The following is a 144,179-nucleotide window of genomic DNA, read 5'->3' on the forward strand; positions in this document are numbered from 1 at the left end:
AGGTAAAAGAACAGTTTCTTTCCCTATGCCATCAGTCTTATGAACACTTGAATTTTAGTCTATTATAAATCAAGTCCACCTGTACATTCAATGAGGTGGACCTCACTGTATATAGTTTATGATTATTTGCGCTATTGTTTTTGTTTGCTTTTAATTCTGTACAGAGAGAGCTCAGGGAAACTGGCATCAAATTCCCTGTATTTGTCCTCATACTTGGTGATAATAAAGGATTCTGATTCTGATTCTGATTCTGTAGGCTAGATAAGCGAGATGCAGTGGATGTTGTGTATTTGGATTTTCGAAAGGCTTTTGACAAAGTGCCGCACATGAGGCTGGTAATCAAGATAAGAGCCCATGGAATTATGTGAAAGTTACATACGTGAATAGAATGTTGGTTGATTGACAGGAAACAGGGAGTGGGAATAAAGGATCCCATTCTGGTTGGCTGCCGGTTACCAGTGGTATTCCACAGGGCTCTTTGTTGGGGTCGTTTCTTTTTATGTTATATATCAACAATTTGGATTATGGAATAGATGGCTTTGTGGCTAAGTTTGCTGATGATACAAAGATAGGTGGAGGGGCCGGTAGTGCTAAGGAAACAGAGAGTCTGCAGAGAGACTTGGATAGATTGGGGGAATGGGCAAAGAAGTGGCAAATGAATTATAATGTTGGGAAGTGTACGGTCATGTACTTTGGTAGAAGAAATAAACGGGCAGGCTATTATTTAAATGGGGAGAGAATTCAAAGCTCTGAGATGCAACGAGACTTGGGAGTCCTCGTGCAGGATACCCTTCAGGTTAACCTCCAGGTTGAGTCAGTGGTGAAGAAGGCGAATGCAATGTTGGCATTCATTTCTAGAGAAATAGAGCATAGGAGCAGGGATGTGATGTTGAGGCTCTATAAGGCCCTGGTAAGACCTCACTTGGAATACTATGTGCAGTTTTGGGCTCCTTATTTAAGAAAGGATGTGCTGACATTGGAGAAGGTTCAAAGAAGATTCACTAGAATGATTCCGGGAATTAGAGGGTTAACATATGAGGAACGTTTGACCGCTCTTGGGCTGTACTCCTTGGAGCTTAGAAGAATGAGGGGGGACCTCATAGAAACATTTTGAATGTTGAAAGGCATGAACAGAGTGGATGTGGCAAAGTTGTTTCCCATGGTGGGGAAGTCTAGTACGAGAGGACATGACTTGAGGATTGCAGGGCGCCCATTCAGAACAGAGATGCGAAAAAAAAAGTTTAGCCAGAGGGTGGTGAATCTGTGGAAATTGTTGCCACGGGCGGCAGTGGAGGCCAAATCATTGGGTGTATTTAAGGCAGAGATTGATAGGTATCTGAGTAGTCAGGTCATCAAAGGTTATGGTGAGAAGGTGGCGGAATGGGACTAAAGGGAAGATTGGATCAGCTCATAATGAAATGGCAGAGCAGTCTCGATGGATTGAATGGCCAACTTCTGCTCTTTTGTCTTATGGTCTTACGGTCTAAATTTTCACCAGACTTCTAATGCATGACAACTTATAAACAGAGTGAAAGAGAAGATGTGCAGAACAGAGTTCCTGATCTCTCCTGTCCTTTATCGGTGGTAACATTAGAGTATGCAATATATTTCGAAAAACCATCTCAGTCATATTAGCAACAGATAAACTGGATCATGATGTACACTGCAACAAATAGCATAACACATACAAAATGTTGGAGAAACTCAGCAGGTCAGGCAGAATCAATGGAAATGAATAAACAGTTCGCGTTTTGGGCCGAGGCACTTCTTCAGGACTGAGAAGGAAGGGGGAAGGCTCCAGAATAAAAAGATGGGGGAGGGGAAGGAGGCGAGCTGGAAGGTGATAGATGAAGCCTATTGGGTTGGAAAAGTCAAGGGCTGGAAAAGAAGGAATCTGATAGGAGAGAGGAATGGACTATAGGAGAAAGGGAAGAAGGAGGGAACTCAGGGGGAAGTGATAGGCAGGTGAGAAGAGGTAAAATTTCAGAGTGAAAAATAGAAGAAGGGGGGAGACCGGTGGCAGCTTTTTTTTACCAGAAGGAGAAATTGATGTTCATGCCACCAAGTTGGAGGCTACCCACATAGAATATAAGGTGTTGCTCCTCCACCCTAAGGGTGGCCTCATCTTGGAGCAAAAGAAAGCCATGGACCGGCATGCAGGAACAGGAATGGGAATCAGAATCAAAATATTTGGCCACCAGCTTAACAATTAAATAAGCCTGTATTACTAAACAACTGACCTTGCACAAAATTATGAGCTAAATCTGAGTTTCCTCTTTCTGTTGGGAAATAAGCTTAATATCAGGCCACATGGAATACATCTTTAAAAATATACACATCTCCTATAACATCAGAAATGATTTATTTGGTAAACGCCACAAAAAGAGATCAACTAAATGAGAATGATCCTTATTTTTTATTTATTCATTTACGGGATGCGGGTGTTGCAAGCCAGCTTAGCCAGCTAACTTTGCTTTATTTCAATTGCAACTCACAACATTGCTAACAATAATGAAAGTGACTTGAATCTTAATATTATCCTTTACAGTTCATAATAAGCATTATACTTGTAAACTCCCTGTTTTCTCATGGTTTTACTTACCTTTCAGGGGATTCGTTTACACTAGTTAATTCATTTTCAGTTGATTTTGCTTGAATCTTTCCAAATGAATTTCCTGCAATCATATATCTTAAGGTATAGTATACTGCCTACAATTTATATGATCATAAGTAGCAGTGTACTCTATTGATTTTTATAAATAATAAGAAAAAAATGCTGTCCACTGTTAAAAAAGTAGAGAAATTGGACAACCACATTGTCAAAGATTGGCTTAATGCCTGATGGTACTTCATGGTTTTGAATATATTAGAGTTGGATTTGTGTTAGAGGGACAAGAATTAAATTGAGAATTTTGATGGTAGAAAAGTTAGTTCAGTCTATTATCATCCACACATAAAATGGAAAGGAAATGTAACAATGAGCATGTCACTAGTTACGCAGTTCTGAAAAGAGCTGCTATATGCTTTTGCAGGCAGGAGGCAGGAATGTGATTGGAGTAGGGGTGGCAGTGTGATTGGAGTATTGGTGGAGATGGTAGTGCTGGTGTGGTGTTTTCAGTTTCTTACAAAATGTAGCTATTGAATTTGTAATCCCACATAAACTAGTTTGTGGGTAACAATAATACCAAGTCATTCTGTGGACTTGATGGGATCAGGGATGACTCAGATCATGTCCATAACATTTTGGAGAGGGAGGGGGAGCAGCCAAATACCTTGGTACACATTGGTACCAATGACATAGGAAGGAAAAGCAATGAAGTCCTGAAAAAAGAATTTAGAGAGCTAGGTAGAAAACTGAGTAGCAGGACCTCCCGGGTAGTAATTTCTGGATTGCTGCCTGTGCCACGTGCCAGTGAGGGTAGAAACGTGATGATTCAGCAGATAAATGTGTGGCTGAGAAGCTGGGTATAGGGGACAGGGCTTCAGGTTCTTGGATAATTGGAATCTCTTCTGGGGGAGGTATGACCTGTTCAAAAGTGACGGGTTCCACCTGAACCCGAGGGGGATAAATATTTTCACGGGCAAGTTTGTTAGAGCTGTTGGGGAGGGTTTAAACTAACTTGGGAGGGGGTGGGAACCGGAGTGAAGGAACTCAGGAAAAGACAGATGGTAAAAAAGTGAAGATAATGTGCAGTCAGATTGTCTGGAAGGGCAGGCAAGTGATGGGATTTAGCTGCAGCCAGCAGGCTGAGTATCAAATCATTATGGATGCAGAGTCAGAAAGGATAGTAAATACGGTTCTCAAGGTGCTGTATCTAAATGCATGTAGTGTAAGAAATAAGGTGGATGATCTTCTTGCAATATTATAGATTGCCAGGTATGATTTTGTGGCCACCACTGAATCATAGCTGAAGGATGTTTGTAGTTGGGAGCTGAATATCCAAGATTACACTTTATATCGGAGAGATAGGAAGGCAGATAGAGGGGGTGGTGTGGCTCTACAGGTAAAGAATGGCTTCAAATCAGTAGAAAGATGTGACATCAGTAGAAGACGTTGAATTCTTGTGTGTTGAATTAAGAAACTGCAAGGTTAAAAGGACGTTGGTTGCAGTTATAAACAGGCCTCCCAGCATTGGCTGGGAGGTGGACCACAGGTTACAATGGGAAATAGAAAAGGTGAGTCAAAAGGGCAATGTTATGGTAGACATGGGAGATTTTAAGTTGTAGGCAATTGGGAAAATTAGGTTGGTAATGGATCTCAAGAGAGTGAGTTTGTTGAATGCCTAAGAGTTAGCTTTTTAGAACAGCTTGTCACTGAGCCTATTAGGGGATCAGCTATACTGAATTGAGTGTTTTATAATGAACCAGAGGTGATTAGGTTACTTAAGGTAAAAGAACCCCTGGGAACCAGTGATCACAATATGATTGTATTCAACTTGAAATTTGTTAGGGAGAAAGTAAAGTCTGATGTGGCAGTATTTCAGTGGAGTAAGGGAAATTACAGTGATATGAGAGAGGAGTTCACCAAATTAAATTGGAAAGAGCTGCTGGCAGAGCAGCAATGCTGTGCATTTCTGGGAAAAATAAGGAATGGGCAGGACATGTGTATTCCAAAAATGAAGAAATACTCAAATGGTAAAATAGTACAACTGTGGCTGATAAGGGAAGTCAAAGCAATTGTATGAGCAAAAGAGAGGGCATACAGTAAAGTAAAATTTAGTGGGACGATAAAGGATTGGGAAGTTTTTAAAAACCGACAGAGAGCAACTAAAAGATTCATTAGAAGAAAAAGATGAAATAAGAAAGCAAGCTAGCAATTAATATCAAAGTGGATAGTAAAAGTATTTTCCAGTATTTTAAAACTGAAAGAGAAATGAGTCTAGATATGGGACTGCTAGAAAATGAGGCAGGAGAAATAATAATGGGGGACAAGGAGATGGCTGCTGAACTAAGTGAGTATTTTGCATCAGCCTTCACTGTGCAAGACATTAGCAGTGTGCCAGATGCTGTATAGCGTGTGAAGGAAGAGAAGTGGGTGCAGTTACTGTTACAAGAGAGAAGGTGCTCAAAAAGCTGAAAGACCTAAATGTATATAAGTCACCCAGCACCAGTGAACTGTACCCTAGGGTTCTGAAAGAGGTAGCGATAGAGATTGTGGTGGCATTAGAAATGATCTTTCAAAAAAACATTGGATTTTGGCATGGGAGGACTGGAAAATTGTAGACGATACTCCATTCTTTAAGAAAGGAGGAAGGCAGCAAAAAGGAAATTATAGACTAATTAGCCTGACCGCAGTGGTTGGGAAGATGTTAGAGTCAATTGTTAAGGATGACGTGATGAAATACTTGGTGACACAGGACAAGATAGTACAAATTCAGCATGTTTTTTTTCAAGGAAATTTCTGCCTGAAGAACCTGTTGGAGTTCTTTGAGGAGATTACAAGTATGATAGATAAAGGGGATGTAGTGGATGTTGTATATTTGGACTTTCAGAAGACCTTTGACAAGGTGCCACACATGAGACTGCTTACCAAGTTAAGAGCCCATGGTATTACAGGGAAGTTCCTACCATGGTTAGATCATTGGCTGATTGGTAGGAGACAGTGAGTGGGAATAAAAGGATCCTTTTCTGGTTGGCTGCCAGTGACTAGTGGTGTTCCACAGGGGTCGGCGTTGGGACCACTTCTTTTTATGCTGTATATAAATAATTTAGATGATGGAATAGATGGATTTGTTGCCAAGTTTGCAGATGATACAAAGATTGGTGGAGGGGCAGGTAGTGTTAAGGAAACAGGTAGGATGCAGAAGGACTTAGACAGATTAGGAGAATGGACAAGAAAGTGGCAAATGAAATACAATGTTGGAAAAGGCAAGGACGTGCACTTTAGTAGAAGAAATAAATGTGCGGTCTATTTTCTAAACAGGGAGAAAATCCAGGAATCTGAGATGCAGAGGGGCTGGGGAGTCCTTGAGCAGAACACCCTAAAGGTTAACTTGCAAATCAAGTCGGTGGTGAGGAAGGCAAATGTCATGTTTGCATTCATTTCAAGAGGTCTAGAATACAAAAGAAAGAATGTGATGCTGATGTTTTACAAGACACTGGTGAGGCCTCACTTTAAGTATCATGAACAGTTTTGGGGCCCTCATCTTAGAAAAGATGTGCTGGCTTTGGAGAGAATCCAGAGGAGGATCACAAGGATGATTTTGGAAATGAAAGGCTTATCATACGAGGAATGTTTGATGGCTCTGAGTTTGTACTCGCTGGAATTCAGAAGGATGAGGGGCCATCTCATTGAAACCTTTTGAATGTTGAAAGGCCTAGATAGAGTAGATGTGAAAAAGATGTTTCCCATGATGGGAGAGTCTAGGACAAGAGGGCACAGCCTTAGAATAGAAGGGGACCCTTTCAAAATAGGGAAACTTCTCTAAGTTCAAAGTTGTTGAAATGTATGTAATACGTATGTATTACATTGCATTATATTGTTATGCATTATAAAATATACTTATCTAAAGGAGCATTGGAAAAGAGCCAGGCTTTTTTGGCCTCTTTTTCTATTCTGTACTTTAATTAGACCACTTATTGTTTTGTGAACATTAAAACTTTTTACATAGTAACCAAAAATGACAATAGCAGAAATACTGAGCTTTATCAAGTTGTGTTTATTAATTTGTGAGAACAGAATAAGTTGTTCCAATATTGAAATATTGATGTAGAATATTTGGCTTCAACCAAATACAAGTAAGTAAAGAACTCATCTAGCTGCCGTCTTGCTCTATTAACAATTGATTAAACCATACCAATGGGATAAAATCACAAAATGTTACTGGCAGAAAGAAGACATTCAGCCATCAAATCTGCAGCAACTCAGTGAGAAATCCACTTAGTCCTCATATTTTCAATGTTCCTGTATAAGTTTTTCTTTTTAATAACTGCTGAACAGAACCGCGTTATACACTTAAAGCACTGATCACCCTGACTATGGAATAGATACCAGGTTTAATTTCTTGCATGTGCCAGAAATCTGAACAACTGTTATTGTTTTCAAATAACTGCACCCTCTTTTTCCGAGCAGTGTCCATTTGAACAAAGCACCTGAAATAGTTGCTGCTGGAAATTTTCCAAACTGGCAACTGGATGCGTGGAATATTGGATATGACCCAGGAATTAGAATAGTGTCCTTTTAGAGAACATAGTTTCAGATAGGTTATTGTTCCAAGAAGAAACAACGTCACATGATTTACTTCCACCAGCTTATTTGGCAAATGTTGGTCATATATATTTCAAAATTATTTTGTCCATATGGTTTTCTCTGCAAATGTAATAAAATAAGAATCTCCAAATAATAAAATATTACAGCAGAGAAAAATCTATTCTGTACCCCCATACAATTTATTTCCCTTAATATGACATTGTTTAATTGAAATGAACTGATAATTAATACTTTAAATTCTATTTTCCAACTTTGATCAATGGTTTGGTTTCTTAAATCCAGTAACTCGATAACTCCAATAACAACTATCAATGTTAGAGGATGCCCGAGGGAAGGAATGTTAGTAATTTGAGGTCCACAAAGGGGATCAGTACTTCCTGAATAGTAGTCAGAGTTTCAAATGGGAAATAGAAAAGGCATGTAATAAAGGCAATGATACGATATTCACGGAGTATTTCAAATGCAAGTAGATTGGGAAAATTAGGTTGGTGCTGAATCCCAAGAAAGGGAATTTATAGAATGCCTATGAGATGGCTTTTTAGAGTAGCTTGTGCTTGTGCCCACTAGGTGAAAGTTAATTCTGGATTGGATGTTCTGCAATTAACTAGATTTAATTAGGGAGCTTAAGGTAAAGGAAACCCTCAGATGGTAATGATCATAATTCACCCTGAGGTTTGAGAGTGACAAGATAAAGTCAGATGTATCAGTATTACAGTGCAGTAAAAGGGAATTACAGAGGCATGAGAGGAACTAATCAAGGTTGATTGGAAGGGGACACTAGCAGAGATGACAGCAGAACAGCAATAGCTGGAGTTTCTGGGAGCAACTTAGAAGAGGATTGGGAAGCTTTTAAAAACCAACAGAAGTCAACTTCAAAAAACGAAGGAAAAAATGAAATATGAAGGTAAACTAGCCAAAAATATCAAAGAAGTTGCCAAAAGTATTTTTCAGATATATAAAAAGAGAGGTGAGATTGGATATTGGACCGCTGGAAAGGTAGTAAAGGGGGCAAAGAAATGGCAGATGAACTTAATAAGTATTTTTCATCATTCCTCACTGTGGAAGACACTAGCATAATGCAAGAATTTTGAGAGTGTTAGGGACAGAAGTGAGTATAGTTTTTATTACTAAGGAGAAGGTGATTGGGAAGCTGAAAGGTCGAAGGTAGATAAGCCAGCAGGAAAAGATAGACTACACCCCAGACTACACCCCAGAGTTCTGAAAGAGGTAGATGAAGAGATTGTGCAGGCATTAGTAATCTTTCAAGAAATACTAGATTCTGGAATTGTTCGGGTGAACTGGTGAAATTACAAATGTCACTCCATTCTTTAAGAAGGAAAGCAGGCAGAAGAAAGGCAATTATAGGCCAGTTAGCCTGACTTCAGCAATTGGGAGGATGTTGGAGTCCATTGTTAAGGATGAGGCTTGGGGGCACTTGGAGGCACATGATAGAATGGGCTAAAGTCAGCATGGTTTCCTTAAGGGGAAATCTGCTGGAATTATTTTAGGAAATAACAGGCAGAATAGACAAAGGAGTGTTAGTGAATGTTGCTTATTTGGATTTTCAGAAAGCCTTTGACAAGGTAAGGTACATGAGGCTGCTTAACAAGGTAAGAGCCCTTGGTATTATAGGAAAGATACTAGCATGGATAAAGGTGTGGCATATTGGTAGTGGGCAAAGATTGGGAATAAAGAAGGCCTATTCTTGTTGCTGCTGGTGACAAGGTGGGTTCCACAGTGGTCACAGGAGACTGATTATTTTCACATTATATGGGGACAATTTGGATGCCAGAATTAGTGGTTTTGTGGCCAAGTTTGTCGAAAATGCTTAGATAGGTAGAGAGGCAGGTAGTGTTGAGCAAGCAGTGAGTCTGTAGAAGGACTTGGGCAGATTGGAAGAATGGGCAAAGAAGTGGCAGATGGAATACAGTGTAGGATAGTGTATGGTCATGGTAGAAGGAATAAAGGCATAGACTATTTTCTAAGTGGGGGCAAATCTGTGTGCAAAGTTACTTGAGAGTCCTTGTGCAGAATTCCCTAACTGTTAACTTACAGGTTGAGTCGGTGGTAAGGGAGGGATTGATCGCTATGGAGGCCAAGTCATTGACTATATTTAAGGTAGATGTTGATAGGTTCCTGGTTGGTCAAGGTGCCAAAGATCATGGGGAGAAAGCAGGAAAATGGTTTGAAATGGATAATAAATCAGCCATGACTAGATTCAATGTGCTGAGTGGTCTAAATCTGCTCATATGTCTAATAGTCTAATATTTGGAGCATGTGATATATTTGTACACAGTTATGTAAATGTCACGTTGTCAGAGGACGTTGTGATATCATCTCCATAAATATCCTTGTAGAAAGCTCCTGCATGCCGTAGATATTATTTCAGATGGAAATAATCAAAACTCCATCAACATCTCAAATCTCCAGACAGAAGAACTACCATTCATCTTGTGTTACTGGCACATGTCCAGCCTTCATACTTCTGCAGTTCATAACCAAGAGATGTTTAAACCACTGCTATGAAGTGGGTTAATGGATTACTCTGAACCCAGAGAATTTAAGGTAAGGGTGGGTACAAGGGGCATTGCCTTCCATGGACTGGAAGTAGCCAGTACTTTGGAGTGGAACCAAGCCATCCAATATTTTCCCTTGATTTTTAGCTTGTGTGGGGGTCACAGAAGTTTTCAGAATGTTCAACTATTCTTATTCAGGCCAAACAGAGCACCTTTTCACAGAACAATTCCATCATTTCCATTCCTTATTTGTTATCTCCCCCCACAAGCCCAAGAATACCACACCTTCCCACACTAGGTGCAATTTGGTGTCAAACTAATCCACGGGCACATCCTCGGGGAATATTCAAATTTTTAAACCACCTGTCAGATGTCAGGAGAAACCCACTTGGTCATCTGGAGAACATTCAATCTCCATATGGAAAGAACCCGAGCCCAGACTGGAGCTTGGGTGGCTGGAGAATCACCCACCACACCATGATGGTGATAGGAGTAGTTATACAGGACAAAGGGAATGGGGATAGTGCTTAAGATGGAAACTCATCATTGTTCATTTGGAAGCATTTGAAGTCTGGAAAGCACAAGGATAATGGGTGAAAGTTACAACATGAAAAACAAAGCTTTGAAGGACCTAAATTTATGGAGGGCAGTTTGAGGGATACTAATTAGGAATGGATTTGAAAGACCATAGGCAACAAAGGCATGGATGAGGGTTTACTAAAGCAGTTTTCACAGGTGACCTTAAGGATATTACTTATGATTGGTCACTGTATTAATACTTCTTGTGGGATATTATTGTGCATAAATTGTATACTTGTAAAATCATACTTCCCAACGCAACACTACTACTGGCAATTCAAAAATAATTAATCGGTAGTGAAGTTCTTTGAGATATCTTGAGAATGTAAAAAGTGCTTTGCAACTCAACTCTTTATTCTGGCATTCTCTCTATTCTTGTATTATTCTCTTTCCCCTTGATCTAAGTTTTCACAGAACACTCGAGCCAAGCTGCTTCAACTTCCTACTATAAATAGATCTACTACCTTTTTGTCAAGCAAGCTACATGAATTGATTTCACAATTTCCAGTTTCCAATTAGACAAAACATATAACTCCCTTGGTGAAGAATTATGAAAACAGGAAGGTGAAAAAATGAGAAGTCCGCTTAATGATAAAAAAAAACTCAAATTTTTAAACCCCCTCTCAGATGGCAGGTTGAGGGCTTGAAAGTGGTCTTGAGAAAATGAGGAATAGTGAGACAACAGCTATTTGAATGCATTGCCAGACTGTTTTTATCAATCAACTAATTTACATAAAATGGATTAAAAGCTAGAAAAAATCAATTGGAAATACTCAATAGAATAAGTAGTAAAGGTGAAGGGGAAGAACAATATTATCTCAAACACAAGAGAATCTGCAGATCCTGGGAATCCCTCCAACACACATAAGTGCTGGAGGCACTCAGCTGGCCAGGCAGCATTTATGCAAAACAGTCAACATTTCAAACCAAAATACTTCATTGGTAAAGGAAAGAAAAGATGAGAAGACAGAGTAAGAAGGTGAGGGGGGAGACGAAGGTGTACAAGGTAGTTGCTGGTAGGTGAAACTGGGAGGAAGTAAAGAGCTGGGAAGTCAATTGGTAAAAAAAGATTAAGTGCTAGAGAAGGGAGAATCTGATAGGAGAGGACAGAAGGCGATGGAAGAAAGGGAAGGGGAGAGGCACCAGAGGGGGGTTATGGTCAAGTAGGAGATAAGGTGAGAGAGGGAAATGGGATGGGGAATGGTGAAGGAGAGAGGGATGCCATTAAGGAAAGTTCAAGAAATCGATGTTCATGCCATCAGGTTGGAGGCTACCCAGACGGAATATAGAATGCTGCTCCTCCAACCTGAGTGTCGCCTCGGTGTGGCAGTAGAGAAAGCTGTATACTGACATGTCAGATAGGAATGGGAAGTGGATTTAAAATGGGTGGCCACTGGGAGACCCCACTTTTTGTGGCAGATGGAGCAAAGGTGCTCGGCGAAGCTGTCTCCCAACCTACATCAGGCTTCGCTGATATACAGGAGGCCACACTGGGAGCACTGGATACAGTAGATGATCCAAACAGACTCACAAGTGAAGTGTTGCCTCACCCAGAAGGACTGTTTGGGGCCCTGAATGGTAGTGAGGGAGGAGGTGTAGTGGTTGGTGTAGTGGTTGATCCACCTGCAAGGAGGGAAATCAATGGGGAAGGACAAATGTGCACAGGAGTCACGTAGGGAGAAGTCCCTTTGGAAAGCAGAAAGTGGAGGGGAAGGAAAGTTGTGCTTGGTGATGGGACTGAGTTGGAGAAGGCGGATGTTACAGAGAATTATGTGCTGGACATGGAGGCTGATGGGATGATAGGTGAGGACAAGAGGAACCCTATCCCTGGTGGGATGGTAAGAGGATGGGGTGAGAACAGACGTGTAGAAAATTGTAGAAATGCGTTTGAGGGCAGCGTTGATGGTGAAGGAAGGGAAGACCTTTCTTTTTTGAAGATGGAGGACATCTCCTTAGTTCTGGAATAAAAAGCCTCATCCTGAGAGCAGATGCAGTGGAGATGGAGGAGCTGAGAGAAGGGGATGACATTTTTACCAGTGACAAGGTGGGAAGAGGTATAGTCCAGGTAGCTGTGAGAGTCAGTGGGATTATAAAAGATATCAAAAGGTAAGCTCTCTCCAGAGATATGGACACAACGACTCAGAACTAGGAGGGAGGTGTCAGAAATGGACCAGGTAAATTTGAGGGCAGGGTGGAAGTTGGAGGCAAAGCTGATGAAGTTGACAAGCTCGGCATGGGTACAGGGAGCAGCACCAATGCGGTCGTCAATGTAGTGTAGGAAAAGTTGGGGAGTGATACCAATATAGGCTTGGAACATAACAATATTATCATTTCTGATTGAAGTCCTTTCAGTCGAACTGGAGAAAGTTATAGAAAATTAGCAAGTTATAAATGAATAGCAAGATATTAAATTAAAATCAGAAAATAAAATGTGCAAGTAAATGTGTTCGGGGTCGGGATCGGGGTCATTGGGGTGTCTGGCATTCCAGACCTCGTCTTCAGGGTCCTCCTTCACAGTCGTCAGCAAGTCCTGAGTTCAATAATAAAAACAAAGGTCGACCAGAAGGCTGGAAACCGATGGTTGGAGCCCTGAGTCCACTGGGGAAGTGAACGGCCACTGTCCGTGAATCCAAAAATCCATTTGTGGCTGAAGTCCAGAGACAGCTTTGCTGGGGTTGGAGGACTCTGTGTGTGCATGGGTGAGTGGGGCATAGCTGGGAGGGAAGTATTGCTGTTGCTGTATTCTGTGCTGCTTTGCCAAGCATTGTGGGCCTGCTATGTCAGCAATGGAAGGTGCACCACTTGTGAGTTGCCCCCAGGACATCTTTAGATTGTGCTGGTTGGTAACACAAACAAGGTCATGTGCTGTGTTTCAATGGACATGTGATGAATAAATGAATCTGCATTTCAATCTGAATAGCAATGGGACAAGAAAAGATGGATCAGAGCAGCAATAAATAACAACAACAAAATCTTTAACGGCAACTTTTTTCTGAGAATATTAAATAAGTATCTGAAATGTAAACAAAAAATGTTGGAAACACTCAGCAGGTTGAGCAGCAGTAAAGAAAAAGGTCAGAACTTCAAGTTCATAACCATCATCACTGGAAGTATTAATTCAGAGTGCAGGGCAACAAGCTAGCAGCAAAGTCAGTGAAGACAGTGATTATAATATGATTGAATTCTTACTGAAATTTGAGAGGGAGAAGCATGTATCGGTATCGTAACTGAATAAAAGAAATCAGAGAGACATGAGAGAAGAGCTTGCCCAGGTGGATTGGAGGAGGATACTGACAGAGATGGCTAACGTTTCTGGGAATAGTTCACAAGGTGGAGGATAGGTATGTCCCACAGAGGAAGAAATTCTCAAATGGCAGGGATAGGGAACAGTGGCTGACAAAGGAAGTTAAGGACTGCATAAAGCCAAGGAAAGGGCATATGAGGTAATAAAAGTGAGTGGGAAGTTGAATGACTGGAAGCTTCTAAAATCCAACAAAAAACAGCCAAAAAAGCTATAAGAAGGGAAAAGATGAAATACGAGGGCAGACAAGCCAATAATATAAAACAGGATACCAAAAGTTTTTTTCAGTTATATAAAGAGTAAAAGGGAGGTGAGAGTTCATATTGGACCACTGGAAAATGATTCTGGTGAGGTAATAATGGGGGATAAAGAAAAGGCAGATGAACTTAATGGGTACTTTGCATTTGTCTTCACCGTGGAAGACACTAGCAGTGTGCCAGAGGTCTATGAGTGTCAGGAAGCAGGAGTGAGTGCCATTGCTATTACAAAGGACAAAGTGCTAGGCAGACTCAAAGGTCTTAAGGTGGATATGTCACCTGGGCCAGATGGACTACATCCCTGAGTCCTGAGAGAGGTTGCTGAAGAGATAATGAATGCATTGGTTATAATCTTTCAAGAATCACTTGATTCTGTCTCAGTGAACTGGAAGATTGCAAATGTCACTCCACTCTTTAAGAAGGGATGAAGGCAAAAGAAAGGAAATTATAGGCCTGTTTGCCTAACCTCAGTGGTTGGGAAAGTGTTGGAGTCTATTATTAATGATGAGGTTTCAGGGAACTTGGAGACTAATAATAAAATAAGTCAAAGTCAGCATGGTTTCTGTGAATGGAAATCTTGCCTGACAAGTCTGTTAGAGTTCTTCGAAGAAGCAGCAAGCAGAGTAGACAAAGGACATTTAGTGGATGTCATTTACTTGGATTTTTAGAAGGCTGCTTAACAAGATAAAATCCTGTGGTGACACAGGAAAGATACTGGCAAAAATAGCAGAATCGCTGACAAGCAGGAGGCAGCAAGTGGGACGAAAAGGGGCCTTTTCTGGTTAGCTGCCGGTGACTGTGGTGTTCCTCAGGTGTCAGTATTGGGACTGCTTCTTTTCACATTGTCAATGATTTGGATAACGGAATTCAAAGCTTTGTGGCAAAGTTTGCAGATGATACAAAGATCGATGGAGGGGCAGGCAGTGCTAGGATTTAATACAATTGCAGCAGGACTTAGACAAATTGGAAGAATGGGCAAGAAAGTGGCAGATGGAATACAGTGTTGGAAAATACATGTATGGTGAACTACATATACCTGTCCGAACACGCCCCCCCCCACCCCACCGCTGACTGCTCCTGTGGCTCCTCCCACTGACCGTGGCTCCTCCCACGGTCCCCGGTATAAAGGCGATTGGAGACACAGCCCCGGACTCAGTCTCCAGGATGTAGTGTGGTGGTCATTTGCTGCTTGTTCTTTCTTCCAGCCAATAAAAGCCTATATCTCGCCTCACGTCTCCGAGAGTTATTGATGGTGCATCAACATGATAATGCATTTAGAGAAAAGGAACAACAGTGTGGGCTGTTATCTAAATGGGGACAGGCTTCTAACATCAGAGGTGCAGAGGGGCTTAGGAATCCTCATGCAAGCCAGCCAGAAGGTTAATGTACAGGTTGAGTCTGTGTTGAAGAAGGCAAATGTAATGTTAGCATTTAGTTCAAGGGAAATATAATATAAAAGCAAAGAGATAATGCTAAGCCTTTGTAAGACACTAGTCAGGCTGCATTTAGAATATTGTCAACAGTTTTGTGCTCCATATCTCAGAAAAGATGTGTTGTCATTGGAGAGAGCCCAGAGGAGGTTCACGAGGATGATTCCGGGAATGAAGGGGCTAACATATGAGGAGCATTTGGCAGCTTTGGGCCTGTACTCACCGGAATTTAGAGGAATGCAGGTGGGTTGGGGAGGGGGAAATGTTGAAGGACTAAATAAGCTGGATATGGAGAGGCGTTTCTTATGGTAGGGCTACCCAGAACTAGAGGGCACAAATGAGGGGTGACCCTTTAGAACAGTGGTAAAGAGGAATTTTTTTTAGCCAAAGATGAGTAAATCTATGGAATGCTCTACCACAGACTGCAGTGAAGGCCAAGTCAGTGTATGCACTTAAGGGAGAAATTGATTGTTTCCTGATCATTCAGGACATCAAAGGATATGGCAAGAAGACAGGTTTATGAGGTTGCGTGGGATCCAGGGTCAGCCATGATGGAGTGGCAGAGCAGACTCGATGGGCTGATTGGACTAATTCTGCTCTTATGTCTTATGGTCTAAGGTTTGTGAACTAGCATCTGAATTCCTGCATATGTTTGGACTTCTGCCCTGCAAGACATTAACCCATGAAAAGGTGGTTCTTTTCTGCACCAATGGCAAGAGGTAAGTAGCTTCAACAAAGCATTTCAAGATTTCAGTAAGGCCGAGTCATGCATTGCAATAAAACAGTGCGACTCAATTCAGAAACCCAAGAGATTCTGCAGATAATGGAAGTCCAGAGTACCACATACAAAATGCTGGAGGGGTTCAGCAGGTCAGCAAGCATCTATACAAAGGAAAAAAGAGTCGATGTTTCGGGCCAAGACATTTCCTCAGGACTTATGAAGGATCTCGTCCCGAAACATTGACTCTTTTTTCTTTTCCATAGATTCTACCTGACTTGCTGCATTCCTCCATCATTTTGTGTGAGAGACTCAGTTCAGATTCTTAGTAGAGGAACATTTGAGTTTCATTGGAACAAAGCAAGATGCAGAGAAGAGTGAGATCAGGGTGATAAGTATCAAAACAATAGGCTCGGGTTCAGTCTGGAGACTGAAACAGGTGGTCCACAAAGGGCCGACAGAATCTGACTTGGAGTGTAAGGAAGTCCACTTCATGAATAACAGATGAACTAAAAGGACGCCTGGGATCAGTTTGGGATCCGGGCAGAGGGAGGGGAGGAACCTAAAGGATGTGGACACTTCTCATTGCCTTTCATAGGAAGTTGTTATGGGAGGCAGTTGAGATTTGCTGGCAGTGTGGACCACTTGTTCCAGAAAGAAAGATCACTTCAGAAAGCTGAGAGGAAAGATGAAGGAAAGATTTAATTATGATTACAAACACAAGAAAGTCTGCAGATGCTGGAAATCCAAAGCAAAACACACAAAATGCTGGAGGAGCTCAGCAGATCAGGCAGTATCTTTGGAAATGAATAAACAGCCGATGTTTCAGGCTGAGGGCCTTCCTCAGGACTGAGAAGGACGAGGGAAGGTGTCAGAATAAAAAGGTCAGGGGAGGGGAAGGAGGCTAGCTGGAAAGTGATATGTGAAGCCAGGTGGGTGTAAAAAGTCTAGGAATCTGGCAGGAGATCTGATCCATTGTTTTAGCACTTTTCTTTCACGGGTCAAACTTCTCCATTGATTGTCTGAGCTAAACATTTGTTTTGATTTGTTTCTGAGTTTCAAGGACCCTAAAATGTGGAATCCAAAAGATCCGAATTAATCTCAGCACTATCAGCTACCCCACATGTTCCTACCTTGTTAAGAAAACAGGTGTGTTCATATAATGGAACAATAGGGTATGCAGATAAATCCCTGTCACAAGGTAAATTGACCACAAATCTACATGATAGAAAATCAGTGGCTGAAGATACTTCACTACTTTAACATATACTCAGGATGTTCAATCAGACAATCATTTTTTGTCTCCATTTCCTGATTTGAAAGATAACGTAGGATCCAGAGATTCCTTTACCAGTTGTTTCCTTCACAACTCCACCCTCCTTTTTCTTTCCCTTGTCCAAGAGGCTGGTGTATCTCCCAAATCAATATTCTGGGAAATGGCTCACACCCAACAATTTGATTTTTTTTAGATCTTTCCCAACCAGAGTGACATATATTTCTGGTACTGTCTGTCTTTATTTCAATCATTAACAATTTTGACAGGCCTAAATTTTAATCAATACCTCTTATTCTCTTTCACTGGCTTTCTTGTGATTGCACGATCCCTTTGGGCATTGTTCATGTGGAATGCTGCAAATCCAATTCATTGATTTATTGGCACAGGAGCAACGTAGGCATGGTATAGAAAGGACTAGGCCCCAAGGCACAGTGTGGCTGGTTTACAGCCCCCGAGGACAGAGGTGTCAGAGTCAGTGTGCTCCACTGTGGTGGTGTGGCATCCAAGCTCGAGTTAGTGCTGCCCCTAATGGTCATTTGGCAGAATACAACCTGTATTGTGTTCGACTGCAGACTGCTGCATCATTCATATCGGCGCTGTGTTTTGCATCTTTGTCCTGGAGTAATGCTGTTTTGTTGGGCTGCATTCATGGGTATTTATGCGTAGTTGAATGACAATTAAACTTGATCCTGAACTTTGAAAAACTGCCCTGGTTTCATCTTACCTATACTATTTGATATCTTATTTATATGAATCATTTTAAATTAGAAGTTGTAATGGGTTTGATCATTAAAGTAACACTGGTTAATTGCAAATTACAAACTGGTGACATACGGATTTCAGGACAACATTTAACAGTCCAGTAGTAAAGATCATGTTGAAGGTCAGAAGTCATAACCTTTTCTCAGCAATACGATCATATCACTGTAGATAGCTTTTAAAGTTCAAAGTTTGAAAGTTTCAAAGTAAAATTATTATGAAGTTTGTATGTTACCATGTACTACCTTGAGACTGATTTTCTTGAAAGCATTTTTACATGAAAAAAGAAATAAAATAGAATGTTATTTAAAAAACTATGCATAAGCAAAGACTGACAAACACCCAATGTGCACCAAGAGGACAAGCTCTGCAGATAAAAATAACACTGTGAACATGAGATGTAAAGAGTCTTTGAAAGTGAGTCTGTAGGTACTAGAACCAATTCAGAATACTGCCGAATGAAGTTATCCAGGTCAGTTCAGGAGCTTGATGGTTGTAGGGTAATAACTTCCAGAACCCAGAGGTGTGGAACCAAAGACCTCCGTATCTCCAGCTCAATGCTGGTAGACAGAAGAAGGCAAGACCTGGATGGTAGGGGTCTTTGATAATGCATGCTGCTTTCTTGTAAATGTACTCAGTGCTGGGAGAGCTTTACCTGCAATGGACTTGGGCTGCATCCACCTTTTGCTGTAGTCTTCCTGTTTCCATTCCACATTCTGATGCAACCAGTTAGGATATTCTTTACTGTGCATCCCTTTGCCTTTCATTAATTTTGTAACTATATACATTCTGTAGGCTTTGTTGTTGTTGCTTCATTGCTTAATTGCTCAAGCAGGTGACCTTTCCTATCCGCTCATGAAATTGATATTCCATTAGACTGCCAAGAAGGATACATGTATAGTGACCTGGTAGCAAAATGCACTGGTGTACCAGTTATGTGCCTTTAAATTTTAAAGTGAGCAACAGTCCTCATGTTGTAAGTTTCCGGTCAAACATTCTTATTACTGTAAAGCAGTAAAAATAAGCTACATATTTTGGCATATGAAGAGGAGCTTAAAAATTCCACACAAAAGCTGCTCAAGCCCACGCTTATAAATTTAAAGTTACAGAATATTCACTCAGTCAGATCGCTAATTTTGACCATCTGTTCTGGCAATGTTTCAATGCAATTAAACAGCCAGAAAAATTACTGTTCTAAAAAAAGGAAGGAAAGACTTCAATGGAATATTAGTGTAGTCACTATTGTAAATTAGGAGAAATGTTAGTAAGTTCCCAGATGAGGGGGGAGCAGCAGAAGAGATTCCTGCACTACCTGCCTGCCCCTTCTACAAGTCATCCACGTAGCTAGCTGAATCTTTGGTATGACTTTCTAGCTCCTACATGCTCCTGAAGTATCAACAACCACTCCATCAGATCTATGTGGTGTGAATGGAGCTGAAGCTGTAACCATTTCCTGCAGACATTGTCATCGGCAACTAGGTCACCCACATTTGATGGAAGGAGTATTCCATTCCATTCCGTCTTTAATAAAATAGAGTAAACTAGTAGACTTAAGCAATGACCTAATGTTCCTCTCATTTCATTGCTGCTTGCCATTCTCACTGAAGCTCAGTGTTCATGAAACCCCCCCCCCCCACTTTAACCTACCAACAACACTTCAACTTAAAGCAGCCATTCTCAAAATGGCCTCTCTAAACTGGCCAGTCTGCTATACACCATGGCTCTTTCATTAGCTGCAAAGACCTTTGGGATTGGAATGAACAAAGAGCCACTCAATTGTAATGGATTGGGTCATAAATTTATAGAGTCCAACTGGTCCATGCAGGCTAAGGTTTATATCTAGCTAGTCCCATCTATCTGCACTTAACCTACATCGCTTTAAAACTTCCCTATCCATGTAGCTGTACAGGGAATTTTAAATGCTGGTAATGCACAGTACCTGCCTGAATGACATCCTCTGGCAACTCATTCCATATACTGTCCACCGTCTAGGTGAAAAATGTTGGTTGTCAGGTCCCTATTAAAGTTTTCCCCTCACACTTCAAAACAATTTCCTAATTTTTTTGATTCACTAACCATTGGAAAAAGGCAGTCCCAATCTGCTCAACATCTGTTTATAAATCAGTCCCTAGAGCCCCATTAACACTAAACATCCTTTTTCTTACTTAATGGTATCTTTTCCATTGCAGGGTTCAGGAAGTTAAACCTTGCAATAGAAAATAAGCCTCACCAGGAGATTGGAGTTTCACTTGGGGAGCATTTTGGGAACAGCAATTACAATTTCGTACATATTAAGATGATTATGAATAACGACAAGCCTAAACTACAAGTAATGTACCAAATTAGTGGGAATTAAATTACAATACTCTTAGACAGGAGCTATGGAGAGTAGATTGGGAGCAGCAGTTACTGGGCACGTGGGAGTCACTTAAGGACCAGATGATCAGAACTTAGGACTGGAATAGAAACACAAGAAGCTGGAAGGGTCCTGATGAATGGTCTTAGCCTGAAACATCAACTGTTTACTTTTTTTTTGTAGATGCTACCTGGCCTGCTGAGTTCCTCCAGTAATTTGTATGAGTTGTCAGGACTGGAATATTCAAACAAGGAGAAAAAAATAAGGACTGCAAGATTCAGGAATAGAACATAGATCGGTATAGCACAGTACAGGCCCTCCCATGATGTTGTGCTGACCCTTTAATCTACTCTAATAATAATCTAGGCTTTCTTTACCACATAGGCCTCTACTTTCCATTCACCTATCTGCCTACGTAACAATATTTTAAATGTTCCTAAAATATCTGCCTCTACCACAATCCCTGATTGTGGGTTCTATGCACTTACCACTGGGTGGGTATCTTGGAAAATAAGCGATGTGAGAGATGCGAATTTAGTCAAAAAGTATTTGTGAGTTTTAGATAGCTGAAATCAGACAAGGCCCTTACAGAATATAATGAAAACAGAAAAAGCTTTGTCAGGCAATGTGGAGGCCCAAGAACAGCCACAACATGTCCTTGACAAGTCGGACACAGGAATATCCAAAGGCATTAAAATCGAAATGTAGTTAGTAGAGAGTAGGACCACTTAAGGATGAAGGAGAGAATTTGCGTTGCAAGTCCGAGGATTGGATAAGGTACTGAATGAGTACTTCATATCAGTATTCACCAAGGAGAAGGACTTGGAGGATAATAAGATGGAGTTTGCTAAAAATCTAGGACACACTATGATCAAGAAGAAGGTAGTGTTGGGTTTGAAGAGCACTAAGTCCCCACGACCTGACGGGATCTATTCCAGTTATTGAGAGAGGCAAAAGAAGAGATTGATGGCACCTTGACAAAGATCAATGTATCATCTCTAGCAACAGGTGATGCCCCTAAGTGTATAAGAGTCAGAGAATCCAATATTCTCTTTTGTTTATGAATAACAAGAGGATTAATCCAAGAAAATGCAGGCTGTGAGTCTCACATTATGGCAGTGACACTATTGGAAAGGATTCTTAGTGCTAGGATTTACCTGCTTTTGGAAAAGCAGGTGTAGGTCATTTCTTCAGAACTTAATTGAGTTTTTTGAGGAGGTGCAAAGATGATTGATGAGGGTAAGGCAATAATGTTGTCTACATGGATTTTAGTAAGATATTTGACAAATTTAAAGAATTTTTAAAAAGCTGACCTAATGTCTGTGAACCAATAGAAACCAGGAAACAGCCCAGAATTGGACTTATTTTCAGTTTATGCTTGCTATAGCACTTTTATCAAGCATCCTTTTTAGAAAAGTATTTATATGTTGTTCAGGCTTTTATAAGTATTTGCATGGGGTGTGTTGGCAATGGGACTAAGTAACTAGAGAATAGAAACTGGTGGATATAAAAGGTCTTTATTCGTTTTGACAAGCAAGTGTTCTCTTGATGATCCTTGCAGTGAAAGCTCCTTGAACGGAAAGAACCAAGATAACAGTAGGTGATTGAATACAGTTTCAATAGCTGCAATGACATAATTTATTTCAATATCTTGAGCCCACCAAAATGTGTGGTTGAGATTATATTGACTGGTTACACCATGGCCTAGTATGGAGACCTTGAATGGAAAAGCCTACAATAAGTAGTTAAAACACAAAAAACAACTGCAGATGCTGTGGATCAAAGAATACGTACACAATGCTTGAAGAACTCAGCAGGTCAGGCAGCATCCGTGAGAAAAGAGTAGCCAATGTTTCCGGCCGAGTCCCTTCATCAGGAATCCTTTCTCATGGATGCTGCCTGACCCAGTAAGTAGTTAATGCTGCCCAGTCTATCACAAGTAAAGCCACCTCCATCACTGAGCGCATCTACATGGAGTGCTTTCACAGGAAATCAACATCCATCATCTAGGATCCCCACCATCTAGGCCATACAGCCTTCAGGGAAGAGGTACAGGAGCTGCAGGGCCCACACCACCAAGTTCAGGGACAGTTATTACCCTGAACCATCAGCCTCTTGAACCAGAGGAAATAACTTCACTCAACTTCACGCATCACATCACTGAACTGTTCCCATAACCTATGGACTCACATTCAAGGACTCTTCATCTCATGTTCTCAATTCTCTAATTTATTTATTATTATTACTGATTTAACTATACAGGCAGCCTGGTAATTTTTGAATATTGGTTGTTTGTCCGTCTTGTGGGGTGCAATCTTTCATTGATTCTATTGTGTTTCGTGGATTTACCATGTATGCCTGCAAGAAAATGAATCTTATTGTATATGGTGACATATATGAACTTTGATAATAAATTTACTTTATATGTATTTAATTTTAAAGTCAGAACTATAAATAAATAACTATATAAAAAGTATAATTCAAATAGCTATCATTTTAAATTCAAAACTGATTACTGCTTGTAACTACATGTGAACAGTTTTCTTTGAAGATATGTTCTCTTTATTAATGCCCACTCTCCAGATACTTTCATGCTTCCTGAATTATCCCGAATGGGATGAATATTTAAAAAAAACACTTGGCTACCCATTTCCAGAACACCAGTGAAACTTAAGTGGAAATAAATTTCAATTTATCATTGAACTGAAAATTAAGTTATCATGCATGCAGCAAGGTTAAGGTATGATTGTGCAGCTTTATTTCTCTTTTTGCTAAATTTGTAGGAATTGGTTTAAAATTGTTCTAAATCACATACTTTGCAAAGTGGCCCCAATAGCCACACTTCAACAATAATGATTCACAACAGAATCAAATTGTTTTATTTAAATTTACAAAGGAATGACTACTCATCTCCTGATCTGAATACCAAGATATAAAAGACACTAATGCCCATGAAACATTCACTAGAACCGGACTAGAATACAAGCAATTTTCGATGTAACACCTACAAAATGATGAAGGATTTCAGCAGATCAGGCAGCATCTATGGAAGGAATAAACAGTTGATATTTCAGGCCAAGACACTTTGTCAATGTAAAATAGTTTGGAGTTTCGTTTGGTTTGTGGATTGAAGGGTATTTTTTTTCTGGCAGTTTGGACCACATCATAAAACAAATATCAACATTCTTCTTGTGACTTACACTTCTCCATGATGTTCTGGTTCCATCCCACATCCCAAAGATGTGCTGGGAAGTTAATTAGTTATTTTAAATTACCCCTAAAGTATAGGGTAATCTACAGGCTCCCTGGTAGCAGCAGAGATACCGAGGAGCAGATTGGGAGGCAGATTTTGAAAAAGTGCAAAAATAACAGGGTTGTTATCATGGGTGACTTTAACTTTCCTAATATTGATTGGCACTTGATTAGTTCCAAGGGTTTAGATTGGGCAGTGTTTGTTAAGTGTGTCCAGGATGGATTCCTGTCACAGTATGTTGACAGGCCGACTAGGGGGAATGCCGTACTAGATCCAGTATTAGGTATAGACCGGGTCAGGTCACAGATCTGTCAGTGGGTGAGCATCTGGGGGACAGTGATCACCGCTCCCTGGCCTTTAGCATTATCATGGAAAAGGATAGAATCAGAGAGGACTGGAAAATTTTTAATTGGGGAAGGGAAAATTATGAGGCTATAAGGCTAGAACTTGCGGGTGTGAATTGGGATGATGTTTTCGCAGGGAAATGTACTATGGACATGTGGTCAATGTTTAAGGATCTCTTGCAGGATGTTAGGGATAAATTTGTCCCGGTGAGGAAGATAAAGAATGGTAGGGTGAAGGAACCATGGGTGACAAGTGAAGTGGAAAATCTAGTCAGGTGGAAGAAGGCAGCATACATGAGGTTTAGGAAGAAAGGAACAGGTGAGTCCATTGAGGAATATAGGGTAGCAAGATGGGAGCTTAAGAAGGGGCTGAGAAGAGCAAGAGGTGGGCATGAGAAGGCCTTGGTGAGTAGGGTAAAGGAAAACCTCAAGGCATTCTTCAATTATGTGAAGAACAAAAGGATGACAGGAGTGAAGGTAGGACCGATTAGAGATAAAATTGGGAAGATGTGCCTTGTGGCTGTGGAAGTGAGCGAGGTCCTCAATGAATACTTCTCTTCAGTATTCACCAATGAGAGGGAACTTGATGACAGTGAGGACAATATGAGTGAGGTTGATGTTGTTATTAAGGGAGAGGAGGTGTTGGAGTTGTTAAAATACATTAGGACGGCTAAGTCCCCGGGGCCTGATGGAATACTCTCCAGGGTGCTCCACGAGGTGAGAGAAGAGATTGCTGTGCCTCTGGCTAGGATCTCTATGTCCTTGTTGTCTACGGGAATGGTAGTGGTGGATTGGAGGGAGGCTAATGTTGGCCCCTTGTTCAAAAAAGTTAGTAGGGATAGTTCGGGTAATTATAGACCAGTGAGCCTTATGTCTGTGGTGGGAAAGCTGTTGGAAAAGATTCTTCGAGATAGGATCTATGGGCATTTAGAGAATCATGGTCTGATCAGGGACAGTCATCATGGCTTTGTGAAGGGCAGATCGTGTCTAACAAGCCTGATAGAGTTCTTTGAGGAGGTGACCAGGCATATAGATGAGGGTAGTGCAGTGGATGTGATCTACATGGATTTTAGTAAGGCATTTGACAAGGTTCCACACAGTAGGCTTATTCAGAAACTCAGAAGGCATGGGATCCAGGGAAGTTTGGCCAGGTGGATTCAGAATTGGCTTGCCTGCAGAAGGCAGAGGGTCGTGGTGGAGGGAGTACATTCAGATTGGAGGGTTATGACTAGTGGTGTCCCACAAGGATCTGTTCTGGGACCTCTACTTTTTGTGATTTTTATTAACGATCTGGATATCGGGGTAGAAGGGTGGGTTGGCAAGTTTGCAGATGACGCAAAGGTTGGTAGTGTTGTAGATAGTGTAGAAGATTGTTGAAGATAGCAGAGAGACATTGATAGGATGCAGAAGTGGGCTGAGAAGTGGCAGATGGAGTTCAACCCGGAGAAGTGTGAGGTGGTACACTTTGGAAGGACAAACTCCAAGGCAGAGTATAAAGTAAATGGCAGGATACTTGGTAGTGTGGAGGAGCAGAGGGATCTGGGGGTACATGTCCACAGATCCCTGAATGTTGCCTCATAGGTAGATAGGGTAGTTAAGAAAGCTTATGGGGTGTGAGCTTTCATAAGTCGAGGGATAGAGTTTAAGAGTTGCGGGGTAATGATGCAGCTCTATAAAACTCTGGTTAGGCCACACTTGGAGTACTGTGTCCAGTTCTGGTCACCTCACTATAGGAAGGATGTGGAAGCATTGGAAAGGGTACAGAGGAGATTTACCAGAATGCTGCCTGGTTTAGAGAGTATGGATTATGATCAGAGATTAAGGGAGCTAGGGCTTTATTCTTTGGAGAGAAGGAGGATGAGAGGAGACATGATAGAAGTGTACAAGATATTAAGAGGAATAGACAGAGTGGACAGCCAGTGCCTCTTCCCCAGGGCACCACTGCTCAGTACAAGAGGACATGGCTTTAAGGTAAGTAGAGAGAAGTTCAAGGGGGATATTAGAGGAAGGTTTTTCAATCAGAGAGTGGTTGCTGCGTGGAATGCACTGCCTGAGTCAGTGGTGGAGGCAGATACACTAGTGAAGTTTAAGAGACTACTAGACAGGTCTATGGAGGAATTTAAGGTGGGGGGTTATATGGGAGGCAAGTTTTGAGGGTTGGCACAATATTGTGGGCCGAAGGGCCTTAAAATGTGCTGTACTTTTCTATGTTCTATGAGTAGGTGAGTGGCAGGGAGAACTGGAGAACAATAAATAGCTTCTTTTCTAAAAAGGAAACAAGCAATGGAAATACACTGGAAGCTAGAATAAACAAAATGGTCTCCTTCTCTCTCATCAGGAATAATGTGGAAAGCACACTCAGTGGTCAATTTATCAGACACCTCCTGTGCCTAATAAAGTGGCTACTGATTGTATGTTTGTGGCCTTCGGCTGCTGTAACCCATCCACTTTAAGGTTCAACTTATTGGGTGTTCAGAGACACTTTTCTGCACAAACTGTTGTAATGCATGTTTAGTTGAGTTACCGTTGCCTTCCTGTCAGCTTGAACTAGTCTGGCCATTCTTCTCTGACCTCTCTCATTAACACAGAGAACTGTCACTCACTGGACCTTCTTTTTGTTTCTTGCAGCATTTTCTGTAAACTCTCGAGTGTATTGTGCGCGAAAATCCCTCGAAATCAACAGTTTCTGAGACAAACAAACCACCTTACCAGTCACCAACAATCGTTCCATGGTCAATGTCACTTAGATCAGATTTCTTGCCCATTCTGATGTTTGGTCTAAATAACAACTGAACCTCTTGACCACATCTGCATGCTTTAATGGATTGAGTTGTTGCCATTTGAATGCCCGATTACAAAAGAAAAGCTTATTCTGAGGGAAAATCTATGTTCTTTGCTTTGAAAAATAAAATTATACCTTCATTTTTTATATGCTGTTCAAACTATTGAAACAAAAGCATGTTGCTGTGCATCTGTGCATTATTCAACTTTTCTAACTCGTATCACTTGTACTTTGACTTAAGCATTCAAACAGGTGCACAAAGTGCACTAGAAATTCTAATGCATCCTAATGTTTGCATTTCATAGATACAAAACTAGGACACCATGGCTTTGGGTTCAGTTGGGCAGATAATAAATATTTAGCAACCACTTTATTCCCGCTCTCCCCTTTTCTCATCCTACACCTCTGGAGGAGATGTGTCAATTGACAGGCGACTGGATTAATTGTGTAAGAGCTGTGGGGGGTGAAAAGTATAGCTGGATTTAATAGAATAATGATCTTGAGTAACCAGAAATGGAAAGATAATGTCAATTTGTGAATTGTGGAGGGGTGGGACTTTCTTTGAGAAGGAGTACCAGGATTTGGGAAATATTTAAACAATTGGAGAGGGAGATTTGGGGTAGAACTGGCTACACCATGAGCCAGGATGGTAGATAAACGTTTTGGGTCTTGGGTTTCCAGGAAAAGGGAGAAAGGAAGTAGTGGAGAGCAGTAATTGGATTTGTTTTCTGGGATTCAGCCAGCCATAGGGCAGGGATGTCTTGGGATCTAGTCAGTTAAAAATTAAAGGTGGATCAAGAGGGTCTGGGGTACCTGAGATTTATCTATCATGGGTGCGCTAGTGAACTGAAACCAATCATAATGCACCAAAAGATGTCTGATTATAGGGTTGGGTCTGACATGTGTGATGATAGATTGACAGCTTGAAGTTCTGAACTTCTCAACTGTCTCCTTGCATTTTCCAGTTTTGATTAACATTCCTTGACCTGAATCATCAAATCAGTTTCTCCCCCAGCAAGCACAGCTTGACCTGTCGAGTTCTTCCAAATTTTTCTCTTTTAGTTTCTGATCGCCAGCAAATGCAATTTTTTTCCCCCTTTAGTGCAGTATATCTTATTTTGTGGATTCTCAGCACTGGCTCATTATGCAAGGTGAGATTTACAATCTTAATAAACTCAGGTTAATGATTGTCATAATGCACAGAAGCGTCATTCTTGAGGAAAAGGTCATGAGGTTGCAATGTGCGTAGAAACAATTGTCTAATTGGAGCAGCGTAGTCTGGGATGTGGCCATTTATTGACTCAGCAAACAGATCTGCTATACCACTGTTTTCACATAGCATTGTTAATAATTTCAGTTATTTTCTCTGCTTTGTGCTTTTACAACTTTCCATGAATAATTAAGATGACTATTAATATATCTTATTATACATGAAGGTAGCAATGAAATGCATCGAGCTGGTGGAAGAAAATATGATTTTTCATACCTCTCAGGAATGCCTAAAAAAATGCGCTTCCCTCTCAAGCCATGAAACTCAGTGATTTAAGTATTTTCTGAAAGTTATCTCCAATGTTCTTTTAATCTAAAATATCAGACAATAAAGCTATTTCTCTACTTTATTCTGTTAATTATCCATGTATTCTCTTTTTAGTGTGATTACAATCATAATAGACTAGATGGACTGAGAGTAATTATGGGCAATGATTGCTTTCTTCTTCCGTATTAATCTGTGGCAGCAATCTGCATCATTCTAAAACATCTCATTTTGTAAAAATGTGCTGCTGAACAGCAGTTTTGAGTGTTTATAATGAGTTCTTCAGGCCAATAATATAGGAAAGTCTGTTTACCATTGCTAACATTCATTTTCAGTGATGTTCCATCTAGAATTCTAACTAGGTATTAAATCTTTTATTTTCAGCAGAAAAGAAAGTTTATATTGCCAAGCAAAGCAAATTTTAGGGATAAATACTCTCAGAATTAAAGCATACAGATAAAACTATTAGAATAATTATGGCCTTTACTTCAAAAGGTTTATTTTGCTCATTAAGGCAATTCCAATTTCACATTGTGAGCAAAATCAATTCCTATCACAATATAATTATAATGCAGAAGATTTCATTAAACTTAACCTCTTATTTTAATGATCCTAAATATCATTGTCACGGCCTTGTGTACAAAAATGCTTTTGAGTGTCCCCATCCACAACAGAGCTGGAAAAAAACTTTTAACAGGCTGCTAGGCCATGTTCTTGCCTTAGCTGGGTATCAGATTTGTCAGAATGAATGAATGCTTTTGAATATTTCTGATAAAAACCCATATATTTAATGAAAATCAATTAATTCAGAAAACGTGAATTACATAATATATATCTCTGTCCACTTCTCTCACCCCCCCCCCCCATAACTATTCCCCCTTTACTCAGTTCTTCTCTACTATTAAATGTAAAGAGATATTTCTTTTTGGGCGGATTTCTCAGAATAAATGATATCTGAAAAAAGGCAACACTGTCTTATAGAAGTTAACTATGCATGAGCGAGGGTTACGACAAGTTTATTCTGTCCATATGTGTTTCTGTTTTGATCCCATTTGAGTGGTACTACCACCTAAACAGACAACTCAGTTAAGTGAAACTTATTACTTGCTGCAAGAGGATGATGTAATATCATGATACCCAATGCCACAGTTTGATTGGATAATTGTTCCAGCACTCTCTCACCCACACACAAAATATAAATGATAATGAAACTCTCTAGTCAAGCACAATAAATATTTGTCACACATTGAAAGAAATGTTGACACTTGCTTCACACAAATGATTTAACTCTTCACACTGCAAACTCTGTGCCTTATTTCAGAGATTCCTCTCTATGCTGCACCCCACTGCAGGGCTAGATTCCCCTACTGCACCCCACCACCTATTCTCCTGCCTAATTCAAATCATTAGGCACTTATGATTGTCATCCAACTTTATAGCAATCCCTCTCTTTAAAGAGCTCAGAAATACAGGCCAATTGGACATAGTTATCTTTGGTTCTGGTTAGCATCCTGGCGTTATTTATGAGACCAAAATAAAAATGTACATTTTGACCTAATTTTGAATGTGTAATGTCTAATACTAGTACTGTGTATGTATTTAAGGGGTGAGAAGGGGAAGTGCAAAGGAGATGTGGCAGGCAATTTTTTTTTAACACAGCCTGAAACGCACTGCCAGGACTTGCAGTTAAGAAAAAAGGCATTTAAGAGGCTCTCAATTAGGCAGATGAAAACACAGAAAATGGAGATCGTGAGATGTGCAGCAGAAGGGATTAGGTGTTATTAGCATTATGGGCCAAAAGATCTGTTCTTGTGCTGTATTCTATGTTTTTCGAAAAAAACATCTATTTCATCTAACAGTATTTCTCCCAGGACAATTATTATTTTTCTTTTTGCCAGGTGCATAAAGCCAGGTTCTATTAGTAACTTTGATTAAATCATTTTGATTCAGAGCCAGTTTAAGACTTGTAGGACTCAACGCATCATAATAACTTGCTTTCCACTGCCAAGCATGATCCTCAACCCACATTCTCAAGCATGTCTATTCAAATATGAAAAACTATAGCCTTAGAAATTTATCCAGCATCTGCAGATTTCCTCGTGTTTGTTCTTTAAATTCACTACTGCGAAGCCTCTGCCAGTGATGCCTACACTGAAGAGGTTTAAATCTTCTCTTCGACGGGAGTTCGGTGAAACACTCTCGCTGCTCCGCATCTATAATTCCTTCTTCCAGCATCTGCAGATTTCCTCGTGTTTGAGCCGTAGAAATTTGACTGGAATGGTTAGATCTGCCTGTTCAAAAGCTATTTTGGACCGTGTGCACAATAAAGTTTTGTGGCAGGAGACTATCACTGATCACTTTAATTAGCCTGTAGTGCACAACACAAAAAATGTACTTTTACAAGGAATTAAGTACTTCTGAGTCTCTGTGTTACCTCATTGAAATGGGCCTTACTTTGAGATTGTTTTATTACTTCTATTTCTTCCAGGCATGGCACTGATATCAATAATATCATTGGTATAATTAGGGAAAAAAAGTATGGTCACATTGCATCCTTCTGGCGTACAGTGCATTACAAAATCTAAAATGGACTGCCCTCTTGCTGCTTTTAGAATATCCTGCTGGAGGATACTATCCTTAGAAAACCTACTCTCTTTTAGGCATGAGGTACATTGCTTAGGTCAATCATATATATTTCCTTACAGCATAGAAGGAGACCTTCAGCCCATCAAGCCTATACTGGCTTATGGAACAATAACATTTCTGCCTCAATTTCCTCTGTAATATATTCCCCTCCACTCCCCCGATTCTACATTCACCTACACACTAACAGAAATTTTTCAGTGACTAACTAACCTATCAACCCGCAGGTATTTGGGCTGTGGGAGGAAACCTGCATTCAGCTCATAAGGAAATTAAAAATTCCTCCACTAGTCCAATTGTCATTTACAATTAGGAGGAAAGCTTTAGGCTACATTTTGATTGGCTAGACAGTTAAGCAGAAAAGCTACCAATGAAATTTCATGTTAAGAAGAGTTGGAAGCATTTGGGCAAGTTCAACAAGGCAAAGGAATATCTAACAAATAGTCTGCTAGAGAAACTCAGCTGTTCAAGCAGCCTGTGCGAGGAAAGGAATTGATGATATCTTGTTCAAGACCTTGCAACAGGGCTCTAGAACCACAGAGCATTGCACATACGAGAGGGCAGGGAATATATAATAAGAGTTAAAATGCTGATTGCTGTGGAGGGACATAGGAATTTGGAGCATATATCTATAAGGCACAAAATTCATGGTCTACTCTATTTCTGTGATAACCTACAATAGGCACCTCAAGGCATTTTATTACAAAATCCTCCAGATTTACTGGAAGGACAAGCAAACCAACATCAACGTTTCTGGCTCTGAGGCCTTAGCTCAAAGGTGACAAACCTTTTTGAGAATGTGTGCCCAAAAAGGCAATCATCTTCTAAAAAAGTTCTTTTGCATGCCCTTGTAATTTTGAGCAGATTTTATTATTGATTAATGAATTGGTATTAACAGTTATGGGCTTTTTTTTTGGGGGGGGTGGAAAGTATGTTGCTCATTTATCCAAGCAAGAGAAAATCTGCAGATGCTGGAAATCCAAGCAACACTCACTAAGTGCTAGAGGAACTCGGCCTGAAATGTCGATTTACTTTTTTCCATAGATTCTGCCTGGCCTGCTGAGTTCCTTCCAGCATTTTGTGTGTGTTGCTGGTGCTTATTTATGTCTATTAATTGTTTAACGATGACTAAATGTACCAGATACAGATTGAAATAAATAAATATTTTTAGAAAACCAGTTAAAATTATTAATATTAATCTTAAAAATTGAAAAGTAAAATAATTAATTATGTTATTTTACCTCATATATGAGATAGGAAATGTGAATATGTAATTATAAGCTTTAATGCATATTCATAAAAGATCTGGGTAAAGAAAATAAATACTCTTTTTTTCTCAGTGAGACAATGACAAATATTTTACATTCAGCTTGTATTGGCTGTTTCAAGAGCTATGCGCACAACACTCGTTTTATCAGTAAGTTTACTCCTTTAACAAAAGTCTTGCTTCCTGAATACTTCTGGGTGGACCTTGTGAATTTGGGGCTGCTGATCATGAGAATCGCCATGAGATTTCCCAATCACTCATCCTTTTTGTTGGAATCACCTACTGTATATTTGTTACTTCAATTCTTAATTCAAGTCAATCAAGATGTTGCCCACGATGAAAGCTGAAAAGTTTTCTCTCTTGTCCAGGCAAGCCTGGGAACTCTTTGGGTTGCCTGCATGACCCCAGCAACAGTGTATTTTTATTGATTCCACAGTGTTAAGCTGTGCTGCTACACAACACCAATGTCCACCTTTCAATAACAATCAGCCACGCAATACTCATGAAAGTAAACTTCCGAAATTTGTAGCACATGCAACAACTACAACTGAAACTTCTGTGGTGATTTGAAAGTAGCATCTTCACCACTAGCAATACAGTTCAGAAGCACCAAGTACTGTTGTTACATTTGCGAATTGGACGGATGTGTTAAAGAACCTCATTATATTAAAAAGATTTTGGCTACTCCATAGCAGTTGGTTGCAGGGCAGAAAAGAGTAGCATATAAGCCACCGATAGACCCAACAAAGATACTTGTGCAGTCCCTTCATATAAAACTGGAGCTTATGAAAAATGTTGTGAAATCAATGAACAAGGAAGGTGAAGGATTTTGGTATCTGAGACAGATATTTACCAGAATAACTGATACCAAGCTTAAAGAAGGCATTTTTTTTTTTGGTCCACAAATCAAACAGGTCATCAATGACAAGCAATTCAAGGAACTTCTAGTGGGACTAAAGATAATCGTATAGAAGACATTCAAGGATGTTGTTGAAAATTTTCTTGGCAACTACAGAGTCATCAATCTAACTGCAACTGGTTGACAACATGCTGAAGCACACAAAACCATGAAGTGCAACACGTCACTAAAGACTTGTTTTCTGCATTCCCACTTAGACTTATGTGACAAGTATATTGAAAGGTTTCACCAGGACATTGCAGTCATGGAGAAATGGTATCAGGGTAACTGGAATCCATCAATGCTGGACACTTAAACTAGAAGCCTCAGACACTGAGTATAAAATGAAATTCATCAACAAACATTTTTAACTGAGTTGAACTATTGCAAGGTATCAGCGCTGTTATATAACTAACTGCATTATATTCAATAAAAGTTAATTTCATAACCACAAAAATATTTTGAGGAATCAATGCTTTCAAAATCAATTGCTGTCCAGTGTAATTAGATGACCAAACTTATCACTGAAAATGAATAACTCAGACGAATATATTGATGAAAATACAATCAATATTTCAAGAGTTTTCAGACAATAAAAAATTCCAGGAATGGAATTCCAAAGTTTTAGAACCTCATGGTCTGGCTTTTTATGCTTAGGTCTAGTAATTAGCCAATCTCTTTCAATATTTTCTAGTTCCGATTTTAAGTCAACGAATTTTTACTTCCACATTGATTCATTTTGCATTTCCAAATCTTTCTAAAAGCAATCCACTACAAAGTTTCCAAGTTCAGGTTGTCTAATGTTCCTCTAGCTGTATAGTTTATGAAGTTTGTAGTTTCAATAAATGAATTAAATTTCTAATTTAGGATTGTTACATGTCCAATATGTGTTTCATACAGATTAGCAAAACCTTTATCTTCTTCTCATACTGGGTGTACCACCAGTTGTCATGGAAACTAATTTTGAATGGTTAACTTATCAACCAGACAACTCTTTAATAGTAGTTTGCATATTTCAACCCCTGCGGTGTGCTCAGATAATGTTACTAAGTTAACCAGGTCTTTACATATTTCTAGCAAAATCTTAATGCTGCAAAATTGAGCAATAACAACCAATAGCCTGCTTGATGATGCAAAATCAGTGCTCTCATCAAGTTGTTCTAATGCTTGGTCCCATCATTAATGTTCTAACTTTATTGTGTTTCTGCTTACTGGATGGATATTTTGATCTCATTGATGTGCTGCATATTTTATTCTTTTTCTGGAAAACCATCAGAAAGGAAAGGAAAGAAGCACACTCTAACCACGATCTTAAAACACATTCCCCATCACTGACTGAGCAATAATCAATGTAACTTTGAACGAGCAGCAACTAAGTTGGAACTATCTGAAATAAAGGTCATCAAAACTGCACTTTTTGTTGCTGATTTCTTGAGAAATGTGGGGTTTTTTTTGTTCTTGCTCACTTTTATTGCAAAGCCACTTATGAACAGTTTTATAATGCCACTTTATGGAGAAAGTCTTGCACACCACTGCTTTGGAACATTAGATGCTTCATGCTTTTTAATCTTGCCAAATCTTTTACTCTACTACTCTTGAAAACCTTTGCCACTTTTCCCATCATTTAAATGTTTTTGATTCTTTGATGGTTTATGTGACATTTAGTTTATGTGAATAAACTAAAAAGTGTAATACAGTTTAAATATATCTCAAGCAATATCTAAAATATATCAATACATCTGAGAAACATTTTAATAAAGTGGATGCTGAGCCAACAAAAAGAGGAAGAGAAAAGAATTAAAGTGAGAGGCTCTATAATAGAGTGGATAGAAAAAGTGATGAGCAAAGGAGTTGATTGTACAATTCAAATGAATTGAAATTGCAGGACTTACAAATATAAATAAAGTATTTGTTAAGAGCTTAAACATATTATAAATGTTAATCAATAGCAGGAGTTTAAATCTGCGACTATTTAGCACATTATTGCTATACCCACACAGATGAAATATTACAAGTGCAACAGGCATGTTCTCAAGCAATATCTAACTTTAAAGCCTGTGTAAAGTTGCCTGGATTGGGGAGCATGCCTTATGAGAATAAGCTGAGTGAACTTGGCCTTTTCTCCTTGGAGCGCCAGAGGATGAGACATGACCTGATAGAGGTGTATAAGATGATGAGAAGCATTGATGATGTGGATAGTCAGAGACTTTATCCCAGGGCTGAAATGGCTAGCATGAGAGGGCACAGTTTTATGGTGCTTAGAAGTAGATGCAGAGGAGATGTCAAAAGTTAAGTTTTTTATGCAGAGAGTGGTGAGGGTGTGGAATGGGTTGCCAGCAACTGTCGTGGAGGCAGATATGATAGGGTCTTTTAAGAGACTCCTGGGTAGGTACATGGAGCTTAGCAAAATAGGGGGCTATGGGTAACAGCTGGTAATTTCAAAGGTAAGGACATGTTTGGCACAGCCAAAGGGTCTGTACTGTGCTGTAGGTTTTCTATGTTTCTATGTAAAGTGCTATTCTAATTAAGCTGTAGAGTAAATAGTATGTCAATAGGATTTTTCAGTAAAGAATGCTACACCATTTAATAACATAATCTGCTGGAAGAAACCAATAGGTTGAGCGGCATCTGTGGGAGTGGTGAAGGATGGTAGGGGGGGCGAGGATGGAAAGGACCTGTTAATTTTATGGGTCAATTTTATTCATCAGGATAGAGTCTGGGGAGGCATGGCATCCAGTACAAAGAGGAGAAAGGGAGTGGCAGGAAAGGATCTGAGCTGATTGGTTGTCTGAGGCAGTTGGTGTCGGTCTGGGCAGGTGAGCAGGAATCGAGTTGGAAGGCAATGGCAAGTGAACGATAGACGGAGGCAGATAAAGACAGGGGAGTCAGAGAGAAAAAGAAACAAATGGAGCAAGGTGGGGTGAGGAGATTGTGAAGTTAGGGGCTAGCTAACAAAAGGAGGTAAGCAGGACCATAAAGTGCTACAGTGCTGGACTCTGAAATGTAAAGGCGATGAGAATGGAAACCACTGGAACCATTAGGGGAGAGCTGAATGACAATGAGAACCAGACTGTAGACAGGGCATCTGTGTGTGAAGATGGTGGATGGAACCAGGAGACAGGAAAGGGGACAAATCTAGGTGAAAGAGGGTTGGGAATGTGTGTGAAAAATGGGAAAAAGGGAAAATTATAATGTTGAAGAGCATGCAAGGTGTTCTGAATATAGGTTGAAAGGGGCTAGATGAAGACAGACAGTATGCAGTCTAAGTATAAAGAGGCTATTTCAGTGGGGCAGAGATTATAGCACCTGAAGTATCTTGTATCACCATCAGATGACAGACTTGACCGCAGTGACTGGAATTAGTTAATTGAATCAGGAAGTGAAATAAACAGAGCCCAAACAATTATCATTGGGAGGGAAAATTATGAGCGGATACACAAGAGACCACAAATTAAAGATTATACAAATAACTTTTCATTCAGGTGAGATTCTTCTCAAAGGGATTATCGGGCATCTTTCCTCTGATTTACATGGAATTTATCCAGGTCTAAGGCAAAACTGAGTATAGTTCTTTGGAAAATATGTCCTTCCAAAAGATATGGTCCAAGACATTATCAATTAATGCTCCTGATGTGAATTGAATTATACAAAATCATAGATTAGGTTTGGATATGTATTCAAGTTTCTGATCATCCAGTGAAAATTGTCCTCTCTGTCTTTGAAAGGTTTGAAAGTTTAAGAATTTGGTAGCTTATCAATTCACAGCATATTTTAAATGGCAACTTCTCTCCCTCCTGGACCCTGTTTTGAAGGATAAGAATGAGCAGTGTATTTATTGAAAATATTGAGTCAGCCAATAAATTCGCATAGGACATATGAATTACAATAAACAATCAATTGTACAGCAAACAAATACAGAGCCTGTACAAAGACTATTCAAAATAAAAACTACAGGAACATCTTCCTAAAAAGGAGGGACATTTCCCTAACAAAGTGTTGTATACAGAGTATAGCTACAGACAAGTTTTTTTGTATAATTTCTTAGTTATCTACAGTAATAATATCACTCATCTTGATAATTGGTGTATAATCAATAATGTTTTATTGCAATTATATAGAGCCTTGGTAAGACTGCATTGGGAGAATATCATGTGTAATTTTGGCCTCCTACCTAAAAAAGAGGATATACTTGCAAAAGTATAAGTACATTGACGATTCACTAAATTGATTCTAAAGTTATAGGATTTGTTTTATGAGGATTGTTTTATTTGTTTCATTTGTTTTATGGCTGAGTAGATTAAACATAGAACATTAAAGCATGTTAAAAGCACCTTGGCCCACAATGTTGTGCCGACCTTTAATCTACTCTAAGATCAATCTATAGTTGCTTCCTACATAGTTCTCCATTACGGTTATATTCTCTAGAGTTCAGAAAAGTGGGTTACAGTGTTCTATCTTTCTTAACAAATCCACTGTGACTGTTCCTCATTAATTTCTGTCTTTCCACTTGACCATGTATATATGTAGATTCTTGTAATGAATTTCAATAATTTCTCCATCATTGAAGTCAAGCTAATTGGCCCATAATTCATTGATATATTTTCCTTTTCCTTTTAAAAGATATTATGAATTTAGCTCGTCCCATTTCTCCCCTTACCCATATCAAGTCTTTATCACCTTAACTTTTCAGGTATTTCCAACATTGAAAGTTCCATCAAAGAAGGCAACATAAAATACAGCAATTTTTGATACGCGCCAACTTTACAGAACATCTCTATTCAATCTCTAGTGGCAGTGTTGAGCTTCTAGTTATCTCACACATTAATTCTCCACCCTATTCCCATTCTAACTGCTTAGTCTTCAACCTCTTAACATGTCCCACAGATGCACAAATCTAGCACTTCATCCTCCATTTGATCATACTGCAGTGCCCAGGACCTCAGCAATTTAGGGAAACTGACCCATTTTTTGCTGATGTTTAAGTTTCAATTTGTTTCTTTATATTTTTCCTCTTTTGTTTTGAACTATTTGTATTTAAGTTAAGGGCAACTTGACCACATTAGTCTATACCCTATCACAGACATTCCCTTTGTTCCCACCACCCCTCTACATCATTGTAGCTTTTAAGATGTCTGTTTCTTACATTTCCAGTTATGATGAAGTATCCTTTGCCTGAAAGAATCACTCTGTTTCTCCTCACAGAAGCTGCTAGTCTTGCTGAACGCTTCTAGCATTATCTATGTTTGTTTAAGAGAATTATATGGTTGCCAAGAAAAAATGTATAGATTTTGCTTAAAACTATGTTTTTCACTTCTTATAAAATATTTTGTTCAAAAAAATATTTTGAATGTTTTAATTTTTTCAAAAGTGTTTTAAGTTTTTAAATGAAATAAATAAATAGCAGTAGATGGGAAGCACAATGGAATAACATGCAATATGTACATTATATAACAATGTCAAAAGACTGTGGAAATCCTTTATTTACATAACTGTCTAGTAAAGTGAACAACATTACTACAAGGTCAATAAAAAGCAACTATGCGATTCTCTGAGTTGGGAATTAACTTGGTCCTTGCATTTTAATATCCAGTATTTATAACCTTACCTAATTTTAAAGGATGCAAATTGAAAATACCCGATACTGAAAGTTTAAAAGAACAAGCTTGTAAAGAATGTTATATTTCACTAGTATTTCTTGAATTGGTAGTTATGATACATTCTTAAACAAAACTGAATGGAAATAGAACTGCTATTCACAGTCTGTTAGCACCTTGGAAAAGGAAAGGTAAATGAAAAACAGATGCAATTCTGCAGATGTTGGAAATCTAGAGCAATGCACACAAAATGCTGGAGGAATTCAACAGGTCAGACAGCATTTACAGAAATGAATAAACAGTCTACGTTTTGGGCCAAAACCCTTCTTTAGGACAGGAAAGGAAGAAGAAAGGTGTCAGAGTAAAAAGTTTGGTGGAGGGAAAGGAGGACGAGCTAGAAGGTGATAGGTGAAGCCAGGTAGGTGGGAAAGGTAAAGGGCTGAAGAAGAAGGAATCTGATAGGAGAAGGGAGTGTACCATGGGAGAAAGTGAAGAAGGAGGGACTCCAGAGGGAGGGGAAAATAACTACCTAAAAGAGAAGTTGATGCTCATGCCGTTAGGTTGGAGGCTACCTAGATGGAATATGAGGTGTTTTGCTGCTCCACCCTGAGAGTGACCTCATCATAGCAAATGAGGAAGCCATGGACCAACGTGTCAGAATGTGAATGTAGATAGGAATTAAAATGTTTGGCTACCGGGAAATTCCACTTTTAGTGGATGTGCTCGACAAAGTGGTCCCCCAATTTACATCGGGTCTCAGCAATGTAGACGAGGCCACATCGGGAACACTGGATATAATAGCTAAATGGAAATTTTAAATAAAATTCCATTATTAATGAATATATGATAAGAGAATCAAAACTAAACTGAAAGACAACCACATCCATGTTGTTAAATTGTTGAGAAGCTACAGAAATGTTTAGACATGTGAGGGGAGACGCTAGAGACTGCAGATGCATCCTAGAGCAACAGACATTTTGATGAATGCTCCTGCTGCAGGATTTTGTCTCAAAAACATCAACAATTCCCTTCTTCCCACAGATGCTGTGCGACCCGCTGAGTTCTTCTTGTAAATTATTTGTTGTTATAGATATGTGGGTGTCTCACTTATTCAGAAAAATGAAGGCAAAAGCAAATTGCTCAAATTGAGTTATGCAGGGCATGGTAAATAAGCAGACTGAGCATTCTTTTCTCATTTTTTTTCCCTAAAGGTGAATATATAAACATAAGAATTCAGAGCAGGAATCAGCTGCACAGCCTTTCAGCTTGCTCTATTTTATAAACCTGTGGCCGACGTGATTGTAACTTCATCTCTGCCTTCCTGTCTCTTCATGGTAACCCCTCATTCCTTTATCTCTCAAGATTCCGGCTACTTTTGACTTACAAATACTTGAAGACTTTGTTCCACCACTGATGCCTCAACATATAACGCCTGTAACAAGCAGCTGGCATTCTATACCAAAGCCTAAATTTGCTGACTCCTAATTCAATTTTTATAAATTTTGTTTTTGTTTTATTTGTCCCTCTGCCTTTCAAAGGCCCAGAAGAAAGAAGTAAACTAACTTCAGAGGTGGGGATTCACATTCAGAAAGCACAGATGGGAGGAACTTGTGAAACAGGGCTACATAGAAGAAGTCAAACAGAACTTTAGGGTCAAGCTATTTGAAGTATATTGCCTGCAAATATTGATCTGGATTTTCCATCCGACTATAATTGATATTCCAATTCATTTGCTTCCTTCTGAGTAATACTTGGCATTTGTCTTCAGAAAATAACTCCAATTATGAGACTGCCTAACAAGGTAAGAGTCCACGGGATAAGAGGAAATATTTTTGTGCGGATTGGTTGATTGGCAAGAGGTAACAAGTGGAAATAAAGGGGGCCTTTTCTGGTTGGCTGTCAAAGGCTAGTGGTGACACACAGGGGTCTGTGTTGGGACTGTTTCTTTTTACACTATATGTCAATGATTTGGATGACGGAATTGATGGCTTTGTGGCCAAGTTTGTGGATGATATGACGGTGGTTGAAGGAACAGGTAGCATAGAGGAAGAAGGACTTAGTCAGTGGAATGCAGTGTCAGGAAATGTATGGTCTTACATTTCCTAGAAGGGCAAAAGTGTAGAGTATTTTCTAAGTGGGCAGAAAATTCAAAAATCCGAGGTGCAAGGGGACTTGGGAGTCTGTGTGCAGGATTCTCTAAAGGTTATCTTGCAGATTGAGTTGTTGGATGAAGGCAAATGCAATGTTAGCATTCATTTTGAGAGGACTAGTATATAAAAGGAAGGATGTAATGCAAAGGCTTTATAAGACACAGGCGAGGCTTCACTTGTGATCAGTTTGGGCTGTTTATTTAAGTACAGATTTGATGACATTGGAGAGGGTTCAGAGGAGGTTATTGAGATTGATTCTAAGATTCTAAGATTCTATGAGGAGCATTTGATGGCCCTAGGCCTGTACCCACTGCAACTTAGAAGGATGAGGGGCTGATACACCATCAATAACTCTCGGAGACGTGAGGCGAGATATAGGCTTTTATTGGCTGGAAGAAAGAACAAGCAGCAATTGACCACCATACTACATCCTGGAGACTGAGGGCAGGGCTCAGGCCTCAATTGCCTTTATAATGGGGTCTATGGGAGGAGCCGCAGGAGCAATCAGCGGGGGGGGGGGGCATGTCCAGACAGGTATGTGTAGTTCACTACATTCACCCCCCCCCCTTTGTTTTAAAAGAGAGTCCCCAGGGGGCAAAGTTTCTTACAAGTATATTTACAGGTTATCAGGTGGTCGAATCTGTCACTGTGATCTACGTAGCACAGGCTGTGATTGCACAGGTGCCGGTGGTGTTTGCACCGGAGATGGTGCTTGTGCTGGTTCCGGCCTAACTGGAGGTGTCAGCCCACTAGGTGTCAGTGATCCCTCATGCGTGTGCGAGGCGCCCGGTATGGGAGTGTCGTGAGGAGTTTGTGTAGGGCTCGGTGTACACGGTGTCACCTCGGGTACAGGGTTCATAGTTATCGTGGAGTGCTGGGGGTAGTGGTCTGCTGCTCCTGCAGGCACCAGGCCGGGGATGGAGACCGTGTCCTCCCACCCATCAGGTAAGACCACGTAAGCATATTGGGGGTTCACATGTAGAAGGTGAACCCTCTCGACCAGCGGGGAGTATTTATTGCTCCTCACATGTTTACGGAGCAGCACTGGCCCTGGGGATGTCAGCCAAGCCGGTAGGGCGGTCCCAGTGGCAGACTTCCTGGGAAAAGAGAATAGGTGCTCCTGAGGGGTGGCATTGGTGGACGTACATAACAGAGAACGGATAGAGTGGAGTGCCTCGGGGAGGACCTCCTGTCATCAACAGACCGACAACCCTTTTGACTTAAGGGCTAAAAGTGTGGCCTTCCACACTGTGGTATTCTCCCTCTCCACCTGTCCATTTCCCCGGGGATTATAACTCGTGGTCTGACTAGTAGCAATGCCCCTAGCCAGCAGGTACTGGCGCAGCTCATCACTCATAAAGGAGGACCCTCTATCACTGTGGATATAGCAGGGATATCCAAACAGAGTGAAGAGCTGGTGCAGGGCTTTTATGAGGGATGTGGCAGTGGTGTCGGGGCAGGGGATGGCAAAGGGGAACCGCGAGTACTCATCGATAATGTTGAGAAAGTAGACATTGCGGTCAGTGGAGGAAAGGGGGCCCTTAAAGTCAACACTCAGTCGCTCAAAGGGGCAGGTGGCCTTGATAAGTTGAGCCTTTTCAGAACGGTAGAAGTGCGGTTTGTACTCAGCGCAGACTTGGCAATCCCTGGTCATCGTCCTGATGTCCTCAAGGGAGTATGGCAGGTTCCGGGCTTTCACGAAATGGTAAAATCGAGTGACCCCTGGGTGGCAAAGATCTGCATGCAGGGCGTATAGCTGGTTGAGCTGTGCGCTGGCACACGTTCCCTGGGATAGGGCATCAGGGGGCTCATTGAGCCTTCCAGGCCAGTACAGGATATCATAGTTGTAGGTGGAGAGTTCTATTCTCCACCGCAAAATTTTATCATTTTTGATTTTGCCCCGCTGTTGGTTGCTGAACATGAACGCAACCGAGCGCTGGTCGGTCAGCAAGGTGAACCTTTTGCCGGCGAGATAGTGCCTCCAGTGCCTAATAGCTTCCACTATGGCCTGGGCTTCTTTCTCCACCGCGGAGTGCCGAATTTCAGGGCCTTGAAGGGTACGAGAAAAGAATGCTACTGGCCTGCCTGCCTGATTGAGGGTAGCAGCCAGCGCAATGTCGGAGGCGTCACTCTCTACTTGGAAGGGAATGGTCTCGTCCACCGCAAGCATCGTTGCTTTGGCAATATCCCCTTTAATGCGGCTGAAGGCCGCGCGGGCCTCGGCAGAGAGGGGAAATGTGGTAGTCTTGACCGGGGGCGGTAATGGGGGACACATTGGGCATAATAGGAAAAGAAGCCCAGGCAACATCTAAGGGCTCTGAGGGTGGTGGGAAGAGGGAGTTCTAACAGGGGGCGCATACGCGCGGGATCAGGGCCAATGACCCTGTTCTCCACGACATACCCAAGGATAGCGAGTTGGGTGGTTCTGAACACACACTTGTCCCTGTTATAAGTAAGGTTCAGGGCTTTGGCCACTTGGAAAAATTGTTGGAGGTTGGTGTTGTGATCCGGTCGTGTCCACAGATGGTGATGTTATCCAGGTAGAGAAATGTGGCCTTCAGTTGGCACTGGTCCATCATCCGGTCCATTTCCCTCTGTAAGACACTAAACGTGACACTGAAGGGGACACGCAGAATGAGATAGAGCCTTCTGCCCGCCTCGAAGGCGGTGTAGGGGCGGTCCTCTGGGCGGATGGGGAGCTGGTGATAAGCGGATTTCAGATCTATGGTTGAGTACACCTTGTACTGAGCTATCTAGTTGACCATATCCGCGATGCGGGGTAGGGGGTACTCGTCAAGCTGAGTGAACCTATTGATGGTCTGGATATAGTCCACGACCATCCTATTTTTCTGCCCGGTCCGAACAATAACCACCTGGGCCCTCCAAGGACTTGTGCTTGGCTCAACGATCCCCTCCCTGAGCAGCCACTGCGCTTCTGACTGAATGAAGGCCCTGTCCCCCGCGCTGTACCTCCTGCTTTTATTTGCCACAGGTTTACAGTCAGGGGCCAGGTTGGCGAACAGCAATGGGGGAGAGATCTTGAGGATGGAGAGGCTGTAACTGGTGTCAGTAGCGCAGCTGTCGGCATGGTGCTAGGTGGGATGTGTGGGTCAGTGTGTGTGTGTGTGTGTGTGGTCAGTAGCAGGGTATATGACGAAGTCCCACAAAACTGAGGATTCCTGACAGTGAGTGGTGGGAGGGGCCCGTCATATGCCATAGTCACACTTTCGAGGTGGCTCTGGAAGTCCAGCCCCAATAGCACAGGCGCGCACATTTGAGGCATGACCAGTAGCGCAAAGTCCCAATATTCTGTGCCCTGCACCACCGATGTTGCACAATCCACCCAGATGTCTGTGGAATGCGACCCAGAAGCCATGGTGACCCTCTGGCTTACCGGCCATGTCACGAGTCCGCAGTGTTGCACTGTGTCCGGGTATTTAGAAGGATGAGGGGTATCCAATTGAAACCTATGAATGTTGGAAGGCGTAGATAGAATGGATATGATGTTTCCTATAGTAGGAGAGTCTAGGAGCAGACAGAACAGCCTCATAATAGAGGGACATCCATTTAGAACAGAAATGAGGAAGAATTCCTTCAGCCAGAAGGTAGTGAATCTGTAGATTTCATTGTCTTAGGCGGTTGTGGAGGCCATGTCATTGGGTGTATTTAAAACGAAAGCTGATAGATTCCTTGTTAGTCAGGGAGTGAAAGGTTACAGGGAGGAGAGGGAAAATGGATCAGCCATGATGAAATGGCAGAGCAGTCCTGATGGGTTGAATACCCTAATTTTGCTCCTATCTCTTATGGTCTTATGAAGCTGCAGGAAGCTGTCACTCACAGCAGGATCATCTTTTGCCTCCTTAAGTGAGGTCGGAGAACTTGTTTTATTTTGTCCTTGTTTGTAATCTTAGGGAAATCTAGATCCTCTAATGAAATTTTCCAGGCTAAGTATTACATTGAGGGAGACTAGAATCTCCTCTTCTAATCAGTGTTTTAAAGGTAAATCCATTACAGTTTGCTATTGCACTACCTTTTGAAAAATAACTGTAACTCTTCATGGGTTTTTCCATGTGACTAACTTTTATCAACGCTTGTAAATAGTTTCAGAGATAATTTGTGCCATGAGCCATTTACAGTCTACATAATTTCATGGAAGGTTAAGGAGGTTGATCATGTCATGAAAAACTCTCACCAACCTCTCCAGATGTTCTGTTGGAAGTACCTTGACTAGGTGCATCATGGTCTGGCACAGCAATTTAAATGCTCAGGAATATATGTAGCACTCTCAGCATAGTATGTCCCACCATCAAAGAAATTAAAGATATTATATATTAACAGCACGCACAAAATGCTGAAGGAGCTCAGCAGGTCAGGCAGCATCTGTAGAAATTAATGAACTGTCAACATTTCAGGCAGAGATCCTTCTTCAGGGCTGAAAAGAAAGGGGAAAGAGCCCAGAATGAAAAGGTTGGGGGAGGGGAAATGAGGGAGTGGAGGGCAGCACATTCAGAATATTATTATTGAATAATAAATATTAGATTAATTTGTAATATGTACATTCATGCATCGGAACATACAGTAAAATGGGTCAGTTGTGTCAACAACCAACACAGTGCTAGGGGCAACCCACTTGTGTTGCCATGCTTCCACCACCAATATAACACACCCATAACTTCATAACCCTTACTAATTTGTATGTATTTGAAATGCAGGAGGAACCCAGAGCATCTGGAGAATGCCCATGTGGTCTCAGGGAGAACATACAAGCTCCTTACGGACAGCAACTGGAATTGAACCCTGATTGCTGACACAGTGAGGGGTGCTAAGCGCAGTGCTCGATTTGGGTCCTGTCTACATGAGGGGATCAACAAGAAACCATGCCTCAAGAAGGCAAGATTTATCACCTAAACACTCTACCACCCGAGCCATGCCATCTTCTTACAGCTATCATTGGGCAGAAAGCACAGCAATCTGAAGTTCCACAACACCAGGTTTAAGAACAGCTACTTCCCTGCAACCATTTAGCTCTTGAACCAATCCACACAAACCTAACCACTGCTTTAATATAGAAACACAATTTTTCCTGCACAGTACCACAGTGGATTTTGCTTTATATTTGTTATTTGGGGTTAGAGCAAATTATCCCTAAGTATAAGAGGATCCTGCCCCTTCTCTAAGGGTAACTGATAATAGCCAATTAACTTACCAATCAGCATATGAGAAGTAAGAAAGAAATTGTACAGAAGCAGGGAAAATAATACTTCCAACTGTGAGCAGGATTGAACCCAGTTCTCTGGGTCTATGGAGGTAGGGCAGGAAGTTAACTACCATGCCACAATTGCTCTCAGTAGCCGGGTGGATAAAGTAGTAGGAAAGCAGCCAATTGGTGGCTAACACGAAGAAATCTGCAGATGCTGGAAATTCAAACAACACACACAAAACGCTGGTGGAACACAACAGGCCAGGAAGCATCTATAAGGAGAAGCACTGTTGACATTTTGGGCCATGACCCTTCGTCAGGTCCTGAGAGATGCTGCCTGGCCTGCTGCGTTCCACCAGTATTTTGTGTGTGTTGTTTCAACTGGTGGCTACATGTGCTCCCCAGAGCTTGCAGCCCAGGCACCCTGGGATCTGGTTCCTATATGTCAGAAGAATGGACCTCCAGCTTCTGCATATGCCATCCTTGGTTTCAAGTAGCAGAGCCAGTATCTGCCAACCACTATGGGTGTAGCATCTGGTCAGACATCAGGGAAACAGCCAACCACTTGCGTAACAACAATGAACAATAAATTTGAAGGGCCTGCTTTATAACTGTGCTTAATCGGGCAACACCAGCTTTGCATGATCCCTATCACCATACATGCAACAAAGCAGAAGCAATCTCAATCACCATGAAAAGAAGCTTAAAAAGTGTAAAATATATTTTTTGAAATTACAGTTATTTAAAAGCTCTTCTGACTATAAATTGCAATTTGATATACAGAATATTACATTTTTTTTCTCTCTGATCCAGTATCGTCTCAGGCCCAGTAATTATATGTGAAGAATTTTCTTCCTGGCCTCACACAATGAATCACCTTTGCAAAATGAAATATGTTCTAAATATTCCTTGATCATAACATACTATGAATTGATTTTCCAGGGTCTGAGTGGCACTAATCACAAGTCCAAATGGAGTTGTATGTTTGCCATCCAGCCAGTGTTTAATGGCTGGATAGTGCCAGCAAAATGCATCTCCTTTTTTGAGTTGGTCATTGCTTCATTGTGTCTCGTTTTTCGCCAAGCACTCATAAATACTACTCTGTCCTTTCAAACCAGCCCTCTTCCCACCACAAACACAAACATTTTCCTACAAGTATCTAACTATATTTTATTATATTCACCTTGAATACATTGTTGGTTGGAAAGAATTACAGTCTACAAATCAGTGAATTCGAATGAATCAACGACAGTGGAAGCAGGCTGACCAATTGCCTTTACTCTTGCCATGAGGGAGGAGATGGAGGCTGCCACTTTATGAAGACACACAGTTCTCCATTTTCAGTCAGTCACATGATTTGATCAGTGTTTTAAAGAAGACACAATGATGCCTCAGGTAATCTGCTGATTTAGGGAACATTTTGCTCTACTTCACACTCATGCATGGGAGAATGATAATAAACAATTTTGAATCTTCTCCTACCCAGCACTGACCTTCTTTCATTAGATCTGGAAAGGCAAAATCCAGAGGGAAGACTCCCTCTTACTAGACATAGATGACCAAAGTAATTCCTTCATCGCATTCCCCCCCCCCCACATCATTCTCAGTCACCTGCCAAAACCCCAAATCATCCATAAATCCATGCACTTTGACTCATGTTTCTGTTTTAAAATATCAATGGATTCTTCTGGTCTGAACCATCTGTATCAGAACTGATCAGTTATAATATAAGGTCTCCCACCTGTAACGTTAACAATTTTCCTCTGTTCACAGAGGCTGCCTAACCTGCTGAATATTTCCACCATTTGCTTTTGTTTCAGATTTCTAAAGCCTGCTGTGAGTCTGCACTGCACAATCCCCGCATATTCCTCTGTTTCGTTTTCACTTTCTAAATGCCCTCACTCATCTACTAACTCAACAGTACCAAAACAACGTGTTACTTAAAAAAAATCTTCGCCCTTTGCTTAATCTTTGTTCTTTCAATCCTTTTCTTCTTACTGCAACTTGACAACCTTCCTTTCTCACTTTCCCAGTTCTGATGAAGGGTATTCTCTCTCCACAGATGCTGGCCTGCTGAGTGCTTCCAGCACTTTTTGCCTTTATTTTATGTTGCCATTGAAACCATTTAAGCCCATCTGCTCTTTGTACAACAGTTCAGATTGCAGTCAAGTGTGAACAGTGCAATTGGATTCCAAAAGTTATTAATCATAACCATAAGTGGTAATCAAAACACTTTTAGAACTGAAACCATCAACAAAGGAATTACAATAATATTGACTGAGCAAATATATTGAACAGTTAAAGCTATTGACCTTCAGTGAAAGAGCTGAAAGGGGAATATGCTGGCTATGAAATTTGTAATTTTGGAAATTAAATGATAAGACAATCTCAGGTGTTTGATAATATTTCTATGTAAGAGGCAGGGATATAGATCATGCCAAGATATATTAAAAATATAGGCTTAAATCAAACTCACTCTAAAATCTGAGATTTAATTGGCTATGCACTAATCACATCAGTGTTTGAGCGTTTTGTTTCTCAAATAATTTTGTATTATCACATTGTTTCATGCTATTGTAACAAAGATAGAACACATAAAATTCAGATAGAATTTTCTGTTCAACTGAAGTATTAAAACAAGCCCTGAAGAAGGGTCTCAGTCTGAAACATTGAATATCTATTTATTTCCATAGATGCTGCCTGACCTGCTGAGTTCCTCCAGCGTTTTTTTCTTGTGTGTTGGTTGGGATTTCAAGCATCTGCAGACTTTCCCATGTTTATTAAAAATAATAATTATTTTTTGTTTCTCCTGTATTTGTTTTTTTTTGTGACAGATGGAGATGATGTTGCTCGGCACTAGAAAGCTAAATTAGTCTTTTTTTTTAAATAATGAGAGATTTGGTAAAGTGGAAAAGCAGAGGGATTTGGAGGTCCTTTCGCAGATATCGACGTGTCCCCGTGAACCTCTCCATAAATGGAAAATTAAAGATAAGCTATTGTGTGACTGTTGCCATGCAACCCAATCTACCACTTCAGTCTGCATTCTTACAACAGATGAACAGTAAAATCAATTCTGAAGTACGTCTGTGGCTTCAGGAGATAACACTTAATTTCAAAGCATATTGCCCAAAGCAATAAACAAAAAGTTAACTATGAGATGGGACCTTTCTTTTGGCAGAGTCTGACATGAAGGAAATTGGGAATTCTAAGGGCCTGGAGTATCAGGGAAGGACTGATGCTAGTGAATTAAGGATCTAACAGTAAATAGAGGGGGCTTTGAGATGATAGAAAATGTTAGAAGGGAAGGGGAGGACATTGTTTGGCAGAGGTTATGGGGTGTCAAATTGAGATGTGAATGCTAGTAAATTGGGGTTTTGATCATCAGTCTGTCATTACTTTGGGATGTAGTCTACAGTTAGGGATGGGATAGTGTGCTATTGGACTCTGGGAGGTTGTTGAGTCCAATTGGTCTCATGACAGATCGAGTTTGAAGTGGGATGTGGGTGGTTAACAAGAGGGGGAGGGATGGTCCGAGGGTAAGCTGGTGAAGTAAGTGATCTGAGCTGAGCAGGAAAGAGAAGAGGGAGAGTGGCAGTGAGGATCAAGGAGAACTTTGCAGTGCTACATTCGTGGAATGATCAATGAGGCAATCTATCTATTCAGATTTATGAAAAGATGGAGATAGGAACATGGAAAACAGCAGGGATATGCAAAATGTAGGAGTAATTCAGAAACATTCACACTGCTAAATGACATGGCCCTAGCATTTTTGATGGAGGACATGACAGTTACTATAGGGAGAGCCTATATGGTAGCTTAGGAAAACTGTTCTAGGTAAGCGCATCTAGGAGAGGGTCAATGCAGATTACTCTTTGCTCATAGAGAGTGAGGTATCTTTGTATATTTGAGTGGTCACTGCTGGCATACATAGTTCATTTTATGGCTTTGGAAAGTTCCGTAGTGTTTTATTTCTCATTAAGCAAATTTGTTCTGTGTTATCACTGTTATCTTTGCCTTTCACAAACATGGAAAGATAGAAATTTATTAAACATTAATCCTGCTCTCATATTTCTGTTGTTGATTACAAGTGGTTTTGCTACAACAGCCACCGCCTCGCAGTTCCAGCAACCCAGATTCAATCCTGACATCTGGTTCTGCCTACGTGCAGTTTAAACATTCCCCCTATGACCCCAGTTTCCTCCCACATTACAAAAATGTTTGAATTGGCAGGTTTATTTCCTGCTATAAATGACTCCTTTTTTAATGATAGAACCAGGAAGAAATTAATGGCAATATGAAGAGAATAAATTCTGCTTATTGGAGGAAAAGTGTAAAATTGGTACTTGATGAAGACTTTGTGAGCTAAAGGGCCTATTTTTTTGTGGTTTGTCTTTAGGCCTTCAATATTGTAAAATCAAAACCACAAAATAAATAATAATATTTAAAATTATTCAAGTTTACTCAATGAATTTCAATTACATAATTTACCTGAGGTTTCTCTCCAATTCTCAGAGCTTCATTGAAATGAATGAATTACTGGGCACACGTTCTGTGTTGAGATTTGCTGGGAGTATCTTCATCAGAAGCACTGCAGTGATTCAAGATTCTGGCTCATCTCAAGGGGCATTGAAGATAAATAATAAATGCCTAGATTGCCAGTCAGAGCCACATTCTATAGAACGAATATATGTCCAGATAAAGGTCTCAACCTGCAATATTGATGGTCCATTTCCCTCCACAGATGTTACCTGATCTGTTGAGTTCCTCCAGCAGTTTATTTTTTGGTCCAGATAACAGCATCCAGAAGTATCTTATGTCTCCTTGTCAAAAGGATTCAGGGATTGCTGCAGATTGGGGCTTTTCTGCTGGAATCCATGAGAAGTCAGTCACTGGAGGGGAGTCACTGTGACAGGAATGACAACCACTCTGGAAGTTTGGAACTATAATAAATCAAAGGAACAGAGTTAGGCTATTTGGCCTTTTGAGTGTTCTCCACTATTCTAATGTTGCATCATTTTAATATTGCACTGTTCACCCTTTTTTTTTTTTAAAATAATTTTTTATTGCATTTTTAAATGATTACAAAGTATGAAAAAACAATGTATATAACCCATACCCCCTCCCCTTAACCCCTCCCCCCTAACTGCCCCATAGAAAAAAAAAAGAAAGAAAGAAAGAAAGAAAGAATGCCTGGTGGTTGGAAGATCTCCACATGCTCCATGGAGTTCGTAATAATTTTAATATGTATATTTATTTCTTTCCCCTAATAACCAATTGTTTCATCTTAAAGAAGAAATTCAGATTATCAGTCTGAGTGGTTGAGCATTTTGGAGGTCATGACCATAGCTCCTAGAACCTTAGCAGAGTCTTGGGCAGGGATAGGAGCAGAGAGTATTGAAAAGTATTTAATGGGGGGGGGGGGGAAGGCTAATTGTGAACAAATGTTTTCAAGGTAAATTATGATAAAAATATGGAGATTTTTTGGGGACCACTTGCACAGGGTTCTGAATAAGTTTGTTCCATTGAGGCAGGGAAGGGATAGTAGGGTGAAGGAAACATGGCTGATAGGGAAGGTGGAACATTTAGTCAAGAGGAAGAAGGAGGCATACTTAAGATTTAGGAAGCAAGGATTAAGCAGGACTCTTGAGAGTTATAGGGTGGCCAAGAAGGAGCTTAGGGGGAACTATGCAGAGCTAGAAGCGGACATAAAAATGCCTTGATGACTAAGATTCTGGAAAACCCCAAAGCATTCTACACAGACATGAAGAACAGGAAGATGACTAATGTAAGGATAGGACCAAACAGATGGGGAATGCTTTGCTTCAGTATTCACCAGTGAGTGGGACCTTGACAAATATAAGGTTGACACAGAACAGGCTAATGTGTTTGTTAATATAATATATGTTATGGTTAAGAAAGAGGCAAGGTAGGAATTTTTGAAAAATATTAGGATAGTAAAGTCCTTGGAGCCAGATAGGATATACCCCAGGTTATTACAGGAGGTGAGGGAAGAGATTGCTACACCATTGGTCATGATCTTTGTGTCTTTACCAGCCACTGGAGAAGTGCCAGAGGACTGGAGGATGGCAAATGTTATTCCTTTGTTCAAGGAAAGTAACCAGGTGTAACCCTCAGGTTCTGTCAGCTGTGTAAGTCTAGGGAAGATAATCTCTGGCCCCACCAGACATCTGAGATTGAGGCGCAAAACCTCTTGCTTGTGCGGATGCTGCATGATGTGTTGCCCTGTTACAAATCACTACCACAAAATAACAGACAGTACACCATATGCAATTAAACAATTTAGCTTTATAATTCTTAATTTGACTAAAGGGTTAGTAAAGTAAAACAAAAAGAAAAGGGCCCATTTTAATGCAATAGTCTAATGCGCACAACTTGGAGCTCGTGCATCCCTTCCGCTGGTCCTCCATTGATTTCCCTGGGCTTCGTCAACACCTGGCCCACTCCAAATCCATTCTGTTTTGGTGTCTACGACCTCTCCTTTTTGGCATCTTCTCGCTTCATCTTCCGCCGACCAAAAGACCCAGATCACCTTGGTCTCAGGCACACAAAAAAAAACACTCCCTTCATTGGACAGTGCACATTCCAAAGTCTCTTTTATCTCTAGCCATAACCCAAACACTGCTGCTACAGAAAAACCATTACATTAGCAGTGCTTCTACAGAAAGAACATTACATTAGCAGTGAAACCTTTCCTGGGGTGTTACATGGGATAATCCTGGAAATCATAGCTTGTTCACAACTTAAAATAGTTGACCACTACATTAGCAGTGGGCAACCTATTCAAAGTTATTCTTACAAGCATCTGGAGAAGCATAGAGTGATTAGAGATTGTCTGCATGACTTTGCAAGGGGAAGGTCAGGCCTCGCACTCTTGATTGAGTTTTTTAAAGAAGCGACAGAAGAAATTGATGAAGATAGAGCAGTGGATGTGGTGTGTATGGATTTTAGTAAAGCATTTGATGACGTTCTCCCTGGTAGGCTCATTTAGAAAGTCAGGAGGCATGGGATCCATGGAAACTTGTCTGTGTAGATTTGAAATCGTCTTTCCCACACAAGGCAGGGGGTGGTGATAGCTGATGAACATTCTGCTTGGAGGTCCGTGACTAACGATGTTCCACATGGATCTGTTCTGGGAACTATGCTTTTAGTGATTATCATAAATGAATTAATTAAGGAAGCGGTAGGGTGGGTTAGTAAGTTTGCAGACCACACTAAGGTTGGTGATGTTGTGGATAGCGTAGAGGCCATTTGTAGGTTACAACATGACATTGGTAGAATTCAAAGATGGGCTAAGGAATGGCAGATGGAGTTCACTTCAGGAGTTCCTGAAGTGATTCACTTAGGAAGGTCAAACTTCATGGCAGACTACAAAGTTAATGGTAGAATTCTTAGCAGTGTGGAGTAACAGAGAGATCTTGGGATCCATGTGTGTAGATACCTCAAAACTCCATTAGACTACTCTTAGAGTATCTTGCTCAATTAGGGTCACATCATTATGGGAAGGATGTGCACACTTTAGACAGTGCAGAGGAGATTTAACAGGATTGGGTCAGATTTAGAGAATGTGCCTGACTGTATATGGAAGGAGTGAGTGAGCAAGGGCTTTTCCCTTTGGAGTGAAAGGGGACAAGAGGAGACATGTACGGGATGTATAAGTTGACAAGAAGCATCAATATAATAGTGGACAGCCAGCACCTTTTTCCAGAGTGTAAACAGCTTATACATTTAAGGTGATTGGAGGAAAGTAGAGGGGAACGTCAGAAGTTGTTTTTCTTTTTTACACAGAGAGCATGTAGAAAGTGCATGGAACACTGCCAGATGTAGTGGTAGAGGCAAATGCATCAGGGACATTTCAGAGACTCTTACATAGAGTCATTGATGAAAGAGAAACAGCGAGCTATGTGGAACGAAAGATTAGATTGGTCTTTGAGCAGGTTAAAAAATTTGGTGAAACATCCTGAGCTGAAGGGCCTATACTGTCAGGAACTGTTCTATATTCTGTGTCCCACCTGGCCCTCCTCTAATAGCAAATGTGAACCATTACATCCATTCATGAAATGTCTGAAGCCCTGTCTTGAAACCTTTCAATCAGAGTTATAGGGTCATAGAGCAATACAACAGAGATATATATTCCTCAGGCCAACCAGATCATGTCAAACACAGTGCCCACCCTAATCAGCTTAGCACAAAATTACAATCTTTTACCAATGAAGCAAAGATTTTACAAGTGCAAATAAAAAAATATCCATTTTAAAAATAAAAGAAAGGAGATTCAAAATAAATTCTGTGGATACGACTCAAATATTGACTGAAGCCACTAGCTTTTTTTAATCTAGAAATGACATTCAAAGTGCTCCTTCTGTATATTAAATAAGATTACTGTGCTAAATTCCTCCATACACATTGGAATAAAAATATCCCTGTTTAGCTGCACTATAAATGAATAGGGTCAGCAGATTATCCTATAATGAGAAAGCACATGTCTGTATTCATGCTGAATGGGTTCATAACATGTCATTCATGTAGTCCAGAAAGTTGTCTGCAACAACTTGGACTCAGTTAATATGCTCAGGATTAGAATTAGGTTTAATATCATCTGGCATATGTCGTGACATTTGTTGATTTTGTGACAGCAGTACAATTCAATACGTAATTGTAATGAGAGAAAAAAAACTGTGAATTACAGCAGCATACAGTGCCTATAAAAGGTACTCACCCCACTTGGACGTTTTCATGTTTTATTGGCTTACAACATTTGAATCATAGTTGATTTAATTTGGCTTTTTGGACACTGATCAACAGAAAAAGGCTCTTCTGTGTCAACGTGAAAACAGATCTCTACAGAGTGATCTAAATTAATTACAAATATAAAGCACAAAGTAATTGATTGCATAAGTATTCAACCATCCTTTAATATGACACACCAAATCAATGCAGCTATCTGGTTTTAGAAGTCACATAATTAATTAAATGGAGATCTGTTTTTGGAGACCTGTGTGCAGTCGAGGTGCTTCAGTTGACTGTAGTAAAAACACACCTGTATCTGGAAAGTCCAACTGCTGGTAAGTCAGTACCTGGCAAAAACTACACCATAAGACAAACAAACATTCCAAGCAATTCTGTGAGTAGTCTATTGAAAAGCACAAGTTAGGAGATGGATACAAGGAAATTTCCAAGTCACTGAATATCACTTGGAATACAGCTAAGTCAATCATCAAGAAATGTAAAGAACATGACACAGCTGTAAATCTGCCTGGAGAAGGCCATCCTCAAAAACTGAGTGACCATGAAAGAAGCGGACTAGTGATGGAGGCCACCAAGAGACGATGACTCTGGTAGAGTTACGAGCTTCAGTGGCTGAGATGGGAGAGACTGCGCATACAACTGTTGCCCGGGTGCTTCATCAGTCACAGCTTTATGGGAGAGTGGCAAAGAGAAAGACACCGTAGAAAAAAATTTACATGAAATCTCAGCTACAGTTGGCCAGAAGACATGTGGGAGACTGAAGTCAGCCGGAAGAATATTCTATGGTCTGATGATACCAGAATTTAACTTTTTGGTCATCAGGCTAAATGCTATATTTGGTGTAAGCCAAACACCACACATCGTTAAAAACACACCATCCCTACCATGAAGCTTGGCGGTGGCTGCATCATGCTGTGGAGTTGCTTCACTTCAGTAGGCCCTAGAAGGATTGTGAAGGTAGAGGGTAAAATGAATGCAGGGGAATCCTGGGGGAAAACCTGATGCAGCCTGCAAGAGAACAGCAATTTGGGAGAAGATTTATTTTCTGGCAAGATAATGACCCCAAGCATAACGCCAAAGCTAAACAGGAATGACTTAAAAACAGCAAAGTTAATGTCCTGGAGTGAGCAAGTCAGAGCCCAGACCTCAATCTAATTGAGAATGTGTGGCTGACTTGAAAAGGGCTGTTCACTCACAACCCCCAAGCAATCTAGTAGAGCTTGAGCAGTCTTGTAAAGACGAATGGGAAAAAAATTGCTGTTTTCAGATGTGTAAAGTTAATAGAGACCTACCCACACAGACTCAAGGCCGTAACTGCTGCCAAAGGTGCAGCTACTAAAAGCTCACTTAAAGAGGCTGAATACTTAAGCAATCAATTATTTTGTGTGTCATATTTGTAATTAATTTAGATCACCTTGTAGAAAAATGTTTTCACTTGGACTCTAAAGAGTCTTTTTCTGTTGATCAGTGTTAAAAAAAGCTAAATAATATCCACTGTGATTCAATGTTGTAAAAAAAAGATGAATACTTCCGGGGGGGGGGGGGTGAATACTTTTTATGTGGACTGTTTATATATTAAATAGTTAAATTAAATAAGTTATGCAAAAATAGAAATAATAAAAGTCAGGGGTGAGTAGTGAGGTATTGTATGTTTGGGTGGAATGTATTTTCCTTTTAGGTTTTTAAAGTAAATCATGTGATACCAACAGTACATGTTCAACAGTCATTCCATAGATATCTGATTGGGATTGTTTCCACCTGCACTAGTTGGCCACTTTATTAGGTACACTGGAACAGCTGGTCATTAATGCAAATATCTAATCAGCCAATCATGTGACAGCAACTCAATGCATAAAAGCCTACAGATATGGTCAAGAGGTTCAGTTGTTGTCCAGACCAAACACCAGAATGGGGAAAAATAGTGATCTAAATGATTTTGACTTTGGAATGATTGTCAGTGCCGGATGAGATGGTTTGAATATCAGGAATTATGGATCTACTGGGATTTTCACACACAACAGTCTCTTGAGCTTACAGAGAGTAGTGTGAAAAACATAAAAAACGTCCAGTGGGTGGAAGTTCTGTGGGCAAAAATCCCTTCTTAATTGAGAGTTGCCAGAGGAGAATGGTCAGACTGGTTCAAGCTAATAAGAACGGAGCAGTAATTCAAATAACCATACATTACAACAGTAATATGCAGAACATCATCTCTGAATGCACAACACATTGAACCTTGAAGTGGATGGTCTATAGCAGCAGAAGACCATGAACATAAACTAAGTGGCCTCTTTATTAGGTACAAGAAGTGGTCTCTGGATCTATACATTTAACATCTGTTTTCCTGTAAAAGGCTAGAGTTTAAGCTTTGGGAATTTCCAAGACAAAAAAAATTCAAAATTATATATATGCAGACATTAGATGATAATGTTTTCAAGCATGACTCATGCTCTACCATCTGTGGGGAATACAAAACTACAAGGGATAATACATGAAAAACGAGCATGGAGAATGTTTGTCTAAATCATGCCTGTTCGCTGTAGGAACAATGGATGCGTCTTGTAGGAAATCAATCAGGCTCGTATAAGAGCCAACGGAAAAACCAGGAAACCTAACAACAAGGAGCAACCCATCGCTACTGTTTGTCTTCCCTATATTTCCATGGTTTACAGAAACATAGAAAACCTACAGCACAATACAGGCCCTTCGGCCCACAAATTTGTCCCGAACATGTCCCTACCTTAGAATTTACTAGGCTTACCTATAGCCCTCTATTTTTCTAAGCTCCATGTACCAATCCAAAAGTCTCTTAAAAGACCCTATCCTATCTGCCTCCACCACCATTGCTGGCAGCCCATTCCACGCACTTACAACTCTCTGTGTAAAAAACTTAGCCCTGACATCTCCTCTGTACCTTTCTGGAAGGATCACCAAGATCCTGAAGAAATTCTGGATTAATACTATTCACAAACCTACAAGGAAGCTCCAGTTTCAGCTTGTGAAGGTCAAAGGTGACCTGGAACTCAGGATGGCTGTCTTTTACAGGATTCGCTGTGAATGCAGAGCAGCGTAAATCAGTCAGACGGGACTCATGGTCGAAACCTGCATCAAGCAGCACAAGAGGTGTATCCTTTTGGGTTACCTGGAGAAATCTGTGGTAGCAGAACACTGCATTCACAATGGCCACAGGATTGACTTCAACAGTGCAGATCTACTGTGCCATGCCAATGGTTCTTGGGACTGCCTGGTGAAGGAAGCCATTGAAATAAGACTACAGAATAAAAACTGTAACAAAGATGAGGGTCTTGCTCTAAGTAAGAACTGGAATACAATTGTTAACAAGATGGGACAGCAGAAACCTGATTGTCTGAGGACTAACCAAACAAGAGGATCAGACGATGGGGGCTATATACTGTATACCACTGGACTATACGTGCCTAGGCATCATCCCTGATAAAGGTGGCGGAGGTTGTCATCAAAACAGCAGTTAAAAATGACACCTCTACCCGCAGGAAGCCCAAGAAGAGTTTATGCAAAACACTAGATCCTGTAGGTAGTATGATCTGTACATTTGCAGATTGAACCACAATTGGTGGTACAGTGAACAGTGAATAAATTAGTCAATGGATACGGTTGGGTATTGATCAATTGGCAAAATAAGCACATGTAACCTGAATAAGTGCAAAGTGATGCATTTTGGGAAGCTAAACCAGGGCAGGAAATACTCAGTGAATGACATGGTCCAGGAATGTTGAAAAAAAGAGGACCGGGGTGAAAGTAGCACAAAGAGTACAAACATTGGGATGTCATGTAACAGTGATACAAAATGATGACTTGGACTCATTTGGAGCATTGTGTGTGGCAACTGATCACCACACTCCCGGATGTATGTGATTGGCCTAGGGCAGGGGTCAGCAACCTTTACCACTGAAAGAGCCACTTGGACCCGTTTCCCACAGAAAAGAAAACACTGGGAGCCGCAAAACCCGTTTGACATTTAAAATGAAATAACACTGCATACAACGTTTTGTTTTGCCTTTATGGTATGTATAAACAAACTATAATGTGTTGCATTTATGAAATTGATGAACTCCTGCAGAGAAAACGAAATTACATTTCTGCATGCCACAAAAACATTTTGAACTCCGAAAAAAAGACGTTGGGTTGAAGGTTACTTTTAAGTAAAATACTCAACGTCTATTTGAGTCCTTCTTGTATTTATGAAAAACGCCAAACTTAAATTTACAGCCAGCAGCAAACCAAAAATAACGTCAGCCAGCTGTCAACCTGAAAAATAAAAGGACTATTTCACTGAACAATGAAAACATATGAATATACGTAAAATAATAGGCAATTAAAATATTTATCATACTTGGTCAGGTTGACTCACACCTGACAATGCAGTCGTATTCAGTAGGGATGGATCGATGCTTAGGGGAGTGACCGGGAAGGATAATGTGTTTTTTTCCTCTCAACTCACAGAAGTGTTTCCCAAACGATGTTTGCATTGCGATGATTGCAGAATGTAAATACTCCAAATTTATCATGTCGTGACCTTGTTTGAACTCTCTCAAATTGGGGAAGTGAGACAATGTGCCTTTCTGTAAATCTCTGGCAAGCACTGTCAACTTGCGCTCGAATGCCAAAACATCCTCCAACATGTGCAGGGCTGTGCGTCCTTTCCCCTGAAGAGCTGTGTTCAGCATGTTCAGGTGCGCTGTCATGTCTACCATGAAGTGTAGCTTTTCCAGCCACTCTGGCTGTTCCAGCTCAGGAAAGGTGAGCCCTTTGCTGCCCAGGAAAGTTTTCACTTCTTCCAGACACGCGACAAAGCGTTTCAGGACCTCCCCTCTGGACAGCCAGCGATAAAAACACGTTGTAGCGGTGTGCTACACGCAGTCAGTAAACTGCAGTCAAAGATAGCTTTATTTGAACTAAACAGCCTTGTTTTTAAGCCTCCCTCATCCCGCCACCCATGGGCGCGGATGCTGCAAAAGACACATACTCACAAACCCCCGTAGGCTATCTCCCTTAGCCTGAACGCTGGCTAATTGTGAGCCGGTTCAGATGTGTCAGGAAATGGGTCGCCCGCCACAACGTCTTATTTAGATTGTACAAGATCACCATAATCTTCAAATTTAGAATTACATTTCAAAAACTAACAAACTAACATAAAATACATTTTAATTAAATACTGACCAATTATTTCCCAAAGCAACAGGGAGCCGCAGCACAGACGTAAAAGAGCCACATGTGGCTCCGGAGCCGCGGGTTGCCGACCCCCGGCCTAGAGGGTAGTGCATCAAAACAGTCACAAGTTTGTTGCCTTGTAAGGAGTGCTTGAGTTATTCTGAGTGTTTGACTAGGTTGGATCAATTTTTCCTGGAGTAAAGGAGGCTGACAGGTGACATGATAGAAGTATATAAAACTGTGAGGGGCGTAGATGGGGTAGACAGGGAAAGTCTATCTGTAACTAATTGCTGTACATCTTGCACTGTAGCCATGGTGTCCCAGTGGAGGAAAATAAATATTAAGTGTGTTGCTTCAGGATTGAAACATACAGGTTGATTTATAATGGATCTTCATGAGTATTGTTAGACCTGCACTTATTCTCTACCACATTTCTAACTGTGCTTTACAGATAGTGGAATGGTTTTGGGGAGTTAGGTAGTGAGTCAGTCACAGTAAGATACACAGTAAAGAAACTGTTTTTGTACCCTAGGATTTCTGTGGCTGGATCAATTATTTCTGGTGAGGGATGACTGCCCAGATTATCAATGGTGGGAAATCCTATGAAGTAATGTCATCTTAGATTCCTTTTTGATATGGCCATTGCTAAACCACCTATCAGCCAGAGAACTGTCCTGGTTTCACTATGATGAGCATGAGCTGCTTCATCCTCTGAGGAGGTGCGAGTAGAAATTGAACTTTCTAAACTGATCTCTGAACACCTTTACTTCTGTATTAATGATGGAAGGAAGTCATCGGTGAAGTTGCAGAAGATGATCGGGCCTAGGACACCATTCCAACACACTCTTGCAGTTATGTGATAGGGGTGAGGCGCTTGACCACAACCACACATGTTTTCCTTTGTGTGAGCTCTCACTGCAGGGATATTTCTCTCTGATTCCCACTTACTTCAGATTACCACAGGTCCTTGATGCTGCAATTCACTATGAATGACTTTGATGTCAAGAACAATCATTGTGACAAATTCAGCTCATTTGTTCATGCTGGGTCCAAAGTCTACAATATTATCTGGATCCTAATGGTCCATGTGAAGTCCAGAATAAGCAGTTGTTAACTGCTGTACATAATGAGAAGAGGACATGTCCCTCACCATCCAGGACATAATCCATTCTCATTACTACCAGCAGGGAGGGAGGTTCTGGAGCCTGAAGACCATTACTCATTGTGTTAGAATAATCTTCTTCTCTTCTGCCATTAGTTTGCTGAATGGCCCAATAGACACTAGTTTATCTATCTACCTACCTAACTATCTACCATAATTTTCTATGTCTCGTACCATACCGCTGCCACTAAACAATAAATTCCATGGCATAGGTCAGTGATAATAAACTAGATTCTGATTCTGATGATACCTTCTATCATCTTGCTGATATCTGACAGATAGCTACTGGATTGAATTTTCACTGTTTTTTCCCCCAGTTCTGTTCTGCATGCATGCTCATAATTCACAACTCAGCAAGAAGATTTGGTACGCTTTAAGCAGTTTGCCAACTGGTCGGAATTTTGGCTTTCTGTTGAAGTGTGGATTGACTGTGTCAAAGGCTCAACATTGAAATCCTAACATGAAGAGAGTGCCTTGAATTTGGCACATTATTTGCATTAAAACAGCAAATACATTATACTACCTACACTTGTGTTACGAGGAAGAAGGTACGAATACGCACATTAATCATTTATTTGCGAACAGTAAAGGATTTGACCAAACCATCTAAGTTCCCTCAAGTTACATAAACTACAAAACTAAATATTCAACAAACAGACACTTAGCTGCACGTGTGTTCCCCTAAGTCTTGAGCATACTTTCCCAGTCATTCTTCAGCATCGGTTGTGACCTCAGTGTGAAGTGGGCCCTAGGGATTAAAGAAAAGAGACCGAGCCCCCACAGGTGCTATTCTTATACCCCTGAGGTGAATGAAACTGGACACCAGTGGCCATGGCTCTCAAGGCAACCAATGGGTAGGGGCTGCTGTATAATTCAACCAGGCCCGTTGATGACCACCATTGTAGAAAAGACTTGTTGGCTTTCAACCAACAAGTAAACTACACCCCCTCGCCACCCCGCATGACAACCTGTTTTCAAAGGCATTGGAAATTATAGTCCACGCATTAGCTTTAGGACTTTATCAGAGGTCCCTGCCTCATGGAGTGAAAACATTCATACAAAAAGAGCCATAGAATTTTACCCAACTCCACATGAAAGGTGAATTTAAATATAACATTACATGGGTCAGTTATAACCTTGATTACTTCTTTGACTGAGCGCCATTCTTGATCAAAAGTTCCAGTAGTGCTGAGTAAAATTTATGTGTGGCATATTTCATAATTATGTAGAAAAAACTGCAAAAATTCTAAGAGAGTAGAGTATGCCACAAAACAAATTGAAAAATTGTGAGCTGATAGATTGCCATTTGAACAGAAAGGTTGAGAAAAGTTTCAGTAACACCAGAAGTATAAACCTAAGTTCTAATTGAGATGGTGGGTAGGTGAGGGATGAGTGAATGATGCTCTGAGCTGTGCCTGAGAATAATACTTTAGTTGCAAGGATATAATGTTTGAAGGTGTATTAATTGACTTTGAGGATACTTAAACACACTGCATGCAAGTGCTTTCAGGACCTCATCTTCCTCTCACCAACTTTGCGGTGTTTGTTTGGTGGCTGTTCTGGAGATGCAGGCTCTTCTTACTACTTCCATCACTAAAAGCTCCTGTGCAGTGTCCACAAATTGGAGAGACCATGCTTTATGCCAAGTCTTGTGTGATGTTGAAATTATTTCTAAAGTTAACTTCCACATGCCCGTGCCTTTGAGATTAGAGATGAAGTCTGCTTTGTGTAATGTCAAAGGGCTATGTTGTCATCTCCCACTGGACAATCCATACTTAACCCTGCCTTTCAGAATTGTTTCCAATAATTTATTTACCAGTGATATTTAGCCAACTGACCTATGAATACTTGGCTTATCCTTGCAGCATTTCCCAAATGAAGGTACCACATTATTTTTCTTCTAATCATTTGGCACCTCATTAGTGCTTAACAAAGATTTAAACATTTGCATCAGGGCCTCAACAACCCTCCCAAAGCAGCCTAGGATAACTTTCATCAGGTCCTAGTGATTTATTTTCCCTTATGCCCGCTAAGCTATTTGATACTGACAATAGGTCCTGGCCTGAAACATCAACTGTTTATTCCTCTCCATGGATGCTGCCTGACCTGTTGAGTTCCTCCACATTTTGTATATGTTGTACTAGATTTCCAGCCTCTACAGAATCTCTTGTGTTTATTGATTGCTATGTGATGCCTCCTATTTAGTCATAACACCTTCTAGCATTACACTGTTGCAACGGAAATTCCCTCTATAATATCTTCTCCTTTGTGGTTGAGGAGATGACAGGTTTTTCCCATGAGGTAACTGGTATTGGAGTTGTTTTATTTACATTAATACAGAGACAACAAATAGATACAGCACCAGAATTCATTAAGTGTTGCAGGTAATTCACAGAAACATTCAAATGCTGAGCCATATGGTAGATCTTTTACTTCACTGGAATTTGCTTTAGGCTCTGAATCAACAGAGGTTTAAAAGGTGCTGTGAAATGTGTTGATGTATCTAGTGGTATTGTATATGTAAAGTATTGACAGACACTAGTAGGTATTAAATCACATGCCTTCCTTTTCCACAGTGATTTGCTTCTCAAATAATTCCATTTACAAATACCTGGACATGACTGAAGAACAAACACAAGAAATTCTGCAGATGCTGGAAATCCAAGGCAACACATACAAAATGCTGGAGGAACACAGCAGGTCAGGCAGCATCTATGGAATGGAACAAACAGTCGACATTTTGGGCCAGGACCCTTCATCAGGACTCTTAAAGCACCAACTGGTGAATTGTTTATAATGCAAATATGAGTAAAACAACAAGACCTAGTAATGCCTTTTGCTGTGAAATGTGATAGTTTATCTTTGCTTTGTTGTAATCTGTTGAGACAGTTCTTTCGTTTTATAGACATGCAGTTAGAAATAGATGAAATATTAATCACCCCTGCCACCATTATAATATGAACTGTTTACTTCTCCACTCTGACCCTTAGCAGTTCCACATTTGCTTACACTCTTGATTTTTTTTTAGTATTAAATCATGCTCCAACTGTGGAACTGTTTCACTTCCTCATCTGTACATCAGTTATATTCAGAGCATCTTTTTGACTTGCATTCTCTGTCACCTTTCAACAGTGGGTCTTCGTGGTTCTTGTTTGCAATTTCAGAAGTAAACACTGCAATGTTTTCCTCAAATGCAACACGTGAATCGCTTCTCACATTATTCTTGTGGGGTACGTGCAACATGGCATCCACAATGGCATTCTGTTAGGAACTCAATGAGATGATCACGTTGTATTGGAAGAATTTCCCATTATAAGAGTCACAGAGTCAAGTGAGACGAGTAGTGCAGAAAGAGAGCCTTCAGTTCATCTTCAAGCACCCAATTATATTAATGCAACACTATTAATTTTAATGGCTTGATTAATATTCAATAATTAGGTATTATCAATTAATTAGTTAATTTAATTAACTATTACTTACATGATTATGAAACATATCTTTATTCCTCCCCCATTCTCATCACTCTCTCTGGACATCTACACTCTCAGGGTAATTTACAATGGCCAATGAACATATCAACCTGCAAACCTTTGGAATGTGGTGTGGTGAGTGGATACAGAAACATTTTACTCAGCAAAACAAGCAACAGGCGTCATATTGAGACACTCTTGGAAGAGGCCTGCTCAATCCAATATTACCTGACATGTTCATATGTTAATCATGAAAGGTAACAGCAGCACTGCATCTACAATGCTTCCTTTGAACTGCATATAGTTTTTAAAAATGGATGTTAATTCCCACCAACGCTGGGCCGCATTCATGCATATGTAAGCTTCTGCAGTCAAGTGGAAGGCCATTGCTCAGAGCTGCATTTTAAATTCAATCTACAATCCATGTTCAGCTTCAATGACTGCAGCTGTTAAAATTAGTACCTACTATATACCCTAACTCCAAAATACACCCTAACAGTGGGAGGAAACTAGCACTTCCGAGAGAACGCTATGCAGTCACAGAGAGAATGTGCAAACTCCATACAGGTAGCACCAGAGATCAGGATTGAATCTGGATCACTGAAACTGTGAGCTGATGCCTCAGCTCTACCAGCTGCAACAGTGTGCTCCCTGTGCTGCACAAGTATTCTTCATGCCACCATATTGGTTTTACTGCTTTGGGACCTCATATTACAGAGTGACAGAATCGAACCATTGCAGTCACCACCATATTAGTCCCATTTGCCTTCATTAGAATCACTCTTCTATGCCTTGGCTATTCCAGTATTTATCTAAATGTCTCTTAAATGCATTAATTACATCTGATTCCACCAACACATCTGGCAGTACATTTCAGAGATCAACAACCCTGTGTGAAAGACTTCCCCCTCAGTTCCCCTTTAAAACTCCTTCCTATCACCTTAAGCCTATGCCCTCTTGTTTTTGATACCCTTTCCATGGGAAAACAATTCTGACCATCTCCCCTTTCTATGCCTTTCATAGTTCTATATTTATCTCTCAGGTCACTCCCTCAGCCTTCTTTGCTCCAGGGAGAGCAAGCACAGCCTAACCAATCTGACCCTGTAACTAGTCTTCCAATGAGGCAACACCCTGTTGAATTTCTCTATCCTCTCCAGCACAATTGCATCTTTCCTATAGTGTAATGACCATATACCGATAGCAGTTTATGTTCAGATACCAGACAAGAATATATAGAATTTGCTTAGTAAAGTTTGGCAAAAAGTTTTAATGCAGAGTATTACTGCAAGTTTTTTCCACTCAATTTATGTATAATTTGTTTGCTATTTTTGATTGGACAAGAAGGAAAAGTATTTTTTTCTTGCCCAGCATCCATAGCATTTTTAATTTCTGCAGTTACAAAATACACTGATACATTACAAGCCAATTTCATCTCTGTGTAACATCATAATGAACAAGGGGTCATCTCTTGGTAACACTTTCTTGCATGCATCATACACACATCTTGCTTCTTGCCTCATGTCAATTTCACATCTTTTTTCAACAAGTAGTATGAACACTGTTGTTACATCTGGAATGAATCACACGTAAAATTATACCAGATTAGGGTTTTTTCTGTGGTACGTACGTGGAAACCTCGAAACAGAATGTGTTGTTTTGCATCAATGACTAACACAATCTGTAGATTGTGCAAGTGTCACCACACAGCCAGAGACAACATAGCATGCCCATAATTCATTAACCCAAACTGAAACGCTTTAGAATGTGCAAGGAAACTGGAGCACCCTGAGGAAACCTCCATGAAGATGGGAAGATCATGCATTCACTTTACAGACAGCGGCATGAATCAAACCCCTGATTGGTGATTGCTGGCGCTGTACTGTGATTGTGATAGCCACTATACTACCATTCCACCATCACATGAGTTGATGTAATCTCCACTATATTTTCCAGCTCTAGATATTTGGTGATGGCTTCGATCTTTCTTCACTAGTTGCTGGTCAGGAACATCAACCATTTAACCAAATTGAACTATTCTTTTTTTACAAACATGTACATTTGCTTTAATTCATCTTCAGGTTATGCTGAAAACTTAGTCCAAAGTAAGAAGGGTTCATGGCAATCAATAGGTTATTTTGGTTGCAAAAGCATTCCTTCAAAGATGTTAACCAACAGGATCTGGTAAATCTTAAGTAAAGTTTGACTCCACAGGATAATCTAACAAATGCATAGATTTCTTTGTATAACTTCTCTGACTGCTGAGTATCTTTGTCAACTTCCAATTGTGCTTTAGCATGAGATTTTACCGCCACTTTTTACAGGACAATAAAGAGGGATAAACAACCTACTGGATGTACTCAGCAGCCCAAGTAGCATCTTGGCGGGGTGGCAGTGTGGAAGGAATTGTCAACATTTTGTGTTGAAACACACACAAAATCCTAGCTGGAAGAACTCAACAGGCCAGGCAGCATCTATAGAAAAGTGTAAACAGTTGACCTTGTTGACTGAGACCCTTTATCAGAACGGCCCTGCATCAGGACTAAGAGAAGAGAGGGGGGAGGGCCAGTATGAAAAGAGGAGAAGAGAATTGAAGAATCTGGGGCAAGCAATGTGGCAGAGATGAAGAGTCCAGACTTGTACCTTCTAGATAATGGTCTTTCAGGAAGTATGCTAGAGTCAGCCTTCTCTTACATACCCAGGATTTATGTAACTGGTTCATTTAAGCTTTTAATCAAGTCGCTAATGGTGAGGAACTTAAGAATAGAATGGTAACAGTGTAGTAGTCAGATTTTCTTTTGTTGGAGTTAGTCAGTTTCTGATACTTCTGTGGCACAAACGTTTCTTTCCAGTGAATGTTGCCTAGGTGATGCTGCATCCAGGCATGGATTGCTTCTTCTAATGAGGAGCTGTAAGCGGAATTTAACATTTTTCAACATTAGGGATTGTCTATGTTTCTGAACTTTAGTAGTAAGGTTAATGATGAAGCAGTTAAAACGTTTTGGCGTTGGATACTCCCTGAATTCTTCCTACAGTGCATGCAATTCTGATTGCCTTAAAGAACCACAGTCATCTTCGTTTGAATAAGGGATGTTTTGTTCCTAATCCACATTGACTTAAAACTATCAAGAGTGCCAAGAGATAATACCAGTCCAAAACTGAGTCCCAGAGCAGCCATCAATTATGGCTGGTCTTGCATGTTACAGAAGGCTTCTAAACAATGTCAGACAACACTGACAACTATAGTGCATCTCTTCCCCTGGTTTAACATATTCTATGCACATTTTAAACAAAATGTCACCATTCCCCCCAACAGCCTCCTAAGCAACTGAATCCACAGTCACCATCGTAGGTGTAAAATCTATCCTCTAGAGATTGAACCCATGGAAAATATCTGGCCAGGATAGTGTCCCCAGTTGTGTCCTTACATCTTATGTGTATTTGCTGGGTGCTGGGTGTATTTGTAGACGTATTTAACCACTTCCTGCTTCAACCTGAGGCTCTCACCTGTTTTAAGAAAACTACTATCATCTTGGCGCCTAAAAATAACAAGGTAACGTGCCTTAGTGATTTCGGCCTAGTGGCTCAAACAAACCTCTTCAAGAAGTGCTTTGAGAGACAGATCATGGCAATCATTAACTCCAGCCTCCAATACGACCTTAATCCACAGTATTTCACCTACCACTGATACAAGTCCATGGCAGACAATATCTCCCTGCCCCTACAGTCATCTGTGGTGCATCTAGACAGTAATGACACTTTCATTAGACCACTGTTTGTTGACTACAGCTCCACTTTCATCACTGAAGTGCCAAGCAAGCTCATCTCCAAACTAATCAAACTGGGACTCAACACCTCCTTTTGCAACTGGATTCTTGATTTTCTGACCAACAGAGTACAATCAGTAAGGATAGGCATCACCACCACCAGTATGAGTATTCAGAACATTAGTGCCATACAAGGTTATGTCTTCAGCGCCCTATACTACTCTTTATACAACTGTGTGGCCATATTCTGCTCTAACTCCAAGAACAGATTTGTAGATGATACTGCCATAGTGAACTGCATCTCAGAAAATGATGACTCAGAGTCGCTTCGTAACATAATCTCATGACCGTTCCTTCAACATCAGCAAAACAAAAGAGCTTGTCATTGGTTTCAGAAAGATGTGAGAGGTGTGGGGGTGGGGTGGAGCCCATGCTTCTGCTTACATCATTGGGGCTGAGGTCAAGATTATTGAGAGCCTCAGGATCTTAGGTGTGATTATCACCATTAGCCTGTGCTGGCCCAAGATGCCGCAGCAAAGAAAACTCATTATCACTTCTACAGCTTCAAGAGGCTAAAGAAATCTGGTGTGTCTCCTTTGTTTCTCAACATTTTCTAGCGATGCACCATAGGGAGTATCCTAAGATGCACCACGACTTTGTACAGCAACTGTACTGCCTATGACTGCAAAAAAACTGTAGAGTATTATATATTGCTCAGCCCATCACAGAAAACAGCCTCCCCCACCCAGGGACCCTGTCCACAATTCTCACGGCCTTTGTAAAGCAGGAAAAACAATCACCCACCCCAGACACTCTCCCTTTCTCCTTCTCCCGTCAGGCAGAATATACCAAAGCCTGAATGTACATTTCACCAGGCTCAAGGACATAATTTAAGACTATTCCACAGACTACTAGTATGATAGGATAACTCTTGACCTCAGAGTCTACCTTGTTATGATTTTGCAACTTATTATCCATCCATAATAATAGATAGATAATCCATCTCTGTATATATAACATTTATTTTTCATTCTGTTGGGCTTTTATCTTGTACTAGCTTAATGCACTGGTATAATCAAAGACCATATGCAAAACAGGTTTTTCACTGATCCTCAATGCAAATGACAATAATAAACCAATTTTTCAATTTTCTCATTGATCTCAGTTTTATTAAGTTAGTTGATGTCACACTCGGTTGAATACGGTCTTGATGCCACTTTATCTCTGGCATTTTAAATCCTGGGATGAGGCCAGGAATCATGTGGTCAGCAGACAGAGGTAGGTGGATGATAGATGGATGTAGGAAAATGGAGTCAGGTAAAGAGGGGAAGGTGGAGGTGAAGACAGCTAAAAAGGGGATCAGCAGGAGCACAAAAGCCACCAATGTTGGAGTCTAGTAAGTAAGAAAGGTGATAATTGGAACTGTTAGGGGAGGGGTGAAGGGCAGATGGAACTAGAATCAGATTGGGCTGGGAAGCCAATAGTGAAATGTGGGGCCAGCAGGGGGATGGACCCAAGGGAGGGGAGGGGAGGGCGAGGTGGCTGGAAGAGGTTAATCACCTCCTCCAGTCTGTACCACCCTCTTCCTCACGTCCTTTCATTTTTGTCATTAGGACCTGCTTTCATTCATAAAATTTCACTAAGTGCTATGCATAGTGACCATGGCTGCTTGTCAAAAATTGAAATAGAACCTCTTGTTAATCCCATTTACACTTTATCGACCCAGGATCATGAGAACACCCCAGGGATGCTACCGTGTCAGTGTAAGGAAAATAGCGATTTATTTCCTATTGAATCCGCTGATTAGAATATACCTTGTGATATGCTTAGCATTTTCAATGTACGAGTCTTGCCCTTTGTGAAATGTGTGAATTGCAGACAATATCAACATCTGCTGGAATAGGTTTATTGCTTCTCATTTGCTAGGAATTGCCTCATTACAATTCCAGATCAGGTCATGACAGCCCGGAAAATACACTCTTCAAGAGCTGCAGTACAGAACATTGGTTTGCATATTTTATAGCATCACTTTTTAACCATATGGTAATTATGCAGTGAACCACAACAGGGTCCTTAGAATGCAACTTGGCAATGCTTCCTTGTGGCAATGCACCATCAGCCACCCAGAAGCATTTAACACACAGTAATGGAAAATAAACTGCTTTAACAACTGGAATGAACCCACTTGACCTTTTTTAACGAGAAGCATTTAATTTCTGCTGACAAATATAAGAACATCGCATGTAACATAACACTACAACATAACCCATATCTCACTCAGTAGGAACTTCAAGCAATGAAGGATGAATTAACTACAAGAAAGAAAATGTGGAGATCTAACAGATGTATCTAATTGAAGTTTTCAGACGTCATAGAGATTCGAATGCATGTAGGAAATCTCTGCTTGCTGTAGCAGACTGTGTTCATTCTCAGCACAGTAGCCATGATCTCAGCCTTGTCCAGAGCAGTTATTTTCTTCTCAAAATAGACTGTGAATAAACTGAGCTCTATAGTTGTTTGCAAGATCTGTGTTATTAATTCATAGGTATTATACTTTTGTAGTGTTGTTTAATCTATGACAATAGGTACTGCAGAAGCCCCTGAAATGTGCAGATAAGATGGCAGTTAGCCTATCAAAGACTGGGCCAATATCACAAAATTGATCCTTAAATCTATCATGTGTTGAACAGTCACAGTGCAATAATAACTTACCAAATGGTCCATTGTCATGAGATTCTTCTGGGGCATGATTCACTTCTAAGTAAGACAGTTGTGGGTTTCTGTTACTAACCAGACCCAGTGTGACCCCTGATGCAGTTCTGAAGAAATAGAGCATTGCTGAAGCTGATAACCTTTAGGCAAGGCATGAAACCAAGAAGCAGGTTGTCTTCTCAGATGTTTACAGATGAGCCTTAGGCACCTTTTCAGTGCAGTTCTGGGAAGTGTTATAGCCACTGTTTATTGTTAAACCAGAGTCATTGATAAAGAATATTTGGCTATTAACTCTGCCACTTGAGGGAAGGCACAAATCCCACAATAAGCCATGTGTATAAACTGGCTGCCACAGAAACCCTGCTTGAAAAGCAAATGAGTCATACTGCAAGGAAACAGTGTGATATTTACTGGGAAATCTAACTGTGAATGCAGGAGATGCTTCTTTACCCAGGGAGTAGTTCTAGTAGGAAATCACTATATATGGAGAACTAAACTTATTTTCTTAAAAAGCAATAAATGGAGAGATTGTTAATAAGATGTTGGATGAGACTTGGCATAGAACATAAACGCTGAAGTGGCCTATCACTTCTGTGTTGTAAATAGTTAATAATATTGTGTAACAGTAAGAGATTCTTTAATATACAATATCTCTACCGAATGGGCAAATATTTGCACCCATCATTTTGAAATTACTTCCCTTTTGTTGTGTTACGAATGTGCCACAACTCTGAGGGGCCGAAGGGTACAAAGTTTTTGAGAATCCTCCTTTTTGAGAATCGCAAGATCGCTATTAATTTGGGTCTGGGACCCAGGAAATGAGAGAGAATCCACAAGGTTTTGGAATGTGTCCTGGCCTCAGCGAAACAAAGCCACTGATAACAGCCATTGTCTCTTGGAGACAGAATGGAATTGTGTATTGAGTACTGTACTATTCATTGAAGCCCTCAGGGGATGACCAGAGTGGGCTGGTTGAGGGATTGCATCATCCCAACCTGATTGACATCTGAGACCCTGTGAGTAAGGATAAAAGAGGGTCTGGGGAACAACCCCTTTAGACGCACCAGGAGAAATGCTGGAAATCCCGTGATAGCGTTTTATAGCAAAAGCCGGTGGGGCCACCTCCCTTGCCTGGGTTGGTGGGCTTACCATGGAAGAACGGCTTGGCTAAAGGAGAGGACACAAGTGAACGGCCACACCAACGGGACTCCTGACGGATCGAAATCATAAAGGTTGGAAAAACCTGCAGCGGTAACTGTTCCCATTCTATTCCTATTTCTCTCTCTTTCCAACAAAGTGCAACACAGCGACAACCAAAAGACGGCAGCTTGTGGGACTGCAGTGAACTGTATATTTCAATCGGACAATTCATTATCCCCTAGACAATGATAGAGCTATTTCTTATTGATTATTATTATACCCGCACTTTTAGATTTAGTATTGACGACGTATATTATCTGTATGTTTGCATTGATATTATTTTTGTGTATTTTTACTAATAAATACTGTTAACAATCGTATCATCAGACTTCAACGGATCTCTCTATCTTTGCTGGTAAGTGACTCCGTTACGGGGTTCATAACAGTTATAATTAATTTTAACCTTTTTTGAAAAGAAATCTACAAATTATCTTCTTTTTTCAAAAATACACTTAGCTTCATCTATTAGATTGTAAAACAAAACACTTTCTTCAGTTGCATTCTTTGCCAGCACAGTGTGCTTGATGCTCAGAAATATGGAGTTAACATTTCATATTCCGACAAAGGGTCATCAGTCCAACGCTGCTTCTCTTCAATACTGCTTCATCCCCAACTTTTACCTTCATTCCACACTTCAGACAATATCTGTGATTTAATTTTATTTTATTCCTTGAATTATTCCTCGATTTACAGCTCCTTCACATAGGTTAGTTGCCATTAGTAAGTTTAATCACCCTTTCTCGGCTGACACCAATTTGTATCATCCCTTTCCTCTTGGTCTCCACCCTGGCATGTTCTCCCTTCAAAGTTCAAAGTCAATTTATTATCAAAGTATGTAGGCGTCATCATATACAACCCTGAGTTTTGTTTTCTTGCAAACATACTCAATAAATCCAAGAACCATAATAGAATCGATGAAAGATCGCTCCCAACAGGGCAGACAACCCAGCGTGCAAAAGACAACAAACTGTGCTAATAGAAAATTTTAAAAAATAATAAACGAATAAGCAATAAATATCAAGAACATGAGATGAGGACACCTTGAAAGAGAGTCCATAGGTTATGCGGAGAGTTCAGTGACAGGGCAAGTGAAGTCATCCTCATTGATTCAAGAGTCAGTAAGGGGTAATAATAGTTCTGGAAGCTGGTGGTGTGGGTCCTGAGACTCCTATGCCTTCTTCCTTGTTGCAGCACTGAGAAGAGAGCATGGCTAGTGTGGTGTGGTTCTTGACGAAGGATGCTGCTTTCCTGCAACAGCGTTCTCTGTAGATATTTTCAATGGTTGGGAGGGATTTACCAATGATTCACTACTTTTTGTAGGCTTTTCCATTCCATGATACTGGTGTTTCCATACCAGGCTGTGATGCAACCAATCAATATACTTTCCACCACACATCCACAGAAGTTTATCAACGCTTTAAATGACGTGCTGAATCCTTGCAAACTTCTAAGGAGGTAGAGGTGCAGCTGTGCTTTCTTTGTAATGGCACTTTCAAATGCTCCAAAATTATATCACCAAAAATTTTAAAGTTGTTGACCCTCTCTACCATTGATTCCCCCATCGAGGATTGGCTCATGAACTTCTAGTTTCCCTCTCCTGAAATCAGTAATCACCTTTTCCTTTCCTTCCTACTTCTTTGCAACATGCACATTCGCTCAATGTTTCCAATTTTGACAAACTGTTATCAACTTAAACATTAACTCCTTTTGCCCTCTCCACCAAACAGGAATTGTTTAAAACTGGGAACGATATCATACAGAACATTGGAGATGAATGTCAAAGAATTCTCATGTTAAGGAGATTAAATAACCTGTTGAACAAGTCCTGTCATGGAACTTCAGCATTGAAGATGAATTACTTTTTTTTGTTTCTGTGTTAACTTCCTACTCTCACTTTTAACACCTTGCAGTCTATTACACAGCCTGCTGAGTGGGTCTGATTTATAATTCATTTTCTCAGCTTTAGAAGAATAATCTCCTTACAGTAATTTCCGATGTATCTCCATATCCATGCATGATTTTCCATTGACCTGTTCCATTAAAAAACCCTTACACTGCTATATGTTGATAAACATGATGTGGTCAATATTCAGGAAATATTGTCTGATGATTTCATACCTTATTTTTAAGCTTAATGACATAAAGATGAGCTTTGGAGAATGAAACTTATTTCATTTAATGTGAGATTTTATTTTGCTATATTTCTACTCTATTCTTGGTTGGTGCAACTGTAACAAAACCTAGTTTCTCTCGGGATCAATAAAGTATGTCTGTCTCTCTGAAGATGCTGGTGACACTCAGTAAGTCAGGCAACATCTGCAAAGAAAGGAACTTTTCAGATTCTGATTTATCTTAAATGTCCCCCTATTTCTCTCTCATTAGCACTTAGGTGCCATTCATCTGCTTCATCAGTTTTCCATTATGCACCTTTGAAAACAGAAACAACTTTAGAAATATCAGGAATATATTAGCTGCGTTTAAGAAAGCTGATAAAGAGAAAGACACTTCTCTCTGATAGAAAACCTTCCACCTGGTGATTAATGTTAAAATTGTTTAGTTCTTATTGTTTTCAGATGTGAGGCTTCCATTGGTTGGAGTTGACCATGAACATCTAAGCTATCTATGTATGTAGTTGATTCACAAGCTAGTATGTACGGCAGGCAGTATAATATGGAGAGTGAAGTGTTGCCCATGTAGCATTCACTCACTCTCCACACAAGGAATGGCGGAGACAGCTACTTCAGCATTGCAGGGATTGCAGTCAATGTTGAAATTAATGTAGGGCTGCAGTAGGGACTCCAGCTCCAGATTTTTCCTCAGAGTTTACTTCCGAACCCTTCCTCACGAGCGGGTGTAGCCGCAAGGCAGTGGGGGTTTGAGATCAGAGTCTTACTTCTTCTAGATGAGCTGCCAAGCCCAGTTTGCCTCATTTTCAGCTGACTAATAGAATATTAAAGTGTGTCCAGATTCAGCTTCTGAAGGAGCATGTTGCAGCACTGAAGAAAGAACTGGATGACCTCAGGTTTATCCGCGAAAACGAGGGCTTTCTGGACAGGACCTACAGTGTGGTTGTTACACCAAGGATACTGGAAGAGAGAAAGGGGGCGACGATGAGGAAGGAAAGGATGCTTGAAGTACAGGAGACCCCAGGGGATGTACCTCTCGTAAACAGGTTCATCTTATTGGAAGCTGTCATGACAGAAGATACTGCCAGTCTGAGAGGCGGACAGGTCTGCGAGATGAAAATTGGTGCAGAAGCAGAGCCGAGGAGTCAGATCAGGAAGAGCCGTGGTAGTAGGGGACTCCATAGTAAGAGGTATGGAAAGGGGTTTCTGTGGCAACAGGCAAGATTTAAGGATGCTGTGTTGCCTCCCTGGTGCTAGGATCCAGGACATCATGGACCGATTGCAGGGAACCCTCAAGGGTGAAGGTGAACAGCCGGAAGTGGTAGTGCACGTCGGCATAAATGACATCAGGAAGAAGAGGAATTACATTCTGCAGCGGGACTTCAGAGAATTCAGAAGAAGGCTGAAAAGCAGGACTTCCAGGGTGGTTATCTCTGGTTTGCTTCCAGTTCCTCATGCTGGAGAGGGCAGGAACAGGGAGATAATGGATCTGAATGTGTGGCTGAGGAACTGGTGCAGGAAGCAAGGGTTTACATTCTTGGACCACTGGGATCTGTTTCGGGGTTGGGATGAATTGTACAAAAGGGACGGATTGCATCTTAATAGGTGGGGGACCAGCATTCTGGCAGACAGGTTTGCCACTGCAACACGGATGTGTTTAAACTAAGTAGTGGGGGGGGGGAGGGGATGAACTGGAAATATAAGGATGGAGTTAAAGGGAAAGTGAAAATAAGAAAAGTTAAAAAGGACAACAGAATCAATGGAGTAGAAAGCTCAAGAAGAGATCATACAATATGGCCAAGTGAAATAGGAATTGATATGAAAGGAGAGGGGAGTACCGAATTAAAATTATTATATATGAATGCACGAAGTATAAGGAATAAAGTAGATGAGCTTGAGCCTCAGTTGGAAATTAGTAAGTACAATGTTGTGGGAATAACTGAGGCATGGCTTCAAACGGACAGGGCCTGGGAAATGAATATTCAAAGGCATACATCTTATCAAAAGGACAGACTGACTGGCAGAGGGGGTGGGGTGGGGAATGATATTCAGTCCCTTGCGAGGGGGGGACATAGAATCTGGGGGTATAGAGTCAGTATGGATAGAACTGAGAAATTCTAATAGTAGAAAGACCCTAATGGGAGTTATCTACAGGCCCCCAAACAGCAGTCTGGATGTAGGATGTAAGTTGAATGAAGAGTTAAAATTGGAATGTTGCAAAGGTAATGATACAGTTGTCTTGGGGGATTTCAACATGCAGGTAGACTGGAAGAATCAGAATGGTACTGGACCCCAAGAAAGGGAGTTTGTGGAATGCCTCCGAGATGGATTCTTAGAACAGCTTGTACTGGAGCCTACCAGGGAGAAGGCAATTCTAGATTTAGTGCTGTGCAATGAACCGGATTTGATCAGGGACCTCGAGGTAAAGGAACCATTAGGAGATAGTGACCATAATATGATATGTTTTAACCGACAATTTGAGAAGGAGAAGGGAAAATCGAATGTGTCAGTATTACAGTTGAACAAAGGGAACTATGGAGCTATGAGGGAGGAGCTGACCAAAGTTCAATGGAACAATACCATAGCAGGGAAGACAGTGGTACAAAAATGGCAGGTATTTCTGGGAATAATGCAGAAGGTGCAGGATCGGTTCATTCCAAAGAGGAAGAAAGATCCCTAAAGGGAGTAAGGGGCGGCCGTGGCTGACGAGGGAAGTAAAGGGCAGTATAAAAATAAAAAAGAAGTATAACATAGCAAAGATAAGCAGGAAACCGGAGGATTGGGAAGCTTTTAAAGAGCAACAGAAGATAACAAAAAAGGTAATACGTCAAGAAAAAATGAGGTATGAAGGTAAACTAGCCAAGAATATAAAGGAGGATAGTAAAAACTTCTTCAGGTATGCGAATAGCAAATAAATAGTTAAGAACAAAATTGGACCATTGAAGACAAAAACGGGTGAATTTATTATGGGGAACAAGGAAATGGCAGATGAGTTGAACAGGTACTTTGGATCTGTCTCACTAGGGAAGACACAAACAATCTCCCAGATGTAATAGTGGCCAAAGGAACTAGGGTAAAGGATGAACTGAAGGAAATTTTTATTAGGCAAGAAATGGTGTTGGATAGACTGTTGAGTCTGAAGGCTAATAAGTCCCCAGGACCTGATGGTCTGCATCCCAGGGTACTTAAAGAGGTGGCTCTAGAAATCGTGGATGTATTGGTAATCATTTTCCAAAGTTCTATAGATTCAGGAACAGTTCCTGCTGACTGGAGGGTGGCTAATGTTGTCCCACTTTTCAAGAAAGGAGGGAGAGAGAAAACAGGGGATTATAGACCAGTTAGCCTGACATCAGTGGTGGGAAAGATACTGGAGTCAATTATAAAAGAGGAAATTATGAAACATTTGGATAGCAGTAGAAGGATCAGTCCGAGTCAGCATGGATTTATGAAGGGAAAATCATGCTTGACTAATCTTCTGGAGTTTTTTGAGGATGTAACTATGAAAATGGACAAGGGAGAGCCAGTGGATGTAGTGTGCCTGGACTTCCAGAAAGCTTTTGATAAAGTCCCACATAGGAGATTAGTGGGCAAAATTAGGGCAAATGGTATTGGGGGCAGAGTACTGACATGGATTGAAAATTGGCTGGCTGACAGGAAACAAAGAATAGTGATTAACGGGTCCCTTTCGGAATGGCAGGCTGTGACCAGTGGGGTATCACAAGGTTCGGTGCTGGGACCGCAGCTGTTTACAATATACATTAATGATTTAGATGAAGGGATTAAAAGTAACATTAGCAAATTTGCTGATGACACAAAGCTGGGTGGCAGTGTGAAATGTCAGGAGGATGTTATGAGAATGCAGGGTGACTTGGACAGGTTGGGTGAGTGGGCAAATGTATGGCAGATGTAGTTTAATGTGGATAAATGTGAGGTTATCCACTTTGGTGGCAAGAACAGGAAGGCAGATTACTATCTAAATGGAGTCAAGTTAGGAAAAGGGGAAGTACAATGAGATCTAGGTGTTCTTGTACATCAGTCAATGAAAGCAAGCGTGCAGGTACAGCAGGCAGTGAAGAAAGCTAATGGCATACTGGCCTTTATAACAAGAGGAATTGAGTATAGGAGTAAAGAGGTCCTTCTGCAGCTGTACAGGGCCCTGGTGAGACCCCACCTGGAGTATTGTGTGCAGTTTTGATCTCCAAATTTGAGGAAGGACATTCTTGCTATTGAGGGAGTGCAGCGTAGGTTCACAAGGTTAATTCTCGGAATGGCGGGACTGTCATATGTTGAAAGATTGGAGCAACTGGGCTTGTATACACTGGAATTTAGAAGGATGAGAGGGGATCTGATAGAAACATATAAGATTATTAAGGGATTGGACACGCTGGAGGCAGGAAGCATGTTCCCGCTGATGGGTGAGTCCAGAACTAGAGGCCACAGTTTAAGAATAAGGGGTAGGCCATTTATATACAATAGACAATAGGTGCAGAAGTAGACCATTCGGCCCTTCGAGCCTGCACCACCATTCTGAGATCATGGCTGATCAATTCCTATCAATACCCGGTTCCTGCCTTGTCCCCATATCCCTTGATTCCCCTATCCATAAGATATGTATCTAGCTCCTTCTTGAAAGAACAGAGAACAGAGATGCAGAAAAACTTTTTCACCCAGGGAGTGGTGGATATGTGGAATGCTCTGCCCCAGAAGGCAGTGGAGGCCAAGCCTCTGGATGCATTCAAGAGAGAGTTAGATACTCTTATAAATAGTGGGGTCAAGGGATATGGGGAGAGGGCAGGAACAGGGTACTGATTGTGAATGATCAGCCATGATCACAGTGAATGGCGGTGCTGACTAGAAGGGCTGAATGGCCTACTCCTGCACCTACTGTTTATTGTCTATTATCATAAAGGAGCTGAAGCAGACCTTTGACTCTTCTAGTCCACACCAACCTTTAACCAGCTGATTATACCAATCGCTATTGGCAGATCTGCTATAACATTCCAGTATTCCCCAATTTCAGTCAGATTTTTTACCTTCGAATCTTTTAAAAACATTTTATTGAATTTCTTGCAAATTGAAGTATCATTATTTATAATACATTTGTTAAACATACCACCTGCTGGGACAGATTTGTATTCTGTCAGTACTGAAGAGATATATTCACTAACTCGATGGATTTGTATATTGATCAACATTCCGGTCAAGATGATGCCTGCATACAATGCTCTTTCAGTTGACATCTTCTGGATAGATCATGAATCTCATGTCATTTATGTCTTTTACATTCGTTTTTCATCTTGAATGTGATTCTGGAGATGTTGGAGCCTGTGACTAGCAGTTTGGAGATTGTTTGGGTGTTCCAGTGCTCTCATGGTACCTCATGGTGAGAAGGCTATGGGACTCGAACTGATGTTTGACTCTATTTTGCTGATTAACACTTCCATTGTTCACCGATTAAAACAGTGAGGGCAATTGAAACATTGAGGTGAATATGGAAGTGAGAACCGCTCTGCTACAGAGAGGGGAGACTGTCTTTTGATCGCTGGTGGGTTCACTCTGCTACAGAGAGGGGAGACTGCCTTTTGATCACTGGTGGGGATCACTCTGCTACAGAGAGGGGAGACTGCCTTTTGATCGCTGGTGGGTTCACTCTGCTACAGAGAGGGGAGACTGCCTTTTGATCGCTGGTGGGATCACTCTGCTACAGAGAGGGGAGATTGCCTTTTGATCGCTGGTGGGATCACTCTGCTACAGAGAGGGGAGACTGTCTTTTGATCGCTGGAACACTCACTCTGCTGTCACAGAGGGAAAGACCTGCCACTGTGCCAGAGAATGTTACCCCAAGTTCTCTGCGTTTTGTATATGGACTTGGACTGCGAATTTTATCAGTTTTATAGTTTTTATATTCTGTGTTTTTACCTGAACTTTCTCTTTTACTCTGCTGAAGAGGGGGATTTGGGGGAATTGATGTATCTTTTCTACCTTTGTTCGATTTTTGTGCAGGGAAGAGGGATTTGGTTGGTTTGAATGGTTGTGCTGCCATTCTTTTCTTTTTTGGCTCTGTGGCTAACTGGAGAAGAAGAATTTCAGAGTATAAGTATGTGGCACATTGACATCAGTGCTGGACTCCGGAGCGAAGGTTCCCGATTTCGAATCCAGTCGGGCCGCTCCTGGACACGCTCTCCATCCCTGCTGGGCTGAGTGTCAAGCTCGCAACCTGGCCTCGTAAAAAAAACTGCGCTGTGAAAAGGACATGGGGGAACCACTCACAGAATCTTTCCTCCAAGACAACCACTTGAAAAAATAAGTGGTCGCCAAGGCTTTGGCAGAGTATGGCACATAAAAAAAAGAAACTTTGATAATAAATGAACCTTGGAACCTTTGAATTACACTCAGTGATCACTTTATTTTGTACACCTGTTCATTAATGTGAATATTCAATCAGCTAATCGAATGGCAGCAACTCAATGCATAAAAGTTGCAGACATGGACATGAATCATCACAATGGGAAGAAATGTGATCCAAGTGACTTTGACTGTAGAATGATATTTGGTGCCAGATGAGATGGTTTGATTATCTCAGAGACTGCTGATCTTCTGGAATTTTCATGTACAGTAGTCTCCAGCGTTTACAGAGAAGTATGTCAAAAATAAAACAAACATCCGGTGGGTGGTAGTTCTGTGGGCAAAAACACCTTGTTAATGAGAGAGATCAGAGAAGAATGGCCAGACTGATTCAAGCTGATGAGAAGGTGACACATTTCAACAGTGGTTTACAAAAGAGCATCTGAATGCACAGCACGTCAAGCCTTGCTGCAGATGGGCTACAGCAGCAGCAGGCTGCAAGTATGCGCGCAGTGGCCACTTTATTAGGTACAGGAGGTATCTAACTCAGTGGTCACTGAGTGTAATTGTACTCCCTCAGAATTCAAAAGGCATATTCACCAGCCCCATGGATCAATGTGTTCATCAACTGTATTAAAAGGAAGCTTTGTTTGATATAAATATTTTTTGTACAGGCACAAGAACTCAATCACGGGGGATCATTGGCTAGATCAGGTTTCTCACATTCAGTTTACAAAGATATAAAATACTGGGCTGATCTCCTTTCCACTGGAGTGGCTAAACATACAAATTAAATAACATGGGTAGCAGCTAAATAAGTGACTGAGTACCTGAGCTTTAATTGGCACCGTCTGTAAATTCAAGTATACTGAGCTCACAAAAAATGCTGGCACTGAAGCATTTAATTATTCAATGCAAGAAACAACGTTGTTTTTGAGACAAAGCAAAACTCCAGTTGAGTGTGGCCTGGCAACATAGTGTTACAGAGCAGCAAATCAACCTTCGGGGTAGAAAACCTTTTCTGGAATGTTTTAAACTGAATGTTTCAATTGTTAGCAGAATAAATTCAGTCCATAAATTCAATTGCATAATACTGGCAGCATTACACAACTAAAAATAAGTGTTTTTCCTTGTGTGAAAGGCAATAAGGATTATTTTTGGGTTGTTTAACATCAAATGCTTGTGAAATATAGTTGAAATGTTAAGGTGTTGATTCAAGAGGCCCAATCAGCAGCGTGAGCAGAGCACTGCAAAGTAAGTAAAAGTACAGAAGGGACAAGCAGGGTGGCCATTGTTGGGAGGGGGCCAGTGGTGAGAGTGGGAACATCAAGCTTTGACTCAAGAGGCTTCAATGAGGAGAGGTTGAGGCCAAAGAAACAGGTTAGAAGATTTGGTCTTGGTTGCCCGTTGTACAATGGAGGCAGGATGGCAGTGGTATGCTCCCCCTGGAGAGGACACTCGCGAGACTTTACAGGCGCAGATCCATGGTCTCGCGAGACTAACAGATGCCATCCATGCTTCTCCTGTACGATGTGGGAAAACCTGATAGTCTCCCTGATGACTACAGCGGCAGGAAGTGCTGCCAGCTCCAGCTCATGAAATACTGCATTAAGGGGCTGGAGCTGGAGTTGGATGAACTTATGATTATCCGGAAGGCAGAGCAATTGAGCAGGTGCTTACACCCAGAATGCAGAAAAAGAAGTCAGTGCAGGGTCACCCTGTGGCCATCCCCCTCAGCAACAAGTATATCCCTTTGGATACTGCTGAGGGGGATGGCCCCTCTGGGTAAGGCAGCAGCAGCCAGACCAATAGCACTGTGGTCAGCTTTGAGCCTCAGAAGGGAGGGGTGAAGTCAGACAGAGCCATAGCCATAGTTAGGGGGACAGATAGGAGATTCTGTGGCAACGCTAGTACAGAGTGTTGCCTCTCGGCTGTTAGGGTTCAGGATGTCTCTAAGCAGTTGCAGAGTAAAGGGTGAGCAGCTGGAGCTCATGGTACATGTTGGTACCAGTGACATAGGCAGGAGAGGGGTAGAGGTCTTGCACAGCAAGTTTAGGGAGCGAGGAAGGCGGCTGAAGAGCAGGACCTCTGAGGTGGCGATCTTTGGATTACTCCCAGTGCCACAAGCTATGCAAAGTCAGAACGGTAAGATTGCACAGATGAATGAGTGGCTGAGGAGATGATGCAAGGGGCAGGGTTTCAAGTTCTTGGATCATTGGAACCTTTTCTGGGAAAGGAGTGACCTGTACAAGTGGGACGGGTTGAACCTGAACTGGAAGGGCCAATATCCTGTGAGGGAGGTTTGCCAATTCTATTGGGGAGGTTTAAACTAGATTTACAGGAAGGTGAGAGCCAAAGAGAAGAGGCGGAGGATCGGGTGGTTGGTGCACAAGTAGATACAGCTTGTAGGGAATTTGTAAGGAATGATAAGCAGATGATAAACCAAAGATGCACTTAGCCAGATTGTTTAAGATGTGCCTCTTATAATGGAAGGAGTATCATAAACAAGGTGGATGAACTTACAGTGTGGATTAATACGCAGAGCTATGATATTGTGGCCATAACAGAGACTTGGGTGTCTCAGGAGCAGGAATGGCTGCTGAGTGTGCCAGGCTTTAGTTTCAAAAAGGACAGGGAGGGAGGAAAAAGTGTTGGGAGAATGGCTTTGCTAGTCAAGGGTAGTATCACAACTGTGGAAAAGTAGGAAGTCATGGAGGAATTGTCTACTGAATCATTGTGGCTGGAAGTCAGAAACAGGAAGACGGCAATAACTCTACTGGTGCTTTTCATAGCCAATAGTAACAGAGACATCAAGGAACAGATAGGGAGGCAGATTTTGTAATGGTTGTTGTGATGGATGATTCAACTTTTCTAATATTGACAGGCATCTCCTTAGATGGGATGGAGGAAGGAGTTCAAGAATGAAATTAGGAGAGCTAGAAGGACCCATGAGAAGGCCTTGGTGAACAGCGTTAAGGAAAGCCCCAAGGCACTCTACAAGTATGTGAAGAACAAGAAGATGAGCCCTGTGAGAATAGGACCAATCAGGTGTGATAGTGAAAACATGTGCACGGAGTTGGATGAGGTAACGGAGGTACTTAACAAGTACTTGGCTTCAGTATGAACCAGTGAAAAGACCTTGGTAATTGTGGGGATGACTTACAGTGGACAGAAACGCTTGACATTAAAAAAGAGTTTATGCTGGAACTGTTGAAGGGTATTAAGTTAGACAAGTCACTGGAACTAGACGAGATATACTCTCAGGCTACAATGGGAAGCAAGGGAGGAGATAGCTCAGCCTATGGTTATGATCTTTGCATCATCAATAGGTACAGGAGAAGTACCAGAGGATTGGAAGTTTGTAAATGTTGTTCTCTTGTTCGAGAAAAGGAGTAAAGATAACTCGAAATGATAGACCAGTGAGTTTTACTTCATTGTTGGGCGAGTTGTTGGAGAAGGTCCTGAGAGGCAGGATTTATGGGCATTTAGAGACACATAATCTCTTTAGGGATAGTCAGCATGGGTTTGTCAAGGGCAGGTCGTGCCTTATGAGTCCAATTGAATTCTTTGAGGATGTAGCAAAACACATTGATGAAGGTAAAGCAGTGAATGTAGTGTATATGAATTTCAGTAAGGCACTCAGAAAACAATGAGGCATGGAATCCGAGGAGACCTTCCTTTGTGGATCCAGAATTGGCTTGCCCACAGAAGGCAAAGAGTGGTTGTGGATGGTTCACATTCTGCATGGAGGACAGTGACCAGTGGTGTTTCACAGGGATCTCTTCTGGGACCCATCCTCTCTGTGATTTTTATAAATGGCCTGGATGAGAATGTAGAAGGGTGGTTAGTAAGTTTGCTGATGACATAAAAGTTGGGGGTGTTTTGGATAGCCTGGAGGGTTGTCAGATGTTACAGCAGGACATCGAAAAGATGCAGAACTAGGCTGAGAAGTGGCAGATGGAGTTCAACCCAGATACGTGTGAAGCGGTTCATTTTGGTAGGTCAAATTTGAAGACAGAGTGTAATATCAATGGTAAGACTCTTGGCAGTGTGGTGGATCAGTGAGATCTTGGAGTCCATGTCCATGGGATGCTCAAAGCTATTGTGCAGGTTGACAGTGTTGTTAAGAGAGCATATGGTGTGATGGCCTAAATCACCTGTGGGATTGAGTTCAAGAACTGTGAGGTAATGTTAAAGCTGTATAAGACCTTAGTTAGACCCTTCTTGGAGTACTGTCTTCAGTTCTGGTCACTTCACTACAGGAAGGATGAGATACTATAGACAGAGTACAAGGATTTTGCCTTGATTGGAGAGCATGCCTTATGAGTGAACTTGGCCTTTTCTCCTTGGAGCGACAGAGAATGAGAGGTGACCTGATAGAGATGTATAAGATGATGAGAGACATTGATCATGTGGACAGCCAGAGGCTTTTTCTCAGGGCTGAAATGGCAAACACGATGGGGCATAGTTTTAAGGTGTTTGGAAGTAGGTACAAGGGGAATGTCAGAGGTAAACTTTTCACACAGAGAGTGGTGGGTGTGTGGAATGCACTGCCGGTGTCAGTGGTAGAGGCGGTTACAATAGGGTCTTTTAAAAGACTCTTAGATAGGTACATGGAGTTTAGAAAAATAGAGAGCTATGCAGTAGGGAAATTCTAGGCAGTTTCTAGAGTAGGTTACATGGTCGGCACAACATTGTAGGTTGGAGGGCCTGTAATGTGCTGTAGAATTCTATGAAAGGCTAAAATAATTCTAATGCACTGAAGAACATGACCTGCACAGTGAAGTTCTGTCCTGAGTGGTGTAAAAGTACGTCCCATCCCAACCCCACTGAACTGTAAAGATCACCTTCTCAGCAATTCCTGATGTCCAAGCTAACCTCTACTTAGCATTCTGAAACTTTTCATTACCCCAGCCCCCTCCCTAGCTTTTACTGCGAGTCCTCATTTTCCCCAACCAGCAACCTTCTAGCCTTCTGATCTCTGGGACATTGTCAGCTTCTGCTGTTTCCCTCATCCCCACCCACAACCATGTTTTATCTGTTTATTTAGAGATACAGTGTGGAACAGGCCCTTCTGGATCAGCAAGCCAGCAACCCACCTATTTTAACGCTAGCCTAATCTCAAGACAATTTACAATGACCAATTAACCTACTAACCAGTACATCTTTGGACTGTGGGAGGAAACCGGAGCACCTGAAGGAAGCCCATGTGGTCACGGGGAGAATGTACTGATCAGTGCAGGAATTGAACTCCAAACTCCACGATGTCTCAAACTGTAATTGCATCACTGTGTTGCATGGCACCCAATAGTTCCCCAGACAATAGGCCAAATCTCATTCCAAACACATCTGACTACTCTGGCTGCAGCCCTGGACAAGTAATCTACTGGTATTCAGCATTCCTAATTACCCAGCAACTTTAATAGCTGTGATCTGATACCTCGTGGACCTGATAGTCTATTGTCAGGTGACCTCATAAGCTTGGTCCTAGATGAAACGGAATGGGCAACACACTTTGATCAGATCCAATGCCACGCTTGTTGCTTCTCAGGTTTTGGACTTTGATGTGGGCTAGTGACCAATAGTGCTTTGCTCTTTGTGAATGTATGATTTTTAATATCCAAACTTTTTAATGAAAGGACCAGCAGGAAGAATGAATCCTTCTTTAGAGATAACTGAAGCAAAATTAAATTTTACCACAGGTGACTGTCTTGCCCTTCATTTAATATTACGGTTAACAACATTCTGCTACCTACTGTTCTACTGAAGGTGCTGAGTTATTTTGCACAGGACAATGCTAGAGAGGACTGCAATGGATTAAAAATGAAAAATACTGGAAACATTCAGCAGGTCATGTAGCATCTGGGGGAGGAAAAATAGAGATAATCCTTCAGGTCTGACACTCTATCAGAACTGGACTAGCCTGGATGACTTTCTATTTCCTGATGAGTGACAAATTTTCTTTCTGCTCACCATTCTCACCCCAAAGGAATGTTGTACAGAAGATCAAAAATTACACTGAAAAAAAATTTGCTTTTACTAGGTCTCAACTAAGTTCATACTTACTGCATATGTTTAGACCAGCATGAACCTCAATAAGAGACACTTGCAGAAAAAATATTGTATTTTGGAAAGGTAATATTAGAATATCATTAAGTGATGATACTGAAGCAAGAATAAGTGTTGAGGTAAGAGATCCTCCTTTCTTTTACATGGGGATTATCTTAAAATCTGCTTTACTTGAAAAGGCTAAAATCTAGGGATCTCTTGCCTCAATATGTCAATGTTTGCTCTTGCTTTGAAATTAACACAATATTATTCCAACATGGAAGATCTATCATCAAGGAATGGGCTGATCATGGCATTGTATTTCAATCTCACACATACACTACACGGATTTTACAATGCAGGTGAACATTTTATTGATCACTAATGTTGATGAGGTCATGCTTAATGTTGAAGAGATTATCATTCCCAGATTTAAAGTCATTTTACCCATAATAATAATGATTCCTGTTTTCCTAAACTTCCACAGGCTCTCCTCTCCTTATCGCAAGTCCCACAAGCCTCCAACTGTTTGTGCTTCACTCAGTCTAGCATCCAGTGCATCTCCATCACAGATGCTCTTCATTTCAGCTCCCTCAAGCTCTATGCTTTTGATTTCTCTTCTTAAGACTTTGCACATACTGAGCCAACCTTCTTTAAGAGGGTCCTTAAAACTTAGCTTTTTGATAAAGCTTTTGGTTGTCCATGCTATTATTTCTATAGTTTAGCATCTTTATTTGGTGTTAAGTTATATTCTGGTAAAACTCTGGTAAAGAGACATTTAAAAGTAGTAAATCAGTCTAAGCTGTTAGAAATGGACTTGGAACTGGTTTATTATTGACCTGTGTACCAAGGTACAATGGAAAGCTTACATTGCACGTTGTTCATACAGATCAAATCATGACGCACTGCATTGAAGTAGTACAATGTAAAACATTAAAAGATTGCAATATTATGTGTAATGGACACAAGACTATATGGTCTTATTGTCTAAAGTGTAAAAGCTACAGAGGGTTTTAATGCAGCTAGACAATAAGGCACAAAATCTTAATGATGAAAATTTGAGATTAAGAGTCCAACTTGTTTACTAGGGAACCATTAAATAGTCTTATAATGGTGGAGTATAAACTGTCCTGGAGCATGGTGGAGGCTTGCTTTCATGCCAATGTTCTGCCAATGGGAGTGGAGAAAAGGGAGACTGACCGAGGTGTGTCGTGTTTTTGACTGTGATAGCTGCTTTCCTGAGTCAAAATGTTGACAGAATTCACAGAGGGGAGGTTGGTTTCTGTGATGTGCTGATTTATGATCTGCAATTTCTTGTGATCGTGGGCAAAGCAGTTGCCATACCAAAGCACAATGCATCCGGATTAGGTGCTTTCATTGGTAAATTGAGAAAAATAGGTGAGGGTCCATGGGAACATGCCAAATTTCCTTAGTCTCCTGAGGAAGTAGATGCATTGGTGAGCTTTCTTGGGCATGGTTTTCTATGTGGTTGGACCAAGACAAGCTATTGGTGATGATCACTCCTAGGAACTTAAAGTTCTCAACCCCCTTGACCTCGGCAACCATATGTACCAATGTGCTTCTCGAAGTCAATGACCAAATCTTTTGTTTTGCTGATATTGAAGAAAAGTTTGTTTTCATGACATCATGCAACTAGGCTCACTATCTCTTTCCTGTACTCTGACTCATTGTTACTTGAGATACGGCCCACTACAGTGGTATTATCCCCAAACTTATACGTAAATGGGGTTAGAGCAGATCTGACCATACGATGAGTGCATAGAGAATAGAGTAGATGGCTGAGTTTGCAGCCTCACGCTTAGAATGATCATGGTAGAGGCATGTCAGTATTGATTGCGGTCTGTTGATCAGGAAATGTAGGATCCAGTTGTAGAAGGTCACATGACCCCCGGGTCTTGAAGTTTGTGATAAGTTTGCTTTGCTTTGAATTGTACTAAAGGCAGAGCTGTAGTCAATAAGCAATAGTCTCGAAGTGGTGTCTTTAATTTCCAGATGCTTCAGAGATGAGTATAGGGCAAGGGCATTCCTGTTTCCTTCTACATGCCAAAGGTGCGCAAGATGATTGTTCCGAGTTCAAAGTATATTTATTATCAAACTATATATATATATGTCACCACATAAAACCCTGAGATTCATTTTCTTGCAAGCATTCACAGTTAAACAACAAAGAAACAAGGAAAAGCCAAACATATTAATAATAATCTATAAATAAGCAATAAATATTGAGAACATGAGATGAAGAGTCCTTGAAAGTGGGTCCATAGGTTATGGGAACAGTTCTGTGTTGGGGTGAGGGAAGATGAGAGAAATTATGCCCTCTGGTGAAAAAGCCTGATGGTTGAGATGTAACAGTTGTTCCTGATCATTGTGGTGTGGGTCCTGAGGCCCCTGTATCTCCTTTCTGATGGCAGCAGTCAGAAGAGAGTATGGCCTGGGTGGTAGTGACGCTTGACGCTGGTTGCTGCTTTCCTAAGCCAGCAATCCACGTCAATGTGCTCAATGCTGAGGAGGGCTTTACCCATGATGAACTGGACTGTATTAAACTTCTAAGTTCGAAGTTAAAAGAGTACAAACATGTCACCACATACAACCAAGATTCTTCTTCTGTGGACATACTTAGCAAATCTATAGAACAGTAACTGTAAACAGGTTCAATGAACAACAAACTGTGCAGATGCAAATATAAATAAATAGCGGAGGGAATCTATGTGGCCACAGGGAGAATGTGAAACCTCCACACAGCCAACTCCAGATGTCAGGATAACCACTGTTATCCTTATTATTCTTAATTATGATGTTGAGGTTTTGTTTCTTCATGAATCGTAACTCTTCAAAAGTGCATTCTCCAAAATCAGTAATGTGTGTCAGTGCAAAGAACAAGCAGAAATTGAAGATCAAAAAGTCTGAAGAGCCAGGTAATAATCTCTGCTTTGTGCCTGATCCATGGAGTATCACCACTTTATTCAGCTTTATTTCAAGTAACAAGTTGGATCTAATAAAAAGAACACGTAATATGATTACTGACCAATTCTTTATAGCTTAATCTGAAAAATAAATGTCTTCCACTGAGAGATGTATAATCAAGGATGCAAATCATTGAACACATGTTGGGTTTGAGCAATAGGTGGAAGTAATCAAGTTATTCCCCTATAAATATTTATTTAATAAAAGGATGGAGAAATCTCTTTTTTTAATCTGCACTAATTATTTTATTCATTCAATGCAGGAGGAAAAGGATTATGTTGCTTGTATGGATTTTTTCTAACTGAGAATTTTCCATTATATAATAATGATTTGAAAATGTATAATAAACTGCAACTTGCACTCTCATAGTGACTTTAAGTACAGAAGACAATGCAAATATATCATGCAAGTTTCATTAGAAGAACAGGGATGACAAGCCGAAAGTGGAAGACTGGCATAAGGAGAGGTAAGTGCACAGAAATAGATGGATTAGTGGAGGATATTCTGGAACTGGGGGACTGGGGATTGAACAGGAAATGGCAGTCATCCATGGTGGAGTGAGCAGAAAGGAGGGCTTATATCAAAGGTCAGAGACAGAGGAAATTCAGAGATCAAGGGCAGTAATAGGATTGCAGAGATGAAGCTGTGAAATGATTTAAGAACTTAGATAAGATTTTGGAATGTACCAGAGACAATATAAATAGCAAAAAAAAAAATAACGGGGATTACCTACCAGGTGTGGCGCCTTCCATGGAGTGACAAACAGATTTAAAGCCCTGGAAATTGTTTTCTTGTGTTGCATGTGGTGGGTCATCTGATGTTAATTTTGAATATCCATAAGGTTTGAGATTTTCAATTTTGTGATTCTCAGAACAATGTTAACAACGTTCACTGTGCAGTGCTACACAGAATCAGTCTCAGTGTTATGCTGCCCAAGTCAAGGAACTCATCAGATCAAGCAGCATCTATGGAGGGAAATGATCTATCGATGTTTTGGGTCAAGACCCTTCATCTGGTCTCCCAACATGAAATGTTGACTATTTATTTCCCTCCATAGATGCTGAGTTCCTTCAGCATTTTGTATATTGCTCTAGATTCTAGCATCTCCTCAAGGCGTCAAATTTATTGTTGTGTATGTAAGTACAGTGAGGTACAGGCACAATGAAAAACTTACTTGCAGTAGCATCACAGGCACAACACACAGAATATAAGTTATGTAGTTTATACATTATACAAGATAATGAAGAGAGCGGAGAAAAAACCTGTGCAAAAAAAAATCTTAGTGCAAAGAAAAGACACAATCAGTGGAAGGACCAAGGTAGTACAAGAGGTGTCCATACTGTTCTGATGCTGAGGTTGTGCAGGTTGGTTCAAGAATCTGATAGTTGTAGGAAAATAGTGTTCCTGTGGGATTTCAGGCTTCTGTACCTCCTACCTGATGGTAGCTGCAAGAAGAAGGCACGGACTGGACAGGGGAGTGGGGGTCCTTGATGATGGATACCACCTTATTGATGTGGCGTCTTCTGTAGATGCTGTCAATGGTAGAGAGTGCAGTAGCCATGATGACCAGGTTCTCTCAGCATTCTCTTGCATTTCTGAATATTAGAATTACTGCACCAGGCCAGGTTGCAGGAGATCAGGATACTTTCAACAGGGCATCTAAAGAAGTTTGTTAGAATAATTGCTGACATGCCAAACCTCCTTAAATTTCTAAGAAAGTAGATGCACACTCGGACACTTTCTGATTGCATCAATCGGGCCAGGTCATCCTAGATTTGATGAACTGTGTAGCTGCTTACTCTCTCAGCGCCAAACTCACCAATGACAAATGGCAGGTGACTTCCTGCCATCCCCCTGCTGAAGTCAGCAATTAGCTCCTTAACTGGCAAAACTCCACTGCTCCATTGCAAATTCGCACAAGTTGCTGGCATTTAGCTGAGCACTGTGACATAAGCAGCCCCAGTGTCGCAGTGTGATGCCTGAAACCCACCACTCAAGGTCACGCTTGCTCAAAGTTGTCCCATAATTCAAGCAAAGGGAGCTACTGTTTGACAAACTCAGCTTGGCAGGGAATTGGGGAGGAAATGTCAAGCTTCATGTGCACTGTTGGCTCTGTTGAGCAGCTTGTGCGCATAAGGTCTGTGATTGCCAATTCTACCAAACACTCTTTGTATGTTGTGCACATTAGAATATTGTCCAACCAATGCCCTGCACAACTTACCAGGTTAATGGGTTATAAAGGTTGAACGGGGAAGCACCACGCGAATACAGCTTCATACGTTGCAAGAGTCTCTAGGACAATCTTATTTTGGCAACATGGTGAGCACTGTGTTCAGAATTCTCTCTGGCAGTTCAAGTTTGGCAATTTGGTTTGCAATAATGAAGGCTAATTGTTAATTATTCTCAAGGTGTTGTGTCTGTAGAGATACAGTCCAAAGATAGTTAGTAATATTCTGATTATCAAGAGAAGAGTGATGTTAACTGAATAAATTAATCCCCGTGGAATGCATGCATTATCTGGTCAACAGTGCAAGTGCTAGGCTGATGGAGTTTGGAGACACACCTTTAAACTGGTGAAAGTTTAGGTTGTCTGCATAGCCAATGGAAATATACCAAACCAAAGTGCAAAATTCGTTTGCTTTTGATTTCTCTATAACAGCTACCTTTCATATTCTCCTGTATAGTTCCAAGTAGGTTTATATCAAAAGATATTTTGCATAAGGAAAATACTTACACCCATCCATGCTGCATTTTCAGATATATATTCGGTATATGTTAGCTTGAAATGCAGCACGTTCATGCTCTGCATTTATACCCAGAATAGAAAGATAATGGAATGTCACTTGCCACACTTTGCAGCTTTATATGGCTGCAATAGCCAAATTGAAACGCGAATGTGTTACAATGAACTCAGTGGGAGGTAGAATTAAACAGAATGATCAGACATGAAGCAGCTGGTCCACTGGCACAATATCTGTTTCACAGCACCACCTAGTGAAGGTTATTAATCCAAATTGTTCAGTGCCTTCTGCCTTGTTGAGATTCTAATTCCCACATGAAGAGGCAACTCAATCACATGCTGCATTAAACAGTTATCACAATTTAAGAGATTTGCTGTAATAATTTAAAGGTACAGTACTGTAGGCACACAACTACAGCAAGAGCCTAAGACTTATGCGGAGTTCTGTACTTGTCAAAGTGGAGCCGAGAGTGAGTTTGCAGATCTGGCTGGAGTAAAGCGTGTTTGAAGTGGTGAAGGTGGAGTGCCGTGGCAGTGTTGTGGACATGTGGAAGATAAGGAACGCTACAGTCGGGGGGGGGAGGGGTGTTGGGGTGGGCACACTCAGGTGCAGACACACCCAGCTCATTCACTTGATTCCAAACAATTAGCTTATTAATCATTACAGTACGTCTCTCTGTTGCTTCCTGCTCCCTCCCTTTTCCCTTCCCTTTTTTCTGAAAAATGATTCCCCTCTCCCTGTCCCTTTCTCACTCTCAGTCCACAGCAGAGACGCATATCAGAATCAGGTTTATCATCATTCATATATATAATGAAATTTGGGTTTTTTTGCAACAGCGGTATGGTGCAATACATAAAATTAGTTACAATACTGTCTTCGGCACCCTAGCTATATATATGTGCATTAGACATTTGCACAGTACAGTAAATATAAAAGCTAAAACCATCATTGCAATTACCCTGGGTTCAGGGGGCAGCAATCTCACTTCCTTGTCAGAGGCTGTGGATTGAAAGCTCATTCCAGAGACAAGTAAAACAAAAACATGAGACTAGCAATACAGATGCAACATGCTGTAACATGCATCAGCTTTCAAATGAGATGTTAACTGCTCCTCAAAGAACTATTTCAAACAGTATCAGGGTGAGGAGTGATGGTTATAGTAGGTCTTCTGCCCAGTATATATCTGTCAACCAATAGATTACTTGGTCAAATTGCTAGAAGTGAGATTTGCTGCCTCATTATTTTCTTTCAAAGATATACTTTATGTATTGTACAATTCAGAAACACCATTCATCGTACAAGATAGAGCATTTCATTAATTTATTAAAGTCACGTGACCTTGATGCAAGATCAGATGTTATTCTTGCATTAATTTCCATGATCAAATAATTTGTGGGATTATAAATGGGTCTCTGCTTCTCAGTCTGCGAAGGCGGGGGGGGGGGAGTGAGAGTTCTCACATCTTCATTCCTTAGTATATTGTGGCATTGACTGTGATACTAACTGCTTTGGGGATTCTGTGAATTCTGTGATTCTGTGAAAGGCTATTGTTTCTTTCATTCCTTAAGGATAAACAAATTCTTAATCTTGAGAAATAAAATTACCTGTGACAACAGCAGCAGCTTTGTTGACAACATTCATTAAATTCTATCGTACAACTAAAGACGAGAATAAAGAATAAAGCAAGTCTTACTTTACATAACTATTGATTTAGAATGATGGTTTATTTTCAAACACAGCTACTTTAGGGAATCATAACAACCTAATGGCCATATTTAGGGAAGGTTTTGCCTAGAAGATCTAATTATTCATTTAATACTTCATTGGCTGTAAAGTGCTTTGGGATGCCTGAGGTCAGGAAAAGCTTTCCTTTCTGCAGTCTTTCATTCTTCACAAGCAAATAGAGCTCTTAGATAAAAGAGGCAATCCTATGACAATGGGAGAAAGTGCCATTATTGACAATATCCATTGCAATGTAAACTAAGAGTCATGAAAAAAAATACAGCAAGCCTTACTTCACATAACCATTGATTTAGAATGATGGGTTATTTTTGTATGCTGCCCCATTCCTAGAATACTAACAACCTGATGGTCGTTTATTTTTGTGACGGTTTTGCTGAAAATTCTAATCACAGATTTAATTTAATTTTTGAAATATTTGAATCAAGTCTCTAGAACTTGATGCAGAAGAGCCTGGTAATTGAGATTGCATTATTGATGAGCTAAGGTTCAGGCTGCACAAGAGGGATGCAATAACCAGAGCCTGTATTTGCATCAATTACACTCACCAACACGGTTCTACTCACCTTTTTTATTAATAGGGAAAGGTGTACTACTAGTTTCACAATGCATTGAGAGGGAAAAAAGACAGGATTGACAGGCAATGTGACCTTTCAGAGCTAGAATCTGTAAGCTGCGCACTAATAACGCGTTCTGCATTATGAGTGAGCCTTCCACTAGAGGTGAATAATCTGTGAAATAGGATTCATTTAAAATATTTGTGGTGCCTGCCATATGCGAGATCTCAAGCAATCTCTTTATTGGGTATAAATGCTTTGCACTGATAGGCTACTGGAAGAATGAGGATGTGAAATGGAAGCTCACCTGCGAACAAATTGCTCAAGTGCTTGACTTACCGTTCCGTTAAGTGACAGGTAAAGATTACGATAGATTGGTAGCAAATGTGAACGCCAGTTGTAAATACAGCAAATGAAATATCTTTCCCTTCAACCGCAAACAAACCTTTTAGGCAAGAAAGTCAATTAAATCTGAAACAACTTACAGAACCTCCAACAGTCAGTTAACTGATTCAGATGAAACAAGTCAATCAAATGGAGGATAAATTTCCACTGACAAAAATTCTTTAAATAAGCATAACTTGTACATGAATATTATATTAAGGAACTAATGTGCAGTGTGCTTTGATATGATTGTTGAAAAATGAACTTGAATAATCATAATGTGCAATTAATTATTGATTGATTAATCAGCTTTTCTCTTATTTAATAGCACACTCTTGTATTACATGGAACTGATAATCATATTTTCATTCAATCTAGAACTTAATACATAGTAAGCAATACAAGGATTTTTTAAAGTTATTGAGATACAGCATACAGTAGGCTCTTTCAGCCCTTCAATCTGCGCTGCCCAGCTACCTTTGATTTAACACTAGCCTAATCATGGGATAAGTTACAATGACCAATTGACTGATAAACCTCTACAATGTTAGACTGTGGGGGGGGGGGGGGAACAGAGCACCTGAGGAAACCAATATGGTTATGGGGAGGCTGTACAAATCGACAGCAGCAGGAGTTCTTCCTCCTTTGAAATACAAACAGTAATTCACAATGATATCACTTGTGATCCATTGGAACTCTTAAAGATTTAAAATCATAATATTGCCCATCATTATTGCTAGGCAAAGGTTAAGTTTGGTTTGAAGCTCTTTGACTTAGTACCTGACCTGAATCTGTTGCAGTCTCATTGTATGAGTTATATTAGAATTGAGATTGAAAACTTTTTCTTTAAATGACATTTTTTGTGCAAGTGCTGGTCCCTTTCTATTCCCATTAGTTGACTTTGTTATGGTTTAATTTGAGGAAACGTTACAAAGAGGTGAAACAATACACACAGAAAGTAGAAGTATTAGAACATCGAACAGCACAGTATCACTTTTACTTTCTACTATTCCAGAAAGCTGTATCACCAAATACTATGTTATGCTCATGGCTGCTTTACCAAGACGACTTTTATAGTGCCTATAAAGCCACTTGGTTCTTTAAATATCAACTGTAGTTCATTTGATAGCATCATGACCTCAAAATCAGGACTCGTTATTTATGCCCCATTCTGTAGCTTTGATTCTACTGTATAATAGAGTCGAACACTCCTACTATACTGAAGTAGATGCTGAACCATGGGTGAGAGATAACAGGGAGATACAGCACAGACACGAGTCCTTCCACCCACTAAGTCCGCACAAATCAGCAAACACTCATTTTCATACTAAACTTGCCCAACCCATTTTATTCTTCCACATTCCCATCAAAATCCCACAAACCATATGAAATGAGATTTGTTGTCTTTGTGGCAGCAGTAAAATACAGTATATAACAAGAGAAAAAACTGTGAATTACTGTAAGTGTATATAAGTTAAATAGCTAAATTAAATAAGTAGTACAAAAATAGAAAAAAAAAGGAGTGAGGTAGTGTTCATGGGTTCAATGTCCATTCGGAAATTGAATGGTAGAGGGAAAGAAGCTGTTCCTGAATTGCTGAGTGTGTGCCTCTAGGCTCGTGTACCTCCTACCTGGTGGTAGCAATGAGAACAAGGCATGACCTGGGTGTTCAAGGTCTTTAATGATGGATGCCACCTTTTAGAGGTATCATACCTTGAAGGTGTCCTAGGTACAATGAAGGCTAGAGCCCATGATGGAGCTGACTAAGTTTATAACTCTCTCCAGCTTATTTCGAACATGTGCAGTAGCCTCCTCCCCATGCAACACAGTGATGCAACCTGTTAGAATGCTCTCCATAGTACATCTGTAGAAATTTGCATGTGTCTCTGGTGTCATAGTGAATCTCCTCAAACTCCTCGTGGTCACTTACAGATTAATCTACCAACCTCTCCTTTTCAGAATGAGAGAGATAAACAGAGCTCATGGAGAAATCCCATAAGGTCAGGAAGGATGAGCAAGCACCACGTGGATACTACTAGTGATCAGAATTGAATCTGATTTGATGGTACTTGGGGGAAAAGAACTAGTAGATCTGCTGCTTTCCTCAAAATAAGTTTTTAAAATTGTTGTTAGATGGACATAAAAGAACTACATGACATTATTGTAAAGACAAGCAACAATGAAATTCTTGGTAATTGGCTCAATGATTATTTCCCATTCAACATCATTTCAAAGAAAATGACCCAGCTATTGTCGCATGACTGGTTGCAGGAGATAACTTTGTGCAATCACGGCACCATTTTCTTTGTTATGAAAAGAAGTGTACTTCTAAAATTTCCACTGTATATAAAACATTGTGGAACATCCTGAGGTCATGAATTGAGTAGGGTTAATGGAAGACTTATCCTTAATTTGATTCTTATCACATATCTGCATGATATTAAATATTATTCCAAACTTTTCTCTTTAAAATCTAAAACATAAAACACAATGTATCGCTCTGACTGTAGCAAGCTCCGTACAGTGTCAATTTTAACTACTTACCCATGCTCCTCTTGTTTTAGTATTGGTTATCAAAGCTACTACTATCTTTCCCAATTTGTTTGTTATGTGCCGTGTCATATGATATAAGTGATCATGGTCTTTCTATGACCATGATTGTTCCTGACAAATTTTTCTGCATAAGTGGTTTGCCAATGTCTTCTTCTGGGCAGGGCCTTTACAAGATGGGTGAGCCCAGCCATTACCAATACTCTTCAGAGATTTTCTACCTGGAGTCAGTGGTTGCATAATCAGGATTTGGAGGACTTCTGGTACGTACCAGGTGCTCACATGACCATCCACCACCTGCTCAATGGCTTCACATGATCTGATCAGGGGGCTAAGCAGGGTCTACACTTTGTCCAAGGCTGACCTGCAGGCTAATGGAGGGAAGGAGCACCTTATGCCTCCTTTGGTAGAGATGTATCTCCACACCCTCCCATTTTCCCAGTACTGTTATTTTAAAAAAAACAGATTTGGAGATATTTAAAGGCTGTTATTTGCCCTCACTGATTGTATGACAGCAAGCCCAAACAGGAGAAAATCTGCAGATTGTGGAAATCCAAGCAAGCAACCCATACAAGATGATGGAGGATCTCAGCAGGCCAGGCAGGATCTATGGAAAAGAGTAAACCACTGACATTGAGCTGAGACCCTTCATCAAGTCCTGATGAAGGGTCTCAGCCTGAAACGTTGACTGTTTACTCTTTTCCATAGATGTTGCCTGGCCTGCTGAGTTCCTCCAGCACCTTGTGTGTGTTACTACAGCAAGCTTTTGTTTAGCTAACTTGTGGGATCGATAGAAATAAGCACAGACCTATCAGCCCTCAAAGTCTATCAGCTTCCTTTTCCCTGTGTGTCCTGGTAACCTAACTGAACAAAAATCTCTGTCACAGTACTGATCTCTCCAACTTTCCCTTTGTACAGATCTTCAAATTTCAACCAACCTTCATAAGAAAAAGTGCATACTGAATTTGGTGTTTTATGGATCAGTTCTAATATTGACTATTATGCAGAAATGATATTGCGGCAAAATCCCAACATGAACTGTTCTGGCATGCCAGTGAAAATCATTATATGCGTTCTCAAGCACACATGGTGAAACACTGAGCTCACAGTAGCACCTAATAAGTTTCACAAATAAAGAATTAATTGCCAGAGCAGGTTGCTTCTCTCAGGCGGATTATTGTTCAGAGCATTCCTGAGTTCTCTGAAGGCCAGCCTATGCAATTTCCAATTGCAAATTTCATAGCACTTGCTTCAAATAAATATGACTCGTCCCTCCAACCTGGTCCACAACCTGGCTTAATTGAAAGATGTCTCCTTTCAAAGTTCATCCAAGTGTGCAAATATTTTAAAAAAACTGAAGTGCCCAATTGATATTATAACCTGTCAAAATTGATTGTCATTATATTTCTCATAGAGACTTACAATAATTGTGCTACTTCTATACTTTTTATCCAAAAAATGAGAAGAGGATTCCAGCATTATGTACACATGAAAATGATCTTACAAAAGTCAGAAAACATCTTTAACAGTTACATATTGCTCTTCAGCATCAGCTCCTATGTCACAGTACCTTCAAGATGTCAACAGCATCCTCCCAACTTCAAAACTTGAACCCGACAAATTCAGGCAATAGATTACTACTTATTTTGCCTTCGCCATCTAGGTTAGATGTGGGATTTTTATATTTAATAGTGTAAAGTTGTGGATTACAGCAAATTTATACCAATAATTACACTTGCCTAATCCAGGGACACTCCCCCCCCACCCCCAACCCCACATCTTAACAATATTTTACAGGAGAAACATTGAGGGTGTCCTGACAAGCTGCATCTCTATCTGGGTATGGGAGCAATGGAGCATCAGACAGGAAGTCCCTACAAAGGACTGTAAGAACAACTGAGAGGATCATAGGGGTCTCCCTACCACCCATCAGGAAATTTATCACTGCATATATAGGGCCACTAAGCCCTCAAGGAACAGACCCATCCATCCAGTATCTTCTTTGACTTTCTACCATCTGGCAGGAGATTCCAATGCATGAAGACAAGAATGGTCAGATTGGGAAACAGCTTCTCCTCTCAGGCCATTAGGCTTCTGAATTCCCTGCCGCATCACATTAGATGTGTCACCAGATAACTTGTACTGTAACCTACAATATTTAATTTATACATTTTACTTTATCTATGCATAATTTATTTGTATATTTAATCCTTGATTTTGATTCTAAGATATTGTGTGTTATATGTATTTCAGCACTGTACACCCTGGTCCAGAGAAACATCTCATTTGACTGCATGCATGTATATAGTTAAATGACAATAAACTTGACATAAAGATTGCAAAGGCTGAGGTCTGTCATTCTGAACATTCATTTATTTTCCTTAAGCTTACTGAGTGTATATATTTGCCAGCACATTCCTCATGGTGATGAAAATAGGCCTCTGAACATGCAACACAAAACCTTGCTAGCTTCAAAGAAAAACTACCCACTATACATACCATTTTCTATATTATGAACATTACTACATTCCACTTCTCCCAAATCCTAAAGCTAATTCAACATAATTTCAAGTGTGTTGGATCTCTCTCTCTCTCTCTCTCTCTCTCTCTCTCTCTCGAGGCAGAATGGGTTGTTTCTTGCCTACAGTAAGGACCACCTCTAACTCACCTCTCTCAGATATTGTCTCCAGTAGTTCCTCAGAACAACCTTTCAATGATCTGCAGCTATTCAAAGATTCCTCAGAGACCAGGACACGCTTTGATGCCTGTCTTTATCCACTGATCCTTGAACGTGCTTGCCCGATGAGCTGCTGAGGGACCATGTCCCAGGTTGAATGGATATGACTCTGGTCCTGTTCTTTGGTTTGTGCCCTGCAACATGCCCAACCCATCTCTAAAGACCTTATCAAGTCTCCCGAGTAGCTTCTATAATCTTCCTGCTCCACCCACCTTAATGTGACAGATAATCTTCCGTTCCAAGAAAATTGCTTTAAGTCACCCTTTTCCAACAGGTTTGAGCCAGAGTTTGTAGCAACTAAGGTTTTAAACTGTTTCTGAAATTGTGTTGTCACAACAGCAACCACTTCAGTGTTTTCACCAGGTTTTCAAGTTTACCTCCTCTGTTCTAATTGCAGGGAAACTGTTTTCAGGTTGTTGTACTCTTTTACGGCATACTCAGTCTGATTCATCAGTGTAACCCAGCTCACAAGGTCAAGCTCGAAATACACATCTCTGTCATTCACTTTCAGGACATCATCAAGTGATTCATCCTTGTTAAGACCCACATTTATTGTGAACACCTCCTTTATCAGTCTTCATTTGCTGCCTCACATGGTGAGAACTTCAGTAATGTTCAACTGCCTTCCTTTAAGAGAAGCCTCTCCCCTTGTTCAAAGTATCTATAATCAGAGATATAGTATTATGTTGAGGGATAAAGATTTAGAGTTAAGATGAGGGATATTTTTTACTAATTTAGAGTGGTGTTAGAATTGGGTATTAGCATCCGTGGCGGGGTGGAGATACATCTCTACCAAAGGAGGTGTAAGGTGCTTCTTCCCTCTGCCAGTCTGCAGGTCACCCTTAGACAAGGTGTAGCACCCTCCCATCCCCCCAACCAGGGTCACGTGAAGCCATGGGAGCAGGTGGTGGATGGACATATGAGCAGCTGGTACGCAGCACAAATACTCCAAGTCCTGGTTATGTGACCACTGACACCAGCCAGACAATCCCTGCAGAGTACTGGCAATGGCTGGGGGGCACCCATCTTGTAAAGACACTACTCAGAAGAAGGCAATGGCAAACCACCTCTGTAAAAAAAAAGTTACCAAGAGCATTCATAGTCATGGATGGAGAAAAGAATTTGAAGAGGTTGTCAGGAGCAGACATGGAATGGACCCAAATGCAAGACACGGGCACTGAAGTACTTAGGGGTAGGACAGGATGGGGATGCCTTGGCATGCAAGGGGTAATGCAGGATCCTGGAGTTCAGGCAGGAGGACTCCAGAGTGCAGGCCAGGCAGGCAGAGCAGGATCCCAGATTTCAGGTGAGGCAGGCGGAGCAGGCAGGCAGAGCAGGATCCCAGATTTCAGGAAGGACAGTAGGATCCCAGAGTCCGTGGCAGGCAGGAGGATCCCAGAGTTCAGGAAGGGCAGGAGGAGAACTCCTGGGCAGGGCCACCTCCCAGGCAGGAACAGAGGCCCAGGCAGGATGTGGAACCCTGAGCAGGTGCAGGCACAACCCGTGGTGAGCAATGGGTGGAAAGGGTCTGAGTCCTCAGCGCGGGCCACGTGGATCCCAGGCTGGACCGCCTTCCAGACAGAGACACGAAGGCCTGGGCAAGGCACAGACACCTGGGCAGGTGCAGGGCACAACCCATCAGAAACAAGGGGAGGATTATCTTCATCAAAAAAAGATGCAATAAATCTAAGTTGATTTGCTTTATAATAATTCTTAAAATTTGGGAATTGTAACCATCCTAGGTCAAATTTACATGTCAATTTTTCCAACAACATTCTTGACATCTTACCTTTCCAAAGAAACTTCCTCACACATTTATTCAACTCTTGAAAAAACTTCTGCGGCAGTTGTATTGGTAATGTTTGGAATAAATATTGTAATCTAGGAAATATATTTATTTTTACAGCATTAACTCTACCTATTAATGTTATTGTTAACATCATCCATTTATCAAGGTCCTCTTGAATTTTTTTCAATAATGGCAAATAATTTAATTTATATAAATTCTTTATATCATTATCGACTCTTATACCTAAATATTTTATACCATTTGTTGGCCACCTAAATTGAGTTACTGATTGACATTGACTATAATCTCCTTACTTTAGTAAGGGGTAAAATTTTACTTTTATCCCAGTTTACTTTATACCCTGATATTTTCCCATATTCTTCCAATCTAAAAGATAATTTATTCAATTAGAATAGAGTTAGATAAGATAGGAGAAAACATACCAGAAGATTTTATATATAAATGGGAATCCAAATGGATACGAGAAAAGAAAGAATCTCTTATATTAAAACATTTGATTGATTTATGGAATAAGATAAATGTTGACGATGAGATAAAGAAATCTTTATTAGCAAAGAGAACCCTACTTCAAGATAGACTCATTCCTTTTACAATGGATAACCAACTTTTATATAACTGGTTTCAATATATAGGTGACTGTTTTGAAGGAGGTATATTGATGTAATTTGATCAACTAAAGAATAAATATAAAATATCAACACTCTTTTCTGTTACTTTCAATTAAGGGCTTATTTAAGATATAAACTGGGTCAAACAATGTTAATGCCAAAGCCTAATGAAATAGAACTTTTAATTCAAAAAGGAAAAATTAAAATATTTACTTCTTGTATGTATAATTTGATTCAAAACAGACAATTAAACAAGGAATTCATAAGTCAAGACAAAAATGGGAAACTGATTTGAATATTAAAATTGATGGAACAAGTTGGTCAAGATAGTATGACAAATACAATAAATGTCTGACTTAGATTAGTACAATACAATTTTTTGCATTAATTATATATTACACCACAAAAATAAATAGATTAAACCCAAATTTATCTGACCAATGTTTTCGATGTAATCAAGAAATTGGTACTTTTTTTTACACTCTACTTGGTCTTGTTTTAAAATTCAACCTTTTTGGATAAATTTATGACTTTTACTGGAACAAATTATTGGAATACAACTTCAACATAACCCAATATTATTTTTATTAGGCGATATTGAAGGGATAATACCGAAACCTAAATTGTATAAATATCAGAAAAAATTTATAAAAATTGCATTGGCAGTAGCCAAAAAAGCTATTGCAGTTACTTGGAAATCAGATTCATACTTAACTATGGACAGTTGGAATAATGAAATATTTAGCTGCATTCCACTTGAAAAAATTACTTACAATTTAAATGAATATGATATATTTTAGAAAATTTGGCACCCTTACTTACAAAAGATAGGATTAAATATATAGGTCCTTCGAAGATAAAATTATTAGCTATTTGGGGAAAAAAGTAAATAAAGATATATACTAAAGCTATTTTGAACTCCATGGAGCATGTGGGGATCTTCCAATATCCAGGCAATCTTTCTTTCTTTTTTTTAAGATAGGTATGTTAAGGGGGGAAAGGTTAAGGGGAGGGGGGAGGGCTGATATTAATTTTCATTACTCTACTATTCTATTCATTTTAGGTAATTCTCTTAAAAATTTAATAAAAAAATAAAATAATAAAAAAAAGAAAGAAACAAGGGGAGGAAAGGGTAGGAGTCCTCAGGGCATGCCACCTCCCAGGCGGAGACACAGAGGCCTGGGCAAGGCACAGACACCTGGGCAGGTGCAGGGCACAACCCATCTGAGGTGAGGGGTAGGAAGGGGACCATGTCCCCACACCAGGCAACAGCAGACAGCCTGGCTTACCCAACAGAAGCAAGGAACAGGAAGGGACAGACCACCCAAGGGATAACAGCAACATCCTGGTTTACCCAACAGAGGCAAGGGACAGGAAGGGAGCTGGGTCCAGGGTGAGCAGCAGGATAACCAGGATACATCTGTAAATAGGGAGAGGCAAGCAGACAGCACAACAGCACAGGCAAGGCAAATACAGCAGAACAGCAGGACCAGCACACACAAGAGAAGCAGGAAAACAAGACAAACCTGGACAGAACCAATACAGAGCAGGTCAGAACCCAGGCAGAACAGGATGCAGAGCAGACCAGCAACCAGGGCAGAACCAGATTCAGAGCAGGACAACCCCCCCCGCCCCGCCCCGCCCCGCCCCTCCCCACCCCACCCCACCCCACCCCAACCCAAAACTAGGTTCAGTCCCCGAGCCCCTTATAAACACCTGCCCCCTAATAGGTGACAGGTGTAGCTCCTTAAAACAAGATGATCCATGGCTCTGGGTGACAGGAGGGCTGGTTGCAAGGCCCGGAGTCCAGTGTCCGCGGACTGGAGCAAGACCCAGAAGGTGGGCTCCAGACCGGACCCTAACAGAGGTTGAGATTAAAGAGGGATGGAAGACCATGGTCGCCCACGTCATACAACATGGTGCATACTGATGATGATGTGTCTCACAGCGTTTAATAAGTATTTAGATGAAAACTTGAAGTGCTATTGCATTGAAAGCTATGGAAATCTGCTGAACAATAGGGATAGTATAAACTCAGTAACCACTTTATTAGGTATACTTGTATACCTGCTTGTTAATGCAAATATCTAATCAGCCAATCATGTTGAAACAACTGAATGTATAAAAGCATACAGAGATGGTCAAGTGGTTCAGACCAAACATTAGAATGGGGAAGAAATGTGATCTAAATGCTTTTGAATGTGGAATGCTTGTTGGTGCCAGATGGGGTGGTTTGAGTATCTCAGAAACTGCTGATCTCCTAGGATTTTTGCGCACAACAGTCTCTAGTATTTACAGAGAATGGTGCGAAGAACAAAACACTTCCAGTGAGCGACAGCTCTATGGGCAAAAAAAAAAACCTTGTAAATGAGAGAGGACATCGAATAATGGCCAGACTGATTCAAACTGACAGGAAGGCAACAGAAACTCAGATAACTACACTTTACACAGGAGAGCATTTCTGAATGCACAACACATTGTACCTTGAAGAGGATGGGTTACAGCAGCAGAAGATCATGAGCATACGATCAGATACAGGAGGTAACTAATAAAATGGCCACTGAATGTGATTGTTAGCAGCATGGCCATGTTCTGTCAAAGAGCCTGCTTCAGGATTGTGTCTCTATGGTATCATCTATATAATTTTACTTTATTCATTGTCAGCAGAATGTATAACCAGATTCGTGTTTTCGATTACTTAAAGAGATATAGCAAAAATCATTCCCCCCAAGGTGAGCCATCCTATATCCTGGCATATTCAATCTACCACCAGATTTGGGTTTAATACCAAATATGCAAATGACAGAAATATATCATCTAGTCCACTACTTTTATCTAAACAATAGTAATAATCCAACAGCTTGGAAATGGGAAGTCTCAAATCTTAAAGTCCAAATTCTAAGTTACTGCTCAAGATATGTTTCCAAATTTAATCTATTCTGAATGCTTACTACAATCACAACTAGTAGAAATGAACACCCAAAAAGCTGAAATGCATGTCTGAGAGGGTCAAGTGGAAATAAATTCATAGGAATTATGTGTTACAAATTTGGATATTTCTATGTATGATGTTTAGAATTTGTGGTTTCCTTGTCATTTGACATTGTCTTGAAAGATCATCAAACGATTGTGTCCACAGCAGAAAGCAAAGCATTGCCAACACTGCTCCTAGAAGAGGAACTGGGAAAAGTGAGGTACCATCGCACGGTTTCACTGGTGACACCGGTATTAGTGAAAGAGCAGAGTAACTCCACATTAACCACAGTGCTAAGTCAAAGTTACTCCACACTGACATCAGTAAGGGAGACAGAGTTGTTCCATACTAATCACAATGGGGAGTCAGAGTAACTCCTCACTGACACCAGTGAAGGTGACGTTGTCACTCCACGCTGACCTCTGTTAGGGAGATAGAGTCATCCCACACTGACATCAGTGAGGGCGATAGAGTCGTTCCATACTATCAATGAAATTATTACCAAAATTTTGTGACAGTATACAGTCACCATACAGTGTCTTTAGGGGCAATTCAGCATCTGTTAGTCCATGCTTTTACACAAAAAAAACACAATGACATAGAATATGAAACCCAGAAGAGGCAGAATTGACTTCAGTTCATTAAAGCTTTTACATCTTCATATGGTCTTGTTTGTATTAAATACTCATTATCACATTTGATGTAAATGTATTAGTGGATGCACATATTAGGGTGTTATCCTTTCTCCATTTCAATATAAGTTGAAATGAGATTTAATTCTTTAAGTCAGTTTTAATTCACCAAATGAGACGGTGCTGGTGCCATCTGCACTGGGGTAAATTAGGGGTTAATGAAAAGTGCAGCAGTGAATGAAATCTGTTTCCAAGTTCCTATTACTGTCGGCTGGTATTAGCAACTGTCACCCAAAGCCTACATGCCAGAAATATAAGCCAGAAATGTCATTTTCCATGTGTAATTGAACTGGGATTAAATGAAGTGGAAAGATACTGTCTAATCTGATCAACATGTGGAATGCTATTCTGACATGTAAATTATCCTTTTCCTATATATATATTTTTTTCAAATTACATTCTCCTCTGTCATGTTTTTGATTCTGTTTAATTCACATCTTAATTTCCTATCTCTCAATAATTATGCTATCATTCTCTCACTCCTAACACTGCATAATAATATTTTATATAAAGTGCCAGTCATTATTAACAGAAGTTCTAAAATATTATTTTCACTGCAGTTAAACATCAGTTGTGATTACTTAATGAAGATTTTGCAAAATACTTAACTTGTACACCTTCAATAAATATTGGTGGAAATAAAGATTTTGTTGACTCTTTGGGCCAGGTCTACTATTGTCATGAATTTTTTTCTTGCTTCAGACCAAATGCATTCTTCCTCCAGGATCCCAGCTCCCTGTATTGCTGTTGAAATTGGTTTACTAATGTCAACAGTACCAAGATACAGTGAAAAGCTTGTCTTGCATACTTTTTACACAGATCAAATCATTACACAGTGCAATAAGTTAGAATAAGATAAAATAATAACATGGCAGAATAAAGTGTAAAAGCCATTGAAAGAGTCCGGTGCAAGTAAATAATGAACTGCAAGTTCATAAGAAGGCAGATTGTGAGATCAAGAGTTCATCTTATCATCCAAGAGGTCCATTCAAGAACCTGATAACAGTGGGATTGAACCTGACCTTGAGTCTGGTAGAATAGCTACATGCTTTTTTTGTATCTTCTGCCCCATGGGTCAAGGGAGAGGAGAAAGTATTTAGGGTGTTCGAAGGTGTGATGGAGTGCAGCACTGGAGCTGTCCCAGTACAGGTAGCTTGCTGCATTAATGGAATAGCTTTGCCAATTGGTGATTTCTCTCTCCAAGGCAGTCCACAATCCTGATGAAGGATCTCAGCACAAAATGTCAATTGTTTACGATCTCAGTCCAAAACTTGAACTGTTTGTTTCATTCCATCGATTCTATCTGACTTGCTGCATTTTCCAGCTTTTTGTGTGCATTGCTCAACATTTCCTGCAACTGCAGAATCTTCTGTGTTTCTCTCACATGGCTATCCTAATTGTGTTTCAGTCTCACAAGCCTCTACTATCACTTGGGGTCTGCTAAAAGAAGTTTAAAGTTTTGCCTTCAATAAGAAACAATTAAAAAACATGAAAAATTACTAAAATAAATTACGAAACAATAATGCTTGGCACCACTTTTTGCATAGACATTTGAGCTGGGAAGCTTGAGACAATCTGTGCTGTTCTTTCAGAAACCAAGAAGGCAGGATAGGGAAAACCATAAACATGAGGAAATCTGCAGATGCTGGAAATTCAAACAACAACACACACAAAATGCTGGTGGAACACAGCAGGCCAGGCAGCATCTATAGGGAGAGGCGCTGTCGATGTTTCAGGTCCTGACGAAGGGCCTTGGCACGAAACATCGACAGCGCTTCTCCCTATAGTTGCTGCCTGGTCTGCTGTGTTCCACCAGCATTCTATGTGTGTTGTTATAGGGAAAACCATAGCTGGTTAGGCCCAAGCTGGTGCTGGAAGTTGGGAATTCTGTAAGGATAATGGGGAACATTCCTTCTGCGTTGTGGTTTTGGAATGTTTGCCCTATTTTTTTTGTGAGTTTTGTGTATTCTGTATTTCTATATTATTTGAGTAATACTGTAAATATATTCTTTTGTTTATTTACATAATTTATTATGGGTTATATGTAAAATGTCTGAGAATAGCATACATCATTACACTATTACATCATATGTGAGTGCCTCACTAAAAGAAAAGTAAGTAGGCATGAATACCTGGCTCCTTTTTCTTTCAATTATTTTCTGGAGTTACAAAACTTAACAGTGGTGACAAAGAAATTTTAAAATGAACCCAAGAGAACTATCTACCTGTTAAAGCACAGCACATTTTTGTTTCCTTCTGAACGTGAGAGAAAAACATTCCAGTTTTTAAAAAAAGGTGCAGCACATACTTGTTCAGAAGAAGAGAGAGACAGTAAAATAGCTGAATTGAAAAAAATGTCCGAGCATGGTTAGTTCAGTGGTGGGCTTCAGGATGCACTGAGAGATGGAATCTTACAAAAAAGCATTCAAAAAAGGCTCCTCACTGAAGTATAACTCAAATTTAAAAGTGCATTTGAAATCACTGTATCAATGGAAACAGCATCCAGAGATGCAATCGAGTTGCAGTCAAAAATGAAAGTGAGCATGAACAAAATTGCAACATCTATACAGAAACTTGCTTGAACAAACAAATTATGTTACCATTGTAGCAGGGGGCTCACATATACCAGGCCAGTGCAGGTTTAAAGGTAAAACTTGCAGAAAATGTAACAAAGTAGGACTCATGCAAAGAGGTCGGGCAGACAAAAATGAATGGTCTGCATAGGGAAGACAAAAAGACAAAAAAAGTCAAGTTGCAGCTTCAAAAAGAGTGCTTAGTTTCATGCTGTTGATGAAAAGTTCAATAATGATGACAGTGACATAGGATTGGGTAACCTTGAGATTTGCAGTGTGAAAGCTAAATAGGGACAAGCAATACGGCTTACATCAGAAGTGAATGGCAAATTAATTAAAATGGAATTGGATATTGGCTTGTCTATTTCAGTCATTCTGCAAAATGAGTTTGAACAGATTTCAAAGACACTGAACTGAAGCCTGCAGATATCCAACTATGAACTTGTACTGAAGAAAAGGTAACTCCTGCAGGAATGACATTTGTAACAGTGAAATACAACAATCAACAAGCCACATTGGGCTTTTATGTTGTAAAAACAGTAGGGCCAGCATCATGGGAACTTGATTGTCCGAGACAACTACAACTTGATTGAAGATCCAGCCACCTTTTACCTTCAATATCACCAGCAACAGAGTCAACTGAAAACAAATTCAGAAAGATACTGGACGATGCCACAGCAGAGTTCAAGGATGGCATTGGAAAACTCAAGCATATCAAGAGCAAAATAGTGTTAAATGAAAATGCTGCACCCAAGTTTTACAAAGCCTGTCTGCTTCCATATACCATTTGTGATAAAGTAGCCATTGTTAGTTTGCTGAAGGAATTCTTTCCAAGGTTGAGTGGAGCCTGTGACCCAGTAGCCAAGAAGGATTGTTCTGCATGGATCTGTGGTGATTTGAAGGTCACCATTTACCCAGTACTGAAAGTAGATCAACATTATCCCACAAGCGTAAGTAATCTTCTACAGTGATTAAGCTTTTAGGTCTGAATGGGATAATTTATCACAAGTGTGGATGTCTACTGTATATAATAGTTGCTTAATATAGTATACTATGTATATAGTTGAAGTGCATTCTATATTGAGTTGGAGCTTATAGCTAAGCAGGGAAGAGTGTAGTGTATTTAATATTTGAGTAATGTTGTAAATATACTGTATGATTAAGAGTACATCATCATGCCACCACATCATATGTGAGCAGCTCACTAAAAGAAAAGTGATTAGACCCAAGCTCTTGAGTTTTTCTTTCAGCTGGCTTCTGGAGTTACAAAACATGACAGTGAGTTCAGGCAACATTAGAAATCTCACTATTCAGGATACTTCACATCAAATGAGACTTAGCATTTTATGAGTTGCTCCTGAAATGTACCTCAAGTGGGAATGGCCTCTTTAGAGAGGACCGCAGCTGCATTTTACACATTAACATGAGGTACTGTGCGTTCTCAGTGTTCCCTCATGAACAAATTACTTATGTTGATGAATTTATAAATTAATGTAGAGAGTGAAGGGAACAGTAGACACTCGACTTTGCCCATTAATAAGCTGTAAGAGAGGATCAACATATCATGCAAGAAAAAAAGGTATATGGAGACAAGGAATGAAAAATAGCTATAATGTGATAGATTTTGCATTCACACCTATGAATAAAGGATTAGGTGATGATGAGCATTTAATTAGGATCTCAGGATAACAACAGTCAAAACTTCCCTAATGCACAGATGGTTGTACTGTGCACCCTGGTGTATTAAAAGCAAAACACATACATTTGAGATCATTATTGATTTAATATTTTAAATAAAACTACTTGTCATGAAGATCTTGCTTGAAATTTTGGCAGACACTTTGTGTTCAAGTGCCTCTATTCTGAGGCTGTGTCCTATGGTCTTAGATTCTCCCACCATAGGATAAATCCTCTCCACATCCACTCTAACGCCATTTGCTAGGTTTCAATGAAGTCACCCTCATTCTTCTGAATACAGGCCCAGAGCCATCAAATCCCAGAATCATTAAAAACTCAAAAACTGAATTAAATGCAGTGAAGTATAACTACATCAGTCTTGGTCAGCAGCAGGAACTAACGCTGAGTCAAAAAGCTGTGACAGATGTAGAGGCCAAGTCTTCATGTGTATTTAAGGCAGGGGCTGATAGATTTGTGATTGGCAGGGAATGAAGAGATAGGGGAAGAAAGCATGAGATTGGAGCTGAGAGGAAAATTAGAACAGGCATGATGAAATGCTGGAACAGACTCAATGGGCCAAATGGCCTAACTCTGCTCCTTCTATCTTAAGGCCATATGATCTTATAGCTTCAAGCATATGCTACTTTAGCAGAAAGAAATATTTATGCTTGAAGTTATTGTTTTATTTGCCATTGCTTTTTGAACCTGGCATCAAGAATAGATATGTTTCCAAATAAATTGATTTTTCAAAATTCTGAAAAAACAGATTACGAAGTTTGCAGACTAATCTTTTGTAGTCTCATTTCTACATTACTTTGTACATTAGAAAACATAGAAACATAGAAAACCTACTGCAAAATACAGGCCCTTCGGCCCACAAAGTTATGCCAAAAATGTCCCTACCTCAGAAGTTACTAGGCTTACCTATAGCCCTCTATTTTCGTAAGCTCCATGTACCTATCCAAAAATCTCTTAAAAGACCCTATTGTATCTGCCTCCACCACCATTGCTGGCAGCCCACTCCACACACTCACCACTCTCTGCGTAAAAAACTTTTACATCTCCCTACATCCCCACACATCTCCTCTGTACCTACTCCCCAGCACCTTAAACCTGTGTCCTCTTGTGGCAACCACTTCAGCCCCAAGAAAAAAGCTCTGTCTACCCACATGATCGATGCCTCTCATCATGTTGTACACCTCTATCAGGTCACCTCTCATCCTCCATCGCTCCAAGGAGAAAAGGCCGAGTTCACTCAACCTATTCTCATAAGGCACGCTCCCCAATCCAGGGAACATCCTTGTAAATCTCCTCTGCACCCTTTCTATGGCTTCCACATCCTTCCTGTAGTGAGGTGACCAGAACAGAGCACAGTACTCCAAGTGGGGTCTGACTAGGGTCCTATAAAGCTGCAACATTACCTCTCAGCTCCTAAACTGAATCATATGATTGATGAAGGCCAATGCATTGTATGCCTTCTTAACCAACCTGAGTCAACCTGAACAGCAGCTTTGAGAGTCCTATGAATTCAGGCCCCAAGATCCCTCTGATCCTTCACACTGCCAAGAGTCTTACCATTAATACTATATTCTGCCTTCATATTTGACCTACCGAAATGAACCACTTCACACTTACATTGTTTTATCAATGATCCTTTCATACTAATATTCAATAATTTAGAAGATCTCAAAGTATATTCAAGTGCAGAAGATAACGATGGAATAGTTTACCTTTACAACAAAGAAAGAGACTTGGATCAAGGGCACCATAGTAGGGTAGCATTTCGGCACCACAATTACAGTTTGGGGCATTCCGGCATTTGGAATTCAATTACGGGATCCTCTGTGGGAAGTTTGTTTGTTCTTTCTGTGAGTACATGGGTTCCTCCGGGTCCTCTGGTTTCCTCCCACAGTCCAAAGGTTAACTGGTCATTAGGAGGTAGTGACCATAATATGATAAGTTTTTATCTGCAATTTGAGAAGGATAAGGGCAGCTCGGAAGTGTCAGTGTTGCAATTGAACAAAGGAGACTATGGAGCCATGAGGGAGGGGCTGGCCAAAGTTAACTGGATGGATAACCTAGCAGAAAAGACAGTGGAACAGCAATGGCAGGTATTCTTGGGAATAATGCACAAGGTGCAAAATCAGTTCATCCCCCGGAGAAGGAAGGATTCAAAGGGGGGAAAGGGGCCACAGTGGTTGACAAAGGAAGTCAGAGATTGCATAGCATTGTAAAAAAGGGAGAATGGCAGAGCTAAGGTGAGTGGGAGGACAGATGATTGGGAAATTTTTAAGGAACAACAGAACTTAACTAAAAAAGGCAATATGGGGAGAAAAAATGAGGTACGAACGCAAGCTAGTCAGGAATATAAAGGAGGATAGCAAAAGCTTTTTTAGGTATGTGAAGAGAAAGACGATAGTTAAGAATAATGTTGGGCCCTTGAAGAATGAATTGGGTGACATTGATATGGGAAACAGAGAAATGGCAGAAGAATTTAATAAGTACTTTAGATCTGTCTTCACTAAGGAAGACACAAGCAATCTCCCAGATGTATGGATGGGCCAAGGACATAGGGTAACAGAGCAAATGAAACAGATTGACATTAGGAAGGAAACAGTGATGAGTAAACTGATGGGACTGAAGGCTGACAAATCCCCAGGTCCAGATGGTCTGCATCCTAGGGTACTAAAGGAGGTGGCCCTGCAAATTGCGGATGCATTGGTGATCATTTTCCAATGTTCCTTAGATTCAGGATCAGTTCCTGAGGATTGGAGAATGGCTAATGTTATCCCACTTTTTAAGAAAGGAGGGAGGGGGAAAACAGAGAACTATCGACCCGTCAGCCTAATATCAGTAGTGGGGAAGATGCTAGGGTCCATTATTAAAGATGAAATATTGGCATATCTAGATAGCAGTGATAGGATTGGGCCGAGCCAGCATGGATTTACCAAGGGTAAATCATGCTTGACTGATCTATTGGAGTTTTTTGAGGATGTAACCAGGAAGTTAGACAGGGGAGATCCAGTGGATGTAGTGTACCTCGATTTTCAGAAGGCATTTGATAAGGTCTCACATAGGAGATTGGTGGGTAAAATCAAAGCTCATGGCATTGGGGGGAAAACATTGACATGGATAGAAAACTGGTTGGCAGATAGAAAGCAAGGGTAGTGGTGAATGGGTGTTTCTCGGAATGGCAGGTGGTGACTAGTGGGGTGCCACAGGGCTCGGTATTGGGACCACAGCTGTTTACGATTTACGTCAATGATTTAGATGAAGGCATTGAGAATAACATCAGCAAGTTTGCTGATGATACTAAGCTGGATGGCAGTGTGACATGTGATGAGGATGTTAGGAGAATTCAGGGTGACTTGGATAGGCTGGGTGAGTGAGCAGATACTTGGCAGATGACGTTTAATGTGAATAAGTGTGAGGTTATCCACTTTGGGAGTAAGAACAGGAAGGCAGATTATTATCTGAATGGTGTAAAGTTAGGTAAGGGAGAAATACAAAGAGATCTGAGTCCTTGTTCATCAGTCACTGAAGGTGAATGGGCAAGTGCAGCAGGCAGTGAAGAAGGCTAATGGAATGTTGGCCTTTATTACAAAGGGAATTGAGTACAAGAGCAAGGAAATCCTCTTGCATTTGTACAGGGCCCTGGTGAGACCACACCTGAAGTATTGTGTACAGTTTTGGTCTCCAGGGTTAAGGAAGGACATCCTGGCTGTAGAGGAAGTGCAGCGTAGATTCACAAGGTTAATTCCTGGGATGTCAGGACTGTCTTACACAGAGAGGTTAGAGAGACTGGGATTCTACACACTGGAATTAAGGAGATTGAGAGGGGATCTGATTGCAACATGTAAGATTATTAAGGGATTGGACAAGATAGAGGCAGGAAATATGTTCCAGATGCTGGGAGAGTCCAGTACCAGAGGGCATGGTTTGAGAATAAGGAGTAGGTCATTTAGGACAGAGTTAAGGAAAAACTTCATCTCCCAGAGAGTTGTGGGGGTCTGGAATGCACTGCCTCAGAAGGCAGTGGAGGCCAATTCTCTGGATGCTTTCAAGAAGGAGCTAGATAGGTATCTTATGGATAGGGGAATCAAGGGATATGGGAGCAAGGCAGGAACCGGGTATTGATAGTAGATGATGAGCCATGATCTCAAAATGGCGGTGCAGGCTCGAAGGGCTGAATGGTCTACTTCTGCACCTATTATTTATTGTCTATTGTCTATTGTCATTGTAAGTTGTCTTGTGGTCAGGCTAGTGTTACATATAGGTGGTTGGTAATGGGGACATACACCCACTCCCACTACCTATTAAATGTTCTCAATGGTGTGTGTCTCAAATTGCCTCAAACAACCAAGTCCAGCTCCTGGCCTTTACGTGTGGCTTAGCTACTAAGCCTGGTGGAACTGTTTATGCTAACAGGAGAAGGGGCAAAGATAGGTTACTGGTGCCTGAAAAGCAGTCACTTTGGGCAGATAGGGCTCATTGGCTCATTAGTCGTGATTGGCAGCTCATCTAGGAAAAGAAAATGTCTGATCTCAAATCTCTGCTGTCTGGTGGCTTTGGGAGTAAGCCCAAGCGGAGAATTCTGGAGCTGGAATCCTTAAGGCAGTCCTACATTGAGTTCGAATTGTGTCAGTCTCTGTTGTTCCTTTGGGTTCATCAGACACATGGAGCTTGCTACATGGGCAACATCTTGTTCTCCATATCCTAGTGCCCAGGCTTGTGTATCTATACAGCTAGGATGCAACATCAAAAGTCAACCTTGACCGACAGAGGCCATCACCTCACAAATATAGGTGGGTTGCTGGCTGGTACCCAAATGGCCTGTTCCTGTATCCCTAACTACACAAATAAATAAATAAACACACCCAAAATGCTGGAAGAACTCAGCAGGTCAGGCAGCATCTATGGAGAAAAATATACAAGATCTTTCATCGGGGCTGATTCTTGATTTGTGTTTCAACTGTAGACTGCACATGGAAACATTATGCTGTGACTTCAATTAATTCTGCTCTAGACTAACAACAGTTTCTATTTACATTTCTATTTCTATTTTCTATTTTTAGGTAAAATATCAAAGACCTTCAAAAGATAGTGAGCATACAAAGCTTCACACAAAGTCCACATGGAGATATTAACTAAAAGCTTGGTTAAGGAGCATTTTTAACCTGGAAAGGCAGAGATGCCGAAAGGTTTAGGCTACAAATTTCACTTCTTAGGTTCTGAGATTCTGGAAATGTGACCATTAGTCTCAGGGTTCTATAGGAGACCAAAGCTTAGAAAGTACAAAGATCTCAGAGAGTCAATAGTCTGGGGAAACGAAACATATTGGTACCTTGTGTATAAACCAATATATATCAATGTTCTTGTTCCTGACTTGCTTAACTGCCATTATTTATACTGAAATGCTGAGAGACAATAGACAATAGACAATAGGTGCAGAAGTAGACCATTCAGACCCTCGAGTCTGCACCGCCATTCTGAGATCATGGCTGCTCATTCACTATCAATACCCAGTCCCATATCCCTTGATTCCCCTATCCATCAGATATCTATCTAGCTCCTTCTTGAAAGCATCCAGAGAATTGGCCTTCACCGTCTTCCGAGGCAGTGCATTCCACACCTCCACAACTCTCTGGGAGAAAAAGCCCTTCCTCAACTCTGTTTTAAATAACTGACCTCTTATTCTCAATCCATGCCCTCTGGTACTGGACTCTCCCAACATCTGGAACATATTTCCTGCCTCAATCCTATCAAATCCTTTAATTATCTTAAACGTTTCAATCAGATCCCCTCTCAATCTCCTCAATTCCAGCGTGTACAAGCCCAATCTCTCCAATCTCTCTGCATAAGACAGCCCTGCCATCCCAGGAATCAACCTAGTGAATCTACGCTGCACTTCCTCAATTGCCAGGATGTCCTTCCTTAAACCTGGAGACCAAAACTGTACACAATATTCCAGGTGTGGTCTCACCAGGGCCCTGTACAAATGCAAAAGGACATCCTTGCTCTTGTATTCAATTCCCCTTGTAACAAAGGCCAACATTCCATTTGCCCTCTTCACTGCCTGTTGCACTTGCTCATTCACCTTCATTGACCGGTGAACTAGGACTCCTAGGTCTCTTTGCATTTCTCCCTTACCTAACTCTACACCGTTCAGACAATACTCTGCCCTCTTGTTCCTGCTTCCAAAGTGGATAACTTCACATTTATTCACATTGAATGACATCTGCCAAGTATCTGCCCACTCACCCAGCCTATTCAAGTCTCCCTGTATTCTCCTAACGTCCTCTTCGCATGTCACACTGCCACCCAGTTTAGTATTGTCAGCAAACTTGCTGATATAGTTTTCAATGCCCTCATCTAAATCATTGACATAAATCGTAAAGAGCTGTGGTCCCAATACAGAGCCCTGTGATACCCCACTAGTCACCTCCAGCCAGTCCGAGAAACACCCATTCACTGCTACCCTTTGCTTTCTATCTGCCAACCAGTTTTCTATCCATGTTGAAATCCTGCCCCCAATGCCATGAGCTCTGATTTTACTCACCAATCTCCTATGTGGCACCTTATCGAATGCCTTCTGAAAATCTAGGTATACAACATCCACTGGCTTACCCTCGTCTAACATCCTTGTTACACCCTCAAAAAACTCCAACAGATTAGTCAAGCATGATTTGCCCTTGGTAAATCCATGCTGGCTCAGCCTAATCCTATTTCTGCCATCTAGATGTGCCACTATTTCATCCTTAATAATGGACTCAAGCATCTTCCCCACGACTGACGTTAGGCTAACAGGGCGATTGTTCTCCGTTTTCTCCTTCCCTCCCTTCTTGAAAAGTGGGATAACATTAGCCACTCTCCAATCTTCAGGAACTGATCCTGAATCTAAGGAACATTGGAAAATGATTACCAATGCATCCGCAATTTCCTGAGCCACCTCTTTTAGAACCCTTGGATGCAGACCATCTGGACCCGGGGATTTATTAGCCTTCAGTCCTACCAGTCTACTCATCACAGTTTCTTTCCTAATGTCAATCTGTCTCAATTCCTCTGATATCTTATGACCCTGGCCCATCCATACATCTGGGAGATTGCTTGTGTCCTCCCTGGTGAAGACAGATCTAAAGTACGCTTTAAATTCTGTTGCCATTTCCCTGTTTCCCATAACAATTTCTCCCAATTCATTCTTCAAGGGGCCAACATTGTTCTTAACTATCTTCTTTCTCTTCACATAGCTAAAAAAGCTTTTGCTATCCCCTTTTATATTCTTGGCTAGACTGAGCTCATACCTGATTTTTTCTCTCTGTATTGCTTTTTTAGTTAAGATCTGCTGTTCCTTAAAACTTTCCCAATCATCTGTATTCCCACTCATCTTAGCCCTGTCATACTTCTTTTTCTTTAATGCTATACAATCTCTGACTTCCTTTGTCAACCACTGTAGCCCCTTCCCCCTCTTTGAATCCCTCCTTCTCATTGGAATGAACTGCTTTTGCATCTTTTGTATTATCCCCAAGAATATCTGCCACTGCTGATCCACTGTCTTTTCTGCCAGGGCATCCGCCCATTTAACTTTGGCCAGCTCTTCCCTCATGGCTCCGTAGTCTCCTTTATTTAATTGCAACACTGACACCTCTGATCTGCCCTTATCCCTCTCAAATTGTAGATAAAAACTTATCATGTTATGATCACTACTTCCTAATGGCTCCTTTACTTCAAGATCACTTATCAATTCCTGTTCATTACACATCACCAAGTCCAAAATAGCCTCATTCCTGGTTGGCTCAAGCACAAGCTGTTCCAAAAATACATCCCTTAGACACTCCACAAACTCCCTATCCTGGGGTCCAGCACCTACCTGATTCTCCCAGTCCACCTGCATGTTGAAATCTCCCATAACGACTGCATTACCTTTAGCACATGCCAATGTTAACTCCCTAATCAACTTGTACCCAATATCCACGCTACTGTTTGGTGGCCTATACACAACACCCATTAGGGTCTTTTTACCCTTACTGTTCCTCAGCTCAATCCACACAGACTCTACTTCCCCTGTTCCCAAGTCACCTCTTGCTAAGGACTGAATCTCATTCCTCACCAACAGGGCCACCCCACCCCCTCTTCCCATATTTCTGTCTCTACGATAGCACGTATACCCTGGTACACTCAATTCCCAGGCCTGATCCCCTTGCAGCCATGTCTCCGTTATCCCAACAATATCGTAGTTCCCCATTTTCATCTGAGCTTCAAGCTCATCTGTCTTATTTCTGACACTACGCGCATTCAAGTATAGAATTCTTAGCCCATTCCTCCTCTCTTTGCTTAAAACACTGTCTACTGTACCTAACCCAGCTCCTTGAACTTCCATCGGGCTAATTGCACCCTGAATTTTGATGACCTTCTCAAGATCACCCAAACCTTCTACACATTTAACCCCATGCTCCTTCTGACCAACCCTCTGGATCTGGATCCCTGCCCCCTGCACATCTAGTTTAAACCCCCCCAAGCAGCACTGGCAAACACTCCTGCAAGAATGTTAGTACCCCTCCGGTTCAGATGTAGACCGTCCCTTCGAAACAGATCCCAATGTCCCTGGAACAAAGACCAATTATCCAAAAACCTGAACCCTTCCTTCCTGCACCATGCTCTCAGCCTCGTATTAATGTGCATAATCATTCTATTCTTCGCCTCACTCGCACGTGGCACAGGTAGCAATCCCGAGATTGTCACCCTGGAGGTCCTGCCTTTCAGCTTCACTCCTAACTCCCTGAACTCTCTAAGCAGGACCCCCTCACTCACCTTACCTACATCGTTGGTCCCTACATGGACCACTACATCTGGGTTCATGCCCTCATTCTCAAGAATAGCCTGCACCCGATCTGAGATGTCCCGGACCCTGGCACCAGGGAGGCAACATACCATCCGAGACTCCCGATCTGCCCCACAAAATCTCCTATCTGCCCCCCTGACTATAGAATCCCCTAAAACTATCGCTCTCTTCTCTTCCCTCCTCCCCTTTCTAGTTGAGGGTTCAACCTCTGTGCCATTCCTGGTAGGTCATCCCCATCAACAGTATCCAGTACGGTATACTTATTGTTAATGGGAATGGCCGCAGGGGTGCTCTGCTCTCTCTGCCTGCTCCCCCTGCCTCTCTGGACCGTCACCCATCTGCCTACTTCTTGGATTTTTGGTGTGACTACCTCCTGATAACTCCTATCTATCTCTGCCTCTGCCTCCTGAATGATCCGTAGTTCATCCAGCTCCACTCTAACAGTTACATTTTCTTTACAATGCTGTGAAATAATTGCTTGTTGGTTTCATTAGAGTATTATTCATGTAAAACATATTGACCTAGTAGCTGCTCATTGAATTCAAGACAAATTAAACATCCAGCACTTGCAAAAGCTCAAGGTGCCATCACAGTAGAATTGGCCTTGTGTGTTTAAAATGACCGGAGTTCTATTCTCCACTTTGTGCAATGGGTAGAGAGGAAACAAGCAGGTTGTAGGCACCGGTAGAGGACTCAGGTGGGGGAGAGGGCGGGGATAATGACATTGAAGTCCAGGTTATAAAAAATTAGAGTGAATTTCAGTCATTGTTGGTGAACGGTTGAATAGGGGTGAGATATGCTGCTGGGTTTTAGTTGATAAGAAACAGGTGCAAGGGAAGATGTGAGTAAGGTTTTTATTTTTGTTGTGCATTTTACTGCACAAAGCAGATAACATCACTGCAGCTGTAGACGAATAGGTGTGAACCACTAGGTGGGATAAATAATACGAGAGGAAATATAAAAGAGTAAGTTTGCAGCACCAGGTGCAATGTTTCCTCCCCGGGCTATTGGAAGAAGCCTTGACCACTATTTTTCAAGCCTCTCTGGTACAGGAATGGTGCAGGGTCTGACAATTTATCTGCTTTCAAAGACGATAAAACCCTCAATAACTCCTCTTTTACTATGTCCAGCCATTGGAGGTCCCTTTGAAAGCAGCCTAATGCAGCCAACATTTTCACTGAAAATCACACAACGTTCAGATCCATTTGCAACTCTCAGGAAATGAAACAGTCTATACCGAAATGCAGCAAGACCTAGACCATACTGAGGGCAAGGCTGATAGCTGGAAGTATAGTAGGGGTTTGAAGGGATATAGTCTGGGTGAAGGTTGATGGGACCAGGTGGATTAATGGTTCAGCATGGTCTAGATGGGCTGAAAGGCCTGTTTCTGTGCTGTAGTGTCCTGTAATGCTATAAGTAGCATTAGGCCAGTCAATAACAATAATCCAGCTTTCATCTCCTGATCAGAACTACTGTCTGTATGTTGTTCAAACTGTATGTTAGTTTTTTGTTATCATTCATTACGGCCTTGGGAAAAGGATGTTGCCCAGACTGAAACAATGATGAGAAAAGATTAAACAAACCAGATTTGTTCTCTTTCGAGCAAAAGGAAGACTTGAGATGTATTAAATATGCACAATATGCACAATGTGAACCCTTCAGCTCTCTATGTTGTATCAACCAATATAACCTTGTTCATGATAAGTACTAACCCTTCCCTCCTACATAATCCTCAATTTTTCTTACATCAAATGCCAATGATAAAGATTCTTAAATATCCCTACTGCATCACCTTCTACCACCACCTCCAGCAGTGTGTTCCAGGCACACACCACTCTTTATGTAAAAAAATAACTACGACAACTTCTTTAAATTTTCTTCCACTCACCTTAAACAGATGTCCTGAAGAAGAGCAGATGACCTGGCAAAGGGTCTCGGCCTGAAACATCAACTGTTTATTCATTTACGTAGTTGCTGCCTGACCTGCTGAGTTCCTGCAGCATTTTGATCGCTCTGTTACATTACTGGAGAGGGGAGAGCTTACCGCAGAGCCCAGAGAATGTTGCCCAGGTTTTCTGTGTTTTGATCGACTTGGACTCCAGACTTTTTTCGGTCTTAACAGTTTTTTTTGTATTCTGTTTTTTTTTGCCTGATCTTTCTTATGTTTTTTTTGTGTGGGGTAGGGGTTGATGTGCCTGTTCCATTTTGTTCATTTTTTTGTGTGGGAGGAGGGATTTGGGAGTTGATGTGCCTGCTCTGTTTTTGTTCACTTTTTTGCACGGGGAAGGTATTGGTCATTGTCAGGTAAAAGGTACTGGGGGTAAATTCTATCTATGCCTCTCATCCTTCTTCACTCCAAAGTGAAAAGACCTAACACACTCAGTTTTTCCTCACAGGACACATCCATCTCGAAGGTACTCCTGCAGGGCTGATGGGAAGAGTATTCCAGGACACAAGGACGATGAAAGAACCGTGAGATTTTTTTCCAAGTCGGAATGTTGAACCTTTGGGTAGAGGTGTTCCTATGTCTCTGAAACCATTGTGCTTGGATTTTTAGGTCATGGCTTGGGAGGTGATATTGAAACAAAGTGCTGTCCAATAACTGCAGCACATTGTAATATGTAGGTGGCTCATATTACAGCCGTGGTACTCTTTTGATGACTGGAATGCACACCTAAGTTGACGAATGAGATGCTAGTCAAGCAGCTGCTTTGTCCTTTGGATGATGACAAGGTTCTTGAATTTTGTCGGAATTGCAGCCACCTAAATAAGTGAAGAGTATAACACCATATGGCTGATAGAAGATGGGAGGGCCTTGCGATGAGGTGAAATGCTTACAGGAAAACATAGGAGGCCCATCCTCTGATCTAGCCACAAAGTTTATGTGACTGAACTGGATGAATTTCTGTTCGTTGTTGCCCCTACCCATCCAGGATGTGATGGAGGATCTGGGCAGAGGCAATGCTATTGAATGTGATTAGACTCTCTTTCTGCAAATGGTTATTGACTGGCACTTTTGTAGAATCACTGTTACCTGCCACATTTTAGCCTGGGCCTGAAAGTTATCTAGGTCTTGCTGAAAGCAGTAGTGTTGAAGAGTTGTAAACGGAACTGTATGTTTTGCAATCACCAGCAACATCCTACCTTCTGACTCTGCAGAATCAGGAATGCCATTGATGAAGTGGTTGGAATGACTGGGCCTAGGACCCAGCCATGAGGAGCTCCTGTAGTGATATTCTGGGGCCGGGATAATTGACCTACAGCAAACACAGATATAATCTTACCAGGTTAATGGTTAAGCCATTGACTTAATTTTACCAGGTCTCATCGGCACCATTATTTATTGCATTGCGCTGCTGCCGCAATGTTAACAAATCTCATATATGCCGGTGATATTAAACCTGATTCTGATTGTGATTCAGCTTTTTGGTCCAAGTTTAGACGAGAGAAATGAAGGCTCTGGTGAAACTCAAGCTGATGTTGAGCACTATTAATGATACCTTCCTTCATTTTCTGGATAACGTATTAGTATAGAAGTCCTTAATTATACCTCTGTATGAGCACAGCTTGAATGTCAGTACTGCCATTTTAGAAGGGAAATTTAATTTAAGTGCGGATAAATGAAAGGAAATTGTTTGTTGCCTAATTCACATTCCTGACATCTAATTTTGATTATTTTTAAATTGGCAGTTACCTCAGACATAAGTTCAAGTGTAAACCAACTGGGGATCAAATTGGGCTGCAATCCAAGTAAAACTGCTCTCTACTTTGTTTTTTTTTAACTTTCCATTATATCCACTTTATGTCCATTAATAAGGCATATGGGGAAACACTCCCCTGGATTATTATCACTTAACTATTCCTGTATTGAGAAAGAAACAAGAGCTGTTCAAAGATAAACCAAGCAGAACAGGATTTTTAGTGCATGCTTACAAGGCCATTTCTGTTCTGCAAAAGGATCTGTAACGTAATTTTTTTTTACTGCTGGACCTGCGGAGTGTTTCAAGCATTTTCTATTTTCTTTCAGATTTCCAACATCTGCAGATTTTTCTGAATTTTCAGAAACCATATCTATGCATGTAATTCATATCTAACAACTGGGTTGTCTTTTTTATATCATGACTGAATTATGCCAAGCGTCACGGGTAAACAGGTGAGATTCACAATATATATAATAACTGCTTCTCATTGCATATTCTATTTGTAGCATTAACCTGATATTGAATCACAATTTCAGTTGCAGGTATTAAATGGAGCATTCATTTCAAATGCAAACTATATTGTGCAGACTCCTTCTAGTTGTGTCACAATAAGCTTTCCAGTTAGTCTACTTCATGAAGAAGATAAGATTATAATGTTTGACTGTGTCTGTCTACTCCAGTACACCATGAATCACAATGATTGTGATTTGATGTTGCTGCTGCTAGATCTCGGGCCTCAGCTTTACAATAACCTACCAAATATGTCCGAGGAGCCGTGCGGCAAGAGAGGTGTAACTCAAGTTCAGCAGCACAATATTCTACAAAATTACTTTGTTTTAGTTGCAAAATATTCTAAATATATTAAGCAGCCATCTTAGTAAATATAATTTTAGTTAAACTGCCTGATTTAGTTGTCCTCTATTTGCTACAAAGATGAGATTTGAACACACCGCTGGAAGAAATCATCAAGAATGGGATTTCACAATACTGTATGCCTCTCAAGATGTTAGAAGTAACTCCTTTTCAAATGGAGTAGTGTTGAAATGTAGGAAATATGATGGCGTACCTCACAAACGGCAATAGAATTATGTTTCAGTTATGAGTTGGATTAACATTGGTCTGCTCTATAAATAGAGATGTCATAGGGCCTGACTTCACTGTCTCATCTAAGAACAGCACTTGCAACGGGGCAGCATTCACGCAATAAGGCTTTGAAATACAAATCAAGTTCTGGAGTGGGACTTGGATTCAGTGTGCATTTTTAAGCAGCTCTTGAAGGAAATTTCTACCTGCATAAGAGTTTGTTTAAACTCAATTGATTTCAATTTTCAACATCCTGTTGGTAAATTGCAATGAAATGCCTCTCACGAGTTGCATTGTATTGTGACGCTCTAGGGTTGACAGCTCACCCTTGCATTTCTAATGACCAGCACTGTTTATGGTTCTTGCGTTAAAATGCTGTCAATGGAATTATGGTGGGAAGTTTCAGTTCACTTATTGTTACATCTTGGCTTGGGTTATATTATTTGCTTGTGTACCTGTGGTCACCCTAACTGTAACGGGGGTGTGTGATGATCACCTCCCCCATCGGTATGAAACTGAGCTGTTCTCTCTCCGGGTCATGGTGCCTGGTCGGTTTTGTGTTTAGCACAATAAAAACTGTTGTTGAGTTAAAGAGCTTCCTCGTCTGTCATTATGGACCAAATGCTCGCCACAGTATGGTAAAAAGTCCATTATCCTGAAACAAATCTAATTCAGACCAAACCAGTGACAAGTATTTTACATTGATATAGTAGTTCAGCTTATTTTTCAATAAACCTATAGTTTTTTTTAAGAATTAATTTCTAGCCATTTGCTATCACAGTTAATTGGATTAGCATTTCATATCACCTATTCAATAATCATTGTTCAACTACCAGTGACTGTTCCCTGCAATTCCCACCTGTGGGTGAATAAATGTTCTGTGAAATTAGCCACTGAGAGCCTTGGTTTCACTCTTTTTCACCGCTTACAGGATCATCAATTGTAATCTGATTCCAAAAATCCCCCAATCTTTCCATCTGCAAGTTAACTTCTGGAACTGCAAGTCATTACATTTTTGATTTACTTGCGTAGAAGATGATGTTTAACAAGATCATTTGGAGTGTAGTTGAAAGCCATTCACTGCATGTGTACATTATAATAGGTATTGTAACACTACATTGATATATTACATACAAAACATAACCTTTTCAAATTGATTTAATTGTGCTATAAAATGAAAAGTTAAAATGTTTGTAAACAAGTTAACTTTATGAGTTTACAGCATACATTTAGACCACCGAAATGGTCTATTTAACCAAATAATGTAACGCTGTAACAAACACACCCTCCTGTCCTCTTTCATCCCACGTCATTGCATATCCTTTCATTCTTTTTTGCTCATTTGATCTCCCCTATTATGCGTCCATGTGCAACACATACAAGGCCGGTTTTGGTAGAATTTAAATACAGCCTGTCTCATGCCACAGAATCAGTGAAGATTTACAGCATAGGCTAAAAAATATGAGTCGTCTTCTTCATGTTGGTCTACAAAGAGAACTCCAGCCTAATGCAAAGAACACAAAATGCTACAAGAACCCAGCAGGCTGGGCAGCACAGGTTTAATCCCACTTTAGAGCATTAAAACCACAATCCTACAGTTACAGATATTTTATTCACATCCAATTCCTATTTAAGTATGTTTATTTATTTGCACTCATGTTCCCATTAACCTATTATTACGTACGTCTTTGACATGTGGAAGGAAACCCACGTGGTCATGGAGAGAATGTGCAAACACCTTATAAACAGCAGTGGAATTCAGCTGTAATAATGTTACGCTAACTGCTACGATACTGTGCCAACAAAAAATTTGTTGGTTTCTGTCACCTTTACTGAAAGTTTGTTCTGGACCCTTAATGGCTAGAAAGCTTTTTCTTCATCTCCTAATTAATCCTTCCAGTAATTACTTCAAATCCTTACTTCTTGTCTTTTGATCCCTTTCTTCCTTTGTACTTAATCTGTGTACTAAATTAATAATTTAATAAATCTCACAATATGCAGTTCAACTCTTTGCATGATTATACAGAAAGTTTGAAGTTAATAACTCATCGGGGTGTTTGATAAGTTCATGGCCTAAGGTAGAAGGAGACAAGTTATTAACTTCAAACTTTCTGTATAATCATGCAAAGAGTTGAACTGCATACATATGTAACAAGAGCTGTATAACTCATCTCCTTCTGCCTTAGGCCACGAACTTATCAATCACCCCTGCTGTGGACACTTTCTGGAGGTCCAAGATCCGTACGTACCACGACCGCTGGACTAAGTGTGTAAATGTAGGAGGGGACTATGTTGAAAAATAAATGTGCTAGGTTTTCTGAAATTGACTCCTTCTAGCTTAGGCCACAAACTTATCAATCACGCCTCGTATATAGCATTTGTTTATAAATAAAATTTAAGATTAGGCACATATAACGCAGAAAAATAAGAAAACTGCTGATAGCGTAATAGTAGAAAATGTTTGAAACACACAGTTTAAGCCTGGGTCCCTTCATTAGTTCTGTCTAATACTGCCTGATCTACTGAATGTCTCCAACTTTTCTTTTCCATTTTTAGAAAGCGAATATTCTCAGTTTAAACAACTGTAGTGCTGATCGTAGAACCACTGTCTCACAGCTCCAGGGACTTGGGTTCTAACCTGACTTCAGCTGCTCCGGAATTGACAGATTCTCTTTGCAATTCATTGCACTTTTGATTTAATTTAATTGAATTTAATTAATTTATTTAATTCAATCAGCACAACATTATGGGTCAACAGGCCTGTTCCTGTGTTCTTCTGTTCTCTGTCCAATGTATCTCAGTTTGCTTACACTTCTGGCACTAACTCAATAGGAAGATTACTTCTTCTATCGATAGCTTGTTTAATATAGGTATGTACAGAAGAAAAGCAGCCAATCAGATCAAATATGAATTAGCTAATTAATCATTTATGCCAATGACACTCAGAGCCGATCAAGTAACTGTTGAAAATCTAAACAATTCTTTTAATCATTGCAAAATATCATCTTGCTTTTTTGTTGTCATCTTTAATGATAACTTCACCTTCATATTAAACCTTATCTTACAGCCTATGTCATGCTATTTCCCAATTGTGCAATTCAACAAAAAATGGTTTGATCATTAACGGTCACTTTTTCATCCACTGACTTTTAAATATTGTGACTATCATTAACTAAAGAAATCACTTAGATCAATATTTTTGCTTGATAGCTTCATCTTAACACAAATACAATATCCTATCTAAGAGATTCCACAACATAGCAAATTTTAAATTGTCCCAATCAGGCCTAAGAATTTAATCGCTGTGGAAGATTTCTTACTTTTATGGGATAACATTTTCCGTGACGTGGGTGGGGGTGAGGTGTCACTCTTCTTGGCAGTTGAGGCTTGTGGCTGAGAAACAATCTCAGTTTCTGTGACCTCCTCAGTGGTGGTTGTAGGAGTTGACTCTGGGACTTCAGGAAATGGTTCTGACAGCTCTGGATGCCTTTCCTTTCTATCAATTGACTCTACTCTCCTCAAGTGATAGATGTGTCATCTTCAGATGACATCAGATGCAGTGTCCACAGTGTGGAATAGTGGTCCAGTTCCGTCCTTAATTTTTCCAAGTACCCTTTTTTAATCATCTCTCTAGTCCCTCGCCAGGACTGCTAGTGCAATCATCGAATCACCTTGGTTGAGAAGCGCTCAATTTGTCTCAGCTGTTTGTCCTGCATGTTCCTTTTGAGATGAGGTATGAGGAAATCCCAGCATAAATGCAAGGGATGACCCAGGAACAGCACAGCTGGTGAACTGATGCTTATGGAAAGAGCTGGATTGTGATACGCAAGAAGGAAATTGGTGAGCTTCTGATTCAGTGTAGTGTGTTCTGCTTAGATTGCTCACAGTGCATTTTTTAGACTCGGGACAAATCTTTCCACCAAGCCATTTGTAGATGGGTGATACAGTGCTGACGTAAACAAGAGAAAATCTGCAGATGCTGAAAATCCGAGCAACCCACACAAAGTGCTGGAGGAAATCAGCCGGCCAGGCTGCATCTGTGGAAAAAAATAAAGTCGATGTTTCGGGCAGAGACCCTTAGGCAGGACTGGAGCCGAACACATTTATTGGATACCATTCATATTCAGAAATGACTGAAACTCTTCCGTAGCAACTGTGGCCCATTTTCACTGACTCAGTGTTCTGGTACACCAGTCTGTGAGAAGAGGATTCTCAACACATCAACAGTGTGCAAGGCTGTAGAGGAGGCTATTAGGAAGAAAGAAGCAACAGAATGTTGTAAAATTAGTCAGCTCCATCTTGGGTGCTATCCTCCATAGCCTCTTAAAGCAGCGGTGCCTCAGAAAGACTGCTTCCGTTAAGGACGCCCATCACTTAGGATATGCCCTCTTCTCATTGTTACCATCAGGAAGGAGGTAGAGAAGCCCAAAGGCACACACTTACTGATTCAGGAGCAGCTTCTTCCCCTCTACCATCCAATTCCTAAACGGACATTGAATCCATGAACACTGCCTCACTTTTTTGAATATTATTTCTGCTTTGCACTACGGGGGTGATTGATCAGTTCATGGTCAGTTCATTGATCAGTTCATGGTGTAAGGTAGAAGGAGTCAATTTTAGAAAACGTAGCACATTTATTTTTCAACATAGTCCCTTCCTACATTTACACACTTAGTCCGGCGGCCGTGGAGCATACAGATCTTGGACCTCCAGAAAGTGTCCACAGCAGGGGTGATTGATAAGTTTGTGGCCTAAGGTAGAAGGAGATGAATTACACAGCTCTCATTACACGCATATGCAGGTCAACTCTTTGAGTGTTTATGCAGAAAGTTTGAAGTTATTAACTCATCTCTGGCTACCTTAGGCCACGAACCTATCAATCCCCCCGATGAGTTACTGACTTCAAATTTTCTGCATAATCACTCAAAGACTTGAACTGCATGTGCATGTAACATTTTTCACATTTCCCCCTCTCCCTACTACTTTCAAATCTCTTAGTATCTCTCCTTTCAGTTAGTCCTGACGAAGGGTCTCGGCCCGAAACATCGACAGTGCTTCTCCTTATAGATGCTGCCTGGCCTGCTGTGTTCCACCAGCATTTTGTGTGTGTTGTTTGAATTTCCAGCATCTGCAGATTTCCTCGTGTTTGAATCCTCTGCCAGGGCTGTTGTCAGAGATGGAGAGGTGCTGCTCTTGGCTCCTTCTGGAAGTGTTGGCATCCCAAACAATGCATAGCAAGCTCACTGATCTGCTGATCTATCCCAGGGTACCAGACAATGGTTTGAGCCACTGTTTTTATTTTGAATGCATCTAGATATTTGGCATGTAGCTCCCAGCACATTAGCTCTTCACTCGGATCTTACAACATCTCTGAATCCCCACATAAGGCAATTCTCGTCAAGGTCCTTAATAATGGACGCCACCTTTCTGAGGCTGGTTCATCCCAAAGCTGGTAAAAATGGGGGAATTACAATTTCTATTGCACATTCCTGCCATTTTGGGTGGCTGTATAGACCTGAGACAGTGTAGGGTCTTTTCTTATTTCCCTTTGGATTATCTCTACCTTAATAGGGAGACTTTTAAGGAAGAATACATCAGGAGGAGTGATTTCTTTTGTAAATTTTTCAGGTATTTCCATCTCCCGGGGTAGGCCAGGCAATCCATCAGCATTTCCATGATAAGTTATCCTCTTGAATTCAATCTTGTAATTGTGACCTTCAAGAATCTGAACCCACCTCTGCATTGTGCTGCTGTTACTAGTGGAACTGTGGACTGAAAATGGAAATCAGTGGAGGATAATCAATAATGAGGGTAAACTCTCTCCCACACAAGTACTGGTTGAGATGTTTTACACCCCAAACCAACTCAAGTCCTCTCAGTGAATCTGTCAATCTGTGCATAATGTGGATCACCATGTGTGAGTGCAGCCTTACGTCATCATTTTTTTTGCTTTTTTGAAAGCCACTTCACACTGTTTTGTCCATTGCCATTTCTTCCCGATCTGTAGTAATGAGTTCATTGAATTTCATGGTAGCCAGGTTTGAGAGGAAATTGTTATAGTACTTGACAAATCCTAAAAAGGATCACAACTGTGACATGTTCTTTGACCTTAGGGCATCCAACACTGCTTGAATTTTCTCGGCACACTTAAGTAATTCTTGTGCATCCATAGTGTGTGCACAGTAAGTGAAGCTTGTTTTAAGGAATTCACACATGTTGTGTTATGCTCTGATCTCATAATCTTCCAATCTTTTTAACACTGTGTTTGAGATTTTGAAGGTGTTCCTTGTCATCTCAAGGTTTCTTGAAGATGATCATAAGAGGCTACAGAAAGCTGTTAAATTAGTCAGCTCTATCAAGGTTACTAGCCTCCGTAGTATCCAAGATACCTCAAAAAGATGACGTCCATTATTGAGGACTCTCATCACCCAGGACATGCCCTCTTCTCATTGTTACCATCAGGAAGGAGGTACAGAAGCCTGAAGGCACACACTCAACGATTCAGGTACAGATTCTTACTTCACTGACATTCAATTTCTAAATGGACATGGAACTCACAAACGCTACCTCACTTTTTTTCTGTTTTTGCACTATTTTTAATATAGCTATTTAATATACATATATACTTACTGTGATTGATTAATGGTTTTCTATATTTATGAGGTATTGCATTGTGCTGCTGCCACTGTTAACAAATTTCGTGACATATGCCAGTGATATTAAACCTGATTCTGATTACGATTCATCCTCACCTGTTACAATGATGTCATCAAGGTAACACTGAGTGCCTGATCAGCCTTGCAGCACCTGGTTCTTAGCTTTCTGTCAAAGTGCAGGTGCAGATGCTATTCTACAAGCCTCTGTGGCTTGTGGGTTGTTGTATTTCACTGTTATGAATGCCATTCCCACTGGAGTTATCTTTTCTCCAGTATTAAGTCCTTAGTTGGATATCCGCAGGCTTCAGTTCAGTATTTTTGAAGTGCTGTTTCGACCCTTTTTGCGGAAAGACTGAAAAACAGCTGAGCCAGTGGCCAATTCTATTCTAATTTATTTGCCATTGACTTTTGTGTCACCCTCATCATTATCAGATTTTACATCAACATCATGCAAATTTAGTACTCTGTTTAAAACAGTAACTTGGCTTTTTTTTTTAAATCTTTTTCTCTTTCCTGTGCATCTATTTTTGTCTGCCCAACATGTTCTTTGTACATGTCCTGCTTTGTTGCATTTTCTGTAAGTTCTGCCTTTAACCCTGCAAAGGTCTGACATATGTGAGCCTCAGCCAAAATGGTAACAGAATTTGTTCGGCCAGGCAGGTTTCTGCTTAAATGTTGCAATTCTGTTCACACTCATTTTCATTCCTGACTGCAACTCAATTTCATCTCTGGCTGCTGTTTCCATTGACACAGCAATTTCAACTGCTCTTTTGTTGTGCTATAAAACAGATCTGTAATACAGAATTGTGAGTTGTGCTTCAGGCTACATCCACACTACACCGGATAAATCTGTAACCAAAGCTTTTCTCTTCGTTTTCACCCTTCATCCACACTAAAACGGCGTTTTCGTCCCCCGAAACCAGAGCTGTTCAGAAACGCATTCCAGGGTGGGTATTTTTGAAAATGCTGCTCGGGCAGATCAGTGTGGACGGGGTAACCGGAGACTTCTGAAAACGTTATCAGATGACAGCACGCTATTTCATTGTTTTCTTGAACGCAACCTAACAATTTCAGAACAGACAGCAACAAAATTGATGCCAGAAGAGTTAGAAATGTACTGAATAAATAAGTATACTCACTTTAGCCTGTTTTCTGTCCTTGCTCGTATGGTGGTGGTTTAGCTATTTATGCAAGTACTTCTCTGACATAGGCGTGCAACAGCCTAATGTAACATTGTATGGAAATACAAGATAACACTGATGCAGACATGTTTTATACATTTAACAAGGTTCTTTATTAATGCAACAGACTTAGTCAGTTTTTCAATGTTCATTGTCAGCCGATTCATACTGCCCATGAACTCCCAGTCGGTTGTCTCCATATGCTCCAGTATTTGTTTTCTTTTTACTTTTAAGTTCTCCTGCGTGAGAGCCAATAGCTGTCCATCATTTTAAGTTTTTCTAGTCTGTAACTGAATAAACGCGCAATTTCACGGCGAGATTCGACACCAAACATGTTGCTTGTTTTCAGTAGATGTGTCCTGCGCATGTGCAGTAGGAGGAGATTTGCCAAAATCTCCGTTTCAATGTAGACAGAGATACTTTTAAAAATGCATAGTGTGGATGCCTATCGTTCTTACGTGAAATCGGCATTTTCAAAATTAACCGGTCTAGTGTGGATGTAGCCTCAGTTAAGGGCCTTCTTTGAATGCATTCTTGTAAAATTCCACAAACTATGCAATCTCTCAGTGCATCATTAAGCCTACCATTAAACTGACAAATGTTAGTAGAATTTCTTCAATTCAGCCACATAAACTAAAATGGACTCCCCTTCCATTTGATTGGGCCTATGTAACTTATAGCTTTCTGAAATCAGCAAAGGTTTTGGTTCTAAATGTTGCTGCATTATTCTCACAATATCGGCAAAGCTCATTTCGGCTGGTGTGGTTACAGCAGTTACTTTCTAAGCAAACTATTTAACTCAGCAAAGCTGATTTGTTTTTCATTGACAATCTAATTTGCTTCAAAATACTGCTTAATTTGTTCAGAATACATCATCCAGTTATCTGTTGAGCAATTGAATGCATCCGTCTTTCTGATGTAACCAGTCTATTTCTGTTTTTTTTAAATTTACTATTATATTATTATTATCATTACCCTGTACTCATTGATTATGAACTCAAGGTCTTAGTCGTTGCTTGTAAGTTTCGTTAGACTTCTGTCTTTTTTTTACGCAAGTGTGTGTCTCCCCCCCCACCCCCCGAAGGAAAGCATGCTGCACTTTGACAGGTAGGTAGTCATCTCGGGCTCATTTTAGAGATTCCTCATCACCACTGTTATGGTTTGTAATTCCAGAAACTAATTGAAATGAAAACACAGGAGCTAAGATATTCTTTCCTGTTTTTTTTTGTAAGGTGCCTCACATGGGATGTGGTGGTGTAATTGCATATGTCATTCAGGTACATATTATATATAACCATAATGAATTATGTAAGCAAAGAATGCTTAATATTGTTACAATATTACTCAAGTATTACTGAAATATTATATACACTACAACTACAGTTTTGTATTCAATACAATTATGCCCTCAAATCTAATCAATACCTTGTGCTCTATACCACTTTGTGCAACTGGTTCCTCGATTTCCTTACTTGCAAACCCCAATCAGTTCTGACTGGCAACAACACATCCTCCAAAATCACCCACAGCATAGGTGAACCTCAAGACTGCGTGCTTTGTTCCCTGCTCTACTAGCTTTATACTTATAAGGCGAAGCACAGCTCCAATGTCAATAAGCTCCATTAAGTTTGCTAACAGCATCACTGTTGTAGACCAAATCAGCATGTAGGAGAGAGATTGAAAATTTAGCTGAGTGCTTCCATAACAATCTCTGGCTCAACGTCAGCAAGACCCAGAAGTTGATTATTAATTGCAGGAGAAGGAAATCGGTAGTCAATGAGCCAATACTCATTGAGGATGAGAGGAGAAGAGGGCCAACAACTTTAAATTCCATGGTGTAATCATTTCAGAGGATCTGTCTTGGGTCCAGCACATAAGTGCCATTACAAAGAAAGAACAGCAGCATCTCTACTTTCTTAAAATTTTGCAAAGATTTGGCAAGGACAAACTGGACAAGCATCCATCGATGTGCGGTGGAGAGAATACTGACTGTTTGCATTGCAGCCTGCTGTGAAAACACCAATTCCCTTTGAAGAGAAATTACTACAAAAAGTGATTGATACAGCACAGTCCATCACGGGTGAAGTCCTTTGAGCACATCCATAAGGACCAGTGCAGCTGGAAAGCAGCATCGATCATCAAGTTTTCCCTCTGTCCAGGCCATGCTCTTTCCTCGCTGCTGCCATCAGGAAGAAGCTACAGGAGCCTCAGGAGCCCACCACCAGATATTACCCCTCAACCTTCAGACGCTTAAATCAAAGGGGACAACTTCACTCAACTTCACAGTTTGTTGTCTTTTGCACAAAGTCCAGTACTGAATCGTTCCCACAACTTATGGATTGACTTTCAATGATTCTTCAACTCACATTCTTGATATTTATTGCTACTTCTTTTTTGTTCTGTACCTGCACAGTTTTTTGCACAAGGGTTGTCTGTCTCGTGTGTGGTTTTTCATTGATTCTATAGTGTTACTTTGTATCTACTGTGAATGCCCACAAGAAAATGAATCTCATGGTCGTATATTGTTATATATGTATATTTACTTTGATAATAAATTTATTATCACTTTGAACTTATTGTTGCAAACAAATCTCCTTGCATACCTCCCTTATACTACTCCATTCTTCCAAGATAAAAGAATGTCATGCTTTTTAATGAAACCCACAATTCTGTGTTACAGAATTTGTTTTAAAACATCATAATTGCTTGGTGTAGGACAGCTCACCATTCATTAGTGGTGATGTAATTTGTGCCATAATTTACCTCATAACCACTTACACAGCAGGTCACTGAACAGCAAGACCTTGTTCTCAACTGGATATACCCCATACATCATTATAGCACAGCAATAGCTGCAGTGATTTACATGATGTATTAGACACAGTACTTCACAGACTTGTTAACAAGACTTCAGGATAAAATATTCAAATTTACATATAAAATTATACAAAGGTAATGTTGCTGCCATATCAGGATAGCTGGATTAATAAAGGGCTACAAATCATCACGGTGGCTTGAAAAAGGAAGTGAATTTATTGACAGTGAAAGATTGAAAGTGGCAGTTAAATTTACGTAACAAAGGGGCTATTAGTAGTGCCATTAATGCAATATTTTGTGCATGCATTCTGAAAAAGGCATCACAAATCTTTATTACTTGATAAATTCCTGTAATGCTCTATTAAGCACTAGTTTGGCAAAATTATAAATGATTCTTCCATCTCCAGTTTCAGGGCAGAATAAATGTGGAACAGCAGATTTAGTTAAGAATGATTTAAGAATGAAAATAATCCTGGGTGAAGTGGTGATTTACCAGGAGCATAATGGTCTAGCAGAGCACACAACAGATTTTCAGGCTGACTTGTAGCTGAAGTATGGAATGAAAACTTGCTATCGGAAAGAAAGTTTGCATTTATATAGCACCTATCACAATCCCAGGGTACATGGTACTACATGGATAATGAAGGAGAGATTAAAGGTTAGTTTTATTTGTCACGTGTACATCAAAACATACAGCTAAATGTATCATTTATATCAAATCAAATCAGTGAGAATTGTGCTGGGCAGCCTGGAAGAGTCAACACACTTCCAGTGCTATCATACTATGCCCACAATTTACTAACCCGTGTGGTTTTGATATATGTGAGTAAATTAGAGCACCCAGAGGAAACGCACATGGTCACGGGGAGTTGGTACAAACTCCTTGCAGACAGTAGCAGAATTGAACCCTGACTATTGATCATCAGCAGGCTCTGTAAAGTGCTGATCTAACCACTAACTGTTATGGTAACTATTCTGGAACTGTAACCATTGTTGTACAGTGAGAAAATACAACAAAGGTTCAAAGGTCTAAAAAAAAGTTCAAAGGTTCATTTATTATCAAAGTATTTATGTAGTACACAACTCTGGGATTCTTCTTCTCCAGATAGCCATGAAACAAAGAAAAACCATGCAAGTCAGTTCAGAGAGAAACAGCAAACCCACCAACATGACCATCAACTCCACCCCCAAACACCCATCCCCCCCACATGAAATGCAACAGGAACTTTGATCCCCAAATCTCCCTTCCCCTGCACGAAAATGAGAAACAATGGCAAAGACAGATGTAAGGGGTTCTCTTCTATGTTAACTGCTAAGGCTAATAAAATGGCTTCTCTGTAATGTTAACTGCTGCGGTAGTCGGTTCTCTGTAGCAGCATGTTTGGGTTATAATTAGTGATAACAGGACTTGTATTCATTTGCTAACCAATGGAAGAGATGTTATTCTTTCTGTCTGTGTGAAAACTGTTGGTTTGCACAGGCTTCGGGGAGAAGGTGCGAGGAGGATGAAGAGAGAAGACATGGCTTGAGGAGATGGTGGGTTGCCAGACCCTTTGGGCCCTGGGCTCGGGGCAGGAGCTCAGAGGTTGCTGACAATCGATTTGTGCACTGGGCTGTTTAATGAGACTATTGGCGCCTTTTTATTTTATATTTTGTTTCTCTACTAACCCCATAGTCAAATAAAAAATCTTAATCATTTAACCACACATTGTGTACTGCTGGTTATTTCGGGGTACTGATATTACACAGGGGGACACTACACACAGCATCCACCCAAACAAGAGTGCTAAAGTTTGGCCGGGTGGGGGGTTGTCACCCCCAAGGTCATGCCACTAGACCAATTGAGTGTTACACAGGATATAAAAATCAAAAGACTGGGAAAAAGACTATAGTCCAAAATTCATATACAGAAACCTTGGTAACATTCACCAACATTATGGAAAGAGAGAGGCTTCAGGCACAGTGATAGGCCCACAGGTTTACTCTTTGACAGCAGAGCGATCCCACCAACAATCAGAAGGCCATCGGTGCACACCCCCCACATTCACCTCAATGTTTCAAAAATAGCCATTTTATTTACAGCAGAGTCTCACAATCAGCAAATGGTCCTTGCTTTGTGGAATTGGTTCTGTTAGCAAAGACAATCCAGCTCTCCTGCCCTTCTTCAGTAGTATTTATTTGCAGTTGAAGGCAAGCTGAAGGATCAGTGTGTTCTGCCGCATCTTTGGGGGAGGGATACTGTGATACTGTGCATCTATGCTCATGGATTTTAATCATTAGAGTTTGTTTTTTTTTCTCTCTGCTCCAGATTCTGTATCCGTAGCTTCTTATGCCTCGGTTTTGAAGATTAGCAGCTTCCCCAGTACGATACAAAATTGTCAACCCAGATTATATCTTGACTCAGAACAACTGAAATGTGGCTGCAAAACAGTGAGGGCCAAGCTCATAGTCGCCATAGGACGTCTGCAGAGTTCAGGACACTTGACCAGATGCTAAAGTGAAGCAGGTCTCTGATCAAAAGTTTACATAAGGTTACCAGTCAGCAACTCAGAGAGAGCACTTTACTGCTGTCTGCAGAATCTAGATCAATATGCATAAGTTCTCATTTACTTCCTCCAGCAAAGCTATATTTCAAAAGGCACAACACCATCCAGGAAAAAAACCCCATAAATATTAAATTGTTGGAAATTCTGGCTTAATCAGTATTGAATGAGCATTGGTGCTTCCTTTTCTTCTCGCTTTGATTGAATGATAATCTATCTAAGATTCTGAACCTGTTTAAGTTTCAGATTGATCTCAAGGATGGCATGCTTATTTCTTAGCTTCAATCAACTTGTCACATTCATTAAGTGACTTTTTATTCATGCACACAAGATGGACATTGCTGAAAAGGCAGCATTTATTGTCTATCTCTAAATTCTCCTGAGAGGTGATGGAAATCTAAATCCAGAATCTGTAATAATTACACTGTGATCATGAAGGAGCTCTGGAATGTAGACAGCCAGGAATGTAGGGAGTTCAACACATCAATAGTGAAAGATCTGGGAGAACTTTCCAACTCAGGGGAGCATTTGACTTGATGGAGAATTTGCAGATGGTGATGTCCCTAAATGAATTGGATCATGCAGGCATACCGTGCAGAGACAGGCCTATCAGTCGGTTACATCCATAGTGACCTTTATACCTGATGCACCATCAATAACTCTCTGAGACGTGAGGCGAGATATAGGCTTTTATTGACTGGAAGAAAAAACAAGCAGCAATTGACCACCATTCTACATCCTGGAGACTGAGGGCAGGGCTCAGGCCTCAATCGACTTTATAACGGGATCCGTGGGAGGAGACACGGTCAGTGGGAGGAGCCACAGGAGCAGTCAGCGGGGGGGGGGGCGTGTCGAGACAGGTATATGTAGTACACCACAATACCAACCTTGCTCATCTAGATTTTGTAAATGCAAAAGAAAAGCCTCAGTAAGTTTCTGTAGTCCATCTTAATGACAGTGGACATGGTGGAAAAAGAAATGGAGGACTAAATGTTTCTAAAAGGCAAACACGAGGAAATCTGCAGATGCTGGAAATTCAAGCAACACACACAAAATGCTCGTGGAAAGCAGCAGGCCAGGCAGCATCTATAGGGAGAAGCGTTGTCAACGATTCGGGCCGAGACCCTTCGTCAGGACTGGTCAGGATGAAGGGTCTCGGCCCGAAACGTCGACAGCGCTTCTCCCTATAGATGCTGCCTGACTTGCTGCGTTCCACCAGCACTTTGTGTGTGTTGACTAAATGTTTCTGTTTGTTAACATTGTGCCAATTTATCAGCCGGCTTTATCCTGGGCCATTTTGAAGACCCAGAGTTGCACATGTTCAGCAATATGAAAAGATACCAACTCATTCCTGAGTGACTTTTAAATTAGTCAATGGCTTTGGAAAGTCAAAATATGATTCACTCATGGTAGAATGCCAAGTCTACAACTTATTTTAAGAAATGCAGGAACAGGAGTGAATCACCTCTGAGTAAATCACTGCTCCGTAAGATCACAGGTGATTTTTTTTTAAGTCAACCTCACCACACCACACTAATCACATATTCCTTGATTCACTTAATATCTAAAAGCCAATAAATTTTGATCTTAAATATACTCAGACACTGAGCCTCTGTAACCGATTTGGATAATAATGTCACCTAGTACAGAAACAATTCCTTCAGGCCAGCTGGTCCATGCCAACCAAGATGTTTATCCAGCTCAACCCATTTGCCTGTTTTTGATTCATATCCCTTGAAACCTTTCTGCCCACAAAACCACTGTTTATGCTGTTACAGAGGAAAATCACTGAGATGGGAAATAAACTAGTGTACGTGTGTCAACCTGCCTCTACGTAGGGGGAATCTAACAGAGGTTTATGAGATTATGAGAGACAGGAAGTATCTGTTTCCCAGGGTAGAAGAGTCTAATGCCAGAGGGCATGCATTGAAGGTGAGAAGGGGTAGGTTCAAAGGGAATGGGAGGGGTAAGTATTTTTACTCAGAGAGTGGTGGATGCCTGGAATGCATTGACTGGGGTGGTGGTAGAGGCAGACACATCAGAGGCGTTCAGAGAGCCACATGGATGTGAGGAAGAGGTGGGGATATGGACGTTGTGTAGGTAGGAGGGATCAGCCTTTGGGGGCTTTTTATTTTTTAACTGGTTCAGCACCACATTGTAGGCCGCAAGGCCTGTTCCAGTGCTGTACTGTTCTATGTTTTAGGTACATTTCACAAACCTCGAGCCCCTAAACGTGATGGGCCCATGACACAGCAAGGTTAGAAAATAAAACTTAGAGCATTACAGCACAGTACAGGCCCTTAGGCCCACGATGTTGTGCCACCCTTTAAACCCACTCTAAGATCAATCTACCCCATCCCTCCCACATAGCTCTCCAAGGACTCAGATTAGGGATGATCAACATGACAGAGATGGCTGCATTCAACTGGGAGGAGTGATGCTAAGCGTTTGCAAATAATGGGTAAGCAAAGAAAATTTATGGTGAAGACACTACACACAGCATGTGTGGAAACATGGATAGTGCTGCTGCCCACAACGCCAGGGACCTGGGTTTACCCTTGACTTCTGATGCTGTCTATGTGGAGTTTTCACATTCTCTCTATGATCATACATTTCCCTGCCCTCCCAGTGCCTCTAGGTCCTTCCACTTCCCAACCATGTGTTAGCTTAATCTAGATAAATAGTAAAAACAAAAGCAAAAACCATTGGAGCTCAAGGGGAATAAGATAAAGCCAGAAGGGATTGCTATACTATGAGTTAGCATTGACTCAAAGAGCTGAATGACTTCTTCTATAACTCAATACATAACAAGTGAAATTGGAGCTCAACAGATATTTTGATCAGTACATTGCATGTTAAAATTTAATTGCACGTTCGGGATTTCAGCACAATGTGTTCTGACAATATTTGTAACTGCTCTGTTAGTAAGGACAACAAAAGCTGGTGAGTGAGAAGTTAGTGTGCTGTATGTCATCAGGCAGAGGGCTGTTGCCAGGAAAATGCCTACTGTGCTAATGTGACTTGTGTGTCGGTGGTACCTGGTCTAACCTCCCAATGGTTACATTTCCACCTACAAATGGATTCAGGGTTTTCCACAATTTGCAAATGAAAGGGTCATTAATTGATGCAGTTTCTTGACATGAATTTCTTTTCATGACAATTTCAAAGTAAAATTCGTTTAAAGTAAAAGCTACATAGGTGTGTACTATTTCAGTATCTACAGAATTTTAATGAGTATGTGTATAATTTGGCAATTTTCTTTTGAATACTAGGAAAAACATTAATTAAGGATTTTACTTTATGCTTAATTATATACATTAAGACTTATTTTATGTGGGTGACTGTGTTGCTGCTTTAATGGTGACACAGATGCTGGACAACCAAAGTCACATTACATCAATAGGTATTTTGTAATTGAGAAATATTTTTTTCCAAAGATATCAACAGATCTTTGTGGCAAACTATTTTTGAAATTATTTGCATCATTAACTGCAAAGTCTGGGTCAATAGTTCAGATAATCAAAATCTTAGCTCAAGTCAATGATTAGTATAAATGTGTATTTCTACAGTTTGAACTACAGATACAAAAATAAAATGTGATTTTGCTCTGCAGTTTTTAATTCTGTAACTTTCATCTTCTATCTCCTTATCAATAACCTCATGGTTTATTTTCATAAGAACTGCCTTATTTAGAAGTCAGTTTCCAGTGGTCGAGAAGATGTCATCAAAGGGCACAGAATTATGGATAATCAGAAAGAAAATTGGCCCCTTCTCATGCTCCATTTCCATTGCCAAGTTAGTGCAGGGTCAAGAATTACGGGTGATCCATCAGCTCCAGCCGGTGACTTCATAGATTTCAGGATATCAATCTGACATAGACATTATTCCCCTTGACATGTCAGTCACAGAGAGAAAAGCATTTTCATGCTGTAGCATTCTATAATTCTATATGAACCTCACACACTCCTTTATAGCATGAATTTTCCTCAATTTTGAATTAGTGATGGTCAGATATTGATACTAATGTGAGTGAACTTGACATTTGGCAACCTGTATCAAGGATAGCAGGTGTCAGGGTGACTAATGAATCCTTTTACTGTTGAAGTGTGCACTAGAAATCATATTGATACCGTCATCACTCCATCTAATGTCAAGAACCAGTGACAGGTGGTCAGACCAGACTAATGAACTAATATTGTGTAATGAATCCATTAATGTAGACAGAATTTTAAGCAAAACCGAATTTAGCACATCAGATTTAGATTGACTGGAACACCTGACTTAATTCTGTGCCACATTTAAATAAAGGTTCCAGAGGTTTATTAACTCCCTCCCTTAATCTGGATGGAGTGTCTTTCAAATCAGGCTTCACATGACACCAAGATTTAAGCGGAATTTGTCTCATATTCCCTGCCTCTAGTGTCGGCCACTGGTTTCTCCCCAGTTGCAATGGCATTCTTCTGAGAGATGATCCCTTGGCCCATCAGGTGAAGTGCTGTTCATTTTGGTAAAATCAAACCAAATATACAGCACTATGGAGCCATATGGCATGGAAACAGGCCTTTCAGCCCATCAATCCCATGCTGACAATCAACCATCCAACTGCACTAACCTTACATTAGTCCCACTTTTGTGTTTTATTTTCCCCATGTTTCTGTCAACTCCCCTCCATTCTACCACTCACCTACAAACCAGGGGCAATTTACAGTGACCTATTAACCTACCCGGTATATCTCTGGACTGTGGGAGGAAACCAGAGAGCCCAGGGAAAACCCACGCATTCCACGAGGAGAACGTACAGACTCCTTGCAGATGACACCGGAATTGAACTCTGAACTCAGACACCCTGAGCTGTAATAGCATCATGCTAACCACTATGCTACCATGGTGCCCATAAGGGGAGATTCAAACTCCTCCAAGATAGCACCGGAGGTCAGGATTGAACCCAGGACTTTGACAATGTGTAGCAGCAGCTATATTGGCTGAATCACAATGCTGCGCTTAAAATTATGTAAAACAATATCTGGAGAGGTCGGGAATCTGAAATGAAAGTAAAATGTACTGGGGATGCTTAATAAGTCAGGCAGCATCCGTAGAGAGAGAAACAGAAAAGACATGTAGGGTCAATGATCTTTCAAACAGAGTTGCTCCTTGACCTTTGAACATCTAATTCATTTCCTGTTTTTAAAAGCTTTATGGTCAGGTTTTCACCAGATTTTGATGTTTTATAAAAATAAATTTCATTAGACCTGGGCCGGGAAAGAGATAATGTGAAAGGAGAATGGAGGGAAAATCAGTGATGGGTTGAAGGCAAAGAGATACACACATGGTTGTGGTGGCAGCTGAAAAGTTTAAAGTTCAAAAAGTCAAACTAAATTTATTATCAAAGCACATATATGTCACCATATACAAATCTGAAATTTATTTTCTTGTGGGCATACTCAATAAATCCATAGAATAATACTGAATAATTGCAGAATCAATGAAAGACAACACCAACTTCAAACACTGTGTAAGAGAAAGGAAACAGTTCAAATACAAAAGGAAAAAAATAATCATAAATAAATAAGCAATAAATATCAAGAACATGAGATGAGGAGTCCTTGAAAGTGAATTCATAGGTTGTGGGAATATTTCAATAATGGGGCAAGTGAAGTTGAGCAAGATATGATGGTTTGTTACGTGATCTGTCTGGAAGAAATGAACATCAGAAAGAGGAACATTACTGGGCTGGAGCTGTGAGATAAAAATTCTGTGGCTGCTGCTGAAAAGCTGAAGTGGAATGCTAGAAATACTCGGCAGGTCAGGGAGCATTTGTGGAGAGAGAAACATTGAGCTATCGTTAAAAATTAACTTTAAAAACTTCCCACACCGCAACCGGTCTGTTTTAATAAAAAACTGTAAATTGTGGGTTACCTGAAGCTTTTGAATTCTGTGTTAAGCCCTTAAGAGTTGATTACAAGTTAAGATGTTGTTCATTGAGCTTTTGAATAGAAGGCGTAGAATATTAACTCTGTTTCTTTGTCGATGAATGATACTGAATATTTCCAGTATCAATCTTTTTATTGTCATATTGTTGTATTTCCAGCACCCGCAATACTTTGCTTGATCATCTTCTTTAACCAGACGCTGCATATTAGAATGAATTGCCTGTCAGAAAAGACCAGCATATGGTGCACAGTATGTGCTTTTAAAATTCCCATCCTCACATTCAGATCTCTCAATGGCTCTCACCTCATCTATTTGTGTAATCTTCAATAATGTCGGCCTTATTAGCCTCCCAGAACTCCGGTGCCTTCCTATACAGATTTAATATATCTTTCTTAATTTCCTTAATTCACAACTGATGGCCATGCCTTTAACCAGCTTAACCTAAGAATGGGAATTCCTTTCCAAACCCCCCTGCTTCTTTACTTCTTTTTTTTTCCCCTCTGTGGAAATTCCCTAAAACTTTCCCCATTTACCAAGCTCCTGATAACTTCAC

Source organism: Hypanus sabinus, chromosome 28 (assembly GCF_030144855.1).
Source record: "Hypanus sabinus isolate sHypSab1 chromosome 28, sHypSab1.hap1, whole genome shotgun sequence".
Taxonomy (NCBI): Eukaryota; Metazoa; Chordata; class Chondrichthyes; order Myliobatiformes; family Dasyatidae; genus Hypanus; species Hypanus sabinus.